Consider the following 122,589-nt stretch of genomic DNA (forward strand, 5'->3'; position numbering starts at 1 on the left):
CCCGATCGAATACTCGAGATTAGTTTGACATATATACATAAAAATGTCCTACATGATTATAGTACTAAACTGGATCGATCGTCTCTTGATCATATATATGATGCTTAATTTAGGCAGCAGTAGTACTAGTACTACTCCATGCATGCATGCATTAAACTCAAACATATATAGTTTATACATACCACAACAAATGCTATTTTCTAATCAAATTTTCCCTAACAGATCATAATCGATCATTGATAAAAAAAAAAAAAAAAAAAAGCTTCATCGATCCTCACCCATGCACCCTTCTACACTAGTACTGTCGGGGAGTAGTACTTGATCATGAATATATATTGGTATGTATATTGTACGTCCCAGCAAGTTTCATTATATATATACATATATATATATATAGCATGAAAGGATACGATCCATATCTAGAATTGATCAATATATACTGATGCCATGCGGCCACCAGCTTGGGTCCAAGTACTCGAACCCAATTATCATAATTAGCTTGTTTTACTTTGGAATATTTAATTTAATGGGGCCTGCTAGCTGGGCACTGCATGCCCCAGCCAATTGCCTAATTGCCGGCCTCTTGAAAATTAGTTGCTGATCACCACCCTCGCTCGCCGTTGAAAATTAGATAGAAATTCAGTTACTATATCGGCCAGATCATTATATTGAAGAACACGTACGCGCGGCAGCTAGCAACAGCTTGCCAGATCTTCCGTCTTCGCATCTCTCTTCGTGTAACTACTACGTATATGATATTATAATATTTCTTAGTGAGTACTAACGCGCGCCGGCCGCATGCCTTGAAAAACCTCTTCTCCTTTTACCAACACGCTTTCCACATAGGATTTTTTCCCCACTTTCATAGCATTCTCAGTTTTTGCGGCGTGCGTCATCTTGCACGCGTTAATTATATGTAGATGTTGTTGTCGTCGCTTGTTTACCAACCCAGATAACAGCTTTCAACTTCCTGCTTAATTAGGACATAAACTTTCTCTGATATTTTTTTTGTCTGTTTTGAACTGAAAGACAACAAATCCGATCCATAGTTCTTGTTATCTCAGGCTTGGGTCCGATCAATATTTTTATTATTTATTTATTTTTAGGAGAGAAGTCATAATATAAAATAAGGCACGTAGGGCGCTTCTGTATGATGTTCGGTCGTCGTAACAAAGATTCTCTCACTAGGCTTTAATTAGCAGCACGTAAGCTATATAGTTGAATACACGAAATTAAAACAAGTTCTCTCTTTCTTTTTTTAATATATATGTTGCTATAATAGAAATGTCAATGCTAGTGATATTTGATGCTTGAGATCAGATCAGCTAGGCGTTTAAAAAATAATTAGATCCAGATTAAATATTTTTTTTTTAAAGAAACAGGTCAATTTCATCCCTAAAGAAGCGGGATTGATCGAGAGCAAGTCATTCGCACCTCCACAACAATTATTGGCAAGCCATTTGGAAATTGTATGTAGACTAATTTTTTTTATAAGAGTTTTGTTAGATACAACCGGGATGTGCAAACGGGAGTAATCAGGCTGTATGTGACAGTTTATGTGGAATAAAATAAAAAAAAAGGATAAAAGTAAAAAGAAATAAATAAATAAAGATCATTATGAAGCAAACCTCTATCTTTCTCTTTCTTCTTATGTTTCTTCTTTTCTCATCTCTCTTTTTTCTTTTTCTTTTTTTCTTTTTTTTTTTTGGCATAAAATTTTCATGGATAAGTTATTTTTTCTTCCTTCTTTGTACGCTAGCATGTGCCTTTATCACAAGCATCTTTCTCTCTCTCTCTCTCTTTCTCTTTCAGCTTTTTCTCTTTGAGTCCCAACCGTTACGCCATGGGAGCAAAAGATGGATGCGGTTGTTGCAGCTGCACGCCAGCTTTGTGGGTGCCTCTTGATCAGTTCGTCCAAGCATTGATTTTTGTTTTTCTCATGAAATTTAATTCTTTAATTGTTTTTGTTTTGTTAAACACCGATCATTAGTTAAGGATGCTTTAAACTAGCCATGCATTCAATCTATGCCCATACATACAAAAAACACTTGGACTTGATTAGAAAAAGAGAGGGTAATAGGATTACAATAGATAAAATTGATAGAGAGAAGAAACGAAATGGAGAGAGAGAGAAATGAAAAATTTTATTAAATGGAGCGCTGGCACCAGGCTGTTGCAACAAGTATTTTTGTTTTTACGTCTCATTTAATTTATTACTAGTTTTATTAATTGTAGAAAAAAAAATTATCTTATTTTACTTTTTTTTCTCTTCAAGATTCATGCGACTGACATCGCAAAAATATTTTTTTTCATTTTGTAAGCATCTTTTACAAAAAATATTTATGCCACTTTAGCAGCATTCTCATAAATTTCATGCCAATCTTCTATATTAGCACGTCATTATTGTTCGATCACCTTAATTAATTGATATTTATTTTTTCTGGCCGGGCACGAGATGGGCCTAAAAAAATTTGGAAAATCATGATCAGATGGGCCTTAAAATTTGCCAACTCCTGTATGCATCGGTGATTCTATTTGTATTATTGTTTCAAATACTACGATTTTCAATGCCTCGACAAGACAGGTCAGCAGAATACTGATGATCTGTACACCTAAATTATTGAACAAGCGAAACGTACTTATAAACATAATATAGACATACGTTGAAGTAAAAATGATCAGATCCTGCGCTAACATTCATTATTTCAAAACTAATAGTCAAACCCACCGAATGGAATTTGGATTTTTCCCTTTAAACGTGTGCGTCCAATGCAACTTTCCTTCTTGAACGGCTGGAATCCATGAGGACTTCAAAGATCAATTTTGTATGATTCTTCCTTCTTCTCTCTCTCTCTCTCTCTCTCTGGTTGGCTTTGTTAATTTGTAATGGAGACAAAACAGGTCATATCATTTACGTACGGTAACCATTAACCAACCTTCATCGCTTAAAATTAAGCAAGACCAGAAAGTTCAGTAGCAGATCATGGTAACTGCCAGACGTTCCTCCTTTTGCATTGAGAAAATTAGCCGCAAGCAGAGATCAGCATGCGATTAGGTGGTCATTGGGAACAATATTACAACCATAAAAAATGGGTGCCCTTACTTTCACCGCAAATTATAGATCAATGCATGTTATTTTCCGTTCTAGTTAAGTTAGGGTCTCTTCCTGCAGCTTAAATTAATGCGTTAACAACAATGATCAGTACTTTAGAATTAGCTTGATTTACAATCCTTTCCTCTGTTGTAATAATGGATATTGTTTTTTAAAAAAGTGTGACCTCTGTTATGACTCGAAGCTCGGCACTGTTTAATGGTTTTTAGTCTGCATTTTAATGAGACATGTAATTGGAATATTGTACTTTGAGGACCAGTCCTTTGAAATATCGGTTTAATTCGTTGTCATCGTTAATTCCTGTAACAAGAACAAAATTCACGTGTTATCCTTTTCAATAAGACGTGGGTCGTATGAAGAAAAAAACAACCGTTTCTACCCCCAAAACTACTGTGCGGTACATCTTCGACCTATATATAAAGGCCTTTATGTAAACTGAAAGCACGAGTTCATCATAAAGTGAAGGGATCGAAAAGAATCTGGGAGGGGGATGTCGTCCTCATTACGTCCAAACTGGCCTAGTACTAAATATCACTACCTGGTACTAGTCATGTCTTTCATGACCCCCGTGCATGCATGCATGTTGTGGCAAAGTGGGCAGCTAATGGTCTTGTATATGTGTGCATGTGTGTCTATATATATATGGGTTCTATATATGTATTGAGTAATACTACTTATCATTTAAATTCTCATCATTTTATGATGTAGCATTAGATGATTAGAGACTATTTATTATATTTTACTTGTAAACCTATCATCTAATGCCACATCATGAGATAATGAGAGGATGATGAAAAAATAGATGATGAATAGATTTTTTCATATATATTTAATGGAAAAAGAAGTACTTCACGTTCATAATTATGTACACATGCAGAAGGAAAGTTTGTGGAATTATATAAGGGATCCACGGAAATTAAAATTAGGGAGATATTTAAGCAAGCTAGCATGGATGATTCCAAGTGTGAGGATGACATAGTGAAAGCATATATAATATTGTCTTTGCTTAAATTTAACTATACATGTCGAAATATATGAAAAAAACAAGTAATATTTTCGCCGTTGTACCTTTTCTAATTAAAAAAACCAAAATGATTTCTATTCTTTGATCAATCTAATTATATCCATGATAAACAAATAAAGTAACAAAAAGTTATAAAAGTAACGATGATTGATCACAGCCAAAGTAAATTAAAACGCTAGCTATTACTCATAAAAAAATTAGAAGGCTATTAATTTGAGAGGCTTCTAGATTTCAATAGCGAATTAACTAGTACTGATTGATTTCAAGTACTTCCAAAGACTTGAGCGAAACTAAGCTGATGCAAACCCAAACTGATATGGGATATCCAGGTCTAAGTTATATGTTGATTGCATTGAACTATATTAAGAATGTGAATCTGCACAAATATGACAAGAAAAATTTAATTTTCTTAGACTTGGATATCTCATATATATAAGTTTGGACTTGCATCAGTGGCACATCAGTGTACGATATCCAAGTCCAGATTCTACTTTGATTGTGTTGAACTTTTTGTGAAAAACAATGCAAGAAAGTAAAACAAAAAACAATCACATGACATAAAGATTTACAAGATTTGGCAACGTGCCTACATCCCACGATACTGCAAAATATTGATTGTCTTAGAGAATCACAAATTACACTTTGGGACAAAATACACTATTCTAGACAATCATATTGTTTATAACAAACATATATATTCAATTGTACAGCAAAAACCATAATTTCATAATTATTGGGTTATTTGCTCAACCGAAGTGTTTATCGAGTCTCAAGCGAACTATCTGTTTGACATTTGCTCGAGTGACATGTCAAACGAACTCCTTATCTGACCTTCACTCAAGTAATCTGTCGCATGAACGTCGAGCGAACTCTCTATCTGGTATTTATTGTATCGAACTATTTTAAAAATGTGAATATGCACAAATATATATATAAATCAAGAAAGGCTTAATTTTCTTAGACCTGAATCCCCATACCGGTATGAATTTGCGTGGCACATGTAGTGTACAGTGTACGTACCTACTCACGAGGTCCAATAGTATTTATACGTACCAAGTGGATTTTGCCCGATCATTATTTTTGACTTGAGCTAGCGATTGCATTTTGTGGTATGGCTTTATTTTCTTTCATTTTGAAATTTATGTATTTATTGTTTGAAGTGTTGATTTGGACTTGAGAATGATAGATGATGATACTAAAAAAATAAAAATTTAAATTAAAAATAATAATTACCAAGAGGATCTCAATTATACTAAAATATTTTATTACTATTCGTTATTATTTACTATTATTTAATATTATATTATTATTTTTTTATTATTTTTTAACTGTTATTCACAAAAATTCTCAATACCTATAAGTTATGATCTCACTATCGTGATCAATTACCGAAATGTAATTAACTTACGTAATGATTGAGAATGTTAGGAACATGATCTCAGTTAGGTGGGCTCGACATTTAAGCTGCGTGGGAAGATGTGCATACTAACTCCCATCGATCCCATTATCATCTTTGATTTGCTCTCTCCGACCGACCATTCAAGTTAATATTTAGCTAGCTAGCTACCTAACGGTCACACATATTTCTTTCTAACAAATCAAAAATTGAGCATTAATTCTATGCGGTATATATCAGTAGTCTTCCTCCTCCTTGTCTCCACTAGCCATTAATCCCACACAATTAGGCAAGTCCGTATACCGATCACGCTCAATTTTAGCCACTTTAGCTCTCTATCTCTTCCTTCTAACCTAGCCAGCCAGCTTAACCTGTATAGAAACAATGGGATCTGAAGCTCTGGTCCATGTTCTTCTGATATCTTTCCCAGGACAAGGCCATGTTAACCCTCTACTCAGGCTTGGCAAGAGCCTTGCTTCAAAGGGTTTGCTTGTAACCTTCTCCACCCCGGAAAGTATTGGCAAACAGATGCGAAAAGCCAGCAATATCACTGACGAGCCTGCCCCAGTTGGTGAGGGATTCATCCGCTTCGAGTTCTTCGAAGATGGATGGGACGAGGACGAGCCAAGGCGCCAAGACTTGGACCAGTACTTACCCCAACTGGAGCTCGTTGGCAAGGAGATCTTCCCCGAGATGATAAGGAGAAACGCAGAACAGGGACGCCCCATCTCTTGCCTAATCAATAACCCTTTTATTCCTTGGGTTTCGGATGTGGCTGAGAGCGTTGGTCTCCCTTCAGCCATGCTTTGGGTACAATCTTGTGCGTGCTTCGCCGCGTACTACCACTACTACCACGGCTTAGTCCCTTTCCCTTCCGAAACCGAACCCTTTATTGATATTCAATTGCCTTGCATGCCACTTCTGAAGTATGACGAAGTTCCAAGCTTCTTGTACCCTACCACTCCGTACCCGTTCTTGAGGAGGGCCATCCTGGGCCAGTACAGAAACTTGGACAAACCCTTCTGCATATTGATGGATACGTTCCAGGAACTGGAGCACGATATCATTGAGTACATGTCCAAATTCTGCCCTATCAAAACGGTCGGGCCTCTCTTCAAGAACCCCACGGCTCAGAACGCAAACGTCCGCGGAGACTTCATGAAGGCCGATGACTGCATAGAGTGGCTGGACTCAAAGCCACCCCAATCAGTTGTGTACATCTCCTTCGGCAGCGTCGTCTACTTGACTCAAGCCCAGGTGGACGAGATAGCTCACGGGATATTGAACTCTGGGGTCTCGTTCTTATGGGTCATGAAACCGCCACACAAAGACGCTGGCTACGAACTGCTCGTTCTTCCAGAAGGATTCTTGGAGAAAGCTGGGGACAGAGGCAGGGTGGTCCAATGGAGCCCACAAGAGCAAGTGTTGGCCCACCCCTCCGTTGCATGCTTCGTCACACACTGCGGATGGAACTCGACCATGGAGTCGCTCACCTCAGGCATGCCGGTGGTGGCTTTCCCGCAATGGGGTGACCAAGTCACGGACGCAGTGTACTTGGTGGATGTGTTCAAGACCGGGGTGAGAATGTGCCGAGGTGAGGCCGAGAACAAGGTGATTACTAGGGATGAGGTGCAGAGGTGCTTGCTGGAGGCCACGGTGGGGACCAAGGCAGAGGAGTTGAAGCAGAACGCATTGAAGTGGAAGGCCGTGGCGGATGCTGCGGTGGCGGAGGGTGGTTCCTCCGACCGGAATATTCAAGCCTTCGTGGACGAGGTGAGAAAGAGAAGCATGGCTCTCACCAGTAGGTCAACTACTAACGAGGTTGAAGATTTCCCCAATAAGTCGGCCACCAATGGGCTTGCAGATTTAGTCGAGTTAAAGGATAATAATGGGAACGTCAACTTGGTTGTATCCTAATTAGTAATTAATCCTCGGACGATTCCTAGTTAACGAAGAAAAACAAGGTATGAACTACTACGGGTGGGCACGTGTTAGGTAATGATTGGGAGGTGGAAGTGATTAGTTCAATGTGGAATAACTGGGATACCCTCTATGGTGAGGTATTCGTTTTTTTTTTTTTTTTTTCAATCTTTTTTAATATATATATATATATATAGTAATTATAAACAGTTGTCTTTCGTCTGGCGCTTTGCTTGTTTTAGTTTTTGTTAATTTTATTGAGTTATTTAATATTAACTTAGATCTGGGCATTTTAATAGTGAAAGTATTTTATTTTATCTCAATTCATTTTATCATTATAATTTTTTTAAATTTTCATACAAGATATAATAAACAATTCAATTTTTTAAAATTTTAAAATAATAATAATATTAAAAATTAATATTCTAATAATATTTCATTCAACTTTTAACTTTATTTTTTATCTAAAATCATCTCATATCATCTTAATATTCAAATCAAGCCTACGCTCTTGAATCCTAATTAGCGTTTGTAAAATTATCTTGTGTTAGAAATGATTTGCTTGTATATCTTATCCTTTTATATGGGTTTGGAAATTGGACGGTCTTGAGTTTAGGAATGGACATTGAAGAAGTTGCTTTAGGAAAAAAATAATTGCTCTAGGAATTTAGAAAATATTGCTAAACATTAAAGCCTTGTTGCAAGATCGATAATCCTGATAACATTTTGCTTAATAAATAGAAGCCCAAATTGCAATCAACCGTTTGGGAAGGGCCTGATTAAGATTGAGGACAGCCGAAATGAGGAGGGAGGAGCTATGGGTCCTATGGGTGCCAAATCGAGTTTTCGGGTCTTAGCAGTGTCGTGTCAAGTTATGAATATCTAACTATATAGGTTAATTCGAATCCAATCTGTTAAGTTAAACGTGTTAAACTTTCAAACTTTAATCCAACCCATTTAGATAACAGATAGTCTCGTATCATCCATTTTAATCCGTTTAATAATTAATTAAAAATATGTTAATACGATAAGACTTATTTAAACTTGTTTATTTCATCTAATTGTGTTAAACTAAAACGCATAATTTATTTGATATGATTAACATAATTTCACATAAAAAGTTAAAATCTATATTTATTAATAACAACAATATCTTAAAAATATATATACCAATATTTTTCAAGTTTTAATATATAATAAAATCAATATTACAAGCCATATAATAACATATATGAGTATAGGTTTAAAATTACAATCTCAATAATAAAAATAATAAAAATATAAGTATATTGAAAAATATCAATATTATAACTTAATAATAATAAAATTTTAATTTTGAAATGAATTATAAATTAGGTAAAATAGATTAATTTCATATTAAGTAAATTGACCTGTTATTGTTATATTGATCTGTTTATAAATCATGTTTTGACGGATTAATTTATTTTAACCTAAATTCATTAATATTAAATTCAAATCTATTAATTTTATATTATATTTATATTGAATTCACGAATCGTATTATATATTTACACCCTATCGCGGAAGCATGACCTCAAAATATGCAAAGAAAAAGATTCCATAGAGCCATTTCTAATTACTTTCTAACATAAATATGTAAAAATAGGAAAATAAATAAAATTTAAACACCTTAAAATTAAAATATCATTTATGGTCAAATCTTCCCTTCTGACAGTGACCACTGTCCCGGTAAACTTGAAAAAAACCAGACATCTGCCTCATACCGCTATTCTCAGACGCTATGCAACAAGAATTTACAAGCTAAGCTAAAAACAAAAAACCGCAAGCAGTAAATAAATAATGAAAATGATAGGTACCTTCGTCATTTGTATCCATCATACTTTTTTTTTTTTTTTTTTTTTTTCAGAATTTACGTTTGTTTATCTTTTAGTATTGTGTTTTTTTAAATACCTAAAACATGCTTTAGAAAAAAAAAAAATTGATACTGTGGTACCAAATTCGGTACTTTTTATGGGTGGCTCTAATATTGCCACCCAATAAATAAAGAAGTGTCGCCAATATTATTGTGAAGTAGCACTCCACAAGTCGCTAAAATAAACTCCATACATAATAATCAGGAGTTGCATGGTGATGGAGAACAAATACCTAATTGATATTGTCAAAAAACATCATGAGGTATACGATTATTTGTAAACAAAGAGAGGCGATCTGGATGCGTGAGTAAGTGAAATTTGAAAGTAGGAGTATTCAACCGGATTCGGATTTGAATATTCGGCTATAACCAGATTCGGATCCAGATGCTAAAATCCCGGCGGATATCCAGATTCAATCCGGATAAAAAGAGGCAATTTGGATGTGTGAGTGATTGAAACTTGAAAGTATGGGTGTTTAATCGGATCCGGATGCTAAAGTCCAGACGGTTATTTGCCCGGATTAATCTGAATTTTATCCAGGTGGATAACTGGATTGTAACCAAATATCCAAATTTAATATAGATCTGGGTTATAATCAGATCTAATACGGATTATAACCGGATTAATCCGGTTTTATTTTTATTTTTATTTTTAAGAAGACTTTAAAACTTAAAAAAATATTTTTATAGCACTTGTTTCTTCTAAAAAAATTCTGATATGCTTAAATTGTCCACATTTAAAAAAAAATGATTTAAACACTTTTTAAAAGATTTTTATATAAAAATAAATAAATTAAAGTACAAAATAAATAAAAATGTAAAATAAATAATATTGTTGTTGCATCACAATGCAAAGCATAGATTTACAAAAAAATAAAATAAATAATAATACATCACAGCTGTTTAACTAAAACATAAATTTACAAAGAACAAAAGAAATAATAATACACCACAACTAATTAAACTAAAACATAAATACTAATTAAATTAAATCATAAATTCACAAAAAAATAAAATAAATAATAATACATCACAACTAATTAACTAAAACGTAAATTTACAAAGAATAAAAGAAATAATAATACGTCACAACTAATTAAACTAAAACATTAATTTACAAAGATCAAAATGCATTTAGTCTTCACATCTTGAATCTAGAATTGGAGAGAAATATTGATTTCTTTCACTTTGATCTGGTGATGCCATTTTGAAAATTTTTTTACTGGACTAAGTCTCCATAAGCTACCAATAACATCAATTACAACATATAAATGAAAACTATAATGATTAAAAAAAAATAAGTCAAAAAGTATAAGAGAATAAAACTTGAAACAAAACCTCATAAAGATACTACAATAATTACTGTCTTACAGCTTTAAATCGAAAAGTATAAGACTCTATATGACCAAGAAAAAATCTCATCTTTCTTCGAGGTGCACTCTCATATTAATGGAAAAGCGAAAACAACTCTGAAATAAGAAAAGCAATCACTCACATGGGTATATATCCATGTCAACCCACCAGGGTAGGGATAGAGACTACGTGTAAGTCAATGACAAGAGAGATGGTCATTTAAGCTAAGGCACACAACTAGCTAGCCTCATATCGATATATTAGAACAAACAAATCCATATGAATCTCTCAACCATCCCTTTATTTATTTACTTATTCAAAGACAATGACTGGATATATTAGAACAAACAAATCCAGATGCACACCCTACTTGACAGGTTCCCATTTAAAAAAGAAAAAAAAATACTAATATCATAAAATTATTATGAGTAGTGATACACATATTTATAAATTTTCTTACAATTTTATAATAAAACTCATTTTATCAATTTAATTTTAAAATTTTTAATTTTTAATTTTTAACATATCAATAACTAATATATGTATAATTAAACTTCTATAATTTTTTTTAAAAATAGATATCTCAATTGCTTTTGTTATTATCTAGTACATTTGGTTGGGTTCGACACATCATCGTTCCTATCTGAACCAATGACGTAAGAAAGTTACAAACATTGACTTCGTTAAAAAAGCATGTGCTCCCGCATTCGGTGTTTGCACCTAACAGTTATAACTGAATTGATGACTTTAATCTTTAACCAACAATCGGTCAACTGAGTTTGCGCGAACAAAAAACTGAGAATCCTTTGAATTTTCAACGCTATTTAATTAATTTGTACCATAAATTATCAAAACTTTCAAATTTGAATACCAACTATTAAAATTATGTGACAATCTACACCATCGATTGTATAATATATTTTACAGTTAAGAATAATTAAATATATGACGTGCAGCACGTACAAACTTGGCTGTTACATCTTAATCAAGATTGCAAATTCCTAGATTTTGGCATGCTGCTTTTATTTAAATAACTTTTTATTTAATAATCATCTTAACAAACTTGGCTGTTACATCTTAAATAATTATTTTATTTAATAATTATCTTAACAAACTTGGCTGTTACATCTTAAATAATTATTTTATTTAAATTTTTTAAGTTGAGAAGGCAAGAAGTGCGGAGGTCAGCGGGGCAGCTGTTTGTCCTCCATGGAATGAACGGATGGAATGAACGGGTCTTGGTTTTAAAAGATAGGTAAATTTGAGCCTTTGTTTACGCCGTGGCAGGATTCTTACGAGGTGCACGAGTGAAAAAATCACTTTAATTTGACGTTTGGATATAAGAAATGTCTCGTCTCGTCATTATTATTTTATTAAATTTTTATATAAAATATATAAAATAATTTAATTTTTTTAAATCTCAAAATATTAATAAAAAAAAATAATAATATTCTAACTACAAGCACATCGCCAATTACGAAAATAGTGGACATATTTAGCTGCAATAATTAAGGCCATGTTTGAAACTTCGTCTAATTTTAAATTGAATATAACATCTAAATATTTAACTCTCAAATCACTAAACTAATTTTAACTCAAAATCTCTTTACACGTAAGACCCACGATTTTTTTTAACCCAACGCCTCTTTACACATGAGACTCATAAGATTTTTCAACTTCTCATAAATATATATAAACTCTTTTTTTTAAAAAAAAAAAAAAAAAGACAATACCTAAATTTTATTAATAGCCATCACTTGTAACAGATGAAAATTATGGTTACAACAGAAAGGACCAAAACCGAGGCCTAAAAAATTCTTAGATACCCAGCCACAATACAATTTGCCAGAAAGATTGCAAGAAATAAAACCAAAGCGACAACCTGCAAGAAAAAATAACAGCACATGCATATAATAAAATAAGGATTTAACCAACTGCAAATTAAAACATACCTCAGGAAATCCTCAAACAAGGAAGATCAATTATGTCTGTGCGAAAAGGACCTTTTAATTTACTGATCAACGGGGCCCGATCACCCAACCAATCAGTAGTTAAACCCTCCGCACCCTGTTTAGCAAGAAAATCCACAACTGCATTTCCCTCACAAAAAATATAACTCACTCTATACTCCAATTGATCCAGACAACTTTTCAGCTCATCTCAATAATCCTCGAGATACCAAATATTACACTCACCCTTTCTAATCCAATTAACAAGGATTTGAGAACTAGTTTCAATATCCACATGATAAAAGCCAAGTTGATGGCACCTTCTAACTCCTTCCAACAAACCTAAAAATATATATAAACTCATCTTAACATCCAAATACATATAAGTTCATCTTAGATAGACTGATAAAACTAACTCTACAATCTCAACACACAACTATTCAATGTACATAAAGAACCCAATTCATCTCAACACCCATACGGGGCCTAAGCCTGGTCCATTTGGAGACAACCTTACAGAATATCTACTTGTCTTTTGATAAAGTTTCAATTTCCTTCACGTGGCTTCTTTGCAACGCAGGCTCCAACAAGTTCTTCAAGCAAGTCTGTCACGACTGTCCAAAACGACTCCCTCCATCTTCCTTTGCTGCAAAAATAGTTCATGTAAGGCATACGTTAGATTAAGAGACAGTCATCACAGTGACATTTGTCCAAATATAGAAGAATTGGGGACGGAGACATATGAAAACTCACATGAACGTTCCAACAAATGGTTTAGAAAATTTAAAGCATCTTTCCTCTTCCATCTTCCTTCTTGCCAAAGAGAAATATTAGGTTAATATTAATTAAAAAAACTAGACAATCATCCTAGGACCAAACGGCATCTTCTTCCACCATAAATATGGGATAGAGCCTGAAAATGCAGAAAAGATACCTAATAATCTTGGCTCATACATTGTTAGAAAGAGAAGGGAGATATAATGACCTTTATAATACATGAACATAAAAAGTCTGATACATCCGTACATCACCCCCTCCCCCAGAAGAAAAAAAAGACTTCCAAGTTCCACACGACCTATAAGACATGGTAAGCAGTCCCTTCAGAAACTACTAGACTTTCCCCGTGACCTAAAAAACTTAATAATATGGTCATAAAGATCTTTCTTTGCATCTACACTCAAAATGAAATCTACATGACCATAGTTCTCAAGATAAAGCAACTCTGGTTTCAACCGCAATTCCTTGAGAGTATGCTGCACATCCATCACATCAGCTAAATCATCGTTGCCCCCGTAAGCCATCCATAGTGATAGTGAGTCGGGTATGTGGCCAAGATCAAATACAGGAGGTTTCGACTGACCATATAGCTTCAGGTTTTTGAAAAATCCATAGTCATACTTGGAAAAGGTACCCTTGCGAATCACTACAAAACACAATGGACACTATTGTAAACAAAACCACTAAAAGATGCAAGCCTGAGCCCTCTGACCCTTGTTTCCCACTCAAAAGAAAAAGAAAATGTCAGAGCATACTTTGGAAAAGATGACGCAAGTTCTTTGAAGATGATGGGTGAGGTTCATATTCAAGATAGAAATCCACTCGTGAGTTATTGAAGCAACAATTCTCCCCTGAAACATTAATGAACCAACTTCATATGAAAAAAAGAAAGAGTATGCCTTAATATCAAAGACTTATAATATAGATTAAAGATGCTATTAGGTTGAAAATGCACTGCTGATTGACTTGCATCACAGAACCCAGCGACACAGAAATTCTCTATGTAATAGAATGATGGAAACTAAGCTCCACATGCTGCAATGTTGCATGAACAACAAACTGGATAAAAAAATAAAAAAATAAAAAATCCATCAACCTTCTAAATACATATTGCATGCACAAAGATTCTTTTTTTAGGATAATATTGGAAACAAATCCAATGATGGGGTAGGGCCAATTGCTTGGAGAATTAGAGTACGTGTCTACAAACCAGAATGACAAGGGTTCAAATCCATCCTTTCCTTGCCTGAAACTGGCCAAAAAGAGATGGGCCTTTCCCTCTTGGGGCAGGAAAATCATGATCAGGATAACAGGCCCAAAGCTACAGAACTTGGGTGTGGGTCTTTGTTAAAATATAATGACCCTACTTTTTATGTTAATTTATCGTTAAGACAATGGTGGATAAATGATATATTTAACATCTCATGTCCACAAGACTCAGCATATTTTCTTTTTCTTTAATGAGCTGTAATTCTTCCTCAGCAAGGCTTGGGCAGAATTAGCATAGCAAGTACAAGTATTAGTAGAATGGCAAAAATGTGTCCGTGTCCATGTCCACAGAGAGAGAGAGAGAGAGAGAGAGAGAGAGAGAGTAGAAGAAGAACCTGTTATAGAAGTAAGCAAGTCATTGCAGTCAACATGGCCATCACATACAGAATCCAAGAGGTTGACCCCCCAATCACTGAAGATTATGTATGACACAAAAGTTTTTAGTTGTACCAAGTTCAAGCAAAAGAAGAGAGAAAAATAGTCGTAGTTTATAACCTTCTAAGGTTCAGTTGATGAATGCCCATGGCAAGAATCATCTGTCAGAAAAAAGTATCTATGATTAATTTTACCACCAGAAACCATTTCAAAAATGTCATTCAATAATAGCAGATAAGGAATACCTGATCAAGATGCATGTTAACCATTCTAAGTACAAATGGAGCGGTGATATGTTCCAAGTATGATATTGGACATAAAAGAGCAGCAGCCTCAACCATTTCCTCTATATTTGGTTGAGTGAAAGCAGCCAAAGACATGATTGTCCCCTGAGAAGAATGGAAATAAATTAAGCTCATACGAAAAAAAGACCTCTAAAAACAGAGAATAAGATTTGTAAGACCTGTGAATGTCCAACAACAAAAATTTTGGTGTTTGTTATAGAATTTATGTAGGATATCATGTCCGTAAGATCATACATAGCCAATTCCTGCCAACTCCAATCCCAAAAATCCTGCAGAAAACATGAACTTAGTATGGTCACTTTATTGAAGCAGAGTATGTTCTAGAAACCGTGACTATAACAATTTCTCATTAGACTGCCATGCAATATATATACAGTCTTAATATAAAAGCCAATCCCCAAACTTTTCGCACCCAAATTACAGGTGCTTCGCTGGAAAAACTTGATAACAAAAGAGAAGCGAGTGACATAAGCTAAGTAACCTTATCTTTATCTGACAAGGATATATGCCCATGACTCCAACGTGTTCCGCGCACATTTCCAACCCAAACATCAAAATCATGATCTGCAAGGATGAAGCCCAATGATTGCTTTGGAGAATCCAGAAACCATGAATCACCTGCCTGTTTGTATTTGAAATTTTGGAGGAAAAAAGATAGGTTAAATCCAGAAACAAGTTTAACTTAATTGTTGCAAGTATATAAACCCAACGTTGCAAAGTTCAGAAAGAAACAGTTTTAAAGCAACTTTTAGGTGCATATCCAAAAATTACTGGCATACAACTGTTGAATCACCAAATGCAACAGTTGTGTCACAGTGTAGAGTTTCATCCAAATGCAATGTCTTAATTCGTGATTGTAACAAGTGGTAGATATATGGAAGTTATGCCGGTAAAAGACATTTGAATCTTATAACACAGACAGTTGGAGAATTGCTTTAAGATAAGCAGCATAGGCCTTAAATTATAGTGGTTGGGAACATTCTTTATTCACAGACAAAACCCTTTCAAGTAATATCAAAGAATCAGGACAAGCAGGTTCTTCAAACAGCTGTTTGACCACAGAAAATCACATACAACATGTTTGTTCTACCTAAGCAAGCTATATTAACATTGGCAGTGCAAGTAAAAATTCTAAATGGAATCAGGCACTCTCCCGTACAATTTGCATACCAATATGTATTCTAACTTCATTTTATATTAAAATGCATGACCATCTTTTTTTTTTTTTATCGGTAAAAATAATTTTATTGATCAAAAGAGTAAACAAGAGCCCAAAAACGCACGGCCATCTCAAAGAGTTAAAGAGTTTTTGTTTTCTTTCCAAAATGTTGGGCCAGTGTAGGGAAATATCTGTAGCAAGAGATAATAAGGAAGCTCACCAAGAAGAGACCATGCTGAAGGAGGACCGGAGGACCCCGCTGTTCTTTTATATCCCCAGTACGAGAGGACACGCGCTGAAGAGCCAATAAGTAACCATCCTTTGTTTGAACCTGATAACATAAGGAAAAACTTCCAAATTAAGTGTAAGCAAACAATGATTTGAATTACAAAACAAAAATGAATCTCTAGAAAACTGGTAAAAATTCCTAGCAACTATTCCATAATTTCGCCACAAATTTCAACGAAAACTTTCGAATTGTTCACTGATTCTAAAACAGAATGGAGGTAGATGGCAAGGCTCCTTGCTGCTTGAAAATTTGAGGAAAATAAGGTGGCAATCAGCAAGCAACAATTATCTAGATAAAACAACTTCCCTGCTCAGCTTTTGGGAAATTTCCAAATTCAGTTTGACTAGGCAAGACGCAGTTTACTCGATTCCCAATTTTCCAAAGAATAATATTAATAGTTCTAACGTTCCATTTTCTTTTACTTTCCTGCAATTTCTACCCAACCTAACTAGCCATGACGAAAACAAAGAATCCCACTTTCCAATTAAATCACTAAGAGAGGAATAAGCGAGAGAGAGAGAGAGAGAGAGAGAGAGAGCCTTGTGTTCGGAGCAATGATATCCCGCGGGCTGAATGAGCTGGGCGCACAAAGTGACATCAGGAGGTCGGGGTCGGGGGCGGTGATTGGAATTTCCGGTGAGGGTGACGGCGAATTGTACGCGGATTTGGGAGGCGAAAAGACAGAGGACCAAGATCAACACCGCCACCAATGAATTCTCCATTGACACAGATTGGAGTTGGCGGGAACGGAAGCGAAGGGAAGGGAGGGGACTGCCCCCAACCAACCAGAGGAGACGTGTGGAAGCTTCTCTTTCACGCCGTTACCGGTTAACTTTCGTAGAGTACAGTACACTCCCACGTCCCACGCGCTGTTTTTAAATTATCCTCGACCACATGGCACAGACAGCCGACAGATAATTTATAAAACAGACGACGATCTCCATTAAAATCGGAAATATTCTGGGATATCTGGAAATAGAGCTGCTAATCTTATCGCACAATTTTTTATTTTATTTTTTCTCGTATATTATTTAAATATAAATTTTTAATTTTTAATTTTTTTATCAAGTCATTATAATTTTTTACAAACTTTCAAATAAAAAAATCAAATTTTTTCAAATCACAAAATAAAAATTATATTTTAATAATATTTTAACTTTATAATATTTTTATTCAATTTTTTTTCTCAATTTCTAAAATGGAATGACACATTTTAATTCAACTATTTTATTATTATTCACAGAATTATTATTTCATTTCATTCTCCAAATACTCTATTATTCAATTTTTAGGACTAGTTTGGACAATAAGGTATTTTCGTATATTCTATATATTTTCTTTCCAAATATTACTTAAATAAAAGACACTTCTCAATTTTAAATTTTAAATTTTTTTCATTTAATCATCACCTAATCATTATTCAAATACAAAATTTAATAATTTTTTTTCCAAACTTCTTAACAAAAAAAATAATACAAAATTTTCAAATTTTAAAACCCAAATCACAGTAAAAACTATATTTAAATAATTTTTTAACTTTATAGTATTTTTATTCAATTTGTTTTATATCATTTTTCAAAATCTAATAAAACGTTGCGTTTTTACAATTGTTTGCTAATTTGACCAAAGGTTTTTCCTAATTTGACCAAAAGGTTTTCGGACGAGACTTATAGCAATTAGGGCTGTAAGTTTATTGGTCTGGATCAACTGGACCAAATGGTTTAGTCTGGACCAGATAAAACTGATAAGCATATTGATTAGTTTCAGTCCATATAACCTCAGAATTTCGATTTTCGGTTTGGTCTCGATGTATGATGTTTTTGGACCAGACTGACCGAAGCATATATATTGTTTTTTAAAATATTATATATATATATATATATTATTTTATGTAATAGTTGTATAAAATAATTATATAATTTCCATTTAACCTATAGATTATATGTATTTGAAGTTTGGATGATATTGCATTTTTTAATTTAATTTTCTCTATTTGTTGTTTTTAACTTTATTATGATGATTGCTAATTCTCATGGATGAATAAGGATAATTTTGATTTTTTTTTCAACTTTTTTTAGGCTATTTTTTAGTACAAAATGTGCAAATAAAATTAAATAGTTGATACTAAAAAATGTAAAAATGGTTGATACTTTTTTTGTAAAGTTGGATCGAAAATATATATTAAAAGTAATTTTAGACACCTATTTTATATTGATCCGGACCGAATAGACTGATCAGATTCGTTAGCTCAATCCAAACAACAAGTTAATTGGAGTTTTTAGTGTGATCCAAAATTCTTTTTATGAAATGATTGGACCGCACCAATTAGATCGATGATGGTAACAAATGTATAAATGGTTACCTAGTATGATATTATAATCTCAACATTGACAAAGTAATAAGGAGGAATTCTACTTATCAATCACTATTCACTTTTACATCCTACATTTATAACTTTTTTATGGAGGTGTAGAGTAGTGAATAGTAGCTAATAAGAATAATTTTTCAGTAATAAGATATGGTTTCCTTTTCAGTGCAATGACAGAGTTATGTGAGAATCATGGATAAAGGTGATGCATGCGAACTCCTAAACTAAGGGTGTAATTCGGTCCGGTCCGATTTAGACTGAACATCCATGGGGACTGGTAGTTATCAGTCTAGTCCAATTTGGTCGGTTCATTCGGTGTGGCTTAATTATTTTATTATTTTTTAAAATAAATTAATAAAAAATTACTAAATTAAAACTAAGTGAATTATTAATGTGAATTATGTAACTAACTCTTTAAAAAAATATTTTACTATAATTATATTTATGATGTTGATAGTTACTACTTATTAACTTAGACTTTACTGATTAGCATGCATAATTATTAATAATGTCATATATTTTATATATGATTAATGAATATCAAATAATTTTATTTTACATAGATTATTCATACTTTCTTACAACTTAGATATTTTAAAAAAATTACCTAATTATTTTAATTAAGTGTAAATAATAGAATATGTGTGAATGTATAATGTATTAATTATTTACATATAATAACATAAATTATTACATGATTGAAAATTTATTATTAATTGATAGCATATATTATTTTATATTTTATATGATCAATGATAATAATTTAGATGAAAATTATATTATTAATTTATATAATTATTATATAAAAATAATATATTAAATTATTAAAAATATTTTAAAAATATATATATAAGATTTCGGTTTGATTCGATCAAGCTCGATCTAAAATTTGTAGCTCTCAAGATCAGACCGAATCTCATCTATCCATATATTTTGAGATCTAGACTGACTGATCCAAAATTCAATCTGATCAGATCCGGATCAAGTTATCTAACTCCTATCATCATGAATCGTGCCTGTTTCAGATGGCTTGCTCGATAAGTGAGAATGGAATCTTTGATCGACCGCTTCCATTTAACCCATGCCTTCCTCGTCTGTTGATTTTTTATTTTATTTTATTTTCCATCGATATGGTATTTCTCTATCTTAAATAGCTATCTATTTAAATAGGAATAATTCTATTTGTTATATTAATAGAATATGCTATATCAATAAGATTTATTTATTTAAAATATGTTATATCAACACGTGAGAATAACAAAGTTGACGGTGAGATCGCTACCACAAGACGACAGTCACTGAATTAGCCGACTGTTCTAAATATTTTAGGGTCTTGCATTATTAGTAAATACGATTTTAATAGTGAGATATGAGGAGGTGATTTATAAATAATAATAAAATTATTAATTAAAATTAAATAAAATTAGATGAAGCGAGATATGTATCCAAACAGGTACTAAAACAGAAGAAATGTTGCAAGTATTGCAAGGAATCCGAGGTTTAGAAATGGAGAACAGGGTTCATTTCGAAGAGTCCTATAAACGACCAAGTTCAATGAATCCTTTTTCTGTTTTTACTTTTGTCTCAAAGACAAAAGTCGTACTCTCCACGCTTATCATTATTTCCTTTCACCAGTCCAATTAGCCAGGAATCACTCCTCTTCCTAAAAGCTCACAGGTCCCAGGGTTTCGTCCACCATCTATCCCAATGGCTTTCTCGGAGTTCAAGCCGCTGGACGAGAAGTCCCTGATCGAATACATAAAGTCCGTACCCTCCCTCTCCTCTAAGATCGGAAGTAACCTCGACGACGTCACAGTTAAAGAGGTCGGAGATGGTAACCTCAATTTTGTGTACATCGTCCTCGGTCCCGCCGGTTCTCTTGTCATCAAACAGGTTTTCATTTTTCCGGAATTTGATCTTTTTTGTCCCTTATGTATAGGAGAACATTTCATTTGTCATGCTGTGTATATATAATCGGTATTAATTTCGGTAGATTGTTTGGGCCCTTTGGATTCAATAACAAGTACTAGTTTGCTAATACATGTGCGCGCTTTGACAAATGATTTTAGTTTTCGACGAACTGGTGCCTTTAGTGTTACAGACTCCATAATTATTAAAAGACTTACCTGCTATGTTTTTGTTGTTTTCTTGTAGTCAACGTGTATAATTAGACCCCTCCATGTGCGATGATCAAATTCTTGGTTGCATGATTATGCAGGCTCTTCCATATATACGTTGTATAGGGGAATCTTGGCCTATGACGAAGGAACGGGCATATTTTGAGGCACTAGCTCTGAGAGAGCATGGTCAATTTAGTCCAGAGCATGTGCCTGAAGTTTATCATTTTGATCGTACTATGTCTTTGATTGGCATGCGCTACTTTGAGCCTCCACATATAATCCTGAGAAAAGGATTGATTGCTGGGATTGAGTACCCCTTTCTGGCAGAACACATGTCAGAATACATGGCAAGGACTCTTTATTTCACATCCCTTCTTTATCGTACCACTACGGATCACAAACATGCTGGTATGTTCTGATTGTCTATTGCATTTGAGGTTTCACTTACTTTTTCTACTACGGATTCATATTTTCATTTGAGGTGTTATCCTGACAATGCATAGTTAAGAACTTATATTGGATTTGGAAGGTTTTATATTAGTCTTTCTTCAAATTTTTGTGTATTTGTTTGCCAATACGACAATATCTTTCAAGGATATATTTATTTGTGTGACTAATTTTGGTTTACACATTGCAAAGTAACTTTCATGTGAAGGTTTAACTTGATGTTTTCCAAGGTGCTGATGATTTTTTTTGTTAATTATGAGGGCTTTGAAGTGTACCAATAGGTTGATTTAAGATTGATAAGGTTGAGAATAGTCTTGCTACCTCTGACCCATTTTTTATCGCATGCCAGGTGGGCAACATTAGGTTGTCTAGAGGTTAGTTTGAACTTTAGTCTGTAAAAGTTGATTAAAGTGGATAGCCTTGTTTTATTTTACCCTGCCCGTTCTGTGAATTCTTTTCCCACTCCCACTGTCTTTAGAGCATGATTTATGTTATGATTAGGTGAGTTTTATTGGTGCTGTACTTATAATGTTGATTCGTATGTATATGATCCGTCTCGTAGTCTTACTCATGCTATTACTTGCTTATATGCAGTTGCTAAATTTTGCGGGAATGTGGAGATGTGCAGGCTCACCGAGCAGGTGGTTTTTTCTGACCCGTACAAGGTTTCTGAATATAACCGTTGGACTTCCCCTTATCTTGATGGTGATGCTGAGGCTGTTCGGGAGGATAATATTTTGAAAATTGAAGTTGCTGAGTTGAAATCCAAGTAGTACCTCCTTTCATTTACTTTCTTTTCAGAACATGTGGCATCTCTGTTGTTTCTAGTATTTTATGATAGCAAAGAGTTGCTTTCCCTGTAGGTTCTGTGAAAGAGCCCAGGCACTTGTACACGGAGATCTCCACACTGGTTCTATCATGGTTACTCATGAGTCGACTCAAGTTATAGATCCTGAATTTGCATTTTATGGGCCTATGGGTTTTGACATTGGAGCATTTCTGGGAAACTTGATTTTGGCTTTCTTTGCACAAGATGGACATGCTGATCAAGTGAATGACAGAAAAGTATGTCTCCATTTAGTAATTTCCTCTCTGTCTTTTCTCTATGTTTCTTGTTTTACTTCTTAATGCATTTAGTTGTAATATATTTGATGGTTTAGAGGCTAATTTTTAGTAAAGTAATTTACAGGTTTTAGTAAAGTAATTTACGTGGCATAGTCTTTATGTCCTGATTGTTTACATCACTACAGTGTTTGTCTTGATATATTTTCAGGCCATTCTAGATTTAGGTGATGTTTTTATTCTCTTTCCGTTTTCTTCAGAATATGATCATTTACTTGTTTTATATAAATATATTTGGGGCTTTGCCTCTTTTTATGAATAAAACTTCTTGATTACCTATTAAAAAAATATTTACACATAAATAGATGCCTTTTTCTTGTTTTCATTGTATTTTGATTCATTTGAGTTGTAGAGTTCAGATGTTTTTGTTTTTGGATCCACTTGTGTTTTCAAGTACATATCTATTGCTCCTGGACTTTTGTCTTTAGAAAAGTATTTTTATCTCGTGGTTGCATTAAATGTGCAAACCTTTTAGTTATGTTACTGATGTATTATTGTTGTTGTTGCTGTTGTCGTTGTAATTGTTATTTTTATCAATGAAACTATTGGTTGCAGTTTCCTTGCTTGAAACTATTCTTCATTTGTTTTTAAATGTTCATATCTTAATTACCTTGTTCTGCAGACATATAAGGAGTGGATTTTGAGGACAATTGAAGAGGTTTGGAATCTATTCCACAAGAAATTCATTGCACTTTGGGATGAGCACAAGGATGGTTCTGGTGAGGCATATCTTCCTGCAATATATAACAATCCAGAGCTTCAGCAGCTTGCACAAAAGAAATTTATGGAGGATTTGTTCCATGACACCCTTGGATTTGGTGCTGCCAAAATGATAAGGTAACAAAACCGATTACAGATTCTAGATAGAATGATGGTCGATCAACAAGGAAAAAAAAAGCAATTATACTGCACAGTTGGGGTTCATATGTTGCTCTTGTGGGATAATTCCCCTAATGTTGATCCTTTTATGATCTCTAATGAGATTCTTATTCTAATATCTGTTGGGCATCTTTCTGATTGACAGGAGAATTGTTGGTGTAGCACATGTTGAGGATTTTGAATCAATCACTGATGCTAGGAAACGAGCGAATTGTGAACACCGGGCTCTTGAAGTAGCGAAGTTGCTTCTCATGGAACGGAGGAACTTCCAGGCCATTACTGAAGTTGTTTCGGCCATTAAAAAACTCTAGTCTGACAAAGTTTTGGGTGAATGATAGTTTGCTTGAGTATCCGTCAAGAGACTTTCCAGATGTTTGTATTAAATGAACTGTTGCCATGTCTATTGTAATGTCAACCTCAACAAAGAGTAATATAATCTATTGTAGTCCAAGAAAACTACTGAGTCTGCCACTGGTCGATTAAAGATACTTAAAGATTTTCTTTGCTTTTGTTTAAATCTTTTTATTTCCTTTAATTAACAAATGAAACAAAAACCGAGTTGTATATGTACTAGCAAATCTGTTTACAGAGTGCTGCTGTATGGTGCAAGAGAAAACATTAAAAAAAAAGAGAGTAAAACTCTGCTAATCCTTTATCTGGAAAATTGATTTATCATATGAACGGAGATAGTGGAGGATAAAGCTTATTAATTTATCGCTTCGGTCTTATTTTTCGGTTTTAAAGTATATATACTAATTTATTTATAGACTTAAAGTAATATAATAGTAAGTTTACTAATGTATTATGTACTTATAAAAAAGAATATATTTAGAATTTATTAGGCCATAAAAATTTGGTAATAATATTTGAGTGATTTTCTTTCTTTTTTGGTAAATAAATTTTAGTGATCTTATTTACAATTTTGTTATATAAATTTAAATCTTTTGATATTTAGGATTTTTTTTCAATTGATGTGATTTATCAATTTGAGTTTAAAGTTTTACAATTTGAGTTTATTTTTAAATTAATTTAAATTATTATATATATTATATATAAAAATTATATATAATATAAAAAATATTATACATAACCGGTCTAGTCCGGATCTAAAAAGCCTAGAACCGGAACTGAACAGATCCAAAATTGAACTAATTTCACCGGTCCGGTCCGTTTTCCTTTTTTTTTTACACCCTTAATCTTAATTACTAGATCGCTTGAGCCACAATAATGCATGCATCAGTAAAATTAAGTAATCACCCAAGCACATTTATTAATTTAAACTGTTTATTATTCATCTCATATAGTGCGTACAAATTAATAAAACAGGATAGAACAATTTTTATTTAAATTAATGATATATAAGCTCTTAACCAGAAATCTTTAATTTCCGTATTTGGCTTTATAGTCACTCCAGAGTTGATCAATAGATTTGCCGAGTAGATCAACAAAATAATTAGCACTATAGGCACTAATCATTTTCTTATTCAACTCGGCCACGAATCCATTTCTAAGATCATTGCAATAGTCCAAAAATCGAGCTGTAACATCATAGCCTTGGTCCCACTTATCGCCTTGCCCAGGCTGAACCCAGTGGCCCGGTACGTACCCAGACCTCAACCTCACAAAATCAGCAATTCCTTCGATCAATCCTCCGGGAGTTTCTCCGTTACCGTTCCACTGCCATATGTGTGTCATTTCATGGTAAAGCACTCCAGTGATTTCTCTTTTTAGATCCCCCGTATAGCCACTGATGTATCTGGCGCTTACGTGTATCTCATTGTTGCTAGCATATGCAACACCATCCATGTCGTCGATGAACAAACTCACTTTCTGCACGTTCTTTTTGTCCGCATCATTAGTTTGCTGAAAGATCTTCCATATAAAGTCCGTAGTAGAAGCCAATGTTTGCAAGCTGTATTCAGATCCAATATCGTTGTCGAAGCGAACTCCGCCGGGAGTGTTGCTGGCAGTGTTAGTGACGGTGTAGTCGACCGCATCGATGCCTTGAATGGCTGCTAAAATCAGAAGGAAACTGGAGAGGAAAGGAATGTGGCGAGCGGCCATGGTTTGCTGTGAAGCTTGTGCCTTTCTTCTCTTTTCTTTATTCTAGTTGGTTTTGCACAACAAATGCATTGGTGCTCTGTGATTTATATAGGGAATGCATGGGACTTTTAATTAACCAGCTTACAATGTGGTCCTCGGATGACTTCTTGCGAATTATGAGCATGACAATATTGACACCGACAACCAGTTTATTCCAAAAAAAAGGAACATTGACTTTGATGATGTTCTAGTCAATTAAGCACGATAATTTCTTTTGTTGGCAATATAATTTAAAGTTTTAAGTTAGGCGTTTTGCTTTTGGCTCATTAATTTGTACCGTGGCATTAATCGACCAATATTACTGTTAAGAATATAATCGAACCATATTAAATTATTATTTATCTTAAAATTTGATCGAATAGAAAAAGATAAATTTAATTATTTATATTATATTTTTAAAAATTACATCCTCTCAGAGAAACAACAAGGCGAGTCATTTTTTGTACCTGCACAGGGAAGGTGTGGCCGTGTCTGGTAGGTCTAGGTTTTGTCTTACCCAGGAATGAAATAAGGAAAAGCCAAGCGAAACAGTCCTAAAACCAAACCAGGGTTTTTTTTTTTAAAATATTGTAGGGCAGTTGTTCGGAATAGCATTGAATTGTTTACTCACAAGATCGCGACGATAGCTGTCAAACCCATCAGATAATGCTGCTCATAATTTTAATTTTTATCATTTTTTTATTATTTCATGATATATAATATTAAATAATTAGATATTATTTATTATATTTTATTTATAAATCTATCATCTAATACAACATCATAAGATAATAAAAGGGCTATGAAAAAAAATTATAAATAGATTTTTTGTTAGATAATACCCATCAATCTAATAGCAAACGATCATCTATCATCCAATTATTATACGGCCTGTAATCTCTCTAAATGCGTACAACCCTGCGAAGTGTGAGAATAAGCAGCCACTTGGAGTGCTTTAATTAGTTTTATTCAAACAATTATTTTGGTGGTGTAAAAGGAATAGAAATAAAAACACTTGATTTGATTTGATCCGACTGTCCGTTTTAGAGAATGGATGAGATCCCATTTTAATGTTTTCTGTTATTTAAAAAAACTCCAAAAAGAAAAATCGAGTACTTGTCATAATTCTTTATGATCATTTCATTATTTTGAAAATCATCCAGCCTGCAAATTACGAGCTGATCTTATATCAGTCAAACGTGCATCCATGCATATACACGAATCCAGTGACTAGAAAACCGGCCGGCCACAAACCATAAAACTAATTGTGAAATTATTGATCGACCCAAAGATCAGGACAAAGACTCTACAGTCTGGTCCATATTATAGAATTACTATAATCTAGATTCTAGAGCCTCTGGCCTGTGTTTTGAGCGTAATTAACGATCGAGAGGACATTAATGCTGAAATTTTCTTATTGGGGGAAGGACTTTTTGATATGCTGAAAAAAGAGAGTAAACTTGTAACTTACGTGAACTAGTCTTTCGTACTAGAATTGCTCACCTCCTAGCCTTCCTTTGCTGATCATCATCCGTGACATGCTAGACCCGGAAGTTGGTGTCCATTTTTTCCTATACGTATGTATAACCCAAGTGAGATCAATGAAGATCAGTACAAACAAAATACTTTGCCGGCCTGCTCTTGTGTATGTTTATAATCTATAGATGCATCGCTTTGAATGATTAATTTTATTGTACCTCGATCGCTAGCTGAAATGATAATGATGCCGGACAGAATTGTACTTATTTTGCAAGCTAGTTTCAACAGATAATTCACAGGGAAGAAAGACAAGAAAAATGCCCAAAACTCAAAGAAAACGATTCTGATGTTCAATTCAAAATTTTCAAAATTCAAGAATCCTAAATCAACTCACAAGCCGGGCTGCAATAGCTGAAAATCAACCATATCAGAATTTTATCAAAAATAGAAAAATTCCAATAATCACACCAAAAATAAATATGTAATAAAAGAAGTAATAAAAGAAATATTTTTTTTATGAAATATTATCATAAAAAAAATAATTAAAAATAGGGATTCAGAAGGAAAACAATAGAATTTGGCCTCGAAAATGAAGCACACAAATGCTCACGACGTGCGCGCCGAAAAGATCTTTTCGAATTGGGGTTATATGTGCGATTTTTATACCTATACCCAAAGTTATGGCCAAAATACAGAAATGTACCCAAAACATCCCTAATCAAAGAAATATCACGATTTCCTGCCATGTTTGCGCTGACCTGCCGCCTCAAAGTATTTCAACGCAGTTAATGTGAAATTTGACAACTCAGGATCATCTGACTCGAATCATTCTACATCAAATGAACTCCTTATAAGTGTCATGAGGATCGGTACTTATCTACAAGTTCAAAAGTTTAAAACTCCACGATCAATAGATCTTTACAATAATTATATATATATTTGTTTGGCCAAATTATATATGATATAGTTTCCATTTGACGATACATAGGCGGCCTCTTACAAGATAAGATTGTGTTTGGGTTTTCCTAGTGGGGATTGAGCGAGCGTGCTAATCCGAAATGATGACTTGAATTTGGTGAATGCAATTATCTAATGTCTACTTTATTATAAGTTCATGATCAATTAGTCAGTTGATTTAGTTGCGGTTTAGATAGTGAGATACTATGAGATGATTTTAGATAAAAATTGAATAAAATATTATTATAATATTAATTTTTAATATTATTATTGTTTTAAAATTTGAAAAACTTGAATTATTTATTATATTTTATATAAAAATTTAAAAAAATTATAATAATAAAATAAAATAAGATGAAATACTTTTAATATCCAAACCGGCTGAGATCAGTAATGTTATGCCACTTTTGAACGTACGTAACAGCTTGTTAGTAATGGGGTTTTTTTGTGCTTCTTGGTTATCTCTGCCATGATTCCAAATTTGCATGGAACTGATCAGTGATTGATGGACTCCAATTGTCGAATGGACAAAGGCATTATTGCTTGCATTTCTGGGTCAAAGAAACGCGCGAAGTTGAACATTTCAGGGCAATAAATCTCGGTGTTTGTGAATATTATAGTACTGATTCATATAGACTTTCAGTAGAGGAGAAGTCTAAAAGATCAACAGATCAGATCAGATCAGATCCGATTGAAGGTTGGTTCGTGGAATTTGAAGTTTTGAAGTAAAACTTCGGTGCATTAATGAAGAAGGATGCCCACTGAAGGATTATCCATCAAGCTGCTGTTTCTTCTTGGCACGGAACGTTAATATCGGCAGGCATGAATGGACATCTTGATCAATTCTGTTTTTTTTTTTTTATGGAGTTCACAATAAACAATCCCATTAATACTTGGAAGGAATTAGTTGTTGGTCCGAGATTATTAATTTTCGTACAGCTTGAAATAATTGTAAGAAAACTGCCATACATTCTCAGACTTTGCCCAACCTGACTCATTTTCGAGTCTTGGCAGTACTATAGCGTGCGACTCCATCCATTATTGTGATCGATAAACAATTAAGCTCAGTTTTTATACTGTCGGCGCTGATATTTTGCTAGAAGATGTCCTTACAACCGGATGGGACGGGACCCGATTAAGCGAGCCTTGCCAGTAGTGCTTGCAGCTCGACTACGCATTCAACTGGCCTGATGGGGCCCTTGAAAGGAATGGCCGCTGGCTGCTATAGTGATAAAAAAAAAAAGGAACGAGACCGAGAAACTCGATCGTCTCGAACCATGTCTATGTCGTCCCATTTTGCAGTTTTGATAGCGAAATGATTGGTTTTGCATAATTTTTTTTTAATGTGACGGTAATTTTAAAAGCTGCATGCAAGCACATTTCAGGTTCAACTTGGATGAGTTGAAAAAACCCAGAAAGAAATGCAAAGAAGGCGGCATTATAATTAAACAATAAGCTCCTAAAACACTTTTATTTATCTTATATCACACTATATATGTTGATCATGAGGCAGTACACAACGTTTTATTCATGTTAAGAAGCTGATGTTGAAACATCGCCTTATTTTAATTTCTATACTTGGCTTTGTAGTCACTCCAGAGCATATCAACAGACTTGCCGAGCAGATTGGTGAAATAATTAGCACTATATCCAGTCCTCATTTTCTTATTCAAGTCAGCGACAAACCCATTTCTAAGATCGTTACAATAGTCCAAAAACCTAGCCGTAACATCGTAGCCTTGGTCCCATCTATCACCTTGTCCAGGCTGCACCCAGTGGCTTGGCACGTACCCTGCCTTCAACCTCACAAAATCAGCAATTCCTTCAATCAATCCTCCTGGAGCCTGCCCCTTACCATTCCATTGCCATATATGAGTCATTTCGTGGTAAAGCACTCCGGTGATTTCATTTTTCACATTGCCCGAAAAGTTGTTGATGTATCTCGCACTAACGTGGATCTCATTGTTGCTAGCATATGCGATTCCACCCATGTCGTCGATAAACAAGCTCACTTTTTGCACGTTCTTTCTGTCTGCAACTGCATTGGTTTGCTGGAAGACTCTCAATATGAAATTTGTAGCAGAAACCAACTTTTGCCTACTGTACGCAGAACCAATATTCTTATCGAAGCGAGGCCCGCCAGGATTGTTTATGGCAGTATTTGTGACAGTGTAGTGAACCGCATAGATGCCTTGAATGGTTGCTAGGATCACTAGGAAAGAGATGAGGAAAATGTGGGGAGCCATGGCTATCTTGTGCTTCGCTTTTCTTTAATTTTTTTTCGTTTGTTTTGTGCATGATAAACGTAGTGGTGCTCTGATTTATATAGGGGATTAGATTTTTCAGCAGGTTGCAAGGTGGTCCTCGAACTACTTGCAAATTAGTGGGGGCATTTGGCAAGCCATGGTGAATACAGATGCAATAATGTTATTTTTTAGCAAATGCAATATGCTGAACAATTAAATTTTTACGGTGAAAAATGGATAGTACTTTTAATAAAAATCAGTATTACAAATATCTGTACTACCAATTTGCAATTTTTTGCAAGTTTTAATAAAAATTAGTAGTATTATCCTTATCAGTACTACCTTCTATTTAACTATGGTACTATAAAGAATTTTTTTTTTTATCTATAATATTATGTATTTTTAAATTTTAAAGTGATTTATTAAATAAAATATATATATATATATATATATATATATATATTACACCACTATGATTTTTTTTATCTCCTTAAATCATTTCTTATTTTTTTAAAAAACAAGTCAAAAGATAATTCATAGACAATATTTAATCATTACCCTAAAAAGTAATCTTTAATCAGTTGATTTATCCGGATTATACTTTCAAAAGTATCCTTGTTTAGCAGTGCTACATAAATTGAGTATTTACAAAAATAAATTTATAAACTAATGTAATTTTATGTGATTTATTAAATTTATTTTATAATAAAAATAATTTTATAATTTAACGTACTGTATTAAATCACATCAGTTTATAAATTTATTTTTATATAAATCTATAGTATTTTCCTAACCCTTTACGTGTTTCTACCAAACTTTTCTACCTATCAAAGAAGAGACCAAAAAAACCAAAAGACCGACCCACCATCCTTCCCCTGCCAAATTAAAACCATCGACGCCATAGATTGTCCATTACATATGTAAATCGGTCGATGCACAGATTGCGTAATTCACACGGTGATATATCATTCATATTTATCAGTATTCTAATTCATTCAAAGCTATATATAGGCTTATAGCTCATGGAATATTTGCTGTCACACACACACACACACATAACAGATGAACATCAATTGGCTTAATACGACGTCCATGATAAATGATGATGATCAAATAGACATGAATACATATCGGATCATCTTATTCACATTAATTAATACCATTATATCTTGATCAGCTAGCTAGCTAGGGGTGGGCTCCCACGTTCGAGTGCCCATCTCCAACCTCAGAGCTCCGATTGAAGTAGCAACTAGGCTTTTTCAGGCCTAGTTGCCCTGCTCAGCAAATGGATTTCGAATCTTCGATTGGCTCAATATTAATCTCTGTTTAATAATGTAAAATAATAATTAAAAGATTAAAATTTAAATACAATAACTAAATCAAACTACAAATTGTAAACCATAAATTTAAATTTAAAATTCCAAATCGCAATAAATTTAAATTTACAGTACCAAAAATTGAATAATATCATAAGTTTCATTCAAATGTGAAATAGCCACAATGGCCAATGTCCCGCATCAGTCTTGGACAGTCCATGCATTTGAGTCGATGACTCGATACTTGATAATGATTTCCAATTTTCCTGTATGAAGTCTTAACTTTTATTGATCAGATGTACTATCTTTTCTTTAGTCATTTAATTATAAACTTCTAAACCATCAGCCAAGACTCCAAGTAATATTATGAACGCACCTCCACCTTTGACTCTGACGAGTTTTGCATAATGGTAATCATCCTATGGTGCGTCGGTCTCAAACTCTCAATCATCTACAATTAGTCTGAAGTTCACAGCTAGGTTTACAAAATCATATAAATTATAAATTAAATAATGAAAACATTAAAATTATGTAAATAATCATTTAAATTTATAAAGTTACCTGATTCAAGCCTATAGCTCTCGGAGTCAACGGTATCTACTCTAATGGGCGTTGAACTTAATCAGTTCTGTGTACAAACGAGGGTCTCGACAGTTGTCGATACCAATAAACTTTGATAAGCATACAAAACGCGACCTGGTGCTAAACGCCGACTCAGAGGCAACCGTAGTAATAGGAATGTCTAGTACATTTCGGGTTGTTCGGGAAAGAATAGAAAGTTTGGTGGAATTAACTTTCCACCAAGTTAATAAATGAAACGTATCACTAGGTGCCCCAACATCTTCTATCAAATAACGCTCAACTTCAGACCTACACTGCATAATATTCTTCGATGCACGAATTTGATGATATCGCCACACCAATGGTGATGAAAGATCTACACCTCTGTTATCTAAAGAAGATGTCAAGCTGGTCCTGTGTGAGGAGCTACGGCTACTACTTGTTGGAGTAGGTTGACCATTGTTGTTGTAGTGGCTATATAAGTTATCATATAATTTCTCAGCTATCTAGTAAACTCTTCAGCCATATCTTCCTCGAGGATGTCCCTGGTCTAAAATTCTATAATTTTCAACTTATATTAGGGATCAAGAATTACAGCCACAAATAATAACCTATTTATATTCTCAATATTCCCCCAAAATTTATCATATTTAGATTTTATTCTCGTAGCCATAGCAAATAACAATCTCACAGTGTCAGCACAACTTTGTTGCAAGTGGTCATGAAGCTCCAAGAGCTCGCTGAAGTACAAGTTTGCAATACAATATTTGGATCCAGATATCCAGATAGTTATATTATAAAACAACTTCAAAAAATCAACAAAATACTTCACATTGACCCAATCAATTGTGTCTGGCGCACCAAGCTCCATTCTCCCCTACTTACTCTAGCAAAGCATACCTCAGGCCCCCATCCTCGACCTCCATCGGCTCAAACTTTCTTTGGTACTTTTACGCTACATCCAACATCATATATGTCGAATTCCAATGAGTCGGAACGTCTAAGCACAACATGGCAGAACATGGAATCTGAAGTTGTTCGGCTATCGCCTTAAACTTGCCAAACCTTTGGGGGAAGCCCTCACATATCTCACAAGGTTGCGGATTTTAGTAATGGAATCATCAACCTTCTTCAATCCCTCAACAACTATAAAGTTGATGATATGAGCACAATATCGAACATGTATAAACTCATTTCCAAGAATGATATCCTTTTTCGCTGTCATATTCCGCTTGAACCACTCAATTGCAGTGTCATTGACACTGACATTATCAACTGTGATACAAATGGCTTTTTTAATTCTCAGTCCTTCATACAGTCATCTATTGTTGCACCAATGGATGAACCCTTGTGATCAATAATTTTTTTAAATCCAATAATCCGCTTATGCATCGTTCACTCACTATCTACAAAGTGGGCTGTGATAATACACATGTGGTTGACATTCTATATGGACATTCATGTATCAGTCGTAAATGACATTCTCAGGCTAGTGGTAATAAACATTTCCTTCATTTTTGCCTTCTCCTTCGCATATTTTTTCAAACAATCTCGCATCATCATATACCGTGAAGGCATGAGAAAACGTGGCTTAAGAGTGTGCACAAATTTACGAAAGCCTTTTTTGTCAACTGTCGTAAAAGGCATCTCATCACAAATGATCATCTTTGCAAGCAATTCCCACAGCATCTTCTTACTGTATTGAGGGATTGATAGCTTCTTAACATGCGTACTATCAGTGGCCGTAGAAGTTTTGTAACTGAGGTTGGTTTGATCAATGGCCGCCAATCCCTTTGTGATCTTATACCACTGACAATCATTAAGATGTGCTATTAATACACGGGTGCCTTGCTTCTTCGAATGACAACCACAAAGTTGCCCACAGTGGTGGCATCTTGCTTGTGGGTTCGCACAATCACTAAGAATTTTGATGAAATGTTCTCATATCCACGACCTTCTTTTAGAAGACTGTGGTGGTCAATTGTGCTCAATGAGCATCTCTTCCTCTTCATTGAATATATCCTCATCTTCTATATCTACTGAGAGTCGACTACTTGCACAGGAAGTAGCTGCTCTAGATAATGCTCTAGATATGGCTCTGGGGGTGGAAGTATCCACCAATGTAGGAGCACTGGCATCCGCCGCATCCACTTGTGGAAGATTGTCTCCACTAGGTATAGTATTCTTATCACAATCAAAGAAGCTGAAAAAAATAAATTTGAAGCAAAAGAATTAGTTTCAAAAAACATATACTATATATATATATGTATGTATATGGAAAGGACTGAAAAGTTGTAAACAAAGTGTGGCAATACAATAAAATTTTAAATCATAAAAAAAAGCAAGCCAAAAAAGCATGTACCGCATATACTTCAATTAAGTGCACGATTGTTCTTTATGCCTAGGATCTAGATGGTGCTTGTGCTTGTGCAGTTGTGCTCTAGAAATTTATGCCTATAAATTTACATATAAAATGATATGGCAAAATAGAATTGACTACATAAGAAAGAATAATATCTTAAATGAAGTCAGATTTGTTTATATCTTTTCTTATTCCTCATCATGTTATCTGGTGATCTTATTAGTTATTATACCATAAGGAAGAGAGAGAGAGAGAATTTACAAGCAGTAGTGCTTTAAAGCATTAGCGTTCTCTAATTGGTCTTAATTTCCAGCTTGGCACTTGGCAGGCAGCAGTGGAGACAGGACCAAAAAGTCCTTGGCATTGGATTCTGAAATAAAGCAAAGCTAAAAGTCAGCACCCACGGCCACTCAATTTGTCTCTCCTTCCTCCTCTCAACTTTTCCTGTCTCATCATCTCATTATCTACAACTATCCTTATAATAAGTGCTTTAAAATCATGTGGATCAATAAGCAAAATAATGCTTAGAGAAATATACTTCAATCCTATAAGGGTATAACCTTTCAATGATAATGCCACTCATACTAATATACCATGCCTGCAACTTTCACACGAAGCCCGAAAGTTTATGAGTAAAATGCACATGACTGAGATTTGATTTAAGACTTAATTATAAGTAAAGAAAGATTGCATAAACAAATAGGCTTTGAAGAAAGTGGAGACTGAGAGTATAACTGAGAAAATAATATATTAAGATTTGTTTTTTATTCATTAACAAAAATTGCACCTTCATTATCACCCAAAGTCCCTAAACTCTAGAAAAAGTTTCTTCAAATAACAATTTTCAAGCATAAAACTGGAGTACATAAGATAGTCACCAAAATTCAGAAGAACTGCAGAATAATTAAACATGTTTCATAGCTCAGCAACATTTCATAATTCACAAACACCTTCCATGCATACACAGGTGCCATTTCACAGTGTTCCACTCCATTATAATCCATTCCATTTTACATTTACAAGCAACCCAACAGCCAACAACTAGACCTAAAACAACTATTATAATGTAAAGTATCAAATAATTCCAGGCAACCCAACATCATGACAAAAACAAAAAATAAAAATTGTAAAAATTAATTAATTTAGGGCTCGGAGTCTCAAGCTACACTTACGAGTTACGACGTCGCAAAGGCTGAACAGTGCAGACGACAACAAGATCACTACGGCAAACGGGAATGGAGCAACAAAGACTTAGAGAGGGAACAAAAAAGATTTAGAGAATTAGAAAAAGGGAAAGAGAGTGAAGGGAAGAAGGAAGAAAGGGGGTCCTGCATTTTGGACCCCCGTGTGAAGAAATGACGTCGTTTAGTTATTTTTTTAAAAAATTCATATGTAAAACGACATTATTTTAAATCTGAATTTTTTTTTTAAAAAAGTTGGAGTTCGGGTGAAGCTTCGAACTCCGACTTTGACAATCATTCTTGGAGTCACTCCGACTCCAACTCCAACTCTAACTCTAACTCCGAATTTCGACCACTCTGACTCCGTCAGAATCAAGATCAGAGCAGAGCCTGGACGGAGTCGAAGTGGGCAGAGGGTTTGCATAGCCCTATAGCTAGCTGTATATTAAAAATAAAAATAAAAAAAAAATTAAAAAAAAAAAAAAAAAAAAAAAAAAAAAAAAAAAAAAAACCTAGTTGTATATGTAGCTTGCGTACGTACTATGGATCGATGTCTAATTTCCTGCATACTTGGCCTTGTACTCACTCCGAAGCTCATCACCTGACTTCCCCAGCAGATCTACGAAGTATCTATCGTTATAACCAGCTTTCATCATTTTGTTGAGTTCTGCCACAAATCCATTCGTAAGATCATTGCAGTAGTCTAGAAACCGTGCTGTCACCGAGTAGCCCTGGTCCCAATGGTCGCCGCCTCCTGGCTGCACCCAGCCACTATTAGGCACGTAATTAGCCTTCAACCTCACAAAATCCGCTATCCCTTCAGTTACGTTACCAGACTGATATGTACCATAATCAAGCCATTGCCATACGTGCACCATTTCATGATAAAGCACCCCATTGAAGTCGGTCTTGATCATTTCCCCCTTATGTGTTGGATATAGTCATCACCAACGTGAATTTCATAATTTCCATTGCTGGTGGTAGTGTAAGCAATTTTGTCTTGTCCCATGTCATTGACGAACAGGGGCACACGCTGGACGCTCTTCCTGTCAGCCTCGTTGTTTTGTTGCAAAATGTTCCAGATGAAGTTGGAGACGGACTCCATTGTTTGTCTCGTGTACTCGACGCCAAGCTGATTATGCCTGGGGTTGTTTCGGCCCAGTTACCGACAATGTACTCCACCGCTTGGGTACTATGCAGGGCGGCTGCTAGGACTAGCTAGTCTGACTTGTACTCGTTATGTCGTTTACATTTAAAAAAAAAAAAAAATTAGTTAGTAATTTATCACAATCAACAATGAAATTTAATGCTGGTACACGAAAATTATATAGATAATAAAGGAATAAATATTGTTACTGATATAAATTTTTATTAAAGATATTTGCACCTTTAAAACTAAAGTTCAACTAAAATCGTTTCTCAAGATATCTTTTCAAATTGAATAAATATAGATAAAAATCACTGTTAGAAGCAACCATTTTACATATATAATGTAGCATCATCTATACCACACATCTCTCAAATTTAAAATAAAAAAATAGAGAATTAAAAGTAGTCAGCAGTAAGTACAAAGTATGCACTACTACAGTAACTTCTCTTTAACATTATTCTAGATTGCTTATGACACAAAGTGTTTTCGTGGGGAAAGAAATACTCTTTTGCAATCTTGTAAGAGCATCTTCATTGGCTTGACTAAATTTATCTTCAAAATTTAGCCAATATGATACTTTTTTACATTTACATATTCCATTTAAATTCAATTTTCACATTGAATTAATCATTTACTTTCTATATAATAATAAAATATTATTAATTTAATAATTTTTTTATTTAATTTATTTGTATCACATTTTATAATTCTACCAATTTAATATTAATAATAATTATATTCTAATTAAATTAAATTAATATTTATTACATTTATTAAATATTAAATTAACATTAAATATTAATATTAATAATAATTATATTCTAATTAAATTAATATTAATATTCTAATTAATTTATTTTTATCACATTTTATATTTAATAAAAATAAATCAAACCAAATTTCTTAATTACAAAAAATATCTGTATATTTTGTGAGATGAGTGAGAATTGAATATTTTAATATTTGGCTAACCTACTGTTTACCTATAAATTTAGAAAATTATTGTAACAGAAGTCTAAGATTTTATAGAAATATCCAATCTAATATAGTGATTTTTTGACACATATTAACTAAAATTTAGCTATGATTAGATTTTGACGAAGCTCTAATATCCTATAAGTGGAATTCGGTGGAGAAAAATAATATTTGGGATGAGAAGTTGTCGTCGCTAAAAGCCGATGCAAATAAACACGCGGGAATTGTAATATTTCTCATATTTGGGGCGAAACTAGCGGTGGGCATGTACAGTAAATCAGAATCTAAGATCCATGTAACAACCCTTTTCTGCTTCTCGGTCAATTCTCGGCGGTGCTTCTCGATCAGTCGTCAACGGTGCTTCTCGATTAGCCCTCAACCCTCAATCTCATACCTGGAATCAGTCTCTTGATTTTGTGGCTTGAGGAAATTAGGGCTTCCGATCCGAAGAAACATCGTGCAGAGAGTCCCCGTCCCCCGACCTCCACTCACTTTCACGGCCAACATCTGCCACGTTCAACCTCAGAAGATAATATTGTTTGTGTGCTGCCAGCCAGTTGTTGAGGTTAGTTCACAAACTCTAACAAGTTTCAAAAGTAGAAATATGATTCTCCCTTGTTTTACCACTCAGAGTCAAAAGTAAAATATGATTTTTTCTTTTTCGTGGAGACCATCGTTCTTCTATCGTTATTTTAGAAAGAAAAGATAAAAATTGTCATGAATTTCTGGGTCGGATAGATGTTTAGGGTGTATTAAAAACCACCTGTTCATTTCAATGAAAACATATCTTAACAAAATTAATTGAAAAACATCATTCTATGTCATTCCACCTATGTGCGTAATCCTTCTCTGTTATGGTCTACTAATATATATGTAACATCCCCTTCCCTAGGTTTAGGAATGTCACGTACATATGTAACTAAAGCCACCAGATAAGAGACTTGCATAATTTTTTTTAAAAAATATTGTTCATTTCCAAAGAAAACTTAAGTTAAACCATTGTCTAAAACATAATCATATCCAAGTTTCCAAACCGACTAAATGAAAAGAAATCATAAATAGAATCTAAGGTTCATTAGTCTGCTCCTTCTAAACTTTGCCCGCTTGCTCAGTCCTCATTGTTCTCACTTGGTGGTAAAGAAAAATGAAATAAAATTAAAATGAGTCGAAAATTCAGTAAGAACTTACCACAATGTAAACATAATAATTAAAAGGCTTTTATAAAATTCTCATGCTGAATAAAATTCTTGTCATATCACGCTGATGGTCATGTAATGCATGACTGTCTTAACTTATCTGAATTAACTGATTAATCTAACTGGCCCACACACTTGACCCTGTGTGCAAGGTTGTACAATGGCCCCACATTCCGCTACAGCAAGGGCAAACATTGAGTAGTATTTTGACATATTACGGTGGACCATGCTCGAGTCTGTGGCTTGCACATCCACCCTGAATATTGAACTGAAATGCCGTCTGATTAACTGATCCGATCTTATTTTATCTTATACTTAAAATTAAGATAACTTATGTGTCTTATGCGACGTGATATGCATGACGTTCATACTAATATAAATAACTATAAAATGCTAAACCTGAACATGACACATAAAATTAACATGATCATATGCTATGATGACTGATATGCTTATATAGATCGTAACATGCATGGTACATAAAAAGAATGGCTATCAAAGAACTGGCTTTATAGTAATAGTCTAACTATATGCTAATCCTAAGCATGTCATTGCATTCCACTAAATTAACCACATTCTAGGGTAAGCAATTTAAAATATTTGCTTATGTACACTAATATCATATAATTATTTAAACATTAATATCATATTTAATCTTCCAATTATTCTTAGTAGCATAATTTAAAACTTACTACAAATTTCTTAAACAAGTCACAGAAAACTCACTTAATGACATAAGTTTAATTGCATTCAAAATTATTAAGAAATAAAATCTGAATCCTCACAAAATATTGTTGTAAACTGGTTTATATTAAATGACATAATTTAACACCTACATATTTTCTATAAAAAAAAAAAAAAAAAGCTTTCTGGTAGTTCTTTAATATAATGTTTCTGGGCTTACTAAAATAGATTACCCAATTTAAAAATAGTTTTGTATTTTAACAACTAAATTAGCCCAACATCATAATGCAGTCCATAAAAACTACTAAACTTAAGGATAAAATTATCATAAAAGTAAAGCCCACATAATAGTTATCTTGGGCAGTGCTGATGTACATATCATTTTTTCAAAATTCTTGTTTTATTTACCTAAAAAAACAAACAGTCCCAGCCTAAAAAGGATGAGACTCGTTTGTTTTCACAACTCCCCTCAACTCATCTCATCTCATCTCATTTAATCATTACAACTTTCTCAAATTTCCACACAAAATAAACTAAACAATTCAACATTTTCAAATCCCAAAACAAAAATAATATTAAAGAAGATATTCTAACAATATTTTATTCAACTTTTAACTTTAAATCTCAACTCATCTCATCTGCAAAAACAAACGAGGAAGATTTGCCCTGTTCAGTACAACCTTCCCTAGCTCAGCCCTCTTCAGGAATGTCGTGTCTGGATATGAAACACGTGCTGTGGGTTGTGTGGCACTCATCCTAAGAGAAGGAAAAATCGGTATGTCCATAAAAACCTTCCATAAGTAAGGCACTCACCAGGGGTGCCCCCTATCTATGAATTCCATAATGTTTACTATCAGTTGCAGAGGGCAGGGCACTTCAAGCAACCAGAGTCCTATTCCATGAATTTGTTCATTCTTTTTAGAAAAATCTAAAATAGAAATTGTATAGGTGGTTGAGGCCAGAGTCCAGACAATCATATACTATGATATAATTCCAGATTAGAGAGATGTGGTTAAGGGTGCAAGGGCATCTTCAAATGTTTAGTACCAGAAAATCATATTGGAGTCATTTGCAGGCCTGCTTATTGGAGTCATCTGCAGCATGTGTTGTCTTAGCATGTATGCATTTTACAACTGAACTTTTGATCAACTTTTCTTGTGCAAAGTGGTCATTCACTCTATATGCTTGTAGTTATAATGGAAATGTACATTCATTGTGCATATTCGGTCTTCATTTTGATTGGTTGCTTGATTTAATTTTAAGGTGCTCTTGGGTACTGGCTGGAGACCACAAATTCTGAAATTTATAGAGTGAATAAAGTTTAACATACACAGCTCAACCCAAACTGTCAACTGAAGACCTTCAATTAGAATATATTTCTCCATCTAGTCCGGAATTACTTAAGGTAATTTCCCTACTTAATGCTCCAGTATTTCAAAGTGGTATAATCATTGAGCCATCTGAATAAATTCCATATTTCTTATTGAAAGGGAGAGATTAAAAAATATGCATAGTATGGAACTTGAAACTAGCAAATTGAATTATTTACTCGCAAGTGACTTGTGATTATCAAAAACTTAGGCTGACACATCATCATACTTTTATTAGGTTAGAATGTATTAGCATGATAGTGACCAATGTTGTCACCGATGTTGCCTACGTATATTCTATGTAATGGTTGATCATTGTGGACAACAATACATTTGGAATTGTATGTTTTATGTTTCATTCAGTACTAGAGGGATGAATTGACTTCAAGTTCTGTGATAAGTCTAAGCATGTTTTACAAACCCGTCACTGTTCCCATCAATCTCTGGTTTAGTAATATATATATATATATATATATTTTTTTTTTGGGGGGGGGGGGGGGTCTTAGCATGAGAATTTGATAATAAACTTGAGTAAGGTGTAAGAAATCCATATTGGATTTGGTAAATATTTTTATAATGTCTTATAATGTAAGGAAATCTATCACCATTAGCAGGATACTATTGACTTTCTGTAGTGTGGTATAGAAAGGCTGATTATGGGCTTATATGCCACATTATTTTTCCAGGTACTTATCAGTCTTGGGATGGTTAGATGAAGAGGCTGTTTGGTGAGTTAATGGGGACCAGAATTGGAGCTCTCTCAGCATCTTGGACTAAATTAAGCTGTGTGTCTAGAGCCAAATATATGTATATATATAGTTACATGCATATATATGCTATGAACAAGACAATATCCTTGTAGGTGACCCTCCTCTACTTCCCGCAACCATGCAGCAACATGATGTATTTCCATGGCCTTCATTGACTTTGTCATATTGGAATGTTAAAACATCGTGTTATATGGATGTGCATGATATTCCAAGTTTATCCATCGTGTGATATTGTTATGATAAGTGTTATTTTACTCATTTCAAAATACAAGGATGTACTGTTGGACATCCTATCTAGGTATCAAACTAATTGCATTGATTTATCATGCTACAAGGACACAATAATGTATTGTCTTTTCCCAGAACATGCAAATTTAAATAGGTTGTTTAACTATTGTAGTGCATGATATGAGTCTTGATCTGTTGGTGTGGAATGGTTTAGGGCTTTTACATAGATTTACTGTTGGATACTGTTGGATATCCTCAAATAATGGCTATAGGTCGCTTATATTGATAGTGTACATCATTGAGTGCACCTATATTAATTAATTGTTGTATTCAAAATTCAAAATTGACTTAACGGTTTAAGTATGGACTTTTTCATATGGATGACAATTAGTGATTCTATGAATCCGTGGGAAAAGTTTTAAAACATAATTAAGATACTTTCTACCAAAAATCTCCTAACAAATGAATCAGTATCTGATGAGTATTTTGGTGGAAAATAGGTTACTAGCACTTTCACCAAGGACTATTTCTTGCGAGTTAAGTTCATCGCCAAGACATCAACTTCTCATGCAAATGAGTATTATCGACAGGTAGAAGTTGTAGGAAAAAAGTTCAACAACCTTTACCGACAATGGAATTTGGCTGGGAAAGAAGTTGTTCCCACCAAATAATTCGGTCGGAAACACTATAACCCAGTAAGACTTTTTGCTGAAATTAGTAGTAATTCCGACAACAAAACAAGCATCAGATTATCTGGCTTTTTCCACCAATCTTTCTGTTGGGAAAAGACATTTCCAATGAAATGAGTTGCCCGAAATGCTTATTTGCCACAAAACCCTATTTTGAGAATTTTTTTTTCCCTAGGGATTTACCATAAAATGCTATCATATTTCTCATGATAAAATAATTTTTTTCACACGATTAATCTCATTAGTAAAAGTGAACATTTCCGACGAGTCGGTTTATTTCGTGCGATAAAACACTTTTTTTGGCCAGTTATATTCTACAAACTCCCCACAACTAAAATCGGTCAGAATAGTCTTTTTCCCACCAAATTCATGCCTCTTTCCATGAAAATACATGGCGACAAAAATAAGTATTGAGGTCATTAATGCTCTAGATCATCGATATGTCGCTTAATTCAAGGTTTGAAACCGGCTGGCTCTCTCTGTACGTAGTTTAGATTGATTGAAGGCATTGTGCATAGCTTTAATTTTTTTCCGCAAAAAGTTTGTGGATTTCAATCGACCTTGCTGGTGAATTGGTGATGTGCCTACGCAACTTGATCATGCATGCAGACTATTCTTCTGCCTATAAATCATGAAATAGCAATTGGGTTGTTGGGTTGTGGACATTTTGTCCATGACTAGACTATAAGATTGATCAGTTGCTGAAATCTTCACATCTCGATGGAGACTTAAGTGGCTAGCTATTGTTTTATATTCAATATGAACACGTAGAATATAAGAATTAGGCTCGTTTGGATGGTAAGATTTGTCATCTCGTTCTATCGATTTATTTCATTTCAACATTCAAACACTATAAATATAAAGATTTTTTAATTTTTAATTTTTAATTTTTTAATTTAATAATTACTTAATTATTATAATTTTTTCAAATTTTCAAACAAAATACAAAACAATTAAACATTTTCAAACCTCAAAACAAAAATAATATTAAAAATTTATATTCTAATAATATTTTAACTTTATAATATTTTTATTTAATTTTTTCTCTCATTTTTCAAAATCACATAAACCATATTAATTCAAACTATTTTATTACTAAAAAATTATTTTTTTATCATATAAATATAATATTTACTCATTTTCTTTTATAAAATTATATTATACTTACGCATTCTATTATTATAAGTATCGTTTATCTTTATATTTAAGAAAAATGCTTGCTGTAAGCGTCTGGTGTAAACGGCGTGCAAACGTGGCTGATATGGAGACACTTAATGAGAGAGAGATCGAGCTGATGAGAGAGAGATGAGAAGAGCTAAGGTGAGAGAGAGAGATCGAGCTTATGAGAGAGGAAAAATTTATTTTAAATATGATGTGGTATGAACGACTACATGCCGATTACATATATCGACTGTATATAAAAGAACTGTATATTTAAACGCCTGCTCTTAAATAGTCACGTCTTCGGTCTTAGTCAAGCCATCGTTAAAGTTGACCGGCTCCGTCTTTAGCTGACCCAGACTTGCCGTGTCGAACTGTTGCAGCTCGCAGCTTCTAGAATTGTAAGTGATATTGCTAGTAATAAATTTTAAGCAAGACGGACGACCCGATTTGCTAATATATGATAATTTGGACAAAAAAAAAAAAAAAAAAAATCATCAAAATTAAACCAGACTTCGCGCCTCTTTAGAAGTACTTCAAAGGTTACAGCTTGTACATGACCTCTTCAAAGAAGTACAGCATGATTAACAGAACAACACGGAACACTAATATCTGCAGGCAATGGGCATGGACATTTTGACCATTTTTTTTTTTGGAGTTCAGAATAAGAAATCCCATTAATACTTAGGAGGAATTAGTACGTTGTTGGTCCGATCGAGATTATTAATTTTCGTACAGCTTAAAATAATAGTAAGAAAACTGCCATACAATTCTCAGACTTTGCCCAACGTACGCGACTCATTTTCGAGTCTTGACAGTATACACGTGCGACTCCATCCATTAATATTGTCATCGATAAACAATTAAGCTCAGTTTTTATATTGTTCGCGCTGATGTTTTGCTAGAAGATGTCCTTACAACCGGATTGGACCGGACCCGATTAAGCGAGCCTTGCCAGTAGTGCTTGCAACTCGACTACGCATTCAACAGGCCTGATGGGGCCCTTGAATGGAATGGCCGCTCTGCTATAGTGACAAAAAAGGAGCGAGACCGAGAAACTCGATCGTCTTAAACCATGGCTCTGTCGTCCCATTTCACTGTTTTGATAGCGAAATGATTAGTTTTGCATAAGAATTTTTTAGTGTGACGGTGCTTAATTTTACAAGCTGCATGCAAGCATATTTCAGGTTCAACTTGGATGAGCTGAAAAAAACCAGAAACAAACGCAAAGAAGAAGGCATGATAATTAAGCAATAAGCTTCTAAAACACTTTTATTTATCTTAGATCGTACTATATATATGTTGATAAGGCAGTACACAACATTTTATTCATGTTAAGAAGCTGATCTTGAAACATTGCCTTATTTTAATTTCCATACTTGGCTTTATAGTGATCACTCCAGAGCATATCAACAGACTTGCCGAGTAGATTGACAAAATAATTAGGACTCTAACCAATCCTCATTTTCTTATTCAAGCCAGCCACAAACTCATTTCCAAGACCGTTGTAATAGTCCAAAAGCCTAGCCGTAACATCGTAGCATTGGTCCAATCTATCACCTCATCCAAGCTGCACCTAGTGGCTTGGCACTCAACCTCACAAAATCAGCATTCCTTTGAACAATTCTCCCAGAGCCTGCCGATTACCATTCCATTGCCATACATGAGTCATTTTGTGGTAAAACACTCTGGTGATTTCACTTTTTACATTGCCCGAATAGACATTGATGTATCTCGCACTAACGTGGATCTCATTGTTGCTAGAGTATGCGACTCCATCCCTGTCGTCGATAAACAAGCTTACTTTTTGTACATTCTTTTTGTTTGCTCCATTGTTTTGCTAGAAGATTCCAAATATGAAATTCATAGCAGAAACCGGCGTTTGCCCACTGTACTCAAATCCAATTTCCTTATCAAAGCGAGGCCCACCAGAGTGTTGCTGGCAGTATTTGTGACAATGCAGCCAACCACATAGATGCCTTGAATGGCTGCTAGAATCACTAGGAAAGAGAGGATGAAAATATGGTGAGCCATGGCTATCTTGTACTTTGCTTTTCTTAAATTTGTTTCGGTTGTTCTGGTAAACTTTTTTCCTCTCATTTTTTAAAATTTAGTAAAACATCTTAACTTAAATCATTTTATTATTGTTCACATAATTATGATCTCATCTCATTTTCTAAGTACCCCCTTATCCAACTTTTAGGGTTAGTTTGGACAATGAGGTATTCCCATATATTCTAGATATTTTCTTTCCAAACATTACTCAAATACAAGACATTTCTCAATTTCAAATTTTTAATTTTTTTTTATCTAATTATCACCTAACCATTATCCAAACACAAAATTTAATATAATTTTTCCAAGCTTCTTAACAAAACATAAAAAAAACAAAATTTTCAATTTTTAAAACAAAAAAATAGTAAAAATTATATTCAATAATTTTTTAACTTTATAGTATTCTTATTCAATTTCTTCTATATCATTTCTCAAAATCCAATAAAAGGTCCTTTTTTTTTGCACAACTATAGTTTGCTAATTTGACCAAAGGATTTTTGGACGGGACTTATAGCAATTAGGGGTGTAAGTTTATCGGTTTAGATCAACCGGACCGAATGGTTTAGTCCTAACCGGATCAAATTGATAAGTATATTGATTAGTTTCGGTCCATATAATCTTAGATTCGATTTTCGGTCTGGTCTCGATGTGTGATATTTTTGGACCAGACTGACCGAAGTATATATAGCTTTTTAAAATATTTTTTTATATATTATTTTATATAATAGTTGTATAAGTTAATTATATAATTTTCATTTAACCTATCGGCCATATATATTTGAAGTTTGGATGATATTACATTTTTTAATTTAATTTTCTCAATTTTTTATTTTTAACTTTATTATGATAATTGCTAATTCTCATGGATGAATATGGATAATTTTGATTTTTTTTTCAACTTTTTTTAGGCCAGTTTCAAGTACAAAATGTGCAAATAAAATTAAATAGTTGACATTAAAAAATTAAAAATTTGTTATTTTGTTTTTTTGTATCGTTGCATCGAAAATACATATTAAAAGTAATTTTAGACTTTTTATATGTTTGCCTATTTTATATTGATTCGAACCAATAGGACTGATCAGATCGTTAGCATGATCCAGAAAAAAAGGTAAACCGAATTTTTCAGTGTGATCCAAAAATCTTTCTATGAACCGATGGACCGAACCAATTAGACCGATAATGGCAGCAAATGTATAACTGGTTACATGGTATAATAATCTCAACATTGACAAAGTAATAAGATATGGTTTCATTTTTAGTGCGATGACAGAGTTATGTGAGAATCATGTATATAGGTGATGCATGCAAACTCCTATTAGGGGTGTAAACCGGTCCAGTTTGGATCAAACATCCATAGGGATGGATAGTTAGTTGTCGATCCAGCCGGTCCGACTTAATTTTTTCAAGTAAATTAAGAAAAAATTATTTAAATTATTAAATTAAAATTAAAAGAATTATGTAACTAATTCTTTAAAAAAATATTTTACTATAAGTATATTTATGATATTAATAGTTACTACTTACTAACTTAGACTTTACTGTTTAGTATGTATAATTATTAATAATGTCATACATTTTATATATGATTAATGAATATCAAATAATTTTATTGTATATGGATTATTCATGCTTCCTTGCAATTTATGTATTTTTAAAAAACTATCTAATTATTTTAATTAAGTGTAAATAGTAAAGTGTGTATAAATGTATGATATATTGACTATTTACATATAATGACATAAATTATCACATGATTATGATTTATTATTAATTGATAGTATATATTATTTTATATTTTATATAGTTAATGATAATAATTTAGATAAAAATTATATCATTAACTTATATAATTACTATATAAAAATAATATATTAAATTATTAAAAATATTTTTTAAAAAATATTTATAAGAGTTCAGTCCGATTTGATCAGATTAAATCTAAAATTTGTAGACTCTAAAACTGGACCAAAATTCATCGGCCCATATATTTTGAGACCGAAATCGACTGCTCCAAAATTCAGTCCCGTCCAGTCGGTGTTGCCGGTCTGGACGGAATTATTCCTACCACCGTGAATCGTGCCCGTTTCAAATGGCTTGTTCGAAGCCCAAGGTAAGTGAGAATGGAATCTTTGATCAACCCCTTCCATTTAACCCATGCCTTGCCTCCCCGTTGATTTTTTTATTTTATTTTATTTTCAATCGATATGGTATTTCTCTATCTTAAATAGCTATCTATTTAAATAGGAATAATTCTATTTGTTATATTAATAGAATATGTTATATCAATAAGATTTATTTATTTAAAATATGTTATATCAAGTTATCAACAGGTCTTCCGTGAGAATAACCAAGTTTGACGGTGAGCTCGCTACCACGAGATGACAGTCACTGAAAAAGCATCTTTATTAACTGTCAAAACTCAATAATAGTTAAACTTTAGTTAATATATACTAAAAAACCATCATATTAGATTGGACATCTCTATAAAATTTTAGACTTCTACTATAGTAATTCTTTAAATTTGTAGGTGAATAATTGGTTAGCCAAACATTAAAATATTCAATTCTTACTATTTTTAAAAAATATGTAAGTATTTTTTATAATTAAGAAATTTGGTTCGATTTATTATTATTAAATATAAAATGTAATAAAAATAAATAAATTAGTTAATATTAATTAGAATATTAATATTAATATTTAATAAATGTGATAAATATTAATATTAAATTAATTAAAATATAATTATTATTAATATTAATATTTAATGTTAATTTAATATTTAATAAATGTAATAAATATTAATTCAATTTAATTAGAATATAATTATTATTAATATTAAATTGGTAGAATTATAAAATGTGAAAAAAATAAATTAAATAAAAAAAATTATTAAATTAATAATATTTTATTATTATATAGAGAGTAAATAATTAATTTAATGTGGAGATTAAATTTAAATAGAATAAATAAATATAACAAATATGATATTAATTAAATTTTAAAAATAAATTTGCAAGCTAACGAGTAACGAGAATACTCTTTAATCGACTGTTTTGGATATTTTAGGATCTCAGAGAACGGGGCTCCTCCCATCACAACCCCGGGGGTTGCCTTGAACACATGTTTCGAATGGTCCTATATATAAACGACCAAGTTCAATGTATCCTTTTTCTGTTTGTTCTTTTTTCTCAAAGACAAAAGTCGTACTCTCCAGTCTCCACGCCTATCATTGTGGAAAATGTTAATGAGTTTATTTTCTTATTTTTACTGTTTATATATTTTATTTAATTTTTAATTTTTTTATTTAATGATTAAAAAATTAATTTTTTATATATTAATGTATTTTTTATATCTTTTAAAAATATTAAAAAAATACAAAAATAAAAAATAAATTGTGCTAACCGCACGACTTCTATCATTATTTCCTTTCACCAATCCAATTAGCCAGGAATCACACCTCTTCCAAAAACCTCACCCACTTGCCATTCTTAAGCCCCACAGATCCCAGGGTTTCGCCCACCACCTCTCCCAATGGCTTTCTCGGAGTTCAAGCCGCTGGACGAGAAGTCCATGATGGAATATATAAAGTCCGTACCCTCCCTCTTCTCTAAGCTCGGAAGTAACCTCGATGACGTCAATATTAAAGAGGTCGGAGGTGGTAACCTCAATTTTCTCTACATCGTCCTCGGCCCCGCCGGTTCTCTAGTCATCAAACAGGTTTTCATTTTTCTGGAATTTGATATTTTTTGTCCCTTATGTATAGGAGAACATTTCATTTGTCATGCTGTGTATATATAATTGGTATAAATTTCGGTAGATTATTTGGGCCCCTTTGGATTCAATAACAAGTACTAGTTTGCTAATCGTAAACTCTCCTATGCCGCCCAAACTATACCGTTCGGTTTGACCGTTCGGTTTTTTTTTTTTACATAAAGAAAGTAATTTTAAATGTATTGATATATTTTTTTATTTTTTAAAAATATTTAAATATATTAAAAAATATGTAAATAAAAAAAAATTAATTTTACAACTAGTGATAATACCGAACGGTGCTACTCAGACAGCATAGTAGTATCGCTTTGCTAATACATGTGCGCGTTTTGACAACTGATTGCCCGTTTGGATAAACACTCTCAATTTATCTAATTTTATCTCATCTCATTTTATCTTTACAATTTTATTAAATTCTTATATAAAATATAATAAATAATTCAATTTGTTCAAATTCTAAAATAATAATAATATTAAAAAATAATATTATAATAATATTTTATTTAACTCATCTAAAATCATTTTATCTCATCTCACAATACAAACGAGCCCGGATGTTTGGGCCCATTTGGATTCAATAATAAGTACTAGTTTTCGACGAACTGGGGTCTTGGTATATCAGATTTCATTTACTGTAGATACTGAGCAGAATAAGGCTGTAATTGAGCCGAGCCAAGCCGATCTTTGGCTTGCCGAGCTCAACTCGACTTAAAATACTTGAGCCCGAGCTTGAGTCTAAGCTCGAGTTTTTTTTTTTATTCTTTGTTCGAGCTCGACGTGATAAACTTTCAACTCGAGCTAGAGCTCGAATTGTTTATTTTTTGAATAAAATTTAATAATTAATAAATTAAATAAAAAATCTAATATTGAATTTATATAACCAACAAGTACAATCTCTATTGAATTATAAAATTTTAAAAATTTATAAATAATGAATATTTAACTAGATGATATTTATCCAAAATAACAATATATTATACGCCTACATATATTATTAATACATAGACTTAATATGATAGCATATATCTATTTCATATATGGTTCACACGTATAATGTATGAAATTATTAAACTTTATCGACTAATTATTTTACAAATTATAAAATATACTTATGAAATATATTCACTATATAGACATAAGTAATTAAATTATATATTATATATTTAATTATAAAAGTGGTATGCGTTTATATATATATGTATATATATATGTGTATATATATATTTATCAATATATGAATGAGTTTTAATCGAGTCAAGCTAACGAGTCGACTTGAGCATAAACAAGCGGGCCTTAACGAGTCTTAGCCGAGTCAAGTCGAGTTTTGTCGGGTATGTGTCATTTACAAATCGAGCGGATATCTACTTTCACGAACGAGTTTTTTTTTTTCACGAGTTGAGTTCGATTCAAGTTTAACCAAGCGAGTACCGAGTGGGCTATCAAACAGACTGGTTCATTTACAGCCCTAGAACAGAAACTAGTATAAAAAAAGAATATTGGAAACGGGTTTGATGCAGAATAGTGAATAAAGCACCCTACTATTTCTTCTATATACAGTCGGTAGATACAACTGGCGTGCAGTTGTCCATACCACGTCAGATTTAAAATGAATTCTTCCTCTCTCATCAGCTCGGTCTTTCTCTCTCATCAGCTCTCTCTCTCTCATTAGCTCGGTCTCGCCCTCTCTTCAGCTCTCTCTCATCTCTCTCATCAGCTCGGTCTCTCTCTTATCAAGTGTCTCCACGTCAGCCACGTGTGCACACCGTTTGCACCAAGCACTTGCAACAAGCATTTTTCTTCTTCTAAGGTAATTTCACTTCCCACTTAGGCTTCGTTTGGATCATCAATTCATCCCAACTCATCTCAACTCATCATTACAACTTTTTCAAATTCCAATACAAAATATAATAAACAATTCAATTTTTTTAAATCCCAAAATAATAATAATATTAAAGAATAATATTCTAACAATATTTTATCATCTCAACTCAACTCAACTCATTTTAACATCCAAACGCAACCTTAATCAAAAGCTCTTCCGTCATAATCCAGTCCATTTGACCCCTTCCAGTTTTGTAGACACAGAACCTTGAATTTGTATCTCTACATTATGACGTAGAATTATTTTACTCCTATGAAACACATTGAATTACATAATAAAGGTTATAGCATATTGTTCTACTGTCAGTTGGTCTAGTTCAACCTTAATGAATCGTAGCAAACTGAAAAATATCTCATACAATCTCAATTCTCTCACATTCTGGCGCCTTAATGTTACAGACTTCATAATTATTAAAAGACTTACCTGCTATGTTTTTGTTGTTTTCTTGTAGTCAACGTGTATAATTAGATCCCTCCATGTGCGATGATCAAATTCTTGGTTGCATGATTGTGCAGGCTCTTCCATATATACGTTGTATAGGGGAATCTTGGCCTATGACGAAGGAACGGGCATATTTTGAGGCACTAGCTCTGAGAGAGCATGGTCAATTTAGTCCAGAGCATGTGCCTGAAGTTTACCATTTTGATCGTACTATGTCTTTGATTGGCATGCGCTACTTGGAGCCTCCACATATAATCCTGAGAAAAGGATTGATTGCTGGGATTGAGTACCCCTTTCTGGCAGAACACATGTCAGAATACATGGCAAGGACTCTTTATTTCACATCCCTTCTTTATCGTACCACCACGGATCACAAACATGCTGGTATGTGCTGATTTGAAATGTCTATTGCCTTTGAGGTTTCACATACTTTTTCTACTATGGATTCATATTTTCATTTTGAGGTGTTATCCTGACAATGCATAGTTAAGAAGATATATTGGAATTGGAAGGTTTTCTATTAGTCTGTCTTCAAATTTTTGTGTATTTGTTTACCAATACGACAATATCTTTCAGGGATATATTTAATTGTGTGACTAATTGTGGTTTACACATTGCAAAGTAACTTTCATGTGAAGGTTTAACTTGATGTTTTCCAAGGTGCTGATCAATTTTTTTAATTATGAGGGCTTTGAACTGTACCAATTGGTTGATTTAAGATTGATAAGGTTGAGAATAGTCTTGCTACCTCTGACCCATTTTTTATTGCATGCCAGGTGGGCAACATTAGGTTGTCTAGAGGTTAGTTTGAACTTTAGTCTGTAAAAGTTGATTAAAGTGGATAGCCTTGTCTTATTTTACCTACGTGCCCGTTCTGTGAATTCTTTTCCCACACCCACTGTCTTTAGAGCATGATTTATGTTATGATTAGGTGAGTTTTATTGGTGCTGTACCTATAATGTCGATTCGTATGTATATGATCTGTCTCGTAGTCTTACACATGCTATTGCTTGCTTATATGCAGTTGCTAAATTTTGCGGGAATGTGGAGATGTGCAGGCTCACCGAGCAGGTGGTTTTTTCTGACCCGTACAAGGTTTCTGAATATAACCGTTGGACTTCCCCTTATCTTGATGGTGATGCTGAGGCTCTTCGGGAGGATAATATTTTGAAAATTGAAGTTGCTGAGTTGAAATCCAAGTATTGTACCTCCTTTCATTTACTTTCTTTTCAGAACATGTGGTGGCTCTGTTGTTTTTAGTATTTTATGATATCAAAGAGTTGCTTTCCCTTTAGGTTCTGTGAAAGAGCCCAGGCACTTGTACACGGAGATCTCCACACTGATTCTATCATGGTTACTCATGAGTCTACTCAAGTTATAGATTCCGAATTTGCATTTTATGGGCCTATGGGTTTTGACATTGGAGCATTTCTGGGAAACTTGATTTTGGCTTTCTTTGCACAAGATGGACATGCTGATCAAGTGAATGACAGAAAAGTATGTCTCCATTTATTAATTTCCTCTCTGTCTTTTCTCTATGCTTCTTGTTTTATTTCTTAATGCATTTAGTTGTAATATATTTGATGGTTTAGAGGCTAATTTTTAGTAAAGTAATTTACATGGCATAGTCTTTATGTCCTGATTGTTTACATCACTAAAGTGTTTGTTTTGATATAGTTTCAGGCCATTCTAGATTTAGGTGATGTTTTTATTCTCTTTCCTTTTTCTTCAGAAAATGATCATTTACTTGTTTTGTATAAAATATATTTACACACACTGTACTTGGGCTTTGCCTTTTTTATGAATAAAACTTCTTGATTACCTATTAAAAAAATATTTGCACTCACATACAGACACACACTTTTATAAATAGATGCCTTTTTCTTGTTTTCATTGTATTTTGATTCATTTGAGTTGTAGAGTTCAGATGTTTTTGTTTTTGGATCCACTTGTGCTTTCAAGTACATATCTATTGCTCCTGGACTTTTGTCTTTAGAAAAGTTTTTTTTTTTCTTGGTTGCATTAAATGTGAAAACCTTTTAGTCATGTTACTGATGTATTATTGTTGTTGCTGCTGCTGTCGTTGTAATTGTTATTTTTATCAATGAAACTATTGGTTGCAGTTTCCTTACATGAAACTATTCTTCATTTGTTTTTAAATGTTCATATCTTAATTACCTTGTTCTGCAGACATATAAGGAGTGGATTTTGAGGAAAATTGAAGAGGTTTGGAATCTATTCCACAAGAAATTCATTGCACTTTGGGATGAGCACAAGGATGGTTCTGGGGAGGCATATCTTCCTGCAATATATAACAATCCAGAGCTTCAGCAGCTTGCACAAAAGAAATTTATGGAGGATTTGTTCCATGACACCCTTGGATTTGGTGCTGCCAAAATGATAAGGTAACAAAACCGATTACAGATTCTAGATAGAATGATAGTCGACCAACGAGGAAAAAAAATCAAGTATACTGCACATTGGGGGTTCATATGTTGCTCTTGTGGGATAATTCCCCTAAGGTTGATCCTTTTATGATCTCTAATGAGATTCTTATTCTAATATCTGTTGGGCATTTTTAACTCAAATAATTAAATGTTTCATTTGTGGGGCATCTTTCTGATTGACAGGAGAATTGTTGGTGTGGCACATGTTGAGGATTTTGAATCAATCACTGATGCTAGGAAACGAGCGGATTGTGAACACCGGGCTCTTGAAGTAGCGAAGTTGCTTCTCAAGGAACGGAGGAACTTCCATGCCATTACTGAAGTTGTTTCGGCCATTAAAAAACTCTAGTCTGACAAAGTTTTGGGTGAATGATAGTTTGCTTGAGTATCATTTTGCAAATGTTTGTATTGAATGAACTGTTACCATGCCCATTGTAATGTCAACGTCAACAAAGAGTAATATAATCTATTGTAGCCCAAGAAAACTACCGAGTCTGCTACTGGTCGATTAAAGATACTTATAGATTTTCCTTGCTTTTGTTTAAATCTTCTTATTTTCTTTAATTAACAAGTGAAACAAAAACTGAGCTGTATATGTACTAGCAAATCTGTTTACAGAGTGCTGCTGTATGGTGCAAGAGAAAACATTAAAAAAATAAAAAAGACAATAACATATAAACAAGAGGTAGAAGAACGTGGAGAGCATAATCGTATGACATGTATATCATAAGCTCTTATTTGATTGAGAAATCATTTTCGGCATTCATCTTTAGAGCCGGTTTGGATTGAGTCTGATTACCATTCACAAATTTTAATTCATAAATTTTACTAATATTCATAATTTATTTCAATTCATTTTATTTCATCTATAAATCCAAACGCGGTATTTTTTTTCTTTTTATCTGTGTTAGGGTCGGTCTCTTCGTCCTCCATGGATTTAGAGCTTTTTTGTGTCCATGAAGTTGGGTCTCCACTAACGAACAGGAACCAATCAGCTCAGATCAGAACAAATGTAGGACGATAAGTTCGGCAAGTTTAGGACGAAAAATAATTAAAAAAATATATATTATTTTGAAGTCAAAAAACTACATGCAACAAATTAAATAAGAAACTTTTGGGCTACTTGGCTGTCGTGTATTTTTTTTTTTTTTTTTTTTTTTTTTTTTTTTTTACCATGCCGGTGATGGACTGCATGCTCTTCGATTTGGTAAGACGGTTTGCTTGCAGGTCTTGGTAAAAAAAAGTCTAACTAATTAAAGGCGGGTCTTTTGACCGATCAAGTCAATACAATGGATGAGCATTAAAAGTAGTTTTTAAATAAAAATTGTTTTATTTCATTTAAAAAATATCCCATCTTAATTACTCGATTGCTTGAGCCACAAGCATGCATGCATCCGAAAAATTAAGCAATCACCCAAGCACATTTATTAATTCAAACAGTGCGTCCAAATTAATAAATCAGGATACAACAATTTTTATTTAAATTTATTATACATAAGCTTTTAACCAGAAATCTTTAATTTCCATACTTGGCTTTGTAGTCACTCCAGAGCTGATCAACAGACTTGCCAAGTAGATCAACAAAATAATTAGCATTATAGCCACTAATAATTTTCTTATTCAACTCGGCCACAAATCCATTTCTAAGATCATTGCAATAGTCCAAAAATCGAGCTGTAACATCATAGCCTTGGTCCCACTTATCGCCTTGCCCAGGCTGAACCCAGTGGCCCGGTGCGTACCCAGACCTCAACCTCACAAAATCAGCAATTCCTTCGATCAGTCCTCCGGGAGTTTCATTGTTACCGTTCCATTGCCATATGTGTGTCATTTCATGGTAAAGCACTCCGGTGATTTCTCTTTTTAGATCCCCTGTATAGCCATTGATGTATTTGGCGCTAACGTGTATCTCGTTGTTGCTAGCATATGCGACACCATCCATGTCGTCGATGAACAAACTTACTTTCTGCACGTTCTTTTTGTCCGCATCGTTGGTTTGCTGGAAGAGCCTCCATATGAAATCCGTAGTAGAAGCCAATGTTTGCAAGCTGTATTCAGATCCAATATCGTTGTCGAAGCGAACCCCGCCGGGAGTGTTGCTGGCAGTGTTAGTGATGGTGTAGTCGACTGCACCGATGCCTTGAATGGCTGCTAAAATCAGAAGGAAGCTGGAGAGGAAAGGAATGTGGCGAGCGGCCATGGTAATTTGTGCTGTGTGCACCTTGTGCTTTTCTTTTCTTTTCTTTGTTCTAGTTGGTTTTGCACAACAAATGCATTGGTGCTCTGTGATTTATATAGGGAATGCATGGGACTTTTAATTAACGAGCTTACAATGTGGTCCTCGGATAACTTCTTGCGAATTATGAGCATGACAATATTGACACCGACGACCAGTTTATCCCAAAAAAAGGAACATTGACTTTGATGATATTATAGTCAAGTACGATAATTTCTTTTGTTGGCAATATAATTTAAAGTTTTAAGTTAGGCGTTTTGCTTTTGGCTCATTAATTTGTACCGTGGCATTAATCGAACAATATTACTGTTAAGAATATAATCCAACCATATTAAATTATTATTTATCCAGAAATTTGATAAGAGATAAATTTAATTATTTATATTATATTTTTAAAAATTACATCCTCTCAAAGAAACAACAAGGCTGAGTCATTTTTTCTACCTGCCCAAAGAATGTGTGACCGGGTTTGGTGGGTCTAGGTTTGTCTAACTCTTACCCAAAGAATAAAAGAAGGAAAAGGCAAGCGAAACAGTCCTAAAACCAGGGTTTTGTTTTTTTTTAATATTGTAGGGTAGTAGTTCGGAATAGCTAGCATTGAATTATTGACCACAAGATCATCACGATGTCAAACCCATTAGATAATACCCGTCAATCTAATAGCAAACGTAAACGCGGTTAGCCCAATTCAATGCAGCTTCAAAGTTGGAGATCAAGATATTGCATATTTTTTAACTTGCAAATGATCTCATGATCATCCAATTATTATATATACCTGTAATCTCTCTAAATACGTACAACCCCGCAAAGTGTGAGAATAATCAGCCACTTGGAGTGCTTTAATTAGTTTTATTCAAACAATTATTTTGATCGTGTAAAAGGAATAGAAATAAAAACACTTGATTTGATTTGATCCGACTCTACGTTTAAGAGAATGGATGAGATCCCTGCATTTTAATCTTTTCTGTTCTTTAAAAACTCCAAAAAGATAAAAAATCGAGTACTTGTCATAATTCTTTATGATCATTTCATTATTTTGAAAATCATCCATCCAAATTACGAGCTGATCTTATATCAGTCAAACGCGCATCCATGCATTTACACGAATCCAGTGACTAGCAATTGGATATAGAAGTTGAAGTAGTCTAGAAAACCGGCCGTCCACAAACCATAAAACTAATTGTGAAATTATTGATCGACCCAAAGATCAGGACAAAGACTCTACAGTCTGGTTCATATTATGGAATTACTATAATCTAGATTCTAGAGCCTCTGGCGTGTGTTTTGACCTTAATTAACGGTCGAGAGGCCATTAATGCTAAAATTTTCTTATCATCTTGATCTGCAGAAAAAAGAAATTAGAGTAAACTTGTAACTTACGTGAACTAGTCTTTCGTACTAGAACTGCTCACCTCCTGGCCTGCCTTTGCTGATCATCATCCGTGACATGCATGCTAGACTCGGAAGTTGGTGTCCATTTTTCCCTATACGTATTTATAAACCAAGTGAGATCAATGAAGATCAGTACAAACAAAATACTTTGCCGGCCTGCTCTTGTGTATGTTTTTAATCTATAGATGCATCGCTTTGAATGACTAATTTTATCGTACCTCGATTGCTAGCTGAAATGGTTTTGGTATCCAAACTGAGTCGCATTGGTCAATTAAAGATATTTATGAAAATTGAGATGGTTTTGATATCTAAACTGAGTCTTATCAAGGAAAATTTGTGAGTCCATTAAAAGATATTTATAGATTTTCTCTGCTTTTGTTTAAATCTTTTTATTTTCTTTAATTAACTAGTGAAACAAAAACCGAGCTGTATATGTACTAGCAAATCTGTTTACAGAGTGCTGCTGTATGGTGCAAGAGAAAACATTCAAAAAATAAGAGTAAAAACTATACTAATCCTTCATCTGGAAAATTTATTTACCAATATGAATGGAGATAGTGGAGGATAAAGCTTATTAATTTGTTAATCTCGGTGATCAACAAGCCCCTAACCGGCCCCCTTATTTTCATCTTTGGGATATGGGATGAGAGATAAAATTATCATTTCATTTCATCTTATCATTATAATTTTTTCAAACTCTCGCACAAAATATAATAAATAATTCAACTTTTTTAAATTTCAAAACAATAATAATATTTTAAAATAATATTTTAAACTTTCATCTAAAACTAATAATAATTTTAATTTGTAGCTAAAATATTTCTCTAATTTTTATGTGTTATTACGAAAACTTTTCTACAAGAGACCAAAAAAACCAAAAACCGACCCAGCATCCCTTCCCCTGCCAAATTAAAACCATCGACGCCATAGATTGTCCATTACATATGCAAAACGATCGATGCACAGATTTCGTAATTCACACCGTGATATATCATTCAATATTCATATTTATCAGTATTCTAATTCATTCAAAGCTATATATAGGCTTATAGCTCATGGAATATTTGCTGTCACACACACACACACACACACACACACGCATAACAGATGAGCATCAATTTTGTTAATACGACCATGATAAATGATGATGATCAAATAAACATTAATACATATCGGATCATCTTATTCATATTAATTAATATCATTATATCATGATCAGCTAGCTAGCTGTATATAAAAGAAATAAAAAGCTAGCTGTATATATAGCGTGCGTGCGTACGTACGTACGTACTATGGATCGATGTCTAATTTCCTGCATACTTGGCCTTGTACTCACTCCAAAGCTCATCAGCTGACTTCCCCAGAAGATCTACGAAGTATCTATCGTTATAACCAGCTTTCATCATTTTGTTGAGTTCTGCCACAAATCCATTCCTAAGATCATTGCAGTAGTCTAGAAACCGTGCTGTCACCGAGTAGCCCTGGTCCCAATGGTCGCCGCCTCCTGGCTGCACCCAGCCACTATTAGGCACGTAATTAGCCTTCAACCTCACAAAATCCGCTATCCCTTCACTTACGTTGCCAGACCGATCTGTACCATAATCAAGCCATTGCCATACGTGCACCATTTCATGATAAAGCACCCCATTGAAGTCGGTCTTGATCATATCGCCCCTTATGCTTTGGATATAGTCATCACCAACATGAATTTCATAATTTCCATTGCTGATGTTAGTGTAAGCAATTTTGCCCGGTTCCATGTCATCGACGAACAGGGGCACACGCTGGACGCTCTTCCTGTCAGCCTCGTTGCTTTGTTGGAAAATGTTCCAGATGAAGTTGGAGGCGGACTCCATTGTTTGTCTCGTATACTCGACGCCAAGTTGATTATTGAAAGTGACGCCGCCTGGGGTTGTTTCGGCCCGGTTACTGACAATGAACTCCACCGCTTGGGTACTATGCAGGGCGGGTGCTAGGAGTAGAAGAGAGGAAAGAAAGATGAGAGAGAGTTGAGCCGCCATGGTTTCAGCTATTATGTATTTGGGCATACGATTGAGGTGCCTTCCAATTATGTTCTTGGTCTAGTACTGCTTATATATTATAGGGTTGGCCGATCGATGATCATTTGGTTCCGTACTTAATTTACTAGTTATAAATTTCAACAATAATGTTCATTTTTCTCCGGCATAGACTGACCGTAGCCTTGTGATATTTAGTTATTACTTTGAATTTTTATTGGACGTTACAACTTGGAAGCTCCGCGCGCGGAAGCTACATCCATGCAGACTAGTTAGTATGACTTGTCCTCGTTATGACGTTTACGTTTTTTTTTTTTTTTTTTTTTTAAATCAAGTAGTTAGTAATTTATCACAATCAACAATTAAATTTAAGGCTAGTTTGTTTTCAGAAATGAGAGGAAAATTAAAAAGTTGAATAAAATATTGTTAAAATATATTTGTTAATATTATTTTTATTTTAGAATTTAAAAAAGTTAAATTATTTATTTTATTTTGTGTGGAGATTTGAAAAAGTTGTAATGATAAAATGAGATGAGATGAGATGTTTCTTGAAAACAAACGAAGCCATATTGCTGGTACACAAAAATTATAAAGATAATAAAAGAATAAATATTATTACTGATGTCAATTTTTATTAATAAAGATATTTGCACCTTTAAAACTATACTAAAATCGGTTCTGAAGGTATTTTTCAAATTATTCATAAATTTTAATTCATAAATTTTATCATTATTCATAAATTATCTCAATTCATCTCTCAATTCAAAGAAACCGATAGAAATTGGGTTGTGAACATTTTGTCCGTGACAGGAGTCACAGGACAATACGATTCAGTTGTTGAAATCTTCACATCTCGATGGAGATTTTAGTGGCTACTGTTTGAAAAACTCTAAACGCAAGGCTTACGCAACACTTTAAAAACTCTAAATGATACGTAGCATCTCGTATTTAATTTTTAAAAAAAAAATTACAACAATTACGTACTCTTCCTGCAAATATCATTTCTCTTTCATTGTTATTAAGATATTATCTTATTCCATATTATCCAAACGAAGCCTGCTCTTAAATAGTTACGTCTTCGGTCTTAAATAGTCAAGCCATCGTTAAAGTTGAACGGCTGCGTCTTTTAGCTGACCCAGACTTGCCGTGTCGAACTGTCGCAGCTCGCAGCTTCTAGAATTGCAAATAATATTGTCTGGTTACACGATTTGGTAATATATGATAATTTGGAAAAAAAAAAAAAAAAACTCATCAAAAATGAACCAGACTGATAATTTGAATTAGAAGTACTTCAAAGGTTACAGCTTGTACACGACCTCTTCGGAGAACATTAACATGATTAAGATTGGACCCCAAAATATTTTTATTGTGGTTGCTGACTACTATTCATGTACAATTAAGGGCTCGTTTGTTTTCAGAGATAAGATAAGATGAGTTGAGATTAAAGTTAAAAAATTAAATAATATTATTTTTATTTTAAGATTTGAAAAAGTTGAATTGTTTATTTTATTTTATGTAGAGATTTGAAAAAGTTGTAATTATGAAATGAGGTGAGATGAGATGAGATATTTCCTGAAAACAAACGAAACCTAAATTATTTTGGTGGAGTGGTGGGAAGAGTAACCTTTGGCAGCATGACATGCTTGGAGTTTTTTTTTTCTTAATTTCTTTGTTGTTTTTCTTTTTAATAAAAAAAAGATTGGCATGAATAGATCCTCAACTATATATATATATATATAGCTGGTCATTTAGTGTGTGTAAGTAAGTACAAAGAGATAATTAGGCTGAAACTTTTAAGATGCGTAGTGTTAAGAGTTAGATAATTGAGAATTCTGGTTCAAAGTGATACCAGATGATGAGTGTGTATTATATATTTATAGGACTTCACAAGACAAGATATATACAAGTGCAATACAGAAAGAGATAAGCCTGATACAAAGTAATTCAAATATACAACTAAGTTTATCTATTATCTATATCTTCGGAATCAATAGATTGGATAGACTTGATCTGTTGAGTTTGAATATCATGGTTAACAGCCCCTGCAAGCCAATGGTGAGAGATCGAACCATGAGCTTGTCACGTAACAAACTAAATCTGGATGAAGTTAAGCCTTTTGTGAAGATATCTGACGGTTGGGAAGTAGTGGAGATCTATCTTGCAATGATGTCACGGTTGAAAATCTTCTCTCGTATAAAGTGGTAGTCCACCTCTATGTGTTTTGTCCTTGCATGAAAGACAGGGTTGGAGGAAAGTGAGAGTGCACTTATGTTGTCTACCCAGAGACATTGAGGTGAATGAAGAGGAAGACCAAGCTCTTTGAAGAGCATTTGAACCCAGTAGAGTTCAGTAACAGCAAGTGCTATGGACATGTATTCAGTCTCCGTGCTGGATCTAGCAATCACTGGTTGTTTCTTGGTTGTCCAAGAAATGAGGCATGGACCTACAAAGATGTAGTATCCGGTAGTGGATTTACGATCATCTGGGCTTCCTGCCCAATTTGAGTCACAGAAGCCATGAAGAGCTAAAGATCATTTGCTGTAATGGAGACCAAAGTCAAGTATACCCTTTAGATATCGAAGGACTCTCTTGGTTGCAGTGAGATGGACAGAGGTGGGGCAGTGTAGAAACTGGCATAACTGGTTGACACTATAAGCAATATCCAGTCGAGTTAAAGTGCAGTATTGCAAAGCTCCAACAATATGGCGATAGACTGAAGGATCAGGAAGTGGATCACTAGTATGCTTGGATAATTTTTCACCTGAGGTGCATGGTGTTGCTACTGGCTTAGCACCAACCATGTTGGTGTCATGAAGGAGGTCCAAGATGTACTTGCCTTGATGCATATGAAGAGAATCTAGTTTCTGTGAACCTGAATACCTAGAAAGTATGATAGTGCTCCCAAATCTTTAACTGCAAACTCGGTGCTGAGTTGATGTAGAAGAGCTGAAACTACAGCAGTAGAATTGCTAATAACCAAAATATCATCAACATATATTAATATGAATATGGTAATAGAGGGTCTATAGAGATAAAATAAAGAGGTGTCAACATTAGAGCCAGTAAAACCAAGTTCAAGTAGACATTGTGAAAGGTGATGGAACCAAGCTCAAGGAGCTTGTTTCAAGCCATAAAGAGACTTTTGTAGCTTGCATACAGGAGTGGGATATTGGCTGTCCTCAAACCCCTTGGGTTGTTCCATATATACTTCCTCTTATAGGTAGCCAAATAAGAAGGCATTAGAAATGTCTAGCTGTTGGATTACCCAGTTATGATGAACTACCAAAGCAAGCACAAGCCTAATTATAGCAGGTTTTATAACAAGACTGAAGGTATCATGAAAGTCAACTCCATATTCTTGATCAAAGCCTTTAGCCACTAAAGGTCTCATGAAAGTCAATTCCATATCAAGATCCAAGTCTTATTTTGAAGAAGGGCATTGAATTCATGTTGCATAGCTGCCTGCCAATTAGCATTCTTAGATGCTTGTTGGTAAGTGCGTGGTTCATTTGGAAGAAGGGTGGATGAGAGGGCTGAGATAGGGTGTTTTGAGGAGTAATAGAGATGATAGTCAGGGAATTGTTTGGGTTTGAGAGAGTTGGTCTGCTATCCTGTAATGATTTGTAGAGGTGGGAAAGGAGTGAGGGAATTGGATAATAGTTCAGATGGTTGTAGAGATGGAAAGGGAAGGGGAGAGGAGAGGTTGTTGTTTGGGAAAGGTAAGGTTGGGGAGGGAGACTCAATCTGAGTGGGAGCTGCAAAAATAGTATTAGTATGAGAGGAGAACGGAGGAGAATCTAAGGGTAGTGAAGAGACATACCTGTTGTGATGGGAGCAGCAGAGTCCAATGAAGTGTCCTCCAAGGCTTGAGTGGTAGTAGGCAAGGGAGTAGAAAATATGAGAGGGGCAGCTGGAGTGGTATTATTAAGAAAAGATGTAGGTTGTATATGGGCAGCAGGAAACTTGGTTTCATCAAACACTACATGGCGAGAAATGTATATTCGACCAGTTTGAATATCAAGACATCTATAACCTTTATGGTTTGCAGCATATCCAAGAAAGATACATTACTTACTTCTAAAGGACAGTTTATGAGAAGAGTATGGTCGAAGGAGTGGGAAGCAGGCACAGCCAAATGTTTTGAGGAGTGAGTAATCAGGTTGTTTTTGAAAAAGGCAGAAGTAAGGGAAAGCATTATGAAGGACAGATGTAGGCATTCGATTAACAATGTAAGTTGCTGTCAAAAAGGCATCAACCCAATGTTCAGAGGGTAAATGAGATTGAGCTAGGAGAGTTAGGCTAGTTTCTGTGAGATGTCTATGTTTTCTTTCAGATATTCCATTTCGCTTAGAGGTATGTGGGCATGTGAGGCGATGGAGGATGCCATGGGTATCTAAGAATGTTTTAAAGGCATGAGAGAGATATTCTCCAACATTGTCTATTTGAAGTTGCTTAATTTTATAAGAGAAGAGATTCTCAACCAGGCATTTAAATTTGATGAAACAAAGTGCAACATCTGATTTCTGTTTAAGAGGGAACATCCATGAAAATCGAGAAAAATCATCAACAAATAAAACATAATATTTACAGCCATTGATTGACATTATAGGAGAGGTCCATACATCAGAGTGAATAAGTTCAAGATGATGGCTAGACTTATGGAGGGAATCTGGAAAGGGGAATTTATGGCTTTTTGCCATTTGACAAAATTCACAAACATGATGTAGTTTGTGTGAACCAGAGATAGAAATAAGGGAATCATGAGTGAGGTGGCAGATAGTAGACTCTGAAGGATGGCCTAGTTTGGAATGCCAAGTTTGAACAGGTGTTGTAATGCCTAGGAAAGCAATGAATGTAAAACTGAGAGCTGAATGTGGCTTCTTCTTATTGGATTGAATGTGCTGAAGATAAATGGGCCTACTTCACTCGGGCCTTGAAGGAGGACTTTGTTGGTCTGCATGTCCTTCACAACAAAAGAAGAGGCAGTAAGTACAAAATAGCAATTGTTATCTTGACATAGGCACTGAGTAGACAGTATATTAGAGGAAGCATTTTGACAGTGTAAGATGTTGGATAACATAAAGGATTGATTGTTTGTTTTGATGAGAGAGGAACCAGTATGATTAAAAACAAACCTCCACCATTACCAACAGTTACTTGAGTAGGGCCTTGATATGGTTGCTGTTGTAAAGTCAAATTTTCCAATGCAGAGGTGACATGATTATTAGCGCCACTATCAAGGAACCAAGGTTGTTCATCTTCCTACATTACATGTATATGTGCAACCATGGTAGCCAATTGAGAGGGGGTGTCTCCCTTGGTATGAGTAGTCCATTCAATGATAACAATCAAGGGTTTGATGACTTGTTTTGCCACAAATCTGGCAAGGAAGTCGATTATTAGAGAAGAATTGACTAGTGTTGGAGTTTTTACCTGTTGACTGGGCAGCAGAAGATGTAGCAATGGACTGTCAAAGACCATTGAATGGTTTGCTAGTATGAAACTGTCTGGGTTTTTTGTTATGGAAAGGAGGCTTAGATTTGTGAGAGAATAAGGCCATTTGGCTGGTTTCTGGTGGGACAAGTTTCTGTTGAGTGTCAAGAAGTTGCTCATAATTGAGGAGTTTTGTTTGAAAATCTTCAAATGTAATGGAAGACTCACGGGTGGCAAAGCTGAGGGAGGTGATAAAGGGGTGATATGATGGATTAAACCCCCAACAACATAGGAAATCAGATCTTCCTCATCAACTGGTTTACCTACAGTAGTAAGTTGGTCAGACCAGCTTTTGGCATTGAGGAGATAGTCAGTGCATGACTTGTTGCATTGGTTCAATGTTTGGAGTTGTCTTTTAAGGTGAGAAATTCTGGATCGAGAATGAGGTGCAAATCTGGTTGCCAAGGTGGTCCTGACTTGACGAGATGTATTTTGTCCATAAATAGTAGACAAAACCTTCTCTGTAAGGTGGCATTTATCCATGCCAAAATGAATTGATCCTTCTTCTGCCATAACAAATAATCAGTGTTAATGGCAGAAGTTGGTTTGCCTTCATTATCAGGGACAAACTGTGAGGGACATGGCTCAGAGCCATCCACAATACTCATTAGATCATGGCTACGCAGCACAGGTACAAACTGAGTAGTCCAATAGAGATAATTGCCTCCATCTAACTTAACAGAGACTAAGGAAGTGATGTTTGGAATGGTGAATGTAGCAGCGGAGACGTGTGGGGGGGGGGCCATAAGGATCTAAGTGGTGTAAGCCAATAAGGGCGCTGGTACCAAGTTAGATAATTGAGAATTCTGGTTCAAAGTGATACCAGATGATGAGTGTGTATCATATATTTATAGAACTTCACAAGATAAGATATATACAAGTGCAAAACAGAAAGATATAAGCTTGATATAAAGTAATTCAAATATACAACTAAGTTTATCTATTATCTATATTTTCGGAATCAATAGATTGGATAGACTTGACCTGTTGAGTTTGAATATCATGGTTAACATTAAGTACACATTAATTATTACAATTTAGCTAACCCATAATTCTTCTTGGCACGGAACATTAATATCTGCAGGTAATGGGCATGGACATTTTGACCATTTTTTTTGGAGTTCAGAATTAGTACGTTGTTGGTCCGATCGAGATTATTAATTTTCGAACAGCTTAAAATAATAGTAAGAAAACTGCCATAAGTACAATTCTCAGACGTTGCCCAACGTACGCGACTCATTTCCGAGTCTTGACAGTATACGCGTGCGACTTCATCCATTAATATAGTCATCGATAAACAATTAAGCTCAGTTTTTATATTGTCTACACTGATCATGTTTTGCTAGAAGATATCCTTATAACGGCTGTGGATGAAGGCTCTAATGGGTCTAAGGATGGCCGCTGCCGGAGGAACTTAAGCACCATCAAAAACTAGAATGGCTGAGAAGTTTTTTTAATTTCATTCACAATGAACTTGAAATAAATTTCATCATCAATGATCTTATAAGATTGTCGGAAAGGAATTATCCATCTCCAATAAAGGTTGCGGTACAGCAAAAACAAGGTCCGCAAATGACTAAGGATGTCCTGCCGGAGGCGGCAAGACATTGACGGCACCATGCAACCTATGTGAAGCCCTAGCAGTAAAGAGGAGAAGAAAAAAACCCTAGCAAAGCTAAAACATTATTTTTGGAAAGTTGAAAACCAAAGTTTGTTAACATTGAAGGCATTGTGCATAGCTTAATTTTTTTTCCGCAAAAAGTTTGTGGATTACAATCCTTGCTGGTGAATTGGTGATATGCCGTACGTCAACTTGATGCAGACTATTCTTCTACCTATAAATCCAAAAGATGAAATAGCAATTGGGTTGTGGAAAATTTGTCCATGACTAGACTATATGATTCAGTTGTTGAAATCTTCACATCTGGATGGTCCATGGAGACTTTAGTGGCTACTGTTTATATTCAATATGAACACGTAGAATATTATAAGAATTAGCCTCCGTCTAGATTGTAAGATGTTCTCCTTTTATATCATCATATCTGATCTCAATAGTTAAACAATATAAATATAAATATTTTTTAATTTTAAAATTTTAACTTTTTAATTCAATCATGAATAATGATAGGGTTACTACCTACTACTACTCATTTATTACTTAATTTGTATTTAATTTGTATTTAATTTTTTATTTTACTTAATGATTAAGGAAGTGAGTATTAGTAAAGTTATATATTTTTTTAATTTTTTGTTAATGATTAAGAATGTTAAAAAAATATTTAAAATAAAATGATAAAAAAAAAAAAACTTGAAATCTACTCGAATAGTGAATGGGTAGCCCCATCACTACCTTTCAATCATTACCTAATCATTACATTCTTTTTAAATTTTTTTTAAAAAATAATATTAAAAATTTATAGTTTAATAATATTTAAATTTATAATTTTTTTTATTTAATTTTTTTTATCTCATTTCTTAAATTTTATAAAATATTTTAACTTAAACTTCACTGCTATTTTACAGATCTCATTATTCAAAGTAAGCCTAGTCTTAAGTAAAATGCTGAATGCAACCGGCTTGGGGGAACCAGTGCGTAACCGTGTCCTAGCTGGAGGCTTAATGAAATGGTTCGTTTCATTTCAAATAATGGAATGATTCGTTTTGTTTCTGTGATGACAATTCCCCGTAGTCCAGATGCAGAGTTTTCTCCCACGAAGCGTTTCCCTCCCTCCTTCCCCTTCTCCTTCTCGTTCTAATCTCTTCGTATCCTTCCTCCTCTGAAACTGATCATCTCCATCTCCATCTTCGTCTCCTCTGATCTACTCCATCTCCGCGTCTCCTCTGAGCTTCTGGATCTCTGCATCTCCTCTGATCCTCTGAGTTTCCTCATCAAGATCTATTTTTGTCTCCTCAAGTTTTGCAAGTCTGTTTCCTCTTCATGCCACAAAGCCTTATTTTCCCCATTTGCCGAATCTTCTCCTTCTCGAAGACCCACGTTGATGAAGACTTGACTATTGTGGCTCACAGGGAAAAGAAAAAAAAAAACCACACTAGCACAGCCTCCACGGACAGCCTAGTACCACCCGTCTCCGCTCACTCCCCAACCATCCCCTGTTTTCATAACTAAGAACAGAGTAAGTTGAACATGTACTAAACACTTTCCCTTAGCCACGCACGGCCACAACCTGGAGGATGCACCACTTCAGAGCCTTATTTTTATGTCCCGCAACGAAGGAGGATGAAGTGTACATGGAACTGGAACAACCTACCTTCTTAACCCCTAGTGACACTGCCACCATGCAAATAACCATCACATGGCCATTGCATGTAGGCCACTGATGCAGCCAGCCATGGGATTTCACGCCGCCACGAAAGCCCAGCCCTCATCCACCCTTCTTGGCTGTCTTCTTGTGCCATGCCGCCGTGCTCACCACCGTCGATCACTGCCGAGCTCACTGTCCCATCGCGCCTCTCATCCTCTCTCGGTGAGTGGTGAGTATGTCTCCTTCCCATTTACCTCTGGACGCACGCACTTGTGCAAAATTTTGAAGGAGATGAAGCTCAGGGGAGAAGATGAAGCTCCAAACAAGATGAGATTTTCGGGACAAGATGAGTCGAAGACGAAGCTCGGTCGGGAGAAGAAAACTCGAAGACGATGCTCGGGAATGAGATATTCATTTCGGTTCCCGCTTTTTGCTTCTTCTTTTTTTGCTTCTTTTTACTTCCCCTCCATTTTTCCTTGCATATTTCACTCACTCGGTTTTTTTTTAATATAATTATCAGCTGACGTGGCAGTTCCGCGCTGGCGATTGCATATAGAAGAATTGCTGGTCTCAAATAGTCACATCTTCGGTCTTAGTCAAGCCATCGTTAGAGTTGACCAGCTTCGTCTTTTAGCTAACCCAGACTTGCCGTGTCGAACTATTGCAACTCGCAGCTTCTAGAATTGCAAGTAATATCGTCTGGTAATAAATTTGAGGATAAGCTTACAACCTACTATTATCTATTTAATATTTTATAATGTATTTAAAAATTTTATTTTTTCTATTATTTTATTTTTTTAAGTATTTTTTTAACATCTTTAATCATTAAAAAAATTAAAAAATATACAAATTTATTGATAGTCACTTCCTTAATCATTAAATAAAAATAAATAATTTTAAATTTTAAAAAAATAAAAAGAATAGTAAATCTATCATTATCCTAAATTTTAGCCAGGACGGACGACACGATTTGGTTTTGCTGGTGTGTGTGTGTATATATATATATATATATATATATATATACACATACATATATATATATATGATATTTTGGAAAAAAAAAAGAAAAAAAAAACTCGACAAAATTAAACCAGATTACGCGCCTCTTAGAAGTACTTCAAAGGTTACAGCTTGTAAATAACCTCTTTAGAGAACTACACAATTAAGATTGGACCCTAAAATATTTTCAAAAATTCTAGGGACAACCGAGATGAGTCCCCGCCGCGGCATCTGCTGACTGCCACGTCAGTCCAATAATATTAAAAAAATGACAGAAATGAGGGAAAACCAAAAACGAAATCTGCGGCTGGGTTGGATGCATTAGAGCGAAACCAGACTTTTTTTCTTTGCCCAGACTTTTCTTCTTTCTCTCTCAAGAATTGCATAACTTGCTGCTAGTCCAACAAAACTCTCTCTCAATTTCTCTCTTTTATGGTTTATTGGCAGTTGAACGATGTTTTTTTTTTTTTTTTTTTCAGAATCTGCAAGATCACAAATAGAGGATATTATTAAAAAAAAAATAGGCGAAGAAAATTAGTAGAAGAAAGACAACACTGCAACAAGTTTAGACTCAAGATTCAACCAGACCCTAAAAAATGTTCAAGGGTTTGGATCCTTAATTCCTAAAGTTCTTATTTCCCATTTCTTAATTATTTTTGCTTGGGAGAAAATCTCTTGATCTCTCATGGAGATGCTTGCAAAGGTCCTCGATGGAGCTATTGCAATCTGGATCTTTTTTGAATTGCTTGAATATCACTACTTACTCTTGTATGTCATGTACTGATTCTAGCTCTTGCAATGTTGTTCCTGTGCTCCAATGCTCATACCTTTATAAAAAAGACTCCACCCCAAATCCCAAAAGTTCATCTTCTCGAGGAGCCATTCTTGCAAGTTGCTGCTATTCTGAGAATTGAAATTAACAGAGCCATTCCACCCCAAATCTCATTGTCATTGCTGACTTTTGGATTCTTTCAATTGTGGGTTATTTTTATGTTTTTGGTATAAATCGGCAAGGAAATTTGTGTAATTTATACGATCTGTGCATTTGGGTTGGGTGGGTTTGTTATGCTCTGTTCCGTTTGAATTTTGGAAAAATTTGGGTAAGCATCTGGACTGAGATTTAGATTGTGGGATTAAAAGTTATCATGATTTGTGTGTGTTCGTGCGTTCGTGGAGAAGACACAAGCTGACTATGGAGAAGACGATAGGAGCTTCGTCGGCTGTGGCTTTGTGAGGTGGTGACTTTAATGGAGAAGAAGAAGACGATGGGGATGGGGCTTTTGATGGGGAGAAGACGATAGGGATGGCTTCTGACGTCGTGGAGATGGCGGTTTTGATGGGGAGAAGACGAAAGGTTTCAGTGGAACTTAGATGAAGGGCTTCGATGGGGGCAGAGTCTTAGACTACTCTTCTCAAATTAGAACAACGTCGTTTCTCATACTGCCACGTCCGATCGCGATGACACGTGGGTGCCGCAGCTCGATTGCAAGCAGAATTTTTCAAATACTTTTATTGTGGTTGCTGACTGCTATTCAAGTACCAATAATAGTATTATTCAAAAAAGAAAAGTACCAATAATAGTAAACTTTGGCATAATGACATGTATTTTTTGGCAATATATATAGCTGGTCATTATAGTGTCTGTACGTAAGTACAAAGAGATAATTAGGCTGAAACATTTAAGATATGTAGTGTACACATATGCAGTACTACGTCATTAATTACAATTTAGCTAACCCATAATTCGATCTTCTTGGCACGGAACATTAATATATGCAGGCATGCATGCATGCATGGACATTTTGACCAATTCTGTTTTTTTTTTTTTTTTTTTTGTTGGAATTTGAAGTTTGAACTAAAACTCATTGATGAAAAAGGAGTTCTGGCTCCGGTCGAAGCTTTACATCGGGAAAGCGACAATATCCCTTTTATGGAGTTCCTTTTGAATGATTTGAACATAAACGGAGTACAAAGTGAAGCCTATACGGATGCTCTGAATCTAGCGGGGCAGGTCCCCATCCCCAGCCCACTTGGATGAGTTGAAAAAAACCAGAAAGAAATGCGAAGAAGAAGGCATGATAATTAACAATAAGCTGCTAAAACACTTTTATTTATCCTATTACATACTTTATGTTGACGAGGCAGTACACAGCATTTCCAATATACTTGGCTTGGTAGTCACTCCATAGCATATCAACAGACTTGCCGAGCAGATCGACAAAATAATTAGCATTATAACCACTCCTCATTTTCTTATTCAAATCAGCCACAAATCCATTTCTAAGACTATTGCAATAATCTAAAAACCTAGCCGTAACATCGTAGCCTTGGTCCCATCTATCACCTTCTCCAGGCTGCACCCAGTAGCTTGGCACGTACCCTGCCTTCAACCTCACAAAATCAGCAATTCCTTCAATTAATCCTCCCGGAGCCTGCCCGTTACCATTCCATTGCCATATATGAGTCATTTCGTGGTAAAGCACTCCGGTGATTTCATTTTTCACATTGCCCGAATAGCCATTGATGTATCTCGCACTAACGTGGATCTCGTTGTTGCTAGTATATGCGACTCCATCCATGTCATCGATAAACAAGGTCACTTTGTGCACGTTCTTTCTGTCTGCTACAGTATTGTTCTGCTGGAAAATTCCAAATATGAAATTTGTAGCAGAAGCCAATGTTTGCCCACTGTACACAGATCCAATATCATTATTGAAGCGAGTCCCGCCAGGAGTGTTCCCAGCAGTATTTGTGACTTTGTAGTACTCAACCGCATAGATGCCTTCAATGGCTGCTAGGATCACTAGAAAAGAGAGGAAGAAAATGTGGTGAGCCATGGCTATCTTGTGCTTTGCTTTTCTTTAATTTGTTTCGGTTGTTTTGTGCAATAGACCAGTACGGAGCGGGTCTCCGATTTATATAGGGAATGAGATTTTTCAGCAGGTTGCATGGTGGTCCTCGAACTAATTGCAAATTAGCAGGGGCATTTAGCTAGCCATATTGGTGAATACAGATACAATAACGCTTTCATAATGGAATACTTAACTTATCATAATGGAATAAAAGTAAAAAGTTGTACTGTATATATATATTTTTTCCATTACACAGAAAGAGTACCCCTTCCATTTTAAATAAATGATAGTCACTTATTTTCCTTTTTTTATGACGTTCTTTCCTTGCCTTAAATATCCAAAAAACTAGGAATTAAGTAACTTCGTACATCTTTTTTTTTTTTTCCTTTTCGGATCAGGATCTTCATTACCCTAAAAAAAGTAATCTTTAATCTTTTAATTTATCCGGATATATTATACTTTGAAAAGTATTCTTTGCGTGAATACTTTTATACAAAAGTAGGGATCGTGCATATCTTTAATTTTTTCTGTATAAAAGTTTTGTATGGGATTTTAATTTCTCCTATTAATGAACTGTCCAGATTTTTTTTTTTTTTTTTTGGCACAAAGTTTGTGGATTACAATTATATATTAATACTGGTAAATTGGTCATGATATGCCGTGTACGTCATGAACTTCATGACTATAAATTCTTCTACCTATAGTCTAGTCAATGTGGAAATTTTCTCCATGGCCAGACTATACGATTCAGCAGGGCCGGCTCAATGGACTTTGAGGCATAAGGCGATAAGTTAATACGGGATCCTTTTTCTTGTATCAAATTAAGTAGCTTATATCTAAATATATTTTTATTTAAAAATTATTCTTCTTGTTTTTTGAGATGTAAAATTATTAATTAAATTTTTATATTTAAGTTCTTCTAATATCTTATTTTTAATTGATAATATGGTTAGTCCATTTAATCTTTCCTCTAACATTGTTGATCTTGATTATTTCTTGATCAAAATTTAACTTTGTTGAGTCCACTACTATTGTTCTAAAAAAACTTGATTCTTTTTCAAATACATGCATCGCTTACATAATTTTATTGACAACATAGATTATTGTTACTTTTGCACAAAGAAGTTTTTCAAAATTAGCACATGAAAGAAAAAATGAAATAAAAAACTGCTGTCTGCTTCTTTCCTCACTTCGCCACAGTGAAATAAAAAGTGAAATAATACATGTCAACCTTGGCCCCAACCTTCCCACCAATATGCCAATATCCAAACTTTCGACTAAAAAGTGAAATAAAAAGTGTAATAATATGAATTAGAATAATGAATATTAATGTATAGTTTTTTAATAACGAATAAATATTTATATTACAATTAGAATTAAAATAAATAAAAAGTTTAAAATTAATATTTTAACATAATAGTGAAAGATTTATTGAGCTTGTTGTTTAATGTTGTTAAAAAGTGGCTAACTAAATTTGTAAAAGTAAATTTCTTAGTCAAATTTTGGCCAAAGTTTGTTGAACCTACTACTAGTGCTCTAATATAATCAAGCATTTTTGGGATTCAATCAATTTTTCTATTCTTTTTTTTTTCTAAGTTTCTCATATCCAGATGCATATTTTCTATTAGACATATTTTCTAATAAAAAAGAACAATATCCACTATATAAAATCTTACTATGCTAATGAATATTCTAAAACAAAATAAATATTAACATAAAACAATAGAACCTGATTTAGTAAATGAGATTCACTTTTATATAACAAATGACCTTCACATTTATATAAAATTGTTAATCTGCATAATAAAATAAAATATCTTAAATGTTAGTATCCAAAATCAAGAAATAAATTATACACTAGAAGAACTAAAAGAGAAATAAACAAAGTTCGAAAATTAGTCTAGGATTAGGTGGCCCATGCGCCATGTGAATTGTGAGAGCTATGGTCAATTGAAGTCTTGAAGTTGAAGACAAAAAACAACCAAGGATGTTCCAAAAACAAGTCATTCACGTGGCTCTTTTATTGCCACAAAACTTTACTCTATATATATATATATATTAAACAAAAACTTTACTGTATATACAAACTGCAGATCAGATTAATCAACTTTACTTATTTTACCTTCATCACCAAAGCACAACAGAGCTGCTCAACGTCTGCCGGTGTGATTAGAGACATTAATGGAGAGGCTGCCAGTGTCAAATATGAGCAAGATGGATGCAAGAGAGAGATTAGAGAATGAAAACTGGAGTACAAAAGCGATGAAATAAAGTTTGTCGATTTCAAGGATAAAATAAGAGTTTTTGAGATGTTCTGATAGAAATTTTTTTTTTTTTTTTAGAGATAGATTGGAACCATTGAATTTACAATTATTATTGTAACTTTTGGCTTTCCTAAGGGAAGTCCCAGAATATATGTAATTAAATAAAAATTTACATTTTTTTTACAATTGTTAGCGTCTTTTTTTTTTTTTTTTTTTAACCGTGGAGTTGTGAATTGATTTTCTCAATTTTCAATATTAACGTCTCTTTGTTTAGTTTAGATAATTTATTTTTTTTTAAGTTTTTTTTAATTAATTATATTTTTTAATATTTTCTAAGACCTTCTTGACCTTAGACAACCGCCTAACTCGCCTTATGGGAGAGCCGGCCCTGCGATTCAGTTGTTGAAATCTTCACATCTCGATGGCTAGCTATTGTTTTATATTCAATATGAACACGTAGAATATTATAAGAATTAGGCTCTTAAATAGTCAGTACTGCAGTATATATATATTCGTGCCCTGGTTTTTGGAACTCTTCGATCTTACTCAAGCCATGATCGTTCAAGTTGACCGGCTCCGTTTATAATTAGCTGATGATCACCAATTAGAACTTGCAGTAGTGTCGAATTGTTGTTTGCAGCTTCTAGAATTAAATGCAAGTAATATATATTGTCCGGTAAATTTTAACCAGGACGACACGATTTGGTTTTAATTTGCTGGTATCTATATATATGTGATAATTTACGGGACAATATTACTTTTACTTCAATGTCGAGAATAGTAATTAACCCGTCTCAAATCTATTCTAATATTATCACGTCCCTCTAAAGAATATTGAGGAATAATCACATATTATTTGTGGATAAAATCTTAGACATATTTAAAAAGAATGAACAATCCTCTTTTGTTGAATTGGTTTTATGAGATGAGTTAGGCTCATGAATTTTTTTATAGTATCAGAGTCTGTCACAGGACAAATGAAAAATCCACACTACTTATCCTGTGATAAGTAGTACGTCTTTATAGCTGGTTATGATTTAATGTGTGTACGGAAGTAGAAAGAGATTAGGGTGAGACTAATTTTAAGATATATATATGCAGTACGTCTTTAGCTAACCCATAATTCACGCCAATGGGACTGTTCCAAGTACAGAAATTAGTAAAATGAGTAATGCTAAATTATTATACCCATGGATCAAGATTTGTTAGAGCTCCAATTAGAGTAATCCACGCAATAGATTTTGTTAAATCTCAAAGACCATATTACCAAGTAGTTTTAGTTTCACTCATAAGTTGGGATTGAAACTTGGAAGTAATTATAATTGGTTAGATACATTGGTAATGCATCCCGTAATTTCCAGTAATCGTTCCAAAATTACTTGGAATATCTAATTGTGTCAAATGGTGGATCGATTCATATATATTTTACATATGAACAAGGTTCTAGGCCCTTGATGAATTATTTGCCATATGGGCTTTTCTTCCCCTTCCCATCGCCACTGAGTTTGGCCCATACTAATGATTGAGGAATCCACAAGCCCAACTCAATGGTCCCCCTTCATCAAGTACAACCCAATATACACGATGTCTGGAAAAAGGCTAAGGGTGTGGGCTTATTAAAGGAGCTTAATAAAGAAAGGTTTGCTTTTTCGACTTTGGATACTGATTGTGGGCCGAGTTGGCGCGGGAAGAAAGGAGCGTATGTTTGACGATTGAAATAAGACAATTTGTCAAAGGGTGTAATTCTTTAATTTTGAGATGCAGCATGCAGTTTCCTCAACTTTCCTTTTTTGAGGTTGTCTCTTTAAATGAACCTGAATTATATTTACCTTGGCTTTGAGATCCCAAATCAATGCATGCCGAGTACTGGTATTTGGAGCGAACACTAAAATCATAATTAGGGTAACCTACAGGTAAACTAGTACTCCCAATCTCCCATATATGTGCAATTTCCCATGAATATTGCTCGATCGACAGGCCGTTGTTGTAAGTGTTTCTAAAATCATATCATGCAACTATTAAGATTACCAAAAATGAGAACAAACCAGCTCAAAATTGAGTAATGAGATACACATGATATATTAAACAATATATTGCATAATAATATAATATTATTTTTATAAGATATTTTATAAAAATACATCTTATTTAAAATATAATTGTGTAAATTATTAAATTATTTCAAATCATTTTCTCTCAAAATTTGAGCAAAACGTACAAAAGTACTAAAGTTACACTGTTTCAGTGACATGTCAAATCCGAAACCATAAATATTGAATGATGAGATTTCGACAAAATAGAATGGAAAACTACAAAATATAAAAACCGAAAGAGGACTCATGTATACATTCCAACTTACCTCTTTGACATAAATTCCTTATATCCCTATAAAACTTGCTCTCTTCCTTTTACGGATCAGCAACTGCAAGTTTGCGGTTATATTATATGTTTGACTTCTTTTTTTTTTTTTTTTTTCCGATCAAGTGGTTATATTATATGTTGATTCAGACGAAGTCGGTCGACGCCACACTTATAAGTTATAACTGCGTTGAATAAAGCTTATCCTGTAAAATTGTTGAACTTTTGCCTAGTTCCTTCGAGTTGATGAAAAAAACGTTGTCGAATGCATGTATGCTTATACATTATACTCTGGTTCTGAGCATCAATGACCGCTTCCCCGACGGCTGGGTCCAGAATAAGCTTGTCTTACAGTAAAACTTTTCGTTGGCTAAGAAAAAGATTGAGCTTTGAGAGGTCTCGAGCCCTCAACATGCATGGAATAAGAGAGCAAGAGGATGAAGGAGATCGTGAAAAGGATATTTAAAGCAAATGCAAGAGAATGCCCCTTCATCGTTTTTGGTAAGGATGAATCTCGAAGACTTACAGGTTTTGGAATGGGAAGTCGGGAGTGAAAGGAGAGTCTAATTATATGTGATCTGGGAAAGCTTTGGAATGGTAGGGATAGAAAGGAACTAGATCAGTATGGCATATATAGCGTGTTGCCCTTCCCATGACTAATGGAGAGGGTGTGGCAGTTAAGGAAGGGGACGTACGTTCTTTTTGTTTGACTTTAGCTATCGTGTGTGCTGGTTGGCGGGGCAACTAGGGTGTTTTCTCACAGCTTTCAGCTTAAATGCTAGGTTCTGGTGCTCGGAACAACAGATACATATGCGCGCGCACAGAGAGAGAAAGAGAAAAGGAACCGAATAAATTAATAAGTCAATTTGTCGGGCAAAAGTACACTCGTACTGCTGGTGGGATCTCGTTAGGCTACGAAAGCTGCTTTCTTGCAGAGAGAGAGAGAGAGAGAGAGAGAGACATGCTTTCTGCTTATGATAAAAAAGCCCAAACATGTATAAGATGCATGTAGATGAGAACATTACGACGAAAAATTATGAATGGTTTCTTCTTAACCATGTGAATAATTTAAATCCAAAGTATTTTTTTTATCAATATATAGTTAATTAAGGATAATGATAATACCCTTACATTTCCTTTCATATTGTTTTATTACCTGTTTTTTTTTCCTTTTACTCTTTGAATCTGGATTAAAAAGTTGAAGAACTAACATTCTTGCATAATCTAGAAGAAAATAAATTCAATCAACTAACATAATCATATAATTTAATTAAAATTTTATAAACAATTAAATTACATGATTGAGTTTTTATAAAATTAAATTTATTTTTAATTAAATTATATGATTACGTTGATTAATTGAATCTATTTTCTTCTAGATTATACAAGAAATTCATGTTATGAGATTTTTAATTCCGATTCAAATAGTAAAAAGAGAAAAAAATAACTGCATAGTAAAGCAGTAATAAAGGAGATGTAAGAGTATTATTACCCATAGTTTAAATCCAAAGCAATCTCGGTGCATGGATAGTCTCTATTGTTGCGATGAATTTGTCCAAAATTTTTTTGAAGGGGACTTTATTAATGAATTCTTATCCAATGTAACATGTGTGAGGTTCAAACCGTGTATTCAATATGCTCGGCTGTATGGATCTATGCTTTTCTACTCTGCGTCCCTTTTTGCGTCATATAATCTTTTGACCGCGGACCAGTAATGGCCAACATGCGCATGCCCTTCAAGTTTCGCCCCCGTTTCCTATCTAAGTTTGTGTCTATCGTGCAATAGTAATCTTACCAACGTACGGCCGACATTTACTCAATCCCTCACAGTTAAACTATTGCTATTTAGCTGAAACATAAAGCAATGATATCAAGCTATAGTTCCCCTAACGTAGGTTGAAAAGGCTGGAAAACGTTATCGTCTTTAAGCCAAAAATTGGAAAAGATATTCATTAATCTTAAGGAGGGAAAAATATATATAGAAGTCCTTCACGTGGAACAAACAAAGAAATCTGAAGCGGGAGGAATTTACAACGGTCAAGTCATGCGTGCGGGTTAGCACAGGAGTCAATAACACGTATCCCCATTCCCCAGGGAGCTGTGATGCGAGTTAGTCCTAAGGGGTACCCTTCTGTCATTTTCTGGGTGCCTAATTTTGAAGTCGTTGGGGTTGAGCCAAATTCGGCTGATCGACTAAACTAAGGTTTCAGATTTCAAACATTCTGTTTCAGCATCTTGAAACCGGTTCTTTTTCGCTCACCCTGCCGTCCACGTTTTATCAAGCAATGTTTCAAGTTTCAACACTTCAACGCCTGCTGCGGCTTCAACCCGATCCTACCACAATTTATTATGTTTAAATTTGAGGGACAAATCGAGTTCCTTTGTCAAAAAATGTTTTACCACATTTATGTTTTATGTGCACCATTACTCTCGCAAGTCAAATCAATACATGCGGGAAGAAGTTTTTCACAACTATGATCATATTACTCTATACACGTCAAATACACGGGCTTTATAATATGACGATTAATAGAACAAAGGGAACACCGACCTTTGTTCTCAAAAGATGCTGTATTTATAGGAATAAAATTAGGACTAGGAGCCAAAAACCAACTTATATGTCAATTGATTGCAACCAGAACGAACAAACAAAGGAAGATGATCATTCGGTCCGCCATTTCCAGTAGTTAAGAATAGAATATGCATTTGCTCAAATACTCACAATATTAATGACGAATCATGTCAATGCTTCAAGGATTTGGAAATGAGAACCTTGTCAGGAAAGTCCCTTCTCATGGGAGTTTTAAGTATGGGCGCCCATCTCTGGTTCTGAAACTTAAGCTGAATTAGAATATTTCGTTATCGACGCCATCTTTATTGGAAAATTCAATAAAGTCAATGCACTTACCGGAGTTCAACTGTAAACCTGTCGCAACCAGATTGGGATTGGTGTAGAGTTATCAAGCTGAAACTCGAGCCTAAAAAGCTTCTCTCATAAATGGGCTTGAGCTTGAACTCTCTCTGGTTCAGCTCATGGGCACGCAAGCAATATTATTAAACGTATAGGCCTCCAATATATGGCTTCCGTCATCCAACTTTGGCTGATCAAATGGACTAAAGCCCGATCATTTGCATCCCAAACCTAAAATTGAAAACAATCTGATGTTCAAGATAACATACACGAACATGAACTCAGTGGTTTTCCCCATAGCACAAAAATGAAAAATAGCTTTGACCAAAAAATGGCAAAGATCATAATTTCATGTCTATTCTATTCCTTTTTTTTTTTTTTTTGGGGAGAAGATTGTTTAGTCTCAACAACTGGAACACAATCCCACAGAGAAAGGGATTCAGAAATGGAGTAAATTCGGACCAACTAGACCTTACCACGATTCATCAAGGAAAGTTTTTTTTAAGCATAAAACATGTACATATATAATTTCACAACTCAATTAGGGTATGAATTAAAACCAGCACCGGAAAATCTTACCATCCCCACATTTTGCACAGGTTTTAAGGTATTTATTGCACATGAATCGCACAGCCCATCCCTTGGAAAGTGGAATGACATGAATTGAGAAAAAATGTCACATCATAAGCAGTACTAAGTCTTCAATGACATTTGCAAGTTTCCTCCATAGTTTTCTCCAACTGATGCCTAGAAGGTTGAGTGCCACAAGGGAAAAATCAGGACCTTAAAATTTCATCTCCTAATACAATTGAGAAAATAAAGAATGGGCAAGTGAATACTAAAAATTAACGCTGCGTGAGGGGAGAGAGTAAAAGTAGATAATATGGAGAAATTATGCTACAAATTTAAAACTAAAACTAAACTACTTTCGTAGAGACTACAAAGATGCATATTTAGCAATGGCTAGGAGGTTACGCGTTAACATATGTTCCAAAGAACCCAGAGCAGGTTCCAATATTAGTATAACCCTCACCACCAGTCCACAACTGAGAAGAAGTTCTATGTTCATCTAATAGGAAGAAAGCTATTCTATAGTCAGAATTTGTTGTCTATTTGTATTCCAACAAGAGTTGATTATAGCACATAAGTCGTTTGCAGGTCATAAGATAAGAGAAGTAAAATTTTCAGGCATACAGCAAAAAGCACCTCTAAGGTGATTCAAGAAGCCAAATGCAAAAGTTCAAAGTAAATGCAAGATCAATTTAAGAATTACAAAACCTGTCCCAACTCAAGTTGACCACAGAACGCTGATGATCAAATAACCTATATTTTGGAACACACATTTGATAACCACAACATAAAACATGTTGAACCCCACACAATCCTTACTATTCTCAGAATCTGAAAAAAAAACTGACGTCTTTCTTTTCTATTTATTATTTAATTTATAAGACAAAGCCCACAGGTTAGAAATGTAGTATTAGGAAACGCAATTTGGAAGTACATAAAAGGCCATAATCCTAGCAGCTCAAGGCACAAATGCATGTTATGTGTACATAATTCTATACTTTTACATATCAATTTCCCCTCAGTTAGGATAGGAAGACAACAGTGCAAGTTAAAGACTCATTCCATTCATCATTGTTTGGAAATAAAATCATTCTTGCAAACCAAAGGCATTAGGTATAAGCCCAAACTATTATATAAAGTATCATCAATTAATTAGCATTTTGCGACGAAAAGATGCAGGCTTAAACTACGTTTTACTACTCTGTAGTTGACAGTAGTAGTCAATGAAATTTCTACACTCCACAGATCAATAAAAGACTAACTGCTGAGAACAAGCAAAAGGATGAAATTTATTTTATCTTTTTTTCTTTAATTTAAGTTTAAAATTAAAAATTAAAAATAATTAAAATAAAAAAAATAAAAAACAGAAAGTAGATGTAGCACATTTTAGATAAAGCCAGAGCAATAAACAGGAAAGTCAATGTACTAACCTGAAGGTAAGGAAACACATTGGTGTATACTTGTAGGAAAACTTCTGATTTCATTGCAAACCTGATGCACTATTTGAGTTTCAATCAATATAGGTATAGAAGAGCAAAACAAGCTACTTAGGAAAAAGTTCAGAAACAATCGATCAGCAATATAGCATACAGCAAAGAACACGAAACAGCATCATATATTATACCATTACCACATAGATAGATGGCAGAGAAATAAGAATAGTAAAAAAAATTTAAACTTGGTTAAAAAGGACAAGTGGCATCATCAAAGTACCCAAGATGCGCACGACAGACACTAGCAATGAGATTCTCAGATTTCAAAAGGGCACTAAAATTTCAAATATAGTACAATCATAGATTTAACATATGTTAAACAATATAAAATCAAACACCCATGCTAAAGCTAAAACTTTATTGTATATAGCCCTGACAAACCATTTAAATGAATATTTTTTTTTTTTTATAGAATTTTAGGCACGTGCATCTGGAATACTTTTAATACTTTTAATTAATTTGGAATATTTTGAACCACACAGGAGTTTATTTGTTTATTTATTGTACCGGACACTTGGATTAATGGATAGTGAAGTGCCAACATCCAAAGAGGCAGTAAGCAAAATGCCGCTAATCCAGTAAGCCAGAAGGATCATAACGCACTATGAAACTAAAAACTGTGTTTCATAAATAGCCCACACAAGACACCATGTTACAGAAGCCTCAACCACAACCTTATTTTTGCTACCCAAGAACTTAAGAATTCCCATGTGAAGAGGAAGCCAACCCCCCCAACCCAAAGAGGTTATATGAAGCAAATGAAAAGAGAATAGGAACAGCATCCACTTTTGTGCCAATGACATCATTTAAGGAATATCTGATGAATCATGTGATAAAAAAAAAGACTGTTCTTTATGTAGAAGTAAAGAATATGCATGACGAAGAGAAAGAGATTTAGAAATCCTCAATACAAACCTTCTAAGAAGACAAAAACAAATATAGATCTCTTCAATATCAAATTCTATCTTTCGTTTAATATACTGCTTCAGAAGGTCACACAAGTTGTAAGTAGCTTCACACAAGTTGTACTGGACACTTGGATTAATGGATAGTTAAGTGCCAACATCCAAAGAGGCAGTAAGCAAAATGCCGCTAATCCAGTAAGCCAGAAGGATCATAACGCACTATGAAACTAAAAACTGTGTTTCATAAATAGCCCACACAAGACACCATGTTACAGAAGCCTCAACCACAACCTTATTTTTGCTACCCAAGAACTTAAGAATTCCCATGTGAAGAGGAAGCCAACCCCCCCAACCCAAAGAGGTTATATGAAGCAAATGAAAAGAGAATAGGAACAGCATCCACTTTTGTGCCAATGACATCATTTAAGGAATATCTGATGAATCATGTGATAAAAAAAAAGACTGTTCTTTATGTAGAAGTAAAGAATATGCATGACGAAGAGAAAGAGATTTAGAAATCCTCAATACAAACCTTCTAAGAAGACAAAAACAAATATAGATCTCTTCAATATCAAATTCTATCTTTCGTTTAATATACTGCTTCAGAAGGTCACACAAGTTGTAAGTAGCTTCACACAAGTTGTACTGGACACTTGGATTAATGGATAGTTAAGTGCCAACATCCAAAGAGGCAGTAAGCAAAATGCCGCTAATCCAGTAAGCCAGAAGGATCATAACGCACTATGAAACTAAAAACTGTGTTTCATAAATAGCCCACACAAGACACCATGTTACAGAAGCCTCAACCACAACCTTATTTTTGCTACCCAAGAACTTAAGAATTCCCATGTGAAGAGGAAGCCAACCCCCCCAACCCAAAGAGGTTATATGAAGCAAATGAAAAGAGAATAGGAACAGCATCCACTTTTGTGCCAATGACATCATTTAAGGAATATCTGATGAATCATGTGATAAAAAAAAAGACTGTTCTTTATGTAGAAGTAAAGAATATGCATGACGAAGAGAAAGAGATTTAGAAATCCTCAATACAAACCTTCTAAGAAGACAAAAACAAATATAGATCTCTTCAATATCAAATTCTATCTTTCGTTTAATATACTGCTTCAGAAGGTCACACAAGTTGTAAGTAGCTTCACACAAGTTGTACTGGACACTTGGATTAATGGATAGTTAAGTGCCAACATCCAAAGAGGCAGTAAGCAAAATGCCGCTAATCCAGTAAGCCAGAAGGATCATAACGCACTATGAAACTAAAAACTGTGTTTCATAAATAGCCCACACAAGACACCATGTTACAGAAGCCTCAACCACAACCTTATTTTTGCTACCCAAGAACTTAAGAATTCCCATGTGAAGAGGAAGCCAACCCCCCCAACCCAAAGAGGTTATATGAAGCAAATGAAAAGAGAATAGGAACAGCATCCACTTTTGTGCCAATGACATCATTTAAGGAATATCTGATGAATCATGTGATAAAAAAAAAGACTGTTCTTTATGTAGAAGTAAAGAATATGCATGACGAAGAGAAAGAGATTTAGAAATCCTCAATACAAACCTTCTAAGAAGACAAAAACAAATATAGATCTCTTCAATATCAAATTCTATCTTTCGTTTAATATACTGCTTCAGAAGGTCACACAAGTTGTAAGTAGCTTCACACAAGTTGTACTGGACACTTGGATTAATGGATAGTTAAGTGCCAACATCCAAAGAGGCAGTAAGCAAAATGCCGCTAATCCAGTAAGCCAGAAGGATCATAACGCACTATGAAACTAAAAACTGTGTTTCATAAATAGCCCACACAAGACACCATGTTACAGAAGCCTCAACCACAACCTTATTTTTGCTACCCAAGAACTTAAGAATTCCCATGTGAAGAGGAAGCCAACCCCCCCAACCCAAAGAGGTTATATGAAGCAAATGAAAAGAGAATAGGAACAGCATCCACTTTTGTGCCAATGACATCATTTAAGGAATATCTGATGAATCATGTGATAAAAAAAAAGACTGTTCTTTATGTAGAAGTAAAGAATATGCATGACGAAGAGAAAGAGATTTAGAAATCCTCAATACAAACCTTCTAAGAAGACAAAAACAAATATAGATCTCTTCAATATCAAATTCTATCTTTCGTTTAATATACTGCTTCAGAAGGTCACACAAGTTGTAAGTAGCTTCACACAAGTTGTACTGGACACTTGGATTAATGGATAGTTAAGTGCCAACATCCAAAGAGGCAGTAAGCAAAATGCCGCTAATCCAGTAAGCCAGAAGGATCATAACGCACTATGAAACTAAAAACTGTGTTTCATAAATAGCCCACACAAGACACCATGTTACAGAAGCCTCAACCACAACCTTATTTTTGCTACCCAAGAACTTAAGAATTCCCATGTGAAGAGGAAGCCAACCCCCCCAACCCAAAGAGGTTATATGAAGCAAATGAAAAGAGAATAGGAACAGCATCCACTTTTGTGCCAATGACATCATTTAAGGAATATCTGATGAATCATGTGATAAAAAAAAAGACTGTTCTTTATGTAGAAGTAAAGAATATGCATGACGAAGAGAAAGAGATTTAGAAATCCTCAATACAAACCTTCTAAGAAGACAAAAACAAATATAGATCTCTTCAATATCAAATTCTATCTTTCGTTTAATATACTGCTTCAGAAGGTCACACAAGTTGTAAGTAGCTTCACACAAGTTGTACTGGACACTTGGATTAATGGATAGTTAAGTGCCAACATCCAAAGAGGCAGTAAGCAAAATGCCGCTAATCCAGTAAGCCAGAAGGATCATAACGCACTATGAAACTAAAAACTGTGTTTCATAAATAGCCCACACAAGACACCATGTTACAGAAGCCTCAACCACAACCTTATTTTTGCTACCAAGAACTTAAGAATTCCCATGTGAAGAGGAAGCCAACCCCCCCAACCCAAAGAGGTTATATGAAGCAAATGAAAAGAGAATAGGAACAGCATCCACTTTTGTGCCAATGACATCATTTAAGGAATATCTGATGAATCATGTGATAAAAAAAAAGACTGTTCTTTATGTAGAAGTAAAGAATATGCATGACGAAGAGAAAGAGATTTAGAAATCCTCAATACAAACCTTCTAAGAAGACAAAAACAAATATAGATCTCTTCAATATCAAATTCTATCTTTCGTTTAATATACTGCTTCAGAAGGTCACACAAGTTGTAAGTAGCTTCATCCCAACTATCTCGATTTGCATCTAGTTGGTGTTTAGGTAGAGAAATCGCACGTTGCAGAATTGCAGATAAAGTACCAGTAGAACCCAACTCATAATACATCTCTGCAAGAACGTTTAATATCAAGCAATTGCTGACTTTGAACTTAACAACCCACTGGAGAGGAGTTCCAGCCCAAAGATTGTTCTCTGAGACACAACCCTTTGATACAGAGTGGTACTCAGCTGTCTTGGTACCTAACGATTCCAGAGGGGTTTCTTTAGAAGGTCCAGAAAGAGCATTTGAAGAAAAGTCTTGCCTCCTGTGTGCAGGAAGAAGCTGAAGTATGTCCACTTTCACTTCTTCAGGCAACTGTTGCAAGACTGTTGCATCCACTTGGCTAAGAGACAAAGGCATCAAATCAATTTTTTGAATCCCTGAAGCAGGAAGAACCACATTTTTCGATTCTGCCCCAGAAACAAGGACTGCCTGATCTTCCATAGCTATATGCTGCTTTGCCCAGCAAAAAGTAACAATGTGAACCACTATATAAGCTAAAAATTATAATATCATATGGATGTAAATAAAGCAAACCTGAATCTAAATTCATTTTAAACAACTGCAATGGTAATACTGAGCAGCACTGTCCCTCTTACATATGGAACGACTCAGATAGACCATATTCATAATTCAAAACTCAACCCAATAAGTGACACAAGCAACATCTTTGGCCCTTTTAGCATTGCATTGCAAAGGGTTGAGATGGCTTGGGAGCTACAAACATTACATTTAAAATTTCACAACCCAGAGCCTTGCACCATTTACCAAGAGAAAATCATGTCCCATTACTGGATATTCTTATCAGCATGCCCTTGTATCCTATCTTTCAGCTTAAAATTAGAATGGATGGACAGATGAAATTACGTTGAAACTTTACAAGATAAGAACCTTGGAGTTTCTCCCAACAGACAAGATGCAAACAATTTATTATGGGAATTTGAAGCTAGGAAAAATCTCCATATAAAAACTGTATGATCGTGTAGAAGATGGATTAACAATTGAAGAAAGTTATATTAAAATTAAGAATAAATTAATAGGAGGATCACATAAGTGTGTCAATAACTGAGTTCCGTCACGTAACTTTGAAAATTGCCCTTCACAGGAAATATATAGAATTAGAAAAGAGCAAATTGTTGTAAAAGGTATCCATTAAAAATAAAAGCGAAGCATACCTACATAAATTCAATAAGAAAAACATAAAAATGTTACCCTATTTTCTACTGGTATTTCATGTTGAAGATAAGGATCAGAACAGAGAACCATATGTCCCTTCTTCATTGCCCCTAAACAAATTCAGAATGTCCTTTTAGTAACTCACAGTTAGCAGAGCACTGGCTAGCTGACATTCAAGTATTAAAAAACAAAAAGGAATTCTCACCTTCTACTTGTACATGCGAATTGCTCAAAGAACTGCTAATATTTTCACTTTTGCCATTACTTTTAGTGATTAAATCAACTAACTTCCCGCTATATATATCATTCAATTCTGAAAATATCTCAGGAGGAAGGCTCTCTAAAACTTCCTTATCAAGATGACATAATGGTGGCGGCTCTGACACCTGGTTCAAAAAAGCTTCACCATTGGATGTATTATTGTCCATTTCAATTGAAGGCCAAACTGAACTAGCACATATCTTTCCCAAAATTTCATTGCCTTGTCCTTCACAATCTGTAAAATGACACAATTACAAGATGCTGTGCAATTGTTTTTTTTTCATATTCAAAAAAAAAAAAAAAAAAAAAAAAAAAAAAAAAAAAAAAAAAAAAAAGAAAGAAAAAAAAAGAGAGGGATATTAAAAACAATTATGATAAGGAAACAATTTCCAGCTGTCTAGTTAAGCCCAACATGCTGCCTTCGTTTGTTGGATAAGAACTTTGTTTGGAGAGGACAAGGGCTTTAAATCAGTTGCTTGTGGTGAGATGTGGGCAGCAATTATCAAGCAACAAGTTTGTTATATTGAGTATTGTAAATACTCTCTTCGGGATGAAAAACAACATCAATGAAGATGTGTCATGCCTAATATCTTCTAACCTGCTTCAAATTTTCCCAACTGATTTAAACCAAGAACAATGAAAATTTTTCAGATGAATATAATCCAATTGGACCAGTCACATAAGGTAGCCCAAGGGTGAAAACAGAAATACTTTTTTTTTTATAAGTAAAAACAAAATTACTAAAAATAATATAAGGCCCATACTTTAGAACCAATACTAGATATTAAAAATGTTCCACAACTAGAAAAGCAATATGAAACCTCAATGAACATAATACTCCAATTGTTAAAAAATGATCCAGTACCATATTTAACCACAGATATTTAGTATAACTGGATTGCTAAACTTTTAGAGAATTGAAAAAAAGAGATCAACTTTCTGTTTATGTGCGCTGTAGGAACCAAAACACAATCATAACAATTCGGCCTCTTGGTGTTCCAGAAACTGGTTAGCAAGAGAACACTGAAACAATGGGAACAGTGATATAAATGGTAATAAATTACCGGTTGTTTGTCAAGTATACAAGGGTTAGACCTCAATGAACATAATACTCCAATTGTTAAAAAATGATCCAGTACTATATTTAACCACAGATATTTAGTATAACTGGATTGCTAAACTTTTAGAGGATTGAAAAAAAAAAGATCAACTTTCTGTTTGTGTGCGCTATAGGAAGCAAAACACAATCTAATAATTCGGCCTCTTGGTGTTCCAAAAACTGGTTAGCAAGAGAACACCGAAACCAATGGGAACAGTGATATAAATGGTAATAAATTACAGGCTGTTTGTCAAGTATACAAGGGTTAGAATGATAACTTCCAGTTACCTGTATCAGATCTCACTAATTCAGTGCAACTGTTATTGCATGCCTCTTCTGTACTTGCTGCGGCAGAGGTAAGCCATGACTTCAAAGAATTTCTCTCCAACCCTTTAAACAACGAAGTAACAACCAGTTTCACAATCAGATAATAAAATAATGCAGCTTTCCTAGGAAGAGGATGTAGACCTCATTTACTCTTGCAACATGCGCAACTTACAACATTAATGGCTAATGTGATAAGAATAACTGTATAGGGACTACAGTAAAAAGGTACAACACATACCTTGCTTCAAACTACCTGCACTTTCAAGCCTGGAAACTTGCAAGCCAATACCACGAATCTCCTTGACATCTATGTAAAAGCAACGAAAAGGTAATCATGAAGATGTTCAAAAGAACAAAGCTTGTTTAATGGAAACCCTATCCAATAGTAAAACTAACTGTAAAACTCATGTTACTACTATCAAGGAAGAGATGCAATAATAAAACTAAGGGGTTGTTTGGGAAACACATCCCGTCTCATCTTGTCTCATCTACTCTCATAATTTCTCATAATTTCCTTCCCAAATATCACTCAAACACAAACACTTTTCAATTTCAAACATTCAATTTTTTCATCTGATCATTACCTAATCATTACAGCTTTCCCAAATTTCCGAACAAAACACAAAAAACAATTCAATTTTTTCAAATCCCTAAACAAAAATTATATTAAAAAAATTATATTCTAACAATATTTTAACTTTATAATATTTTTATTCAACTTTTTCTCTCTCCTTTCCCAAAGCTCCATAAAACATCTTAACTTAAACCATTTCACTACTATTCACATATTTTTCATCTCATCTCATTCCCCAAGCATCCGCTAAGACAAAACCTTAGAATACAATTTAACTATCATCAAGAAGATGCTGAGAGGAGGTAACTGGTTGTAATGATTAGAAGACATGAACTCTCATGCCATGTAGCAGTCAATAATACCAGTCAAGATCTGTTTCCAACCCCCAGCCCAACCTATACAGGTTCTTCAAGGAATTTTTTTGTAATTTTGTCCACAAAAATCAAATGCTAATCCCAATTTTCCCAAAACCTTCACATATTGAAATAAATAAAATAAGGATTTTTATCCTTAGCAGACATATTATGTTCTCTCCAATGCAACAAATGCAAGGAAAATTAATGAAAAGCACTTGACCTCCATGATTCATGTATTAAGAGTTTTCAATGCGAAGAACTTCTTTTCATATGGGAAAAAAGGAAAGAAAAGAAGGCAAAAACTTTATTTTGGAAAAAGATTAGTCACCTTGTGAAATGCAGAGGCAAATGAGGGGGGAGAGGGGGATGGGGAGGGAGGGAGAGAGAGAGAGAGAGAGAGTTTTTGTTTAATCGAAAAAGTAAGTTCTATATAAAGAGCACAAAGGAAAGCTAACTTACCCAAGTGGAAGTACCCAAAAAGCTGCTTTGATATCCTTTGAAGCACTTCCACATCATCAGTAGCAACTGGAACCTGTTGAAACATCAATGATCTTTAGACACATCCCCAAAGACAATCATTTGACGGTACAAGCATAGCAATATATCCACACGTGGATACACAAATAGAAATATACTATCTACCGTAGTGGAGTGGCTCAGGTTTTCACAGTCTCCACAGCCCATATACTTCATAGGCTCCTCAGCACCTTTTCTTCTCTTTTTTATCTAAGATCATTGCATGCCAAGAATTTCGCATTACTTCAAAATATATCCAAGGCAAACTAAACTCTTATGGAATTAAAAGCAAGACATAACAAAAGAACCATTCAGCCTGAACCCACTCATAAGCCACTCAAAGCAATTAATCATTTTGACTGATAAGTTTTAGGAAAATACAATAGCATGGTACCTTAAGGGTAAAAGTCCGCCCTTGCACTCCACATCCTTGTAAGCGTAATGAAACCTCTTTGCAAAGATTTGAGAGTAAGTTTTGACTCTGAAAAAACTAATATGTCAATTCACTAACTATTCAAGCCTATTGTAAACAAAAATACGAAATTAGCTTGACAGTGCATCAGAATACGAACATCTTTCACATCCTTAAACCTCACACCCCAATTCACTTCGGCACCAATAGACTTGCTTACCTGCAGAACACATTTTCTGATAAGCAAGGCCACAATGAAGGTAAATGAAATAACACAGAAGAAATAAGGTTGATCTGGACAAGAAAGCTAAATTCAAGTCAGTTTGCTTATATGGTAGTGGTACCTCTTAAATTTAGCACAAGTGAAGTCCACCGTCACAAGGTGTTTAAACTATAAAAGGGTCCGTGAGGTTTTTTGCTGAAGCATTAGATGAAGATAGGTGATATATAATTTTATAAGCCTCTGCAATCTATAACTAAAAAGTTCAGACAGATCGTATCTTAGTCTCCAATATGATACTTTAACCAACTGCATTTTACACCCAAGCACTCCACCTAAATAATAGAAAAATATTGATAAAAGCAGACCTTCATTTGAAAAAATGCAGAGAACTAACATGATAGCCATTTCATAGATTTGAAAAATTATTTGGCTATCTCAAAGCATAAACTGAAAAGAAAAAATATCCATTTAAACTGAAAGCTATGTGGTTGATCAAAATCATGTTCTTTGCCAAACCTGAATCACCCCAACTAACCGATCATCTACTCCTCTGCTATAATCCCATAGCATCTCCCCAGTTTTCATTCCAAAGTCCTTTTGAAGAGACTCCTGGAGATGCCAAAAAGGTGAGTAGTAATATAAATAAACATATGCAAATAATAGATATAAAATAGTTATTCACTGCATAAGATAATAAAAATTGTAGAGAATATAAATAAACCTCGGAGATTAATGTCTGGCGGGGGTGTATTCTAGAAAGATAGCTGATTAGAATATAATATCTAACAGATGGCTTATAGAAATTATTCGCTCTTATGATAGCCAAGGAAGAAAAATTGATTCACCCAATGACCCAAAGACTTCTAGAAAGATAAGTAATTCGTGAAGTTCTTGAGTGTAGTGAAAACAACAATAAATTGTCAGCTTCAGTTCTGCCTAAGTGCTGACATGACACATTTAAAGCACCCTATAAACCCCACTGAAGAAATATAATAAAATATCAAATCTTCTTAGTTCTCTAAGGACTTAATTTGTGCTATCGGGAGGTAGGCTTCTCCCAGGATTAGTAGAAACCTTAAGAATCCAATGCCAATTCAAACTTTAAGCTTTTTAAATGCCTTCCTGAATTGAAAAGAATGTCAAGAGAATTAAACCTGATAACCAGCATTGTTTACTCAAAACGGATAAAATTTATCATATGAAAATTATGCAGCAACTTTTATGCATTAAAATCTTCAGAATGATTAGTTTTGAATGAGGGCATCCTAGCTCAAGACAGAACAAGTAGAGCTCAATAATCAATCGAGCTGGAGAAAAGACCTTGGATATCATACGCAGTTGTCCACAAGTCCAAACATTTTGCTTCTTCAACTTCTCCTCTAGAACATGCCCAATTCCTGGAAGTGCCTTGATTGGAAGTTGACTCAAATGATCATCCACCTGAAATTCACAGACGATAATAGATATAGATATAAGATGAGATAAAGTTTATGAAGATAGGGCATCCAAAGGTCACAAACTTAATCAGGGATCCTTTGTCTTTAAAGAGAGCAAAAGTGAGAAAGAAACCAAATATTCAAACTTTGCCTCCATGCCCCGTATCAACCTCTACATGTTATTAGCTTAAATCTCGACTTATAAAAAAAAAAAAAAATAGTTTAAATCTCAAGTACATAAATAACTCAACAAATACCTATTACTTAAAAAAAAAAAAACTAAGTTTGAAGTAGTTCTTGAACAGACAAGCAGAGCTGCTCAATTAAAGTTAAAACGGCTGCCAAAAAATGAGATAATTCACAAGACTCACTGTGGACATAAATAATGAGGGAGAAAAGAAAAAAGGTGTTGAACCCAAAAAAAACAAAGGAATTAAATATGATGCTAACACATATATATACATAAAAATTTCCTACGACGTACCCTTTCAGGAGGAATGAAAAATTGACCATCTGGTTTTGCAGTTCTTGTGGCAAGACGAGCCATAAGCATATTCCCTGCAATCCCAGCACTAGCAGTGCATCGGGTAGTCTCGATTACCTCTTTTCTTATTCTTGAAGCTAGAATTTGGGGATCCTCCACCGAGTCTGTGAAGTCTAAAAATGCTTCATCACAGCTTACAGCCTACATTGAACAGCAGTTGATGTATTAACAGGGTGGCAAGTCAGAACTGATGTGCACTGAATGAACGCATTTCCACAAGCAAACCTGCACTTTGTTGCAGTGCTTATGCAATATATTGTAGAACTGATCGGCTACCTGCAAATTGTCCAACAGATTATACACTTCCAATAACCCCACTCAACAGCTATTCAAAACAAAACAAAAGAAAGGAGGATACAAAAATCAAAAGATACACAAGAGAAGATGAAATTAGACAGGTAACTTTCTTCATCAGTGAGCAATTCATTTGAACAGGAAAAATAGATGCTCCAACGTATAGCTTACTCCTAACCTCCTCGTAAGCTTCAAAGTTGTATGGGAAAATGACCAAGTGGGGACAACAAGCCTTAGCATCTCTGACAAACATTCCAGCCCTAATTCCTATAAGAATAACAATAAGAAGAAAAAAACCCCTCTGAGAGACTGTCAAGGAAAATTGAGATAAAAGAAATTAGCACAAACCAACCATAATCTCGAGCAGGGTAGTTTGCAGAAGAAATTTCAGCAGTTCCTTTTGGGTTATCTGAATGGCATACTGCTACAGGTTTATCCTTCAATTCAGGATGGTCCCTGATGACCACGGAGACAAAGAAACAGTCCTGGAACGATAAATCAGCATCATGGCACAACTACAAATACACGGTAGAAGAAAAAATTTCATCCATTCTTATAGGATCCAATATCACATCATCCCAGAATAAAATAAGTGAATTAAAAAAAAACGAAATATACTTTGTTAAAAGGAAAATAATAAATATGCAAAAGGTACAGTTACAACTTCAACTACCAAGGGCATGGAGATTACCATGTCAACATGCACAATGGCAGTCTTTTGAGCAGAGGCTTCAATATTGGAACTTCTGCACTTAAACCCATTAGATAAGCTAGAAAAACGCTTCCGGTATCGATTTCTCCAGGTTCCTATGAAGTGCAGCCTTGAGTTCTGCAGAATGCTAAACTTGCTCAATATATAACCAAAAGTTTGCAATGGAATTTGTTTACGAAATCCATAAATAACTCGACCCAACCAAATGCTCTGTTTGGTAATTTCAACAAATCAAGGAAATAAAATTATAGAAACGCATTTATTGAATTAACAGCCACATCTCTAATAGGCAATTGGAAAGCAATTCAGGACCTTGAAATAATTCTCCACAAAATTGGGATCCTCAATAGTTGAATGACGGTGATTAGAAAGCCCACTGACTGTTGAACCTGGTGAACCTGTCATATCATGATTTTCTACAAAGTTGCTGGTAGCCAATGCAGAGGATTGGTAAGGACTTGACTGCAGTTCGTTTCTAACACTTCTCTCGTTGTCTTCATCAATATTATTTGGTTTTTCCATAGTCACTTCAAAAGGCCTGCCACAACTGCTAGTTGGCTCCGTGACTAATGATGCATTAGAGTTCCTATTCACAAGATTATCAGTTTCTCTACTAATTTGCCTGCTGTGCTCACTGGATTCACCCAAATCAGAAAAGTATGCATCTGTTGATGTGCCACCTTTAAAGGAAGGACCTTCAGGTTTAACATCCTTGGAGACCGAGCTGCTTTTCAGGGCAAAGAACGCTGACAACCTTGGTTGATTATTTGCAACCTGGTCAAGTTGGTAAGGAACCCCTAGAGAGAGCAGAATAAATTGATTGTGAACGAAATAAAATAGGACATAGAAAGGAATTGAAAATTTAGTAGTCTAACCATATTGAGGGGACAAAACTTCCTTCTTCCATTGCATTAAGTTTAACACTTTAAGTCGATACCTATGTTATGCATTAAAAGAAGTCCAAACCAACAAAATGCATAAACTTACAACTCAAAAGTTTGTTTGCAACAACAGAATCCAAAATCCACAAGGGTTTCACCACGGGGAGCCCACCACTGAAGGACCTGTATTGGAGTTACAAAGAGCACAAATCATATTCAGTTGCTTTTCTAAAATATTTAAATTGTAGGAGTTTGAAAAAAGAAAACTGAGGTAAACCTCAAATTCTTAAGTTTAGTATCAGGAAGATTACTGCAGATGATATGGGTGACCCGGCGTCTTGAAAAATAATTCTCAAATCTTCCACCATGCTTCAGCATGTAGCCCCGCAAATCCTGAAATAGCTTACTATAAGTAAATAAGACAAAAGCCAGTTATAATAACAACCTTGCGTTCAAACCAGTAACATTGAGGGAAACAAGAAACAATAATCCAAAATTAAACAGTTTCCACCATCTGCCTCTAAATACCAAAATCCTTGGATCACAGATGGTATCTCCACATGGAAGATCGAATGAACAGCCCACCCATCAAAATAAAAATCTAAAACTAATTAGTTTAGTGTCAAACAATTCATATAGTCATTTTTCCTTCATGAACGGTACGTACCATTGACTCAGACTATGAACTAAAAGAATTTAAATATAAAGTCTCTGTGTCTAGGTCTTCAATATTTTCATTTTTACTACTCTAGTTTATATCTCCCAGAAACCAAGCAGACCTCAACAGAAAATAATTAGAAAGCGATTGAACCTGGCTGGAAGGAATTGTGAAACCATCAACAAAGATGGAAATTCCATGGAATATAGGCTTCCCAGAACCCGAACAACTACGTGAAGAAGTTGAAGCCTCGGCATCAAACTGGTCATGAAGTTTCCTATTCTTCTCCATCATATAACTACATTCGAATGTCAATAAAACGGTCAAAGATTGCAATCTAAACCACAACGTGTTACGATACATGAAGGAACACGAAGAGAGGACACAGTTGTTAAAGTGAAAACAGGACATGATTGCCAAAGTGATAAACGAGGACACGGTCCTAAATTGCCGATTAGCATAAGAGGATCCATATAGCTGAGAAGCTGACCCTAATTAACGCTTAGTTGAGTTGAATATAAGAAAATCCAAATAAGTAACAAAAAAGTACAAAAGATAATAATAAAGGCGATGAAATGCATACATATATGTGACATGTATGTAGACGCATGTTAAAATCAAATAATTGTAAATTTGATCGAAAAAAATCTAATTAGTTTTGAGAGAGAGAGAGAGAGAGAAATATAAAAGAGCACCTGCCGAAATCGGAGAACGGGGCTTTACGGAAGGAGGAGCGAGAGGGCGAGCGAGAATTGGCGCCCCAGGAGGCCGCTCCTAGGGTTTCCTGGCTGGGCTTCGCCTTCTTCTTATTGTTACCGTTGCTGTAATTGGAAGGATTAGAAGAGGTCGAATTATTGAAGCTTCTCTTGGATCTATGACCGCTGGAAGAGTTCGCAGAACGAGACGAATCCAAACTCATTTTGTTTGAAAAAGCGTACGGAGGAAGGCTTGTACCGTTCAAATGAAGCGGCAAACTGAAGCTTCTGTTGATACTTGTCTTGATATGATATATGGAGTACGGAGTGGCGGTACTGGGATGGATAGAAAATAGCGGTTTCGTGCTTGGGTCGACAACCAAACCTCTCCTCACATAGAAATGGGCTATATAAGGTTTGGAACTTTAGAATTGAATCTTAAATTTTTCCTGCCCAAGTGCACGTTAAGCCGGTGATGGGCTGTTTGAGCCGTCCACCGACTAGGCCCTCCTAGTGCTGCGCTCTGGCCTAAACAATGGACTAGATATGTGCTATATTTAAACCAGCCCAATCTTGAGATCCAATTATTTCTTTCGACGCGGCTGTTTTATATCATAAAATATTATATCCTCATAAATTAGTTTATTCATTATTTCCTTCCGTGATTTATCCTCGTCAGTATCACATTACACGTGTTGGCCGCCCGGGACCAAGAAAACTGTAAAACCTCGACGTCCCCGGTTGCCACAACCACGCAAACATTTTCCTGAGCAATTCTTCCGATAAGAAAAATAGAATTATCTAGAAAGTGAGAGAAAAGCGACAGTCATTAATGCAATCCAAAAACTAACAATCTCAAATCAAACACAAACGCACACTTAGAGCCATCCGTTCCAGTACTACTGTTCCACCCCATCAGAAATTTCAAACACAAACACGGTAGCTACCTCATCCGTGGCTCCCGTTGCTTCCAAGTTGGCGAACTTCCTATCACTCATCCATCCTTATAACGCCCCAAGAACCGCCCCAGGTTTCTTCTCCACATTTTCCTGGCTCCCAAACAGCAAAGCAATACCCACCAAATAACTCAACATAATGTTGGACATTTGGTCCTGGATATGTGAGCTTTCCAACTTAGACGAGGGGGACTCACGCAACGTCCTTGAACTCGCGAGATCCGGACCGGGTCAGGAGACTCAAATTATCCAACTCATAGCCGAGCGCGCCTCCGGGTCCAACACGGACACGCCGGTGACCTTCACCATATGCTCACATGGTTTTGATTCTGCTAACGTTCAAATGACCATCTGGGTCTCCGACACTTGCCCCTTATTCTCCCCCCAACCGTTCCTCCCCCTCTTACTCCAGCTGCTCCAGGAAATCATATCCCACTCGCCAACGGCTCACGATAGCACATGCCCCAGGTCACAACTCCAAAAGCTGAAACCGGACCCGATTTCGTGGATCATGGAATCTCACTCTCTGGAGTCGTTCTCTAGCTTTTTCAACCAAGTCTTCCTCATGCGGCTGTTCTGGCTCTGCGTATGCGACTCCCCTAGCGAGGTTGGCTCGCTTTACTTCCATTCCTTGTTGGCTCCAAACATCGAAGCCTTGTCTTGTAAGCACATGCCAGTTCTGCGAACATTTTTTATCGCAGTCGGTGTGGATGTCGAGCAGTGCTTCATGCGCACCCTAGGCTACATGATAACAAAATGGTTGATCTTGAAAGAGTTGGGCGTAGGATTGCAAACGTTAACACCAGATCAGAACCTTGGATTTTCTTATGCTACGGAGGCCCATGGGTTTTGGGTACTGAAGGGTTACGCACCGGTGCTGGGAATGAAACTCGCGCGTTATAAAGGTCATAAATATCGGTTTCCTGTTATAGAAGCGAAAGAATCAGTGATAAGATACGCTCTTGCGCACCAGCAATTGGAGGCCGTTATTCAGTTTGAATATTCGGTTACATTCCACGATGGGTTTCTTCAGGTGAACGCGCGTGTCGATAACATACGACTCCACGTGGCAAAGCTGGGATTTAATGAAAACGAAGACGTGCATTATGCAGTAGAGAGGCATTTCCCGTCGAGGATTCGGTTTTGGGTCGGTCCGGAAGTCGGGGCAACGTACGTGGCCGGAGTGAGCTTGGGTCGGTCCACGAACAACGGAGAGAAAGAAGTGGAAACACAGAAAATAGTGAAGGGTAGTTTTGAAAAATCAAAGGTTCAGAGGGTGAAAGCCGTGGCAAGAACATCGACGAGGACGCGGACGAAGAATTGGAGGTGGGACCAAGACACTGAGGGAAACGCAGCAATCTTCGATGCGGTTTTATACGACGACATGACGGGTCTTGAAGCAGCCACGTGGAAGCCACATAGTGGTGTTACTAGTAAATCGGGGCATGGTCTTCAAAATCGATATACCGGAGAGAATAGGCCGTTTACGAAAACCGGGGGATTGGTATTCGCGGGGGATGTGTATGGAGAGGGAGTAAGTTGGAGGCTGAGCAAAGAGATGGAAGGGAGTGTGTTGAAGTGGAGGATAGGAGGGCAAGTTTGGCTAAGTTACTTGCCTAATGAGGTAAAGAGTTCATATTTTGAGACGAGGTGCGTGGAGTGGTGTGATGAGGTTGATTTGCCTTTGATTCGCGATAAATTGAGCTTGTAAGAAAGCCTTATAATTATGTAAAATTAATTGATGCAATAGAGGTTTACATGTTTTAGTACTCTGGTTCGATGTGCATGCTAATTATTAACATATGATATTTTTATAATTAACGTATTATCCCACAATTTTAAGTTTGTTTTTCTAAAATTATGTTTTAGATCGTGAAAGTTGGACCGGCCCAAGTTTTGAACCAACGTGTATGTACACCACAATTAAAGATCATGGCACCCATGCAAGTTCTAGTAGTAATTGGTGAGATTATTGTTAATGTCGTGTTTCGTAGTCTGGATAATTCAGCAATTCCTCTTAAAGGCTTACAAGATTCACTAAGACAAATGTCTGGAGTGGTAAGAGACATCTCCGATACTTAAATTAGAATAATCTTTTTTGTGTGGAGAGTGCTGGGAGAAAAATGTTCAAATCCCTTTACCTGAACCTAGGACATTTATATACCTAGTCGTGGTGCTCGCCCACTAGTAGTAGATCATACAAGGACATACTAAGCGTTGTACTGGTGGCAAGGTCCCCCTTTGTCATATCAATCTTCGCCTTACCGTATTCTACGTGGGTTTCCAGTTTATCCCTTATTGCATATGAAGGGGAGGTGCAAACACTGTTGTGATTACAGAAGTGAATGGACTTTGGGTCTTAACCTTGCGTGCTAGTCCTTCTAGGCATTTAATGCGGTGTGCCCATTGTTCGGCCGTATGGGTTGTGGCTAGGGCAGGTGACGTGACTTGTTACCATATCTGATGGGCCTTCTCGAGCCCGGTTCGGCCCTCCTTAGTTATTTCTGCACTGGACTATCCATAGGCCGACTTAGATCCCGAGGGGAATAAATCCTACGCGGCCTAAGTTAGGAAATAAACTTCCCTCTTAATTCATATTTCTATAATAATTCATGTGCCCTAAGGATCACTAGATTTGAGACTTCTTATAAAAAAATAAATATATTACTTAAAATTCTAAACACAAACTACAAAGTGTACATCACCAAGCACTATGGATTATTTTTCGCAAATTTAGACCAGGAGACAACAAAAAAGAAAAAAAATTAAGAAAGCAAATACAATAAGCCCCATTTAGATTGCAAGATGGTTTCATATCATATCATATTATGTCATCTCATCGCATCTCATCTTATATTAATATTCAAATACCACAAACACAAATACAAACACTTTTCAAATTCAAATCATCAACTTTTTTATCTAATCATTATAATTTTCCTAAACTTCTAAACAAAACACAAAAAACAGTTCATTTTGTTCAAATCTCAAAATAAAAATAATGGATTTTGCTATACATCAGCCACTATTCACCCCACACCCCACACCTTACATCTTTTTTTTTTCATAGGGTGTGGGTAGTGAAGAGTAAATGATGAAAAAAATTATTATTTCTTAAAACTCTATAAAACATCTTAACTCAAACTATTTAACTACCATTCACAAAATTTATCCAAAAAACAAAAAAAATTATTCACAAATTATTTTAATACCATTCATAAATTTTTCTTCTCAGCATTCAAATGAGATCTAAATCACAAAGATTAATGTGAAAAATATGTATGCTGAGTCAACACTCGAAATTTGGTCTAAATACATACAAATAAATAATAAAACGACATTTTATCTTGTCTGTATTAATGTCGATCAATATATCCATTCAAAATAATTTTATAAGTCAATTAATCAAATAAGAAAGTTATTTAAGATACCACATTTAAGATAAAAAATAATAATATTTGTTGTAAAATATAGTACGATTGATGCGGCATCGTTATTGCATTGAGAAATAATGTATCCACAGAAGAATTATAGTGACAAAAGCTATCGAATATTTGTATTTATTTATTTTTTAGTATTGTATTTTTTATTTTTTTATATTATTTTTTTAAAATACATAAAAGAATGCTTTAAAAGATAAAAACTAAAAATTGCATTGCCCTACACTACAACAAAAAATACTTTTTTGGACAATTTTCCAATGTTTTGAATACCGTATCGGTTAAGGTACTGGAACGAAATATTTTGATACCAGTACCGTTTCGTGTACCGTTTTGGGATAGTCGATATATGAATAAATATATGTATATAAATTATATTTCAAAATAATAGTCTATATATGAATAAATTATATATAAATACATATATATATAAATTATAAATAGTCTAGTCTGAATTGTGAGTCAAAAAATGAGCTTGTAGTGTGAAAAAATGAAAAAAAATAAAGACCGAAATATCGGCCGGTACAGGCCGAAATATTGGCCGATACGGCCGGTATTTGGGCCAGTACGAAATATATATAGTACCTGTACCGGCCCAGTGGCCGGTACGGCAAATACCGGCCGGTATGGTACGGTATTAATAACAGTGCAATTTTCTTTTGGAACTAAATGAAAATCGTCTCAAAAAGTAAAATTTTGGAACGAATTTCAGATTTCGTCCTAAAAATGACGGAAGAACAAAACCGTTCGAACGCATTCGAACGGTATAATTAGGGACGAAATATTTTGTCCCTAATAATGAAACCTTTCGAATGTAATGTTTTAACATTCAGACGGTTAAATTTAACCGTTCGAACGTACATTTTAGTGCGTTAAGTAATATTATGATAGCGAAAAATTATTCTACCATTCGAACGTGCAATTTTAACCGTTTGAATGATTAATCAGCACTGTTCGAATGTACATTTTGGCGCATTAAATATAATTATTATAGCGAGAAATTGCATTATGTTCGAACGTAAAATTTTACTGTTCGAATAATAAATCAGCACTGTTCAAACATGCAATTTGGCGCGTTAAGTAACATTAATATAGGGAAAAATTGATATACCGTTCGAACGTACGGTATTCACCGTTCGAATGATGAATCAATATTGTTCGAACGTTATTTTCATAGTTCGAACGGTGATCATATGTTTTTTTTTTTAGAATTATATTTATATTAACTAGTAATTATAAAAAAATTATCAATTTAATTATAGAAATAATATCAATCAATAATTAGTTCAGAAAATATAAACTAATACTAATTCATAATTAAATACTGAATTTACAAAACAAATATTGTTCATTCTAAAAACAAAATAAATAAATAAATAAAATATAGAAAGTACTAAGATGCCAAATCTTTGCACACTTCCTCGACTGCAGCTAAGCGTTCCTCTATCTGTGTTAGTCGAGTACTGATGGTGACTTGAGTCGCAGACATGGCATCAAGCTTCGTACGTAACTCAGAGATGGTACCAGTAATCTCTGTACGAAACTCAGACACAACAAAACGGACCTCCATACGCACTGCATCGATCAACCCTTATCTCTGTCCGTTGATCACTGCACGCACGACCTCGGCCATGTCCTCACGAGTAGCGATGTCTATTGATGCCTCGGTCTGTCTGGATGTCCCAACGGCCAATACTCCATGATCTCTCGGTTGTGCATCTCTCTGAGGATCAACCGGGTCTGGAACATGTCCACGAAGAAGCAGTCTCGAGTGTCCCGTGCTGCGTGAGAGGGTGGTGTTGTTGATCGGTCCCATCGGCTCCTGTTTACGCTCGGCAACATCAGGCATGACCTTGGCAAATAGCAGAAATTGGGTGATCAGGATCCCGAATGGCAGTATATCCGTCGAAATGTACCGAGACTCTAATCGAATCCTATCGAATATATACCCCACCAAGTCGATAGGAATACCACGAGCGACCCATATCATAAATTTCATCCGGTCAATGCCAACCTATGTCTTGTGCTGCTGAGGTTCTATATTACTGGCGATTATCAAATTCAGGATCTTGAAGAAAGAAGATAGATTTGCCTGCTTGATGCTCTTCGTCCCGTCATATGGGGGAGCATCTGGACCAACAACCAAATCCCTCACCTCATGATCAGCAAGGGTATCGATCTCATCTGTATAAACGGGTGCCTCCTCCTCAGCTGTCTCCGCCTCAGCTGAAGGATCAGACTCTCTAGACACCACATTTGGATATGCATCTGGCAGCCTAGGAATACCGAGATGCTCAACAAGTCCATCCCGTGAAAATACAATTGAAACTCCTCGAACAGAGATCCTGTATGCCCCTCCGTCATCTGGGTTGGCACCATCGAGCTCTCTATAGAACTCAAAAACAACGTCAATATAGGAGACGGTCCCCATGACTCCTCCCGCTCCTTTAAGATAGGTCCCCAACCATGTTCGCTGAAGACTGATGGCAGGGAATTACCCTCCCAGACAAGACTCTGGAAGTTAGAAAGTTTCACTTGTCGCTCTACTGAAACAGTCATCTCCCTGCCTGGACTGATACTAGTCTCAACTGGATTGCGTCGCTTACGTCCCGCCCTAGAAGAAGACATTTTAATCAACCTGAAATTTACAATTAAAGAGTTTATCAATACAATAACGATAAAAATATAATAAATAACTAATCACTAAATTACATATGAATAGTAATTTAATAAAGTGAAACATTGTGAACAACAGAATTTTATAAAAATAATATCACATTATTTAATATTAATTAGATTAAATAATTAATAGAAATTAAATATAAAACAAAATGTGATAAATTTCTATATTACTTTAATTATAATATAATATCTATTCTCGTAAAGTTTAATAGAACTATAATATGGAATAAAAATATCGATTCACTAATGTTACTAAAATTAATTATTCCGTTCGAACGTTTAAAATAGTGTTCGAACGGTATGCAAACTTGTTTGGATGGTATACCGTTCGAACGGTCTACTACTTGTTTGGGTTGTACCGTTCGAACGCACTAACCAGGGTTCGAACGATATGCGAATTTAACTCAGTGCCTTCGCTGAGTCGACTCAGCCATTGAAATCAATGGAATCAATTTTTCAACAAACAAATTGAAAGAGACTTAAATAAACATTCCTACAATGGATTTAAGCAAATCTACACTGAGTATTGATGGATAAATTGTTTTATCCTAATTTAAACAAATAAGCCATCAAAAACCTAAATTTAAACGGTAAAATAATTAGAAAAATAGTATACCTGTGCTTAGAGAAAGAGGCTTCAATTGGGCACTGTTCGCGGAGTCTAATTAGATGACACTATCTATGCTAGTACTATAGATGACATTATATATGATACTATATATATATATATATATATATTATATAGTCTAATATATTAACATAATATATTTGTGTTATAGTCTAATTAAATGACATTATCGATTATATATTATAATATGATATTACTATGTTACTAAACTATAGTATCATCTAATATGTCTATATATATTAATGTTGTTCTTTTATTTGAAGGTATAGTATTAAAAAAATATTAATAAACATTTACCAAACCGTTCGAACTGTTAACAATAACGTTCGAATGGTTAATGATCGAGCGGGAAAGCATCCATTAACGTTTGAACATACTATTTGTACGTTCGAACGTGAAAAGTTAGGAGGTAATTTATTCCCACTAAATATTTTCACGTTCGAACGGTTAGTAAATAACCGTTCGAACAGGAAATCTTCTGTAAATACACTTCAAAACCTCACAATCTCGCTCTCCTCCTGCACGCCACTCTCAGTCTCTTATGAAACAGATCAGTCCCTTCGCGATCTAGAGCCATTCTTCCTCAAACTAGCCCCCAAACTCAAAATATTAACATCTCACTCAATTATTCTCGAATTACTACTTGTTGGGAAGATCCTTCGCACGGCATATAATTTAATCTCCTTGCATTTTCATCTCTAAAAATTCAGGTATATCTTTTATATTCTCATTTTGGTTTGAATATAATATCTTGCAATATTAGAAATTTGTATGCTATTGATATTGTTGTTTGTGTTGCTGTGAGAAATTTGTATTCTCGAATTAATGGGGTTTTCGGTTGTTGAAGACGACTGAAATTTGGAATGAACACGTTCGAACGGGTTAGGATTACCGTTCGAACGTGTATGTTATGTTCGAACATAGTGTAGCACCGTTCGAACATAAACTATACATCAATGTATTTACAATTAGAACACAAATATATAAGGATAGTTGTAAATTATATGTACTACTAAATATTTAAATTAACATACAATAGTTAAGATTTAATAATACTTAAATACTTAATTCTAAATTAATAAAATGAAGTTTGTAAATTATATGTACTACTAAATTTTTAAATTAAAATACAAATAGTTAGGATTTAATAACACTTAAATAGTTAATTCTAAATTAATAAAATTAATATTTAAATTAAAATACTATTAAATCTTTAAATTAAAATAAAATATTTAAGATTTAATAATACTTAAATACTTAATTATAAATTAATAAAATGAAGTTTGTAAATTATATGTACTACTAAATTTTTAAATTAAAATAAAATAGTTAAGATTTAATAATACTTAAATACTTAATTCTAAATTAATAAAATTAATATTTAAATTATATGTACTACTAAATCTTTAAATTAAAATACAAATATAGTTAGGATTTAATAACATTTAAACATTCAATTCTAAATTAATAAAATTAATATTTAAATTAAAATATTATTAAATCTTTAAATAATACCTACTAATTATGTTTTTGTTGTATTGTTGTATAAATAATATGTTGTTATTGTTTGACATATGTTAGCATATATTGCATTATTTGTTCATCAAAATAAACCTTAGACCCGTTCGAGAGTTATCAATTCGGATGAATGCTTGATTGATAACTTTTGAATTGTCCAGAGTGGACAGTTTGAGATTATAAGATCATTCTCGCAAACTATCGAACTATATCTGTTGTCGTCCAACATTATGATTTTGGTAGATTCATTCATTGTACTCCGGATATGCAGTTTCGGTGATGATGCAACGACGTGTTAATCCTCAGTGCACACAACCAAACGAGCATATTTGGAGAACTATGGAGAGATGCTGCCGAAATTTTGTTGGACGTGACAGATAATAGATCATAGGTTAGCGACTATGATCTTACAATCCCGAACGGGATATGACCAACTACCCGGTGAAAGGTGGCATACTCCTTGATTGATACATGATACATGCTTGTTTGCTGATGCACACGTAATTGTTTGTAATGAATATAGTCGACATGGATAAGAGTTGGATGAGAGTTAGCGATCGATTGGGTCAGAATTACAATGTATATGCTGAAGGTGTTAAGAAATTATTAGAGTTCGCATTGGGTACATGCGATAGTGATGGGCGTATCAGATGCCCATGCAGAGAATGCAAGAATTTGCATTCTCATAAGATAGTGAGAGAGCATTTGTTTGTCAAATGTATTGATAAGGGTTATACTGATTGGGTCTTATACGGAGAATCATATCCAACTTCATTTGAGACTCCACATGAAGAAGAAGAGATCGATGAAGATGTACAACCAGAGGTTGTTGGAGATGAATACGATGAGGATATTGAGCAAATGTTAGGTGACATTGGTACGGGAATGTTTATGGATGAAGGTGACACGGACACATCAAGCTCAAATGATGGGGGCCATAACACTTTTGCACGATTGTGGAATGATTCACAGCGTGAGCTATATCTAGGATGCAGAAGACACAGTAAGTTGTCATTTACTATAAGATTGCTTCGCATCAAATCAATGTGTCGATTATCTATTAAGGCAGTCAATATGTTACCTGAACTGTTTAAAGAGGTACTGCCGACAGACAATACTTTACCTCGTAACTTCTATGAAGCAAAAAAGTTGAAACGAGGACTCGGATTTGATTACAACGTAATACATGCATGTAAGAATGACTGTATATTATTTTGGTGAGAGAATGAGCAGTTAAACGAGTGTCCCATATGCCACGAGTCAAGATGGACATTAGACAAGCAAAATGTTCTGCAAAAGGTCGTACGTCACTTTCCATTGATACCTAGATTACAGCGATTATTTATGTCATGCGCAACGGTTATAGACATGACATGTCACTCATCAGACAGAGTAAGGAACGATGATATTTTGTCACATCCTGCTGACTCCCAGGTGTGGAAGGAATTTGATCAGGAACACCCATAGTTTGCTGAAGAACCGCGTAATGTAAGACTTGGGTTGGCAACAGATGGATTTAATCCGTTTGGGAACATGAGTACTAGTCATAGTACTTGACCAGTTGTACTTATGCCGTATAATCTACCATCGTAGAAGTGTATGAAAGATCTATATTTCATGATGAGTTTGCTCATTCCAGTCCGAGGTCCCCGAGAAATGATATAGACATACACTTACAGCCATTGATTGTAGAATTGAAAGATTTGTGGGAGAATAGGGTTGTCACATTTGATTCATCAACAGGCAAGTCGTTCAAGATGCATGCTGCGGTGTTATAAACAATAAATGATTTTTTCGCTTATGAAAATTTGTCAGGTTGAAGTACTAAGGGGAAAATGGCATGTCCAACTTGTAACAAACATACCAAATCTGAATGGCTTACGTACGGGAGGAAATTATGTTTCATGGGTTATCGTCGATTTTTACCTGCTGACCATAGATGGCGTGAAAATTCTAGAATGTTTGATGAAACTGTTGAATGGGGCCAACCTCCACCATATTTGTCTGGCAAAGATGTACTTGCACAATTTATAGATGTTGGTTGTAATGAATTTGGTAAAAAATAACGAAAGAGAAAATGAGCTACGAATGAGTTGAATTGGACAAAGAAGAGTATATTTTTCAAACTCTCGTACTGGTCGAAGTTAAAATTGCTGCATAGCCTTGATGTTATGCATATTGAAAAAAATATATGCAAATCCATATTTGGAACATTGATGTTAATTGAAAGAAAAATAAAGGATACAATAAACTCAATGAAGGATTTGAAGTAATTGGGAATAAGACGGGAAATGCAATTGCAAGAAAATGGTTTGTCTGTCTACATGCCGATTGGGTGGTATACATTGTCAAGAAACGAAAGGGTTACATTTTATGAGTGGATAATAAAGATAAAATTATCTGACGATTATGCCTCGAATCTAACAAGATGTGTGAGAACAAATGATTAGAAAATAACTGGATTAAAAAGTCATGATTATCATGTTTTCTTACAGCGTATCTTGCCTATTGGTATCCGTGGGTACTTGACGAGAGATGTGCGCGTGGCTTTGAATGAGATGGGTGTATTTTTTAAAGACTTATGTGTTAGGACGTTGAATGTAGAAGCTTTAGATCGAATTGAACGAGAAATTGCCATAATATTGTGTAAGCTATAAAATATTTACTCACCGTCATTCTTTGACGTCATGGTTCACCTAGCCGCTTATTTGCCACTTGAGGCTCGACTTGCAAGACCAGTTTAATATAGATGGATGTATCCCATTGAACGATTTCTTGGAAAGTTGAAACGTACAGTGGGTAACAAGGCCCACTCAGAAGGATCAATTGCAGAAGCATATATTGACGATGAGTGGCATACCTTCTGTTCTAAATATTTTCACGGAGTTGACACTCGGTTTGATCGGCCGGAAAGAAACTCTGACGTTGACCGAGCAAGACAACGGCATGTGTTTTCTTTGTTTTTCCAACAAGTTCGTCCAATTGGTGCAGTGCGTGGTTATGACTTGTGTGGAAGAGAGTTCGAGAAAGCTCAGTGGTACGTGCTGAACAATTGTCCTGAGATAGAGAACTACTTGAAGTAAGTTATAACGTTTTCTTAATTTAAATTCGCTCATTTACTTTAAAAAAAGTCTAAGAATATAAAAGATTTGTGGTAATCATCAATTTCAATGATTATATTAACGTGCTCAAGGAACTGAGAGTAAATGATATAAACCAGAAACATGAAGAGGAGTTCTCGAGATGGTATGAAGAACGGGTAATGACATTACATATGCTTTACTCAATAACCAATGAAAAAATATTGATTTAAATTTTGATATAATATATGTTTTACTCAATATGTTGGTTGTACAAATGCATACGGATAATCCAGATGATCTATTGGATGAACTGTATGCATTGGCGCGTGGCCCATCTAGACGCGTTGTTCGATATTCTGCATGTATTTCTCGGGGAAGTATGTATCACACAATGGATCGAAATTGTTATAGGAAAATCCAAAATAGTGGTGTCCTAGTCGAATGAAGTCATAATGAAGAAAATATTGATTTCTATGGAGTTATTGTCCATATAATTGGAATGAAATATTTGGGAGAGCTTGCAGTGTATCTGTTTAAGTGTGATTGGTGGGATTTAAGCAATCCTCGTACTGGAGTCCATGATGATGAATATTTTTTGAGTGTTAATACATCAAAAAAAATTGTATGAAAATGATCCTTTTATTTTGGCTTCTTAAGCATTTCAAGTATTCTACTTAGATGACTCGAAGTTAGGAAATCATTGGTGAGTAGTACAAAAATATTCTCCAATAAATATATATGATGTTTTCCCTCAGGCAGAAGGACAAGATGAAGAAGAAGATGATCTTTCTACTCAAGAAGCATACCAAGAGAGTCAACTCGCCTTAAATTTGTTTGTGGATTTGAGCCAGTATGAGATGATTCTATTAAATAGAGAAGATATTGAGGCTGAAATTGTTGATACGACAGTTGAGGAAAATGTTGAATCATCTGAAGTATCTACAGATGATGAGAGCGAATTGTCAAATGAAACTGATACAGATTATAATTGACCAATTATGTGTTAACATACACTGATGACAAATATTTTACTTATTGAATGTATCAGTAGTTTGAAATTATGCCGCCAAAGAGGAAGGAAGTTCGCAACCCATCTCCACATGTTCCTAGCTCTCCTTCAAACTCACCATTAGAGATTGATTCTACAGAACAAGGTAAAAATCTAATACTCATAAAAGTTATTAATTAAGGTCCTATAATAGACATATAAATGAAATTGATCACAATGTTATATTTTATAGAGTCTACAGTACAATCTCGTCAAGGTCGAGGCACCACTAGAGGGGTGACGTTAAAAAAATATCGTAAGGTGGGTAAGATCAAGGTTAACATTCCTGACGAACATACTGGGGGCGAAGGACAACCAGCAGCTTGACTTGCATCGCATGTGGGTACTCTTACACGAACTTAAGCACATTTGTCAACGACTTCATGGAAGAAAGTCTCCCGAGATGTTAAAGAGCTTATCAAGAAGCGTTATTTAGTAATGTTTAAAACATTGATTTAGTATAATAAATTTCTATATTTTACTTAGATTTAGAATATTATAAATGATAATGTGTTTTTGACTATTTTTTTTAATGATGATTTCGAATTAAATTTTGGTCGGAGAGAGGAGCGTAAGACTGTGGAAGAGCTTATGGGTAATGCATTATGCAAATATAAGGCGATGTGTCATGAGCAATATAATAAGTTTGAGAAGAAGGAAGATGCATGCCAACATCCTTTTCAGGATGTCCGACCTTCTGAGTGGGAAAAATTTTGTGATATGTTTGAGGATCTATCATATCATGTATAATTAAATTTAATTATTTTACTTGTCCTATTTGTCATTTTGCTTCATAATATTTTCAATTTCTTTGCAGGATCGAAGTTCTATAAACAAAACAAATAAATCAAAATTGAAAATTAATCATCATGCAGGCTCAAGATTTTTCCATCTTTTCTCTAAGAAATTGGTATTGCTATTTTTTTATTAGATATAGTTAATTATTTGGATGAATCATAATGACTTTATATCTTAACACATTTATCGTAGCAAGATTCAAATACCAATTATGATCTGACAAAATTATATGTTGCATCGCACACTGATCGTAATGGAAAGTGGACTTATCCTGATGCCCGTGAAAATTATGTAAGTATTATAACCTATTTTCATTAAATATATTAGAATATTTATGACGATATTAATTCTTTATCTTATATATGTCTAGGATAAAATGGTTGCCTTACGTGCTGAATCTGCGTCAGATCAAAATTTCTCAACAAGTGATATTGATATTTTTACACAAGTCTTGGGTCAACGTTCAGGATATTTGAAGGGTTTGGGTTGTTGTGTAAAGCATTCTCCCTCTTCCTTTTCTTTTGGGAATGCATCTATGACTTCTATAGCGCTAGAGAATACGAATTCTAGAATCGAAGAATTGATTATAAGGCAGCATGAGTTAGAGGCTCAACTAACAAAACAAGCAGATATGGAGATGCGCCTCAAACAACATGAAGAACAACAAGAAGAGTTCAGAAGACAGATGCAACTCAAAATGCAGCATCTTATGCAACAGTACAGGCCTCCAAGCAACTGATGGTTTTTTGCATACAAATTTTGCGATTATCTATTTATGTACAAACAATGTCCGTCTCACGGTTATTTATTTAATTCGCACTTATTATAAAACTTTTGTGAGTGTTAAACAGTTTCTAATGTATTTTTTCAAATATTATGAATGTCTATTTGAGTTTCTATTATTGAGTTTAAATAAAATAGTTATCGTTCAAACGAATAAATAACGTTTGAACGGTAACATAACGTTCGAACGTAATTTATTTTCGTCGAGTTCGAACGATCACATAACGTTCGAACGTCATTTATCTCCGTAGTGTTTGAACATAACTTATACCATTCGAACCAATATACCGTTCGATCTGACCCTTTAACGTTCGAACGCAAAGCTACATTCATGCCGTTCGAACAAATTCACGTTTGTTCGAACATATTTTGTTATCGTTCAAACACGTTACTGCTGTTTGAACGTAAAAAATTTTTCCGTTCGAACGATATTTTGGGACGAATTTCAATCGTAACAAAAGAAATTCTCGTTCGAACGTGTTCGAACGATTTCCTTCAATTTCATCTCAAAAGATATTTTTTAGGACGAAATGGTAATTTTCGTCCCAATATACCTTTTGGCACAGTGTTGTTGGCACGAGCTTGGGACGATTTTTTATCGTCCCAAAATATTTTTTGGGACGAAATGACTGTCTTTTGGGATGAAAATTTTCGTCCCAAAAGACCATTTCTGTTGTAGTGATAGCAGCTTCCTATTGCATTTGGGCTACAGTTATTGCTTGTTGGATACGAGTTGTGGGATGGTTAGGGTTGAGCCAAAATCTGAAAATTCGACTCGGTTTCTAACTTCGTACTGATTATGCTCCGGCTCCATTTTGATAAGTCGGAGTTAGAATTTTTTTAACCAAAAAAGTCGGAGTTGGAGGTTGCAATGTACCGACTCTGACTTCGATTCCGTTCCGACTCCGATATTGTACATATTTAGATATATTAATCATATATATATTTATATAACTATAACTTATATAGTTAATTAAATTCAATAACATACTAGTATAAGTAAATTATTATAGAATAAGTTTGTACTATAATATAAATAGACTAAATTAACTAATAATAGTTTAGTATATGTAAACACCATACTAGTAACTGTTACTACCATGTAACAGTAATGAATAATAACAACTAATGTATAATAACATCTAATATTAATTATATAATAACTAATGTATAATATTATTTAATACTAATGTATTATGTATAAACACAAATATATAAATTTATAATAACATGTAATACTAATATATAAACATTAACATATAATAACATATAATGCTAATGTATAATAATATTAATATGTAAAATGATTTATTTTTTCAGTTTTGATTATGTTTTAATAAAATTGAAATTGAAATTGAAAAAAGAATTAACAAAAATTGAAATTTTTAAGCCTGAATTTTATTAGTGAGAGTTTAAGATTGTCAAATTAAAATTTTAAATAAGCTAAAAGAAATTCAAATCTAACACTACTCCGACTCCACTCCAGCAAGTCAAGGTGGGATCAAAATCAATGTGAATCGAAGTCGGAGTCACTCCATATTGTGGATGCTCAGCCCTAGGGGTGATAGTTGGATTTGGGTTTGTCCCGATAACCTGAAATGCACGAGAGGTCCAGCAACCCGAAGTCCAAGACTAGGGAACGGCACTAAAATAGGTATCTTGCATTTTTTTTTTTTTTCAAAAATAACAAACTTCTTTAATATAATATAAAAAAAATCTTATTACAAACGATTTCAGACACCGACATATCGAATCCAAATATATTCTCTTGAAGCGGAGTGAGTTATCAGGACAAGAGAGCACTTGAGGGGATAGGGTTTTTTTTTTTTTTTTTTTTAATGAACTTTTTACCCAAACACCTGAAAACATATATATTGAATTATTGAACGTTAAAAATTTGCATTGTCCACTGTGAAATTAACAAATTATGCTAATATATCAAATTACTATTAATGATTTTTTTTTAATACACCGCCTTACGTTGGGCCAGAGACAAAAAGCGTGACGAGGCCGAGAGGAAATTACGAAAGACCACAAATGCAATCTACCTGGGTTCCCTCGTGATCACTCTGCAACGCACATACCTCCGCGTGCAGTAAAATATGATATCACACACTCGAACAGGCTCAGAATTCAGAAAGCTTATTTCTAAGCTACGTACAGTGCCGGTTAACGTGGGTCCCGTTTCCTTCACTACATGCCTCATTGACATGTGCAATTTATAGCCAAGGGTCACACAGCCTTCCCAACCACCCTACCTTTACTCTCTCCCACGCTTCACGGACTGCTAGAGAACTCACCGTAACACACCAAGCACCTTCCTTGTTCGTCCTGTACTTACTTTCCGACTTTGGTTGTCGCGGTAATGGAAGATGCAGAGTGGGTTTTGGTTCGGCCACCGGCAGAGAAGGAACTCTGGAATCCCAGTTTAGAGGATGCAGAGACTTCTAAGCCTTTGAAACTTTCGTTTTCTGGGCCGGCGAAGCACTGGACCGATGCGATTCCTATTGGGAATGGGCGGCTTGGAGCGATGATTTGGGGTGGCGTGGCATCAGAAACTCTCCAACTTAATGGTAAAAAGAAAAACAAAGGCCAATGCCGGATCCCTCGTATTTCTAAGAACCGCACATTGAGTTTTGAGAGTAAGATTATTTGGTTATGACAAGCTTGGCTGTTGAGAAATCGAAAGAACATTAAAGTAAGAAAAGTAGTTGAGTAGGGTTGCTCAAGACTCAAGTGAAGCATTTTGTTTTATCTTACCTTTATTTTTTTATTTTTTACCATTTTTAATGTCGAGAAGTTTGAGTTTGTTTACTTTCTTATTGATTAGCAAACGAGATATATTTTTTTTTTTTGCTTATTACGTTGTAAGAATAACTATTTAGTTGTTTATGCTGCATTCCTACGTTTCTGAGCAACAGAATGGGTGGCCATGTGGATCTTAAGTTGTTAACTGGCATTGGATTGGGTACAAATGCTTGGAGTGAAGTGATATCTATGCTTTTCTTTTTCCTTTTTCTCCCCCCTTCTAAGATCCAAGATTTGGTCATGTCATACATTTTTCGAGCCACAAAAATGAGACAATTATTTGGCACTCATAATAATTAAACTGCTTGGAGTGATCATTTCTGAAATTAAAGAACTCAGAGCCCTTGTGCATTCAGCTTGGTCTCTAAAATTGATTGCAATTAGGTGATTTTGTTCTTGAATTTGAATTCACTTATTTGGTGATTCAATGGTTCTTGGGCTACTCTCAAGTGGTTTAGCATGTACTAGGTCTATGGGATCTCTTTAGACTATTAGTATTAGCCGCCTAAAGGTTTATTGAATTCCTTAGTGAGACTGGGGTCTAAGCTATGACTCAAACCGCTTGCGGCTTCCCACTGTTTTGGCCCCTCTTGTTCGGTTCCTAGCAGGTAGAGTGCTGCTATGGTTATGCCGAGGTAGGGAAGCTACCTCTGGTCGCCCTTTCCTACCCTTTTTATTCAGCACAAAAAAAAAAAAAAAAAAAGAATTCACATCTTTGATTCACCCTGGCTTAACAAATCACATCTAGTTAGTTTATATGCATGATCTGTTAATTATCTCTGGATTTGGTTGACGAGAGTCTTGAGGCAATGAGAATGGGGACTGGAGTTTTGAATTTTGTACTGTGTTATTATGGTTTCCAAAAGTTAAAAATCCCATCACCGTCTGGCTCATTATTGTTTTAACCGTTTCCAAACAAACAAAGGTCCGTAAATCTAGATGGAGAATTTATTTTTGTCTTGTACATTTTACTATAAACCAAATGGCACGAGGTAAAACAATATGCTTCTCTTTCCTGTCCAATACATTGACTTGGGCTCTTCTCTCTCTATATGTATGTATATATATGTATGTCTGTATGTATGTTTGTATGTATATATCCAGGCACATGTTAATGGCTATTTTATTTCAATTTGTATGTAGAGGACACTCTCTGGACTGGGATTCCAGGGAACTATACCAACCCAAATGCTCCAGAGGCACTATCACAGGTCAGAAAACTTGTTGATAATGATGAGTTTACTGAAGCGACTGCAGCAGCAGTCAAGTTGTCAGGAACTCCTTCTGATGTATGTCACTTTGTTACATTTGATGCTTCTATTTTTCATCTTTTTATTATCAATAAGTATGATCTATATTAATATTGATGCAAGTAAATTTATGGAGTTCTCAAGCTTTTTCCTTATGGTAAAACTGCCTATTCAATTCTTTTTTATTTCTAGTCGGTGGTGAGTCCTGTCTTCCATTTTTATTTTATCTAGACGAGACACTGCTGGTACATATAAAAGCAGCCCAACCAAAGAAAAATCTATTTTTCAATTGAGGCTTACACCGTGCCACAGATATGACGTTAAAGCTGAAACATACTTAATAGCTGAAAATGATAGTTTGGGAATGCCTGGGTGTTTAACGCTTTCATGCTTGCTGTATTGGTTAGCACTTGGCTTTTACCGATCATGGAGTGTCTCATGATGGTGACATAAACTCTGGCCAAGCATATTAGCTAACTTTTACCACGCTGATGTGTCTCATCTCTGGATGGTGGTCTTATATCTGTGGTGTGCATCTTATACATCATCAAAATGTTAATGTTGCTGCAGAATTTAGTCAGAAAAGACAAGATTTCTATTGCCAATGATGCCAGAGAAGATGAGCTTCCATGTTACCAAAAGATTTAACTTGTTAATGGGATTTATGTCCTGATATTTATTTTGTGGTGATGAAGGTTTACCAACTTCTTGGGGACATCAAGCTTGAATTTGATGATTCGCATCTTACATATGCTGAAGAAACTTACCAAAGAGAGTTGGACTTGGATACTGCTACTGCAAGAGTAAAATATTCTGTGGGTGATGTAGAATTTATGAGGGAACATTTCGTTTCCCATCCAGACCAAGTGATTGTGACAAAGATTTCTGCCAGCAAGTTAGGGTCTCTATCATTTACAGTGTTTTTGGACAGCAAGTTACACCATCATTCACATGTAAATGGAAAAAATCAGATAATAATGGAAGGAAGTTGTCCTGGTAAACGAATCCCCCCTAAAGCGAATGAAAATGAAAATCCTAAAGGAATTCAGTTTTCTGCAATCCTTGATTTACAGATAGGTGATGGCAGAGGGGCGATACACGTTTTGGATGACAAGAGGTTAAGGGTAGAGGGTTCAGATTGGGCTGTCCTGCTTTTGATAGCTTCATCTTCATTTGTTGGGCCATTTACCGAGCCTGCAGATTCTAAGAAGGATCCCACTTCAGAGTCTCTCAGTGCATTAGAGCAAATAAAGAAATTGTCATACTCTAACCTTTATGCACGTCATTTGGATGACTATCAGAATCTTTTTCATCGTGTCTCGTTGCAGCTTTCAAAAAGCTCCAAGAGCCACTTAGGAAATGGGTTTTTAAAGATGAAGAAAGTTATATCCTCTATAACTAATCCAGATTTCAAGGAAAGTGAGGATGTGACGATTTCAACTGCAAAGAGAGTTAAATCTTTCCAGACTGATGAAGATCCATCCTTGATAGAGCTCTTATTCCAGTATGGTCGATATCTACTTATATCTTGTTCTCGTCCTGGAACTCAGGTGGCAAACCTGCAGGGTATATGGAACAAAGATATTGAGCCTGCATGGGAGTATGTTTTCCTCTCTCTCACCCTGCCCCACCCCATATATTAGTGTGCGATAATTTGATAATTTTCCTGAAACTGAGGAAGTTAATCTTTCTATAGGGACATAGGGAAGACTGTAAAATAATAAGATAAAAGTGTACATTCAAGGAAGATTATTCCAGTCTTCTCACTGCATTTTTTCCTTCTGTAAACATGAATTAAACACATGATATGGGTAAATGTGCTCCCTTTCAAGGATAGCATGTAAATATAAAATTTTACCTAATTTACATGGTACCTTCCAATTCTTGTGGCTATTTGCATCTCATTTTTTATCTGTATAATTACTTATTGGATCTCTGTTTTGTTCAGCGGTGCTCCTCATACAAACATTAATCTTCAAATGAACTATTGGCCTTCACTTCCTTGCAACCTTAGCGAGTGCCAGGAACCCTTGTTTGAGTACGTTTCCTATTTGTCAGTCAATGGGAGCAAAACTGCAAAAGTAAGATTTTCACTTTCTAGTGTAAAGTCCTTTCGATTAATTTTTTTTTTTTTTTTGTCAATGTATTTTATTCAATGCATCAATATTATTTTTACTGGAACTTTTAATGGATGACTCACCTTAAGTAGAATAAATGAGGGGGACTTAAATTTACTTATGTATGGATAGTACAGTGCCTATAGGATGACCCTGTAGAAGGGGGACTGTTTTGTTTATGATACATTTTGATTTTATTATTCAGCATATCATTCCGTTGTGAAGTGATGGTGTATATTCCTTATTCATGAAACATTGACAGGCTTAAACCAGCACGAGTCTATAGAAAACTAGATGGTTGGTGGCCTCCACGATCTTGTGTCACCAAGACAATTGATTTTGCTATCTTTTATATAATCAAGCATAAAGTTTATTATATATCACTGAATATTACAGGTGAATTATGAAGCAAGTGGTTGGGTTGTCCATCAAGTGTCTGACATATGGGCAAAAACATCCCCTGATCGAGGTGAGGCTGTGTGGGCCTTATGGCCAATGGGAGGAGCATGGCTTTGTACCCATCTCTGGGAACATTATACTTACAAAATGGACAAAGTAAGTCCCTGTTCTATCCGTATATTGTTTAGTGCTAATGTGATCACAATGTTTGTTCATCATGAGAAGGAACTTTAAACAGGAGCCACACACAGCTTTGAATTGGAATAGACCATTTAATTGTTGTGGCATTTGAGAGTGTAGAAACAAAAAAGTCTAGACATGCCAAGTGAAGTCTGTCCACTAAGCAAAGTCCTTTCGTAATCAATGTTAAGATTCTAGGAATATTTAGAGTGGGAGGCAAGGCTGCTGAAGTGGTATAGAATGTCTGTATGACTGTAAAATATTTTGTTATTGTACTCTAATCATTGAACTATAAGGTAAGTAGAGACTAATTTGACACTTAATTCATTCAAGTCATGATAATAGACATGACCTATAAATTGTCTTGTTGCCTAGTTGAAGATATGATGTATTGAGGTTTGACTAACTGAAAAATGAGGAATCAGGGGCTTCATATATCGATACAATTGAAATATCAATTTTCAATCCATATCATATATGACATGTTCTCTATGTTGGATATAATCTCTAGTATTTATTTGATTACTGATATTTATTTTTGTATAATTAGGATTTTCTAAAAAATAAGGCATATCCTTTGTTGGAAGGATGTGCATCATTTCTGTTGGATTGGTTGATTGAAGGCCATGGAGGATATCTGGAAACCAACCCGTCAACTTCTCCAGAGCACATGTTTATTGCTCCAGATGGTAAACCTGCCAGTGTGAGCTACTCATCAACCATGGACATGGCAATCATAAAAGAAGTTTTCTCTGCAATTGTTTCTGCTGCTGAGGTGAAGCTGTTGAATAATTCTACTTATCATCTTCACACACCACACACTTCACTTATTTTAATTTTTTTTTTCATTTTTCTTATAACAAGTATGTGTTGTATGAATGATAAGTAGAACGACTTAATCAATTTAAGAAGAATACAATAAAATAAGAAATTATAAAAATAATAAATAATAAAAAATAATTTTAAAATATGTAAAATGTGTGGTGTGAGATAATGAGTAGCATCCCTCGAAGCTATTATATGTTGGTTAAGTCAATTCTAATCTTTTACCTTTATAAGATCTATAATCTATTTACAAGTAATTTTCTGACAAACAGGTTTTGGGAAAGACTGAGGATGCTATTGTTAAAAGAGTCCGTGAGGCTCAACCTAGGCTATTACCAACAAAAATTGCTCGAGATGGTTCCATTATGGAATGGGTATGTTAATATCTTGATTCTAACTTCTCATCTTTTTCTGGAAGGTATCATCTTCTTGCATGTCTAGTGAAGTTCTTCAATGTATTGGAATGTCGAAATTCATTATAGGCCAGCAAATTCTCTGTTTTATGGCAGGCACAAGATTTTCAAGACCCAGACATTCACCATCGACATGTATCACACCTTTTTGGCCTCTTCCCCGGGCATACAATCAGTGTTGATAAAACTCCAGACTTATGTAAAGCGGCTGATTATACTCTCTACAAAAGAGGTTTGCATCTGACAACTGGATATTTAGGTGTCAAATTGTAAATCTTCCTATAAAACCATATCCATTGAGGTTTGCAGAGAAAGGCTTACCAATGTCTAAGCTGGTGTCTAATGTTTCTCTCTCTACTCTTTATTCGATGATTCTATCATCTACACTGTGTTTTTCCTCCTCGTCCATACTATTATCGTAATCTCATAGTAGTGTTGTTATGATCTCTTGACATGAAACAGGAGATGATGGTCCAGGATGGTCAACTACATGGAAAATTGCATTGTGGGCCCGTCTCCACAACAGTGAGCACGCATATCGGATGGTCAAGCATTTGATTGACTTGGTAGATCCAGATCATGAAAGTGACTATGAAGGAGGACTATATAGTAACTTGTTCACTGCACACCCCCCTTTCCAGATTGATGCTAACTTTGGGTAAGTCACACTGCATTATGCGTATTTAATATACGCTTCTATTACTAACATGTATGATCACTTTGAAAAGAAATAAAAGGTTTCCTATTATAAATTCCATTCCCCTGATTGCAACAGTTCATTTTGCGGACAGTAGTTTTGTTTAATAAGTCATATGCAGTGACCGAGTAATATATATTCGCTTAAAAGGTGGGGGTGATGGTATAATCATCTGATATTGACGTTTGATTGAAATGGTACATGGGAGCTTTGCCATAGTTATTTGATATGCATGCCACTTGAAGTAGATATCAGTTATGATTGATGATTCTGTAATTTTGTGGTGTTAGTTTTTCAGCAGCAGTTGCAGAAATGCTTGTCCAGAGCACCGTGAAGGATCTGTACTTACTTCCTGCTCTTCCCCGAGATAAATGGGCAAATGGTTGCGTAAAAGGATTGAAGGCGCGCGGTGGGGTGACAGTAAACATCTGCTGGAAGGAAGGAGATCTTCACGAAGTCGGCCTCTGGTCCAAGGAACAGAATTCACTTACAAGATTGCATTACAGAGGAACTACGGTCACGGCAAATTTACCATCTGGCAGGGTTTATACATTCAATCGGCAATTAAAATGCGTTAAAGCGTGCTCTCTTTGAGAAGCAAGCGGCTTTTTCTTTTCGATTGCTAAGATCAAGCTTGATCTTTTGAAGAGCATTGAGTTCTATATCGCCAATAAATTCCACAGAATGAAAAAATTCCTTTGTATTCTTTTGTCCGTCTTTCTCAATCATTCTTTTGGTCTGGATTTAACTCGATTCATCATGTCAGAGAATCTTCCAACGCATTATTTATTTGTTATTAATAACAGTTTATTGCAAGAATTTACGACGTATGACTTGGATTGGATTTTCTTTTAAAGCTTCAGAGGCTTGCGATCACCAGATCATGAAGGTCTTGAGCTTCTCTCTATCGCTGAGATTCTCTCGGGGCCGATCAAAATTTTCTGTTAGTAAATAGTTTTTTTTTTTTTCAAACAAGCATACCTTAGATAAAATAAACGGTTACAAGATATAAGATTAAATAGGGTGGGAGCCTCAACAATCATCATAAACCAGCAAATACAGCATAGAAAAAATAAAACGAAGAGGGATTTAGAGCTAATGACTTGGCTTCCACCTGTTTCCCACAAAGAGAAGCCGCTTGAAGCAATTTTGACAATCTGATAAATAGACTGTAAAATTACAATTGAAAGTCGTAGTGGATTGTTGTGTGTTGTATTTTGCTGATCTGAATTGGCTGAAGCAAACTTTCACTACCTCTTCTTCTTGATCCTTGGTTAGGAAAAATGATAATATAGGAAAATAGCAATTAGAAGATGGGTCGAATTGCCGACACCTGACCGTCACTGGCAATGGATGCGTGTGTAGGCCACGTGCCACCTTTGAAGAGAAGATAAAGATCGGATTTAAAAGATCTGAAGCCACTAACTGAGATAGTGCCGCGTGTGGCAATGATAAACTCCCCTTGGCCCGATGGCACGTTAGACATATGCGCTACACTTTTAATCAATTTTGTTGTTCCCTTCAAAGGATCGTCAGCTAAATAATCTCGTGGTGGGTCGTGTGGTGCTCATAGGAGGCGGAAAGACAATAGATCAATATATCTCGATGCTATAGACGAAGAAAAAAAATAGATAGACAAATCAGGGTGACCCGGACGGGGGAGGGTTGGCGACAAGAGGGAAGATTATTCCTATTAAGGCTGGAGAGAAATATCGCCTGGGGAGAGAGAGAGAACCTGCCACCAACATGTCAGTCCTTAAGAGCATTAACATTAGCTTGGCCAAATGCATATTCAAAATTTAGTCAATATCACACTTTTTTACATTTGCATATTCTATTTAAATTCAATCCCCACATTGGATTAGCCATTTACTATCTATAAAATAATAAAATATTATTAAATTAATAATTTGTTTATTTAATTTATTTGTATCACATTTTATAATTCTACCAATTTAATATTAATAATAATTATATTCTAATTAAATTAATATTAAAAAAATAATA

General features: G+C 34.8%; 12 protein-coding genes, 1 long non-coding RNA gene and 2 pseudogenes across 21 annotated transcripts; 6 read left to right on the forward strand and 9 right to left on the reverse strand.

The window, feature by feature from the left end:
- Positions 1–5,755: 5,755 nt before the first annotated feature.
- Positions 5,756–7,692, forward strand: LOC121254930 (gallate 1-beta-glucosyltransferase-like). Its single transcript, XM_041155172.1, has one exon. It carries the CDS (start codon positions 5,917–5,919, stop codon positions 7,447–7,449), a length of 1,533 nt encoding a protein of 510 aa, XP_041011106.1. The 5' UTR covers positions 5,756–5,916; the 3' UTR covers positions 7,450–7,692.
- A 5,446-nt stretch (positions 7,693–13,138) lies between these two features.
- Positions 13,139–17,802, reverse strand: LOC121254931 (triacylglycerol lipase 1). 3 transcript variants are annotated; one of them, XR_005938749.1, is made up of 11 exons: positions 17,362–17,802; positions 16,754–16,864; positions 15,856–15,996; positions 15,533–15,643; positions 15,315–15,458; positions 15,190–15,230; positions 15,030–15,106; positions 14,181–14,276; positions 13,634–14,071; positions 13,402–13,458; positions 13,139–13,294 (listed from the first exon to the last, which is right to left on the reverse strand). XR_005938749.1 is itself a non-coding variant. In XM_041155173.1 (9 exons), exons 1-9 carry the CDS (start codon positions 17,542–17,544, stop codon positions 13,749–13,751), a joined length of 1,227 nt encoding a protein of 408 aa, XP_041011107.1. In that variant the 5' UTR covers positions 17,545–17,802; the 3' UTR covers positions 13,621–13,748. The 3 variants fall into 3 exon arrangements, 1 of the variants encoding a protein (XP_041011107.1); XR_005938750.1 differs by having other exon boundaries at positions 13,402–13,461; XM_041155173.1 differs by lacking the exons at positions 13,139–13,294; positions 13,402–13,458 and having other exon boundaries at positions 13,621–14,071.
- A 2,935-nt stretch (positions 17,803–20,737) lies between these two features.
- LOC121254932 (methylthioribose kinase-like) lies at positions 20,738–24,185 on the forward strand. Its single transcript, XM_041155174.1, has 6 exons — positions 20,738–21,083; positions 21,409–21,718; positions 22,352–22,526; positions 22,621–22,822; positions 23,502–23,716; positions 23,904–24,185. Exons 1-6 carry the CDS (start codon positions 20,898–20,900, stop codon positions 24,067–24,069), a joined length of 1,254 nt encoding a protein of 417 aa, XP_041011108.1. The 5' UTR covers positions 20,738–20,897; the 3' UTR covers positions 24,070–24,185.
- An 838-nt stretch (positions 24,186–25,023) lies between these two features.
- Positions 25,024–25,837, reverse strand: LOC121254935. Its single transcript, XM_041155176.1, has one exon. It carries the CDS (start codon positions 25,820–25,822, stop codon positions 25,139–25,141), a length of 684 nt encoding a protein of 227 aa, XP_041011110.1. The 5' UTR covers positions 25,823–25,837; the 3' UTR covers positions 25,024–25,138.
- Positions 25,838–29,720: 3,883 nt separating this feature from the next.
- LOC121254936 lies at positions 29,721–30,564 on the reverse strand. Its single transcript, XM_041155177.1, has one exon. It carries the CDS (start codon positions 30,520–30,522, stop codon positions 29,842–29,844), a length of 681 nt encoding a protein of 226 aa, XP_041011111.1. The 5' UTR covers positions 30,523–30,564; the 3' UTR covers positions 29,721–29,841.
- Positions 30,565–36,480: 5,916 nt separating this feature from the next.
- On the reverse strand, positions 36,481–38,574 carry LOC121254148 (annotated as a pseudogene).
- A 6,837-nt stretch (positions 38,575–45,411) lies between these two features.
- LOC121254937 lies at positions 45,412–46,242 on the reverse strand (annotated as a pseudogene).
- Positions 46,243–49,646: 3,404 nt separating this feature from the next.
- Positions 49,647–55,211, forward strand: LOC121254934 (methylthioribose kinase-like). The gene is made up of 6 exons (XM_041155175.1): positions 49,647–49,937; positions 52,389–52,698; positions 53,339–53,513; positions 53,610–53,811; positions 54,505–54,719; positions 54,945–55,211. The coding sequence occupies exons 1-6, from the start codon at positions 49,752–49,754 to the stop codon at positions 55,108–55,110; spliced, it is 1,254 nt and encodes a 417-aa protein (XP_041011109.1). The 5' UTR covers positions 49,647–49,751; the 3' UTR covers positions 55,111–55,211.
- Positions 55,212–56,262: 1,051 nt separating this feature from the next.
- LOC121254939 lies at positions 56,263–73,052 on the reverse strand. Its single transcript, XM_041155180.1, has 2 exons — positions 72,337–73,052; positions 56,263–56,298 (listed from the first exon to the last, which is right to left on the reverse strand). Exons 1-2 carry the CDS (start codon positions 72,997–72,999, stop codon positions 56,278–56,280), a joined length of 684 nt encoding a protein of 227 aa, XP_041011114.1. The 5' UTR covers positions 73,000–73,052; the 3' UTR covers positions 56,263–56,277.
- On the reverse strand, positions 56,278–57,041 carry LOC121254940. The gene has a single exon (XM_041155181.1). The coding sequence runs from the start codon at positions 56,959–56,961 to the stop codon at positions 56,278–56,280; it is 684 nt and encodes a 227-aa protein (XP_041011115.1). The 5' UTR covers positions 56,962–57,041.
- LOC121254938 lies at positions 59,546–60,471 on the reverse strand. Its single transcript, XM_041155179.1, has one exon. It carries the CDS (start codon positions 60,435–60,437, stop codon positions 59,694–59,696), a length of 744 nt encoding a protein of 247 aa, XP_041011113.1. The 5' UTR covers positions 60,438–60,471; the 3' UTR covers positions 59,546–59,693.
- Positions 73,053–80,098: 7,046 nt separating the features above from the next.
- On the reverse strand, positions 80,099–97,331 carry LOC121255777 (DNA repair protein REV1). Of its 6 annotated transcripts, XM_041156281.1 has the most exons (26): positions 96,958–97,331; positions 96,416–96,560; positions 95,882–95,997; positions 95,711–95,787; positions 95,404–95,520; positions 95,036–95,121; positions 94,703–94,840; positions 94,364–94,526; positions 94,190–94,278; positions 93,943–93,993; positions 93,658–93,858; positions 93,058–93,177; positions 92,254–92,346; positions 91,675–91,734; positions 91,497–91,583; positions 91,229–91,312; positions 91,046–91,118; positions 89,895–89,963; positions 89,618–89,719; positions 88,175–88,465; positions 88,006–88,079; positions 86,657–87,246; positions 82,548–82,608; positions 81,127–81,294; positions 80,545–80,778; positions 80,099–80,465 (listed from the first exon to the last, which is right to left on the reverse strand). In XM_041156281.1, exons 1-24 carry the CDS (start codon positions 97,179–97,181, stop codon positions 81,241–81,243), a joined length of 3,165 nt encoding a protein of 1,054 aa, XP_041012215.1. In that variant the 5' UTR covers positions 97,182–97,331; the 3' UTR covers positions 80,099–80,465; positions 80,545–80,778; positions 81,127–81,240. The 6 variants fall into 6 exon arrangements, with proteins under 6 accessions (XP_041012215.1, XP_041012211.1, XP_041012213.1 ...); XM_041156277.1 differs by having other exon boundaries at positions 95,036–95,520; XM_041156279.1 differs by having other exon boundaries at positions 94,364–94,496; positions 95,036–95,520; positions 96,958–97,330.
- LOC121255778 lies at positions 82,167–82,442 on the forward strand. The gene is made up of 2 exons (XR_005938853.1): positions 82,167–82,307; positions 82,338–82,442. It is a non-coding gene; the product is annotated as an uncharacterized LOC121255778 (long non-coding RNA).
- A 572-nt stretch (positions 97,332–97,903) lies between the features above and the next one.
- On the forward strand, positions 97,904–99,682 carry LOC121256229. Its single transcript, XM_041156921.1, has one exon. The coding sequence runs from the start codon at positions 98,053–98,055 to the stop codon at positions 99,622–99,624; it is 1,572 nt and encodes a 523-aa protein (XP_041012855.1). The 5' UTR covers positions 97,904–98,052; the 3' UTR covers positions 99,625–99,682.
- Positions 99,683–114,111: 14,429 nt separating this feature from the next.
- Positions 114,112–121,412, forward strand: LOC121255857 (alpha-L-fucosidase 2-like). Of its 2 annotated transcripts, XM_041156393.1 has the most exons (10): positions 114,112–114,466; positions 115,845–115,990; positions 116,647–117,551; positions 117,900–118,032; positions 118,465–118,623; positions 119,198–119,422; positions 119,745–119,846; positions 119,982–120,117; positions 120,348–120,543; positions 120,873–121,412. In XM_041156393.1, exons 1-10 carry the CDS (start codon positions 114,259–114,261, stop codon positions 121,174–121,176), a joined length of 2,514 nt encoding a protein of 837 aa, XP_041012327.1. In that variant the 5' UTR covers positions 114,112–114,258; the 3' UTR covers positions 121,177–121,412. The 2 variants fall into 2 exon arrangements, with proteins under 2 accessions (XP_041012327.1, XP_041012328.1); XM_041156394.1 differs by lacking the exon at positions 114,112–114,466 and having other exon boundaries at positions 115,853–115,990; positions 116,522–117,551.
- The last annotated feature ends 1,177 nt before the right edge of the window (positions 121,413–122,589 follow it).

This window comes from Juglans microcarpa x Juglans regia, chromosome 3D (assembly GCF_004785595.1).
Source record: "Juglans microcarpa x Juglans regia isolate MS1-56 chromosome 3D, Jm3101_v1.0, whole genome shotgun sequence".
Lineage (NCBI taxonomy): Eukaryota > Viridiplantae > Streptophyta > Magnoliopsida > Fagales > Juglandaceae > Juglans > Juglans microcarpa x Juglans regia.

Bases quoted from the DNA above. Each gene is read 5' to 3' on its own strand.
- LOC121254931 (XM_041155173.1), bottom strand. From the start codon at position 17,544: ATGGAGAATTCATTGGTGGCGGTGTTGATCTTGGTCCTCTGTCTTTTC. The intron at 15,231-15,314 runs GTATTCCTTATC...TTTTTCTGACAG, and splicing joins TTAACATGCATCTTGATCAG to ATGATTCTTGCCATGGGCAT. The intron at 14,277-15,029 runs GTTCTTCTTCTA...TTAATGTTTCAG, and splicing joins CTTGCTTACTTCTATAACAG to GGGAGAATTGTTGCTTCAAT.
- LOC121254935 (XM_041155176.1), bottom strand. From the start codon at position 25,822: ATGGCCGCTCGCCACATTCCTTTCCTCTCCAGTTTCCTTCTGATTTTA.
- LOC121254934 (XM_041155175.1), top strand. From the start codon at position 49,752: ATGGCTTTCTCGGAGTTCAAGCCGCTGGACGAGAAGTCCATGATGGAA. The intron at 52,699-53,338 runs GTATGTGCTGAT...GCTTATATGCAG, and splicing joins CACGGATCACAAACATGCTG to TTGCTAAATTTTGCGGGAAT. The intron at 54,720-54,944 runs GTAACAAAACCG...TCTGATTGACAG, and splicing joins GGTGCTGCCAAAATGATAAG to GAGAATTGTTGGTGTGGCAC.
- LOC121254939 (XM_041155180.1), bottom strand. From the start codon at position 72,999: ATGGCTCACCACATTTTCTTCCTCTCTTTTCTAGTGATCCTAGCAGCC. The intron at 56,299-72,336 runs CAAGCCAAGTAT...TGGAGTGACTAC, and splicing joins ATATGCTATGGAGTGACTAC to AAAGCCAAGTATGGAAATTA.
- LOC121254938 (XM_041155179.1), bottom strand. From the start codon at position 60,437: ATGCCCAAATACATAATAGCTGAAACCATGGCGGCTCAACTCTCTCTC.
- LOC121254936 (XM_041155177.1), bottom strand. From the start codon at position 30,522: ATGGCTCCCCACATTTTCCTCATCTCTTTCCTAGTGATCCTAGCAACC.
- LOC121254932 (XM_041155174.1), top strand. From the start codon at position 20,898: ATGGCTTTCTCGGAGTTCAAGCCGCTGGACGAGAAGTCCCTGATCGAA. The intron at 22,527-22,620 runs GTAGTACCTCCT...CTTTCCCTGTAG, and splicing joins GTTGCTGAGTTGAAATCCAA to GTTCTGTGAAAGAGCCCAGG. The intron at 22,823-23,501 runs GTATGTCTCCAT...CTTGTTCTGCAG, and splicing joins ATCAAGTGAATGACAGAAAA to ACATATAAGGAGTGGATTTT.
- LOC121255777 (XM_041156277.1), bottom strand. From the start codon at position 97,181: ATGAGTTTGGATTCGTCTCGTTCTGCGAACTCTTCCAGCGGTCATAGA. The intron at 95,788-95,881 runs GTTTACCTCAGT...ACTCCAATACAG, and splicing joins ACTAAACTTAAGAATTTGAG to GTCCTTCAGTGGTGGGCTCC. The intron at 91,584-91,674 runs GTTCGTATTCTG...TAGTTTTTTCAG, and splicing joins GGTTTAAGGATGTGAAAGAT to AGTCAAAACTTACTCTCAAA.
- LOC121256229 (XM_041156921.1), top strand. From the start codon at position 98,053: ATGTTGGACATTTGGTCCTGGATATGTGAGCTTTCCAACTTAGACGAG.
- LOC121255857 (XM_041156393.1), top strand. From the start codon at position 114,259: ATGGAAGATGCAGAGTGGGTTTTGGTTCGGCCACCGGCAGAGAAGGAA. The intron at 118,033-118,464 runs GTAAGATTTTCA...TGAATATTACAG, and splicing joins ATGGGAGCAAAACTGCAAAA to GTGAATTATGAAGCAAGTGG. The intron at 120,544-120,872 runs GTAAGTCACACT...TTGTGGTGTTAG, and splicing joins CAGATTGATGCTAACTTTGG to TTTTTCAGCAGCAGTTGCAG.
- LOC121254940 (XM_041155181.1), bottom strand. From the start codon at position 56,961: ATGGCCGCTCGCCACATTCCTTTCCTCTCCAGCTTCCTTCTGATTTTA.
- LOC121254930 (XM_041155172.1), top strand. From the start codon at position 5,917: ATGGGATCTGAAGCTCTGGTCCATGTTCTTCTGATATCTTTCCCAGGA.